The 144,179-nt window shown below is 36.1% G+C and overlaps 2 protein-coding genes across 2 annotated transcripts; one reads left to right on the top strand and one right to left on the bottom strand.

The window, feature by feature from the left end:
- Positions 1-19,692: 19,692 nt before the first annotated feature.
- Positions 19,693-103,842, top strand: LOC150109661 (cardioacceleratory peptide receptor-like). Its single transcript, XM_090402878.1, has 11 exons — positions 19,693-19,716; positions 67,027-67,162; positions 76,445-76,548; positions 79,566-79,659; positions 80,004-80,244; positions 81,085-81,116; positions 82,914-83,033; positions 90,632-90,812; positions 92,330-92,591; positions 103,568-103,658; positions 103,757-103,842. The coding sequence occupies exons 1-11, from the start codon at positions 19,693-19,695 to the stop codon at positions 103,840-103,842; spliced, it is 1,371 nt and encodes a 456-aa protein (XP_090259004.1).
- A 26,345-nt stretch (positions 103,843-130,187) lies between these two features.
- LOC150109662 (uncharacterized) lies at positions 130,188-139,181 on the bottom strand. The gene is made up of 5 exons (XM_090402890.1): positions 139,061-139,181; positions 138,631-138,821; positions 138,287-138,408; positions 137,402-137,580; positions 130,188-130,234 (listed from the first exon to the last, which is right to left on the bottom strand). The coding sequence occupies exons 1-5, from the start codon at positions 139,179-139,181 to the stop codon at positions 130,188-130,190; spliced, it is 660 nt and encodes a 219-aa protein (XP_090259016.1).
- Between the last annotated feature and the right edge of the window lie 4,998 nt (positions 139,182-144,179).

Consider the following 144,179-nt stretch of genomic DNA (forward strand, 5'->3'; position numbering starts at 1 on the left):
GAACCCAGGTGTTTTCGACCAAAGGGTTTCGTCTATACTGACTGAGCTACTAAGGCTCCTGCTCCATCTGAATCCTCTAAAAGCGTACTCGTCTGGCTGAAAACATCTAACAGTTACAGAGGGAAAAACGTTCGTACATTTTTGTTATCACCAACATTCCAGGTCTCATGATCGTTATTAATGTACATATGTGAGTAAAAAAGATTGATCAGCGGAATTCCCCCCCCCCCCAAAAAAAAAACCCTATTTAAATTTGGCAGATGAACTAATCTCCACAATTCTTTTTGTACAATCTTTCTAAATTCTCTGTCCAAAAAAGAAACCGAACTTTTCGAAAACAGAAGAACCTAGACGTGCCACCTGTTGTATCTTTTTGTTGTAGAAAGCCGCAACCTTCATTAGCGTTGTCTCAACTGTTTATGACATTTGTTTCATTAGAAGCCGAGTTATAGTGCCAAGAGTGACAGTCTGTTTTGACAAACGGTCGAAAAACGAGTTTCAAACAAAGAGCTGCGATTGACTTTTGTGTTAAACTTGGTAAACGTTTTACCGAAACGCATCAAATGCTTCAAAAAGCATACGGTGATGAATGCTTATCCCGTACTCAAGTTTACGAGTGGTTTAACACGTTCATTGCCAAGCTGAAAATTGGAATTTCGTGTGGTGGCCAAATTTTTTTTACTTAATAGCGACGTCCACGCGATATCGCGTGATTGGCAATGAACGTTTTTGGCGATTTCGAAGCGGTCGTGAGACGCTTGAGGACGACAAAAAGCCGGGCCGTTCAAAAACTGGACTGAGCGAAGTCAGCATCCAAAAAGTACTTGATTTCATCAACGAAAACCCGAAATCGTCCGTGATATTGATTGAAGATGAATTTGGGATTCCAAAATCAACTACCACAACATTTTGATAGAGAGTTTCGACCTTCGTAAATTGAATGCGTGATTGATTTTTTTGAATACGCTGTATCGAAGCTGAGGGAGAGTATACTGATTGAATAATTGGTTTGAATATTTATAATTGGCCTGTGTTTTATTTTCTATCAAAAGTTCGGCTTCATTTTGTTTTGATTTAGCATTTTAATTTACCCCCCCCCCCCCCATCCCAGATACTCTGCGTGAAATGGTGTGATCTTCAAGAGCTGATTTGTCGACTCACGGAAATGAATGTGACCATGTTGTTCTTCTAAATGTACCATCGCAGATCTACCGGTCTGGCCATAATATAGATCACAAGGAATCTAAATAATCCTTGATTAGTTAGAGGATAAAAACAATGAAAACTCGGAACGAACGGCTTTTCTGACAAGTCTTCACAGTCTTATTGGGAACGATGGGAGCACGTTTTTTTATCTTAAAAATGTCTCTCTCCGAGTCATAACCACAAAGTAGGAAATTTAGATCCAGTACGCAATCATCCTTCATGTAGAGGATTTTCAGTGAAGCATATCGTGTGTGTACACGTAATAACATCTACAAACTAGTCAAAACGCTTCGTGTAATACTCAAGCACGGCAGAAGGGATTAGAGAACCCATCATGTTTTTTCTGACATGAAAAATAATCCATATTAATAGCAAAACTAAATTGTTACCATATCAGTACGAAAATCTCTTTGTAATAACGGCGAAGCATCGTTCAGTAGAATATTAATGAAATCAGAAACTACTTTCAGGCTAATTAAATGGATGGTGGATGGAAAAACAATAGCAGAGATCTTGATTTTGAAATCTTTAGGCTTTTAAGCAGAAGTGGAATTCCACGTAAAGGCATAAAGTGCCATAAACAAACGTTTGGCACTACTACCATAACTTAAGAGTGCCCACAAAGTCACTATTAGTTTAATGGAACATTTTATTTATGTGTTCGGGGATTTTTTGTGGTTTCGAAAACTACTATAACTCAAATCTCATTTTTTAAGTTAATGTGCAATTACGGTATTCATCCTTGTTCTTCTCTCCTTATATATCAGTTCTATTCTATTTACGTAAGTCTTCTCTTTCTCTCTCTCTCTCTCTCTCTCTCTCTATATATATATATATATATATATATATACACATACACACACATACACACACATATATATATATATACACACACACACATATATAAAGGTCGAAACCATAACCGGTTTCGACCTTTATTGAGGTCTCGTCAGTGTGGAGCCAGGCTAAGCAATACTAAGTTTTAAGTAATACAGAGCTTATAAATATTTTACCAGAGGCCCCTTGCCTTTAATAAATGCCGTTGCCAAGGAAGTTTTCACTGAGGCCCGGCTATTGCCGTTACCCAGCCACCATGACTACAGCTTTTAGCTCAATAACACCCCATCCACACAGATTTTCTTCAATCAGATGAAGGAATAAAGAGTCAAGGACTTGGTTCATCCCCCTCCCCTAATTTTTTTAGCTGTTATTTCACCCCGTGTGGTGGCCGGGATAAGAATAGCTTCACTGCAGCCCATGCATATAGTACGAAGCGACTAACATGGGTACCCAGGGAGGGTAATGGATGCCAATGAAGTTTTAACTGAGACACGGCTATTGCTGTTATCGTCCTGCCATGATCAGAGCTTATAGCCCTATATTACCCCATCCATGCATTTTCTTCTATAGATAACGGGGTATCTGAAAAAAAATTATCTGTTATTTTGTTTGGAAGATACTAATTGTGATTGTGTTATCTAAAACTGCTACAGGAAAAACATGGTTTTCTTTGAAATGTTAGTTAATAACGAACTTCTTATTTAAAAATTTTGAAAATCATTTAGATTTAAATACATTTAAGCTGAAAAATATTTATTTACATTTTTCTGACGTCTCCAGGTGACCTACACCAAAGCGAAAGTATTAAATGTAACACAAACATACACATACACATGCAATTTTACGAAACACGCATTTTGAAAGGGGCATTTAGGGGAGCGTGCATCCGTTCACAGGCTTTCGGGAAAATATTTTCTAAGTCTATGGTGAGTTGAGTAAACAGAAGCCATAGCTAGCTGAATGCAATCTTCAATATTCAAGGTTTTACTAAAAATAATCCAGAGATGGGGGAAAAATACGAGACGCATATAACCGAAAAATAGGATGATATCCGAAAAGTGAAGAAAACTGTACAATCGAATGCGAAGGAAGCCATAGTAAAACATTAGTTAACAGCAAAATCAACAAGACCTCTGTAAATGTTGCACTCTAGTTCATTGGAGCTATAAGGTTTTCAACCCTTTCGGGTGTCACTTATGAGCCCTAAACAGAAAACATTGTGACAAACGAAGATACTAGTTATTTCAAGGACGATCGGATAAAAGCCACTTTGATCTTTCTGATGAAAGAAACTATTTATGGAGAAATACTCAATGGAATCAACTGAATATTTTAACTTTTTTTTCTGTAAAGTAGCCTGATTCAATCTCCTTATATATTTGTAGATAAGGTATATTATTTTTCACTGAATGTTTACTTGTAATGTGATGCTGCTTTTCACTAAGTAACGTTCAGTAGTATGGCGCCATCGTTTTGTTAAATGGCTCTAAGAACAGGAAATACATTGAGTCTCTGTGCTTCATTAGCTTGCACTTTCGTCAGCGCAGAATGCCACTGAATATTATAGAGTGACCCATAACGAGTAGTCTGATACATTGATCCATCCCGTTTACTATCCTACTTTTCCGACTTAATATTCTGCCTCCATAGACTATAAAGAATTTCCACAATGGATTGGAATCCTCAGCCTGTTTGTAATTGGCTAAAATTGAGACGCTCTCCGCATATCCACCCTTAACCTATGCTGCCACAGTTAAAAATAGATGCCTTTGAAAATATTAAACTTCATAAAATGCAATTGATCGTATAGGAGACTTTAGTTTTATTTATTTATTTATTTTGCATACAAAGAAAGCACTTTATCAAAGTAATACTTGGATAAACTTGGTATTTTTTACTGAAAACTTTTCGAATCTCCTAAGCAATCTTGTAGAGATTACGAGACTCTTCATACTCCTTTCTCTTCCGTCTCATCAGTCAATCTGTGCTCCGTGTCAAAGAATGGTGCATCACAAATGCCGCCTTGCGGGCTCTTCAGATTATCTAACATTGTTCGCTGATTTTATTTTCTCAGAATATCCGATTAAATCGCTCGCCAAACAAATCTAATTTTCTTCAGAATTTGCAATCATCCTACCTGCGTGTGTATTCGTTCTATTGAAGATATTCGTACGTGTTCATCGTAAGAAAAAAAAAGAAGAATTTTAATATTACCCTGTCAAGAAGAGTTTGTAAACAGTCAAAGATTGTTCTTTGAAATTGACAGCAGCCAGTGAAACAGAAATAAGTTAGAAAATGTTATGACAACACAGTGTTATATATAGTTTTGAATGCTGTGACATTCCTGAAGAAATAAAAAATCTCTTCGGTCACTAGAAGATGACTAGAAATTGATAGATAAAGGATATCAGTAAATAAATATAGCATAAAACTTAACTTATGATATATGATATATTAATAATAAAGAAAATATACATCATATATTACCGAGGAGATCTATTTAGAGCATAGAAACTGCTATAAACGCATCAGAATGCAAATTCTTTCAGTGCTGATGATACCCACTAGCAAAATATGTACAGAACGTAAATTGTTAATAGCTAATTAAAAATTAATTTAAAGTATTATATATATATATATAGATAGATAGATAGATAGATAGATAGATAGATAGATAGATAGAGTAAATAATTTCAATTTCAATTTCAATAAATAATAATTATAAGTCAATATCTATTTTAATTTTAATGCAAAATTATATAATTTAACTGTTTAAGTTAAATTATTAAATCGTTTTGATTTAATAATTTTAATTTGCATATAATGAAGTAACATTACTAGTTATCTTTCGCTTAATTTAATAAGTAAAATTTTATTAATGATCAATTAGTTATTATTCAAACTATGTCTCTTTTTATTGAATGACTAAACCAATCTGTCATTTCAATTAACAGTTTGATTAATAAAATTTTTTTTATAATAATTCAGTTTTATTACTCAAAACATTCCCATGTTAATTTAGTACAAATTAGTGACATCGACTACATAAACTACTTTATTCTTTAAGCGAGATATTTACCTAATGTGTTTTATGCAATATTAATTTATTCGATTTTTTAATTTTGAAAAGCCAACAAATATACATATATATATATATATATATATATATATATAAATTTTTTTTATAAAATTAATAATTTCTTTCATTTTACTTCATTTTCAAAAACAAAAAAAAGATAAAATGAGAAATCTCTTATATACCTGTTCAAAGTAAAGTTAATGCAATTATATGAGAATCCCGTTTAGAAACACCGAGCAGTAAGGTATTTTATTATTATTATTATTATTATTAACAACGTGCTTTAACGATGATGGCTATTTGGATTTTTGCAATCCAACTTAATTTCCTGGCTAAAATTGCTCAATGAGGCAACTGTTTTACAAAAAAAATAGCAGAAAACAATGTTTGTGGTTAAATTCAATGTCGAATTGTCTACGTCCAATAATTCTACCATTTGTTCACAATATCCGTTTTTGTCTTTTCCAAGCGAATCGTTATTTCCTCTGAATCTTCTCAGTGATGTTTTGGAGGAGCAGCGGGGTTTGTTGATTCTCACGTGGTTTCCGCGCTCATTGACGTCACTAGTAATCAACAGGCTAAGGTTGTATGCGCAACTCGTCACTTTACCGGAGAGGAGAAAGTTCGATTGCACTATTCATGGTCGGAACATAACGGTACAGTCAAGAGGCGCGCGAACCACCGCTCTTCCGATAATATTACGGCAGAAGTACGCTCTCCATCGTTTCGGAGAAGCGGTGCCGACTCTTTGAACAAAACATAGGTCATTGAAGAGGTCAACATGAACGCACCTGACGGGCGGATTTGCAGCGATGTTCAATGCGTGTGACTGACTTGAGTCTTTGCATTCCGAAATCATGATTATTAGTGCCGAAGAAACCACGAGAACTTTCAAGGGTGTCAACGGATCCTTACAGACTCCCTCCACTTACTTTGTAGGAATCACACCTTCGATTTCTGCAGCGAATGACACGCTGGCTAATGGGACCTCGTTGGAGAACCCCTTCCAAGAGGAGGCGGATATAAAAAGGTTTTATTTCTACAAGGTAGGTGGCAAGTGCTGCAAAAATAATTAACAAAGGTTTCCTCCTTCTTGCCCTCATACATAGAAACTAACACCCAATACTTGACTTAGGATTATAGGATTTTATGTACTTTATACTTCTGGTTAAGTTGGGTCCTTTGGAATTACTGTCAGAGCAGCTAATGCTACGAGGAGACATTATATATATCGTCATGCTCTCGTTGTGTGTGTGTGTGTGTGTGTGTGTGTGTGTGTGTGTGTGTGTGTGTGTGTGTGTGTGTGTGTGTGTGTGTGTGTGTGTGTGTGTGTGTGTGTGTCTGTGTGTGTGTGTGTGTGTGTGTGTGTGTGTGTGTGTGTGTGTGTGTGTGTGTGTGTGTGTGTGTGTGTGTGTGTGTGTTAGGAAATATTAATCGCAAATGCGTTTTGAATACCTAAATATTACAATTCACTTGGATAAACAAACAAAATTCGTCTTATTTTCTCAAATATTTGTCAAACAGGTCCGTAGTCTTCTTAATGCCATCTGGGAAGAATGTGTTCTAATCACGCGTCTTTGATTTCGTTCTTATTATGTAGAAATCGGTCTCTACCCATGTGTTTAGAAAAATAAGACGATGGATTCACGTGATATACGGAGTTATAATATTAATGATTAGATGACGCAAAATAATCCTTTTGTTTTTTGTCAGCAAGATTTTGGATTTACTAAGCACATGTCTCAATATCCGCGTGTGAATCTTTCCATCATTAGGTATGATTTTAAATATTTTATACCAACATTTTGCTGTAAATCTCGAAAAGTCTGATGCCCTCTGACCCAGTATCTAATGATTCAACTCGTGATCAGTAACGGTGCAACTGAAAAGCAGAGCTGACGTGCAATTCTCAAATGTACGAAAAAATGAGCACTGGCAACTCGACTGCCTTTTAGTCTAGGTTAATCGTATAGTTAAACAAGACTTTCCTGTAGTATTCTTACACACATGCTGTATTTATGTTTTTGATTTTCTTCTTGGTAAGACGATACCCTAGTTGGGCAAAAAGGTGGATTCCCACTGCTTTGAAGATTCGATAAACCTTCACAAGACTTTTTCAAGTGAAGATAACTTAGTATGTTTCATACGGAGGTGGAAGCGTTCTTTCTCGCTGAAACTGGCGTTCCTCATTAAACCAGACAGACAAACGAGCTAGAGAACACATACTCATATCAGAAGAAATTTCCATGGACACACAAGACTAACTACATTGTTCGACTAAATTAAGATTAAGGTGATAAGAATACTCGGCACACGCTATGATTCCTGAAAGCTCAGAAAGGAACAAAGAAAAGTAACATCTGTCACAAAACTTCCTCTTCTGTCGTATAGCACACCAGACTGACATTACGTAATTCCTTACTGAAAGAACAAACAAAAAATCAAAAACAAAAAACATATCATGAAATCAATTGCTTTCGGAATGAAAAACACCCCATATCTCGAACCATTTGTGACTTTTATACGCCTTAAATCATCCCAAAAATCATTATGAATGTTTGAGTAATTTTCCCTCACATTATCTAGCATGTATGTCGAAATTCAATGTTTCAGCATCTTTCAGTTTTGGTTCCTGTGTTATCAAACCATAAGCACAGGTTTCTACTGCGGTGCCTAAATTCGAACTTGCCAAATTAAACTGAAGTTCCTAATTATTAATCAATAGTCCAAGTTATACCATTGTGCAACCTTTTCTTTCCTTCTCTCTCTCCCCAGTTTCGCAGGACATTGAACTCATCTTGACACTTAACCTGCTTTTCTGTCTACCATTTAACTTCTCGAGATACTTGAGACTCTAAAAAACTGGCTGTTTTAATTAGCTAATCAATTCTTCTTCTTCTCTCGTAGATTTGTGTGTTCATGGATCAATTTACAGACAAAAAGAATACTTTTCGGCACAGGGCTAACTACCTTATCAACTTATCCTCGAATTACAGTTACGCAATCCGAGGATACTTGGAAGGATGTGGACTCTTAAGTGTCTGTTAGAATCACTGATGAGGAGGATGAGATGTGTATGTGTGTTTATGGGTTCGGTTTTCCTGTTTGCTGGATGAAAAATACGCATTTCCGAGATAAAAAATTCAATAAAAAATGAGACCAGCTAACTCACCATTTAATAAAGGTATGATAAAGGTCCTTCCGTCATGCATGGGATTTCCAACTAAAAAGCTCTACGAAACCAACTGAGGCTACGGAAGTCGATCTGTCCAGTTTATAAGAGCAAACCTCCTACCAGTTTCTTACGAAACCAGCAAAATAACACGCCATTGTTTGATTGCACGAGTTTTATTCAAGTTTGATATAATCAGTCACACATTCAACCGAATGCACTACTTTTAAGCATTCATCGTGCTAAATTTAATTTTAAAATAGTTTTTTTCTTAATGCTAATTATCTAAAACGCAGGTTGTACATTAATTATTATTTAAAACAAAATGTGATAAAAACAACAGGAATAAGGGTCAGTCATAAAAAAAATGAGATTTGTATTCGAAATACTGTAGAGAAACTCAAATCGGCATCTAACTACAGTGTTAGACGTTTTCTCCAATCATTAATAACTGTTTCATTTTATTTATACATTTTTTTGATGTATGGACGGAAGAATCTGTTCATACCGTAACAAGAGTTTATAACTACAGAATATATTTCGAGATATTTTATCTGTAAGCTGCCAAAATAAGATATTCCTGTACTTTCTTATTGCAAAAGTCATATTCCATGTCATATTTGCATACATCTGTTTTCAGCTTAAGCTGCACTTTGTCTCCGCTTCTTCAGATGATAATAGGAAATGCGTTTTGTGGAGATGACTTTGATGGGAATGAAGGAACAAATACACACACTGTTTTCTTTACTTTTCCATACTCCTGGACCGTCTAGAGTTTTATCAAGATGGATTCATTGAAGAGAAAGGATAAAGTATACATTCGAAGTAGCGTTTTTGTTTTATAAACTCCAAGTCATACGAGATAAAGCAGTTGAATCGAAGCGGTTTGACATAAAAGATATGACTACATCTGTACGTCACTCATGGAAGAAGTAATGTGTAATGTAGAGGTTCGTAACCGGGAACGATGTCCCATGAATGTTGTCCAAGATACATTTAGATAACTTAAATTAAAATCTTTTTACTCAGATGATGTGAGCCTTAAGCACGTGATTTCACAAATAACTTATTCTCTGTAACATAACACCGGTAGATATTCTAACTGAAAATGAAATTAAATATAAAAGCAATACTTTCCTAATATTCTATTTATTCCAGTGGCACAAACACTGGAACCCGATAAAAATGGTTCTGGCTCTTCAAGACTCTTAAAGGCTACCTTTGCGTATTACGCTTAAAACAAACTTGCATTTTGGGAGTATTTTACTGGTTGCTCTTACAACAAAGCGATCTAAAGCATCATCTGATGAAATAATAGCAAAATAGGAATAAAACAAGTTTTATGTTTATTATTCTTGTCCGATGCCAATAACCACAGTTAGAACAGGCATCTACTAAACAACGCACAACACAACATTTTCCTCAATAAAATCGCATCAGCACCTATAAAAACAATTGCCGTTATCGATTTTAGCATAATAGTTTTCTGTAACAGCAGGATTCTACTTCTTATTTCTTTGGTATCCATACTCTTCTGTTCATAAGAAATACGCTGGTGTTCAAAATCTAAGCACGAACACTGTTTCTGAAGATCACAACCGAAATTTAGACCAATCAACTTGGCAATTTCTACAACTGGCGATTTGGAGATTTTGGCAGGATAAACGACAAAAGGCTGGACTAAGCGAACTGTGTTTGAAGGAATAATGTTGTAAACATGGATGACTTGTAATGTTTCAAAAACATCACTTAGAATCTAGATGATTTCACGTGGGGAAGAATTACTGGTAAACTTGAAAAAGGCCGCACAATCGCTGATATTGCCAGAGTTTGTAATCTCACACGATGAGTTTGTAATCACACGATGAATGCAGGCCCTAGGCAGCGTAACAAACTAATGGAATGTTTTCCAGAGGTTTGCTAAGAAGTTGTCCTCTTAGCAAAATTTATTTGATAATGCGAACTTTCACCAAAATCGTATTTACAAATTTTTAAGAAATTGTTTTTTCAACGAATTGTTTTTTCGACGAATTGCATTTTCGATGAATTTTACATACAATCTGACAATCCTACAATTTACAATCTTAACATACTCTGTTTGGAACCAAACAAAGTATGCTAAAATTGTGTGTGTGTTGTTGTTGTTGTTGTTTTAGATTAAATTCTTTATATTCCGTTTGCAAAAATTATAATTTTTGCAACTAATAAACGATAAATAATTATTTATCCATATTTTCAAGAGCTAATACAACAGACAATAAACCACTAGCCTGATAGTCGTACATGCATTATTTGAAAACACACAAAAAAAAAAAAAAAAAATATATATATATATATATATATATATATATATATTTATATTTCAAAAATCTTATGAAAATAAGACTTCTTTTTATAAGATTGACAAGGTCTCATGAAGATCTCATCATCATCATAAGACTTATTTTCATATGATGATGATGAGATTTTTATTTGTTTTTATGATTATTGCTTGTTTTTTTTAGTATACTTTACAATTGAGGTATGTCTTTTCAAACAACACACAATTAATGTTTAGTTGAGGAATAGAGCTTCTATGTTATTATTGTACGAATTTGTTTCAAAAATATTGATAGCTGACTTATTTTTTGTTCTGTCTTCCTTTTCAACTAGATCAATTATTGATTACAAAAAAGTTCGTTGCCAACAGGATATTATCAATGGTCTTTCTATTCGAGAGTTATCTTCCCCATCTAACGCACCTCTAAGGCTCAGGTACACACGAGTAACTAACTTCAGTGACTGCACGCTGCATACATCTGTTCTGTTTGGCGTCCAGACGGTGTGCGTGCGTGCGTGTGAGTGTTACGCGTTCTCCTCTCTGTTAAGATAAATCGACATCCGAAGCAAGCTAAGAGTCAAAGCTTATTCGCTTGCATTACCGGTGGACCATTTCCGCTGTATTGGAGGTTGGAAAATGACTCGCATTTCCCTCACAGCATTCTCTCAGCGATGTCGAAGAGTCCTCTTTCAGGTCCCATCAGTCCAGCGTGGATCGGCACAATGCGAATTATTTTAATAGCTGCAGCAACATAAAGTGCTGTGGTAATCCACTACAGAGGCAGCGTTGTTAGAAGAGGATCTCGCCCATTCATTTCCAGCTACAATGTCACGTGTCACAGATTTTTTTCCTTCTTTTTTTTCCCCTTTTCTGTCTTCTCTCGCAACGCCGTGGTAATTGGTACCTCGCCAGTTTTTTCTTTTTCTTGGATCCTCCTGTTTTTATTCCCAACTCACAAAAGCCACAAATTAGGAGCGATGTTACTCCTCTAATGTTCTCTCTCTGTCTGACCTACATAATGGCATATATTAAGAAGGATGCATATAGAATAACCTGTACGGATGAAGACTGTTTCATAAACAACATTAAAATTTTAATTAATGTGAAAATTACGAATTTATTCTCTTCACACAGTTAACCAAAGAAATGAAACAAAGTTCTCTCTGAAGTAATCGTGCTATGAGCATAATGAAGTATAAATAAATTATCAGTAATATTTTAAATGGCTAATTTAAAATATTACTGATAAAATATTTATAATATTTTATCGTTTTAAAATACTAAATCACAGAATATGCCTTTTAAACATTTCCAAATCATTCTGTTAAAATTAAGAAAGAGATAAGACTTATTTTATCTATAATTATAAAAATAAAATGTTTATATATAATTTTAATAATGAAATATATAAGCAATTCTTGTTACTATATTACAATCGAGTAGATCTTAGTTTTTTCTATAATTCTCTTAATATAATACTTATTTATCTATAACTTTATAATTATAAAGAAATATACTTTAAGAAAAATATCAAGATTATAAAAAACGTTTTTGCATAAAATATATTTAATAAATTAATGTTTCTTTTATATTTCTTCAAAAAGTTGATATATCTTAACAACAGCAAATACATACACCAATAAATTATTATTTAAATTAATATTTAAATAAATAAATTAAATAAATTATTTAATTTATGGGAGTTGTATTTGATATTCAAGTAACTGTCATGTTATTGCCCGAATGTAAGGAAGAAAGTCCTTTTTAGGACTTCCAGGGTAACAAATGGCAATGCTGTAGTCAATGAAGTTTTAACTGAGGCTCGGCTATTGCCATTACCCAGCCATGACTAGAGCTTTTAGCTCAATAACACTCTATCCACACATATTTTCTTCATTCAGATGACGGGATAAAGAGTCAAGGACTCAGTCCATCGCCCAGTTCTTTTAAGAACTTTATTTAATTTATTTATAATAATTTATTTATTTAATCAGCTTCTGCATGAAATATTTCAGTGAGGAGAGCGGTTATTATTTGATCGACCGTGAGATGCGGTATTAATACCCTTCGGGGGGGATAATGGATGGCAATGCTGTAGCCAATGAAGTTCTAACAGACGCTCGGTTATTGCTGTTACCCTCCTGCCATGATCAGAGCTTTAATATCTCAATAACACCTTATCCCAACACAGTCCTCTATAGATAACGGGGAAGATGAAAAGTATTCTTGCTTCGTCCCTTTAAGCCAGTCCTCATAAGGACTATTTCAGTGACCCGTGGTATGTTAGAAACAATCAACTTCATAGAGATAACATTCCCTATATTTTCTCTTTTCTTCAATCCTTAGCATCCAAGTTTTTCCTGAAGACGTCCACATACCCCAACGATTCGGTTCAGCAAGCTGCAGAATACGAGGCAACGGACACATTCAAACATAAAAGACCCAAAGCTATATTAACCTCCCATAGCGATGCATAATCTCTATGCCCATTTAGGGCTAGCAAACTACTCATAAATGTTACCCTCGCTGTAACCACAACAGATAGCGGGGAATATGAAAAGCATCTTGCTTCACCCCTAAAGACATAAATGTCAATTGTCAAATATTTCAGTGATTTCCCGTGTGGTTGCAGGGATAAGAATAGCTCCACCGCAAATCCATGCGAGTCGTAAGAGGCGATTAAATAGACGCAGAGTTTCGAGAGTTTTGCTCTCTCAGGGTTCTACCGGAATTTCGCTCCCGGTGAGAGGGGCTTAGATTTCGGGAGGTTTGCCTGGGAGTGCATATTGAGTCTCCGGGGAGGGTGTTCTTCGGCACGGTCTGCTGAAAAGCTTTGTTGGTGGATGCCTTTCCCTGGAATATGAGCGGTTCTGGTCGGCGGTGAGGAAGCCCGAGAGTGGAGCCAACGCTGAGTTGGACGGTCTTTCGGCCTTTCGGCCACTATGGAGTGGTCCTGGGGTCGCTCTAATTTTTAGAGTTGGCTTTACTTAAACATCGCCAACGCAAATCCATGCGTGCCGTAAGAGGCGACTAAATGGGCGCAGAGTTTCTCTCTCTTAGGTTTCTTCCGGAATTTTACTCTCGATGAGGGGGGGGGGCTTAGATTTCGGGGGGGGGGTCCCCTGAGAGAGCATTTTGAGTCTCTGGGGAGGGACGATCTTTCGGCCACTATTGAGTGTCTAGGGATCGTTCTAATTTTTATATAGGGCTTTTCTTAAGAATCGCCCCAATGTAGCTCATACATGTCGTACGAGGCGAATAAAATTGGTATCCAGGGAAGATAATGGATGGCAATGCTATAGCCAATGATGTTCTAACTGAAGCTCAGCTATTGCTGTTACCCTCCTGCCATGATCAGAGCTTTATATAGCTCAATAACACCTTATCCCTACACTGTCCTCAACAGATAACGGGGAAGATGAAAAGCATTCTTGCTTCGCCCATCTAGCCAGTCCTTTTAAGGACTTTAACGATATTTCGATTGCAATGAAGGATTGGACGAATTTTTTAATGAATGATTGGACGAATTCCAGAGGGTAACAGATGGCAATGCTACACCCAGTGATTTTCAACCTTTTTCATAATACGGCACACTTACACTAATTATTAAAATTCTACGGCACACTAAAAATATATTATTTTAATTTGTTGATGATCTGGAAAAAATATGCATAATTTTGATCGAATTACACACACAAGAAGATGGAAGACCGGACACAAATAAATAAATGCGCAAATTACTAGATTATTTCTTTCAATTAATTTGAAATTCTACTTTTTTCCATTCTGGTAAGTGTTCGTGATTCATAGGAAATACTATTTATAACAAACGTTGAAAAGAAATATAAAATTAAGGAATTATATTACGCAGTCTTAAATGAATGATAATATAACTTGCATAGGTTCTGGGAAGAAAGAAAGTACTGACGTGCGTTATTTCTGGCGAACAATCCTATAGTACATTAAAATTTGAATTCCTAATGGCCTTGGAGAAAAGAGCTGCAACTTTTAGCGGAAGTCTGCTCGATATATAAAAAAAAAAAAAAAAAAAAAGGATGGACATCACTTCCCCACCTGACTAAAGAACCAGCTGCTGCCATAAGTGGCGCAGAGACCCACGCTTACGAAATGAACATTGCTACCACATCTTTGGGGAGGGAAGCCTTTAAAGAAAAGGCTGCCTGATGCATTTACTCTAGCCACAGTAAATGCATCTCAGAAACCGCCAGAAGGAGGGCACATTCAGATGACAGGAAAGAAAATTAGATGATGGAAAGGAATATGAGATTTTGGAAAGGAATTCTGGAAACTGTGTGCAAATTAAAGGCAATTCGGAGGTGAATTAAGTTCGGAAAGTGCATTATGGGTAGTAAGAGAAATTGACTCTATTAGAGGGGAAATGGCGGAACTCAGAAAATGAACAGCTGCTTTCTTGGATATACTTTCTCAACTTAATTTTCTTCGTTTCATTCCTTTTCATCTTCTTTATCTTCAATGTGAGCTTGTTCATCTTTTTTTTTTATTTCATCTTCATTTTCTTCGTTAACCGTTACAATATTTTCAGTTTCATTTTTTTTCCATCTCTGGTTTCATTTATACCTTCATTTTCTCATTTTCCATCTTTCTCTTTCCTGCTTTCATTTCTGTTGTTGGTTTTTAGTCCTCATTGTAACCTTGTTTTTTTCCTTTTGCTCTTTTTTTATCGTAGTGCATTCTTAACATATTGATGTAACCAATAGCCTTGACGTATAAAGATAAATAAACATTATTTTGCAATATTTGTCTTTCTGCTTCAAAGAATGTGAAAAGAGTGAAGAGTTTGTTTCTTATAACACCTGAGGGATTATTTATAGGTGACAGGTAGTTGATGAAATCCGACACTTAGTTAATGTAGTTGTGGGCGATGCATTTACACTAAATGGGATTGAATCACTGCTTGAGCTTATCTAAACACAAAAATTCTAAGCACATTACTTAGTAAAAACTTAAAATGAGTGAAGCACATTTTTATTTATCTACTTTATTCATCACCTTCATTCCTACTTATATCTTAGAATATAAACGCGAATCAAGGATTGTTGGCGCACATGTTACGGCGAACCTTTGAAAAGACAGAAAAGGTGTTTAATAAGCTGGACCGAATATATATATATATATATATATATATATATATATATATATATATATATATATATATATATATATATATATATATATATATATATATATATATATATATATATATGATATCGCTAATACTTTATTAGCGATACCGAAACGACTATCTGTAAGTTACATAGAACTCAAAGGGATTGATATTGAGAAGAAATGGAACAAAAATGTCGTTGATACTGTTCCTTCGTCAATTAGGATACCCTTCAGCACACGGTTTAGTTACTTTTTGTACGATCTTAAAAAAACCTTGATGTGTCACAGATCAGATCAAAATTTCTTTTGATATAATGAACGATATTTCAAACAATATTGACCTGGGTTTCTTATCAACAATTTAATATAATCGTAGAATGATTGTATATTACATATTAAATCACCTTTCGGTAATTATGAAACTACATTGCTGAATGGAACTACCGATGATGAAAGCTGGGACCGACTCCCTACCGATTTCCAAAACTAAGGGATGAAACAATTTCTGTTGCTCTCATTAGGAATTAAAAGGTAATAAAGAGAAGAACTTTGTAATCTATGCCACATTAGTGAAATATTTTCCTTCCCCCCACCAAATTACGAACTTACAGCTCGTGCCTGATGGATCCCATCACCTCCACCAGAGGAGACAAACGCTTAGCATTTTCAGATACATTACTTTATTTAAGGATTTTGCAATAAATTGTTTTTCACTTCAACAAATAACATACCAGCAAAACAGATATTAAACCATTTCTTTAGCCTGCAATTTTACTAGAAGGCAAGCTTCCCTATACTCTCCGTGAATTCAATTTTTGCATTTTTAACGAACTCTCTTTTGACCTCTATAAGGATATATAACTTTACAAATTACAAGAGTTCATTTTGAAAGCGATATATAACGAAAATGTCCTTTCATGGTTATTGCTCATATTTAAGATTTTAATAAAGTATTTACTAAAACAAAGAGCTAAAAGGCTTCATTTCGCGATGCAAAATTATATAAATCAAGTGGATATTACATCCAGCATTATTTCAAAGCCAAATGCAGAAACTATGGCAACTCGTAAATGCCAGCGAATGTATTTCCGCAAGCTCTCTGGTCAAATTTCGTAGAAAGCTTTCATAGTTTCACATTCGGTTTTGAAATAATGCTGGGTTTAATATCCACTAGATCTAATAAAGTACAGGTATCCCTTGTTTAACGCGGTTTTGCTTAACGGAATTTGGTTAACGCGGCGAAATTAATTGCGGCAATTCCTTGATATACGCGACAAGAGTTTTGATTAACGCGCCTTGAACCCTGCGGAGCTCGCAGCCTGATCTGACAGATACATTCAAAATGTTTAATATAAATATTCTTACACAATTCAGCGTATAGCTTGGAGGTCATGAGTAGCTGTGCATTCTTATGTTACAAGTGATATTCTGGAGTATTTTTTTGCTGTGAGTTTGGTTTAACACATGTTATGTAAAGGTTTGCGATATTTGACAGTAAATTGTATCTGAGAGATACCGCGACCTCCGATGTCAGTATAGTATGGTTTAATTCTTTGTTCAATAATTTCTAGATTGTAACTTCAAATAAATAAACCATCATGTATTACTGAAATAGAAATCCAAAGGCTTATTTATCATAAGCCTTTGGAGATGTCCTCTAGGAGATGTGCTTTGCATTATAGAAAATACTAAGGAAAGCGATCTGGAATTTACTCCACCTTTACTACGAGTCGCCCACAAGGTTACTTATGCTTGCATCGGCCGAAACTTTTAGTTTCTATATATTCGGCACGAAACTCTTGTAGTTTCTCTATTCGGCTATGAAATAACGTTGGATTCAATATCCACTTCATTTGTACCACCATGTAGTATATTTGCAGAGTTTTTTCTTTATGTTTCATTGCTTGTTTGCTTTGCCGATGTCTGGAGAGTCATTTTGCTTTACATCGTAGAATTTATGCTGATAAGAAAAAATTAAAACTGTTCAAACGACTCTTGATAACTTCTTTTGATATAAAAAAAATTCCAGTAAATAATGTAGGTACAAGCATTTATTAAACATTTACTATGCATTATTTTTTTTCTTTCCTAAAAGAGTACCATATAAAACGAATTATTAATACAGTAATTGATTATGGACGAATTATAATTTTTACCATTGATTAGCAGATTTGATTAACGCGATTTTGATATACACTGTAACATCGAGGGATTAAGTAACCGCGTTAATCGAGGGATACCTGTATTTTAATTATCTCAAAGATCAATGTTTAATTATGTTCACTTTTAAACGTGTGCACATGTGCAATAAGCGTTTACTTTTACTAAACCTTAATTTTATTGTTTAAACAGTTTGGTATATTAAAACTATTGACAACATGAGTTAGAAAATTAGAAAATATTTTAAATGTTGATTGAATATGTTGATTGACTGACTGGGAAATGAGGGAAATTCGAATTATATAACATCAGTACCTCACTCGGTATGGATGAAGTCCCTTGGTTGGAAAGACAACACGTCTAGGACTACAAAAACAATTTTTAGGACTTTTCAAATGAAGGTGAGCTTGGCGGACTCATCCAGAGATAGGAGAGTTATTTCACCAGGAAACTCTGGTTTTTCATCCCGAATACAGTACAAATCGACCTCTGAAAACACACAAGTACTTACCGTTGGGCAAGGAAGGCAAAGGGAACCAGTTGTTCTTTAATTATTATTTCCTATTAAAGTAGCATTTCTTCCAACAACCATAAGGTTGAGGGGTGAAGGGGATATTTACCATATTTTTTCTAGTACTTTTATAATTAAAAAAGTTGAAGAGCACGAATCTAGAACCATATTGCATAATAATTATTATTCTTATTTATAAATCATAACAAAATATAATTGTGGACATAGAAATGAAGTAACAGACACTGTTACAGGCTACCCTACCCTCCTAATTATAAACCAGTAACCTTGAAAGTATCGACAACACGGTATGTGAGCGAAATTATCAATGACATTGCCACCTGTTATGCTAGAAATTTGGTCTCGACGCGTAGGTTTAGTCGATCGTTAGCTGTACTTGTAGCACTGTTCTCTGGAATACAACGATAAAGTATTCAAGAATTCATATTTTTGTCATGCATGGTTACAATAAACTAAATCGAGTTTTTAAAGAAAAAATAAACTTTAATTCGGTTGAGAATAAAGTGAATGAGTTTGATTCTACGTTTGTTTAATGCACAACTTTTGATGTGGGTTGGGCACTTCTAAATCAAATGCACATTATTCTAAAACAGTAATCGGTAAGGGGGAGGGGTGGAGACAAATTTAGTACCTTAGAGAAGCATGCTTTACGTCATTATCGAAACTCATATTTGAATATCATGCATTTGTGCTTAGAAATGCCGGTACGTCTGGAAAATTATGTTTGAATCATTTATTCAAATATAAAAAGAAGAAAGTTATCATCTACACCTTCATATATAGTGAATATGTAGGAAGAATAGATGGGTGTTAATTGTCCGATGATAAGTGGTTTCCAAGATTTTAGAAAGGAACACGAGAACGATATGCTGAAGCCTTTTATTCCCGTATAGGGAGTAGAGGAGACCGTTTTAGCCCCGTCTAACTTTTGGAGACTGAGCGGGCAGTTCAATCTCCACTGGTAGCCAATCAGAGATAGCTGGTCCAGCGCTATCAGTAATTAAGTGGCACGCAGTGAAAAGATGGCTAACAATTGCAGCCATCTCGTGGCACCTAATCCTAACACAATATTTTAAATGTCTGAAAATTGTATGGACTATACGGTCAATTTTCTTGAGTTTACGGGACAAAAAAACGAGTTTTCGGGAGAAAAACCCCGCTTGCCCGTGCCAGAGATCGAATAACTGAGGAACGGTCGAAAAAATGCCCTCTAGTCGGTGACTAGAATCGAACTCATGGCGCTCTTTCGAAGCGTTGAGGTAAGCACCACTTCCACTGAATTATGCAGGCTCTTCTCACAGCCAAACGTTTTTAAAAATGATTCATCATGGAATTTTCAAATTCACCTTCTTAAAAGGTGGTTCATCAGAGAAGAACTTTATCTACGTAGGTAAAGCACAGCTGTAGGTAAAACTACCTTATTTTGATGTTAAGAGAGTCATATCGTATCGATAAGAAATGTTTATTCTTACGTGAGGTCCTGGTTGAATTAAACATAAGGTAAATACGATTCTTTTTCCAGGAAATAGTACAAGATTGGATTTAGAAGAAGCCGAACTTTCTGGATGATGCACCACCTGTAAATGTTGTCACTTAGGCCTATTGAGCAGCAGCATTTTGTTGGCCTGCAAAGTCTCAGTTGCCGAGACTTTGAAGTCTTCGCATTTACTTCAGCAGTCGGAATTGCTTAGCGTAATAATTAAGATGTAAGGCCTTGTTCGGTCTCATCTCTATCGTACCAAAGCTTTTAAATAACTTCTTTTTGAACTATAATCCACATTTTAGAACACTTGCGCGATGCTGCTTTTCGCAAACGTATAAATGCAACCATGAAGTTTCTGAAACGCCAATGGCTACCAGAAATAAAATCATCAGCTCTTCCATTTATTTGAAAACAGCGTAGAAGAATCAAAAAGATTCTCAATGAAAGGTGCAACCTAAAGAAACTTAACCTACTCTCTAAATAACATTAGTGACTAACTGTACAAAAACACCACAACTATCCTATTAATTTTATTTAATTCATAAAGAGAACAAAAGGAAAAATGTGTGCCCGCACTCGATACTTGGAGGCTTTCAAAATAACCTTCGCTGTGGTTTTCTTTATCTGTAGAATTTTCTTAATTCATATCAGTCAAAAAACAAATATATCGAGCCTTAATTATGTCAAAAACCATTCAATTTTAATATAAAAAAATCTGTAGGGAATACGTTGTTGCCCAACATGTTTGTTCTCGGTCTTACAATAGCGATTGTCATTGCATCACATTCGAATGTTGCATTATTAATCCCAAAAGCCAATAAAGAAATATTTACTTTACTTACGAGTGTGCCGAATATTTCTGATAATCGCGCTTAACGTATTACTAGCAAATGGAAAGACCAAAAAACAACAGAAAGCTACTTATCTTTAATAAAGTGAGGTGTGGTAAGATTCACTTTGTCTAGAAAGGCTTTTGTACTCGCAAAATAACAAGGGACAGGCAAGAAATAGCAATTTATATTTATGGGAAATCCGTAGTGAATACGCAATTCATTCTTCCTTTTATTTTTAGGATATTTTCAATATTCGTAAGTATTCATAATTGGGACAGATAAGAGACCCTGAGGATTTGCGTGTATAATTGCATACAACAATTCACAACTCAGTTATCTTTATGAAAGAACGTTCGTTCAATAGACTGACAAAAAAAGTTCATAAACAAGTTGAAAAATTTCCCAGGGGATTTCTTGTTTGATGTTTTTAGATAAAGTATGTAATTTTGTACACGATTCTTTATAGAAATCGCCCTGATGTAAACAAGTGACTATTTCCATGCCACATGGTTTAGGGTCGAGCCCATAGCGACATGTTGGATTCCAAGAATAAAACTGAAGTTGGCAGGCTGGTTCAAAAATGCACTTGTTAAAGAGAATGAAATAAAAGAAGACGTTATGACATTTTCGTTACAATGGCCCATTAGGAATGTCGATTATATTTTGTGTTTTCTTTAGGCAATGAAGAAAACTAAAGATTTCAACGTGATAGTTCACAAGAACAGCTCATGGGAGTAAAGAAACGACTGAAGGCAAAAAAAAAACAACAACAAATATCCTTTGTGGCAAAAAAATGTCGTCAGATAGAAACAGATTGTCAGGATTTCCTATTCTACAAAGAATCTGATGTGTTTTGCGAAATATAACCTGTTGATCAACAGAGAAATAAAGCCAATTTAATTACATAGCCTAAGTTGCTTTGGCGTTATCTCAACAATCAACCAATCAAGAAATATTTAGCACATTCGGGTAGAAGCCATGATTTTCTCCGTACTATATTTGTGCAGCTCTTTTTACAGAAGTCGTTCAGAAATACGAGAGATATTTCAGGTAATATGAAGCAATTTTAAGCACTCGCTTAACATGAGCCTGTGTTGATATTTCTGATGTTGGAAAGATATTTCTTATGGCCTCGATCTTCCAGAATGTTCAATAATTCTTCCTCTGTAGATTGCTATTTTGAAGGTCGCGCCATTTTATATACCGCAATCACGGTAGGCAATTTCAGGGAAATGCCATCGCATGAGGAAATAGCACTTGTGGGTTATATGTCCGCGATTTCACACCACATACCTTTATCTGAAGCGAATATACCCTTTAAAATACTGAAATTGCTCTGCGAGTTAGAACTTACTCCATCGATATATCTAATGTTTCATACTTGGTCTAAACTACAGCAGACAACTTTTAATATGTTGGTCATTTTACGACTTGAAAACATTTACTGCAACTGAAAGTATATCGATGAAAGAATACCAAAATATGATGCAAAAAGGCTAAAGTCATCCGTAAGCAACGCCATATTTATGCTAGCACTTTTTTAAGATTGACTCACAAAATAACACGTTTTTCAAATCTTTATCTCATCATTCCACATTAATCCACATAATAAAAAAAAGTGTTACGATCACATATAATTTAACCTTTGTAATTTCGGTATAAATTTCTAGTCGTAGCAGTGACTCACTATGTTTAATAAGACTAATGTAGCTAGTCAGACAACTCCTATTACAAGAATATTAGGGCGATGATTCGAACTGTTATAACTCTGGTTCTAAGTTGAGTATTATCAGTCGTCCACTTTTACTCGCTCGAGATGGCTACAGGATATAGCCAACCAACTCTGAAGCATTCGATTCAAAGTCAAAAGGGAAAAAAAAGCCCTGAAAACATTTTTTTCCCTTTTCGCTCTCCCACTTCTCATAATAATTACAGGTCTGACCTTTCAGCCAATTTTCCCAATTTATTTTTCCATTACTATTATTTTTCCTGTACCATTATTTTTCAAATAATAGTACAGGAAACACTGCATTTACAACACCCGATTACAATCTTACCTCCATTTACTGCAAGCAAACGTAGAAATGAACAGCGTATCCAACGTAGTATAAATGCGCCCAAAATATAACAATAATTATGATTTGTTGTTAATTATATGTGTCCTTTTGCTGTATCTAATTTTTAGTTTATTTATTTTACTTTGATTTAACTTCAACACTATGATTTTAATTTGGTTTTTAGTTTGATCTAGGTAACACAAAGAAGGAAAATGTAATTTTTGTTGTCTACAACCAAATGCACGTGTCTTTAATTTTCTGTGTTCTTGTATCACAGTCTTACCTACGTATTAACTTCCCCTCGCATATATCGGCTTACAGGTTTTTGAAGATTTTTGAAGATGTATCTTCAAAAACTCGCTTGCAATGAAAACTCATACTTCTGGCATTTTTTCGGACACATAGTTTCATATTTGCAACTCAATTTTGTCCATTATTGAAATGATTCTGGGATTATCACATGAAAATAGTGAATATGAAGTTAATTACCTATTAAAATGTATAAACATAAACTTTATTGTACAGTGAATACTATGATGTATACTGTTGAAATCTATATCTATAGTCAAAGTTATGTTTACTAAATAATAATATAGTTATATAGTTAATTTAGAATAAATGGCATGGTTGTATTCATAACGGCAATAGCTGAGCCTCAGTTAAAACTTCATTGGCTACAGCATTGCCATCCGTTAACCTGGAAGTCCTAAAAAGGACTAGAACAACTACCCTCTAACCTAAGTACAACTTAGATACTAGGTAAGTGATAGATTCTATTGTATGGTGTGAGGTCATCAATCCACTTATTGGATACCTAAAGTGGCTTGAAATGGGGTTTCTTAAACATAGCTTTCAGATTATTTAAAAAGCAAGTAAAATTTAAAATAAATATATTAAATTAATAAAAGTAGAAACAATCTACTGTTGTTTTTGTTGTTGTTAGCATACGGCAGTATCCCGGATAATTGCACCCGAGTTCTGTGTCTGTAGATATGTGTGGTGACGACGCCAGTTTTCTTGTTTCGAGGGATGGAAAACCCGAGTTTTCGGGGGGAGGGGCTCCACCTGTGTATGAGACCGGCTAACTTATCCTTACTTGAAAATTGTTAATATTTTTTTTCTTTTTACAAATATTGTATAGATTAATTTTAATTAAATCATTATTTTTTTTTTAAATTGTGATCTAGCGACAACGAAGCTGAGCATTTGTTTGTTAAATGCGTGGAACAAGACGGCTTATTCAAGTAGGATTGGAACACACACCTACACATTCCATTTCAACTAGAAATTGTTACTTCTAATGATAGACTGAAGTCATTGCTCACATGCATCTCGAGAACGAGTTTCTTTTATGATTACATACAGTCTAAATATCTGATCTATTTTAACTTTATTTTATCGGATCATTTTTTTAAAGATATTATCAGCCAGAGCATTCATTTTTTTGGAGGACACCTCTTACAGATAGATAACCATAAGAATATTGAATAAGATAAGATTCAATAAAGATTAAACCCGCATGTCTTCGTGTGGTGAGTTCCTTGCTATAAAACCATATATGTTTTTAATTAAAATTTCCAAAATATTTAATTTTAGCATTATATCGAACGTGCGTGATAATTATAAAAGTATTGAAGTTGCATATTAACATATTGGTAGTTTTGAGAACTTATTTAGAGACCAACCATCATATATATAGTTGTATTTAAATATAGAAAAAACATTAACGGATTAGAATAAATACATTCCTCATTTCGGACAAGATAATTGTTGTCATTTCCACCTATCATTTAAATTATTTAAAATATTTTGATATTTGGGCTTTTTTTTCTGAATAGAGTGAAGATCACCGATTTATTTATTTTTTTTAAATCCGTGATCTCGGCACACATAATAGTCTATATAATGCACATAACTAGAATGTTTTTTTTTTTAAATAATGGCTACATTTCGAACAGTGAAAAAGATTTTTTTTTCGGTCTTTCATGAGTACTGATAATAACGAGGCTAGTGGGACCTCCTTCCGGACAGTCTGGAGGCGGTAATTTGAACTGGCATTCCTCCTTTTCTCGTCGGCCCAGACTGCGCTTCTGATGTGACTCAAGTTGTTTTTAAAAATACCAGTTTAGAAATAATGCAGACTCGCTTTTCCCTGGGTCCACAGTTTGTCCACAGTTTGGACAAACACAGCTTTAATTTTATATAATGTTATGCCAGCTCCCGATAGAATAGGATGTAGTCTCAATCCATAATGATTTGGAAATCGGTGATATCCGGTCTCCATCTTCCTCAATCCGTAAGTTGTGGTGATTTCTAGTCGGATTATATTGAAGAAATCGTGTGCAAGAATATGGCAGACAAATACTGCCATCTCGTGTTGTTAATAATAACTAGTCTATAATTTGGTGTGAAACTGAGTGAGTTCTACGGTCGATTTATTGTTGAAATGCTACCTTTTTATCTCATACACCAGCAGAAATAATTTTTATTCTCAATATCCTGTAAAGGAAGGTGAGATGAAACTAATTGTTATAGTTCGTCCACAGTTTGTAGATCTCTGTTTGGCGTCTTGCTAAGAATAGTCGATTCATGCTGAAGGGGAGAAAGAAATGAAGGACGTCCGAACTGGTCGCCAACAAGCGAAATCACGTGCTTTTTAGGTAAAATTTTCCAACTGTTATACAAGCAACATAGTTAACTACAATAATCATAAAAGAGAAGTTAATTATCCGACCGGTAATAATAAACAACTCATCCCACAATACGGACTGATTACCCTATTATCGGAATGGATTCTCCTTTTTCTGAGATGCGCAGAAGTGTCGAAGGATCTCTAATCGTTGGGCGAACTATAATAATACAGTTTTCCAAATAGAAAAAAATAAAGTTTTCCAAAAAGAGAAAAAACACAATACACGACACACTGAAGAAGAAATATGATTCATATATTGATCCAGCTTCAAGTGAATACCACTTGTTTAGTGGAAAGCATAAAGATCCTGGATGTCGCCATTTTCTACAGAAAACGTCAAAATAGACTGTGTAAACAGAGATCAAGAGATAGTCCTGTTTTCAATTAGCCAATCTCTTTGTTGCAGTGATGCATGCACTTGAAGAATTTTATCTGAAATTAAAGGACAGGAAGACATTGGGTGTGGCAACCACCCTGGTCAACGAGAGGATGTCTTGCATGCTAGAAGGAATCGATATTTCATAATTAAAAGCCGCACACGTATACTAAACTAAAGTTCTACTTCCTCAATACATAAAAGACCACAGATTAGTTCAGGTCCAAAGTTATTAAACAGCAAGCTAATCAGCACACTTTATTGAGATAGTGAGGTGAAAAATAGTAGCAAGCAACAACTCATTACAGCTAAGACAAACTGCGATGTTAATATTTTATTAAAAATCTTTAACAGAGTAGGAAATGCAACAGAAGTGAAGTGGTGATAAGGATTAATGTATCGATGTACTGGGGATTAAGGTTGGATTAAGGTACCCAGAGAAATGGATTAATTCTCTGCTCCTTTTCCTACAGATAACAGTAATTTTGAATTTCCATGTACATCAACACCCAGAGGCCAATCACTCTCTCTATTGCTATACGATTACCGATGTGTTTAGGAAAGTATATTCGAGCTAAGCAGTATCAAATACATTATTCTAAAGAACGTCCTGAAATAGAACTAGTAGAGTAACAGCAGACAGAAGAGCATTTGGATGTGGCAGCTGTAGTGTAGACTTAGAAACATAAACATGTCTCGTATCGGACATCAGAGACATCTGATGGTAGTTTTACAGTAGTCATATTTCTGTAGTTTTAAATAAGCAAGGAGTTTTTGACCCATTTGAGCGACCGACAGCTATATAATTGTCAGATTCCAGATTCTTATGTACATTGTTATTTCTTTGAAGATTTACAAAAGTCTCTAAATAGAAATTTTGAACTATATTTGAATCTATATCTAATGAGAAAATATCAAAAATATTTTTAGAACTATAGAACTTATTTAGCGTAAGTTCATATACACCTTATATAAAAATTAACAGAATAGCTTATCACTGTTTTATTATTTAGAGTTGCATTCTGGTAGTAGGGATGGAGTAAACCCTGGGAGGGTAATGGATGGCAATGCTGTAGCCAATGAAGTTCTAACTGAGGCTCGGCTATTGCTGTTACCCTCCTGCCATGATCAGAGCTTTATAGCTCAATAACACCTTATCCTTACACTGTCCTCTACAGATAACGGGGAAGATGAAAAAGCATTATTGAAACGAATGCCAACATCTTAAATTTAAAAGTTTGTGTGGTCTGTACGACTGCTCAGCAGTGCCGAATCTCATATGAAACTTTACAAGCCTTAATTACGGAAGATTTAGGAATCGTTGCATCTGCGTGCGTATCATATGGAAAAAAAAGCATAGCATTTGTGTCTCTGTAAGGAACAAAAAACTCTCAGATATTAAGGGAATTAGTTGAGGATAAATATTTATATCACCGAATAAGTGAAAAGAAAAAAAAATATTATAATTATATACTCATCTGTATTGGATATCCACAATTTCCACTTGCTATGTTGAATGTTCTGTGACTACAAAGCAACGTGTCTTCATGTACAAGTAACCGATGCTCTGAGAGGGCGTCAATCCTATCGGCGCCAGTGTGCTGTGGTTGTCAATGGCATTCTTTTTCCTTGAGGTGTCACTGATTTTCGCGGCGGGATTCGAACCCTGTGTGTCCGTTGTTTAGAGAGAAGTTAGATTAAACACATTCGGCCAACCAGACCGACAACAAGTTGATAAGAAAACAAACAGAAAATGAAAGCAATCTTCAGCCAAGGAAATAATTGTGAAGATTTTCAGTTGCAGCTAAATTTAATAATTTTCTTGACAAAAACGTGTTTTCATTAGAGAGGGATTTCGGAACAGATATTAAATGCTTTTAGATAATCTGTTGGAAATATAAATTGTAACAGATGTGGGATGTATCGATGTGCATGTTTTAATGTAAAGAGGATCAGACGTAATTTTACTTTACGGAATTGATCCTCTAACAAAATCACCAGGATTAAGTTGGATTTTCGGATTTGCACTTTTAACTAGAACACAATCGATCGTACTTTCAATACTGATTGCGCAAGATGTAAACAAGTAACATTCCTGATACTGGGAAGTAGCTAACGGATGCGGAGACGAATTATTTCGAAACAGGGAGTGTCGTTATTTTGGCTGGAAAAGAAAGCGACAAAAGAAGTGTCCCAAGATGTGATGAAAACTTCAGCAAAGTAAACACTTTTTTTTTTATCTGAAAATAAGTTTTCACTTTAATCATTTAAATGTAAGGCGATTAGTCACGTGTCAGATACTCTACTAGCAGTTCCTTATCGCACATTGATGCCAAATTTTGTTCTTATTTATTTAAAACGGAAATAAAGACTTCAAGACTTAGTTTAATCCCCTAAAAACTAATTAAGGAAGGGGAAAAAATAGACAAACGCAGTCTCTCTTGTTCCAAAAATGAAATACAAATTCCGCATATTGTACTATATTACAACAATGATTCAATTTATTTCAGATTTACCAATAAACCAAAAATCACAAGGTATAAAGGAAAGAAATTTTTTGATGTTATACGCCCTAAGCAATTAAGCTGTGAGGATAGAATATTATGCTTGTGTTTTTCCCCGGTTTACCAGTCTTGCGGAACGAAAAACCTGAAATTCAGGCACGAAAACCTTTCCAACTGCATATCAGACCGGATAACTAACCTCCAGTTGAAAAGTCCAATAAAGGTTCTTCGCATTTTAGGGGGCAAGCGAAATTACCATGTTTTACTACACTAAATTACTATAATTCTATTAAAAGGACATAGAGAGAGAGAGAGAGAGAGAGAGAGAGAGAGGCTTCAATTTCAGTGATAGCATGGTTATTATTTTGAGTTTAATTGAAATTGAGGAATGTAGGAGATGATGTAAAGATAAGATGTGGAGCAAAGATTTTAGAAGACGTGGATAGATTTCAATATTTAGATAGCTGGATCTCAGAGAAAGAAACTTCAGAATTGGATATTAGAAATAGAACAGGTAAAACTAAATCGGCATTTATGGAAATGAGGAGAATTTTAATAAAGAAGAGTATTAAAATAGGCGTTAAAGTTGGAATAGTTAAAGCAACAGTTTGGAGTATTGCAAGTTATGGAAGTGAGTCTTGGACACTTTGAAAGAGAGATATGGAAAGAATTAATGCATTGGAAATGTGGTGTTATAGAAAGATTCGCTATACAGAGAGAATATCAAATCCAGAAGTTTTAAGAAGAGTTGGGATGGAAAGAACACCGCTCATAATATTATGCAAAGAAAGACCAGATTTTCAGGACATCTTCTGAGAGGCTCTTCGGGACACCTCACAAGAACTATATTACAAGGGAAAGTTGAGGGGAAGAGAAGACGTGGAAGACCAACTAGAGAGTGGTTCAATGATATTGTGGAATGGACTGGTTTAAGAATGAAGGAGGCGACAGAGAGAGAGAAATGGAGAAGAGCTGCTCATCGTCTGCAACCCTCTTTCTAGAGGATGCTATCGGATGACGACGACGACCAAAATTCTAGGGTTAGTTTATTAGCATCGAGAGTATATCATCTACGTCAAAACCGAAAAGTAGTCATAGGCGTATTACGATTTGTGGAAACAGTGTGTGTGTGTGTGTGTGTGTGTGTGTGTGTGTGTGTGTGTGTGTGTGTGTGTGTGTGTGTGTGTGTGTGTGTGTGTGTGTGTGTGTGTGTGTGTGTGTGTGTGTGTGTGTTTTAATGTCCTGAATGCATTAAAGTGGGACTCGATGTCCTGTAGTCCAATTTTAATGCATCTCGCAAAATTCTTAAATAACATCTCATTAATAAAATGTAATAATATTCACTATTTGATATTTATTAACGCGATATTTGGGTCCTGCTGATATTTGTTGAATAAATGTGAATTTTGGTTCCGATTGGACCACTTATAGTATTAGACTTTATAAAGCAAACTTAAGTGTAGAGTACATAATCCATAAACCGATCGATATATCATAAGCTTTTTATAATTTTTGAAATACTCGTCGCATTTTCACAAAAGTACTATCCTCGAAACTATTTTTGAACAACGAAACTTTAGTTGGCTTAGTTGGTCGAGTTTATAACTCTCTTTGCTCTCCAACTACCTGGCTGAGAATTTAATCTTATAACGCGGCTTTAATGCGTGTTTAAGTCTTTAAGTGGTGGGCCATTTTTGTTTCTTGCTGGGAGGTCACCTCTCCGTGCTTATTGTAGACCTGAAGTGACTTGAAAAAAGTTGTATCCGAACTCTAGGGGAGTGTTCCCTAAACTCTCCTTAGTCCATTTCGTGTCTGCCAAATGTAAGATAGGTTTACATACCTTGTGGGTGGGATTCACAAAAAATAAACAGACATTACGATAGATCTCGATGAATCATTATATATATTAATGTTAATTACACGACATTTGATAAACTAGTTGTCCAGGTTCAAGACTACACAATAAAATGTTATTATGTTTTTGTGATATTTTCATTTTTATTGACAAAACAATTTGAAATATTGATGACGATGCGATCAGAAGTTAAGACTGCCGTATCTATTGCTCTCCTTCTACTTCCTATATCGCATGTTGCGAATACCAAGCACACCATAGGCTCGCTCTATTATGCTAGCAACATGCAAGGAAGTCGATACTTCGAATGCTATAACAAGCCATTTATTGAAATACACACATTATTACGAACATTGCATACGGATTGTTGAAACGTTGAGATAAAGTCACGCATAAATAACTATGATTAAATAGATAATGTTTCTGTTGGTCAGTTAATCAATACAAAAGGCCAACGAGATCGAAAGCCCATCTGGGGCTTATAATGATCGCATAATAGGGTAAGTATCGATGGCATTTCGCTATCATGTTTGATGTTGTTTAGCTTTATTCTAGTTATAGTTCGATTTTTTCTCTGTCCTGTTTGAAAATTAATAAAAACAATATATAAACAATCTTCAGTATTTCTTTCATGTACAATTCATCGAGTTAGGTTACAGCATTGCTATCAATTACCCTCCCAGGGTAACAATGTCAACTATTTATCGAAGTCCTTAAAAGGACTGGCTTAAAGGGGCGAAGCAAGAATGCTTTTCATATTCCCCGCTATCTGTAGAGGACAGTGTAAGGATAAAGTGTTATTGGGCTATATAAAGCTCTGATCATGGCAGCAATAGCCGACCCTAACTTAGAACTTCATTGGCTACAGCATTGCCATCCAATACCCTCCAAGGGTATTAATCACCGCATCTCACGGTCGATTCCATATTCATCTCCTTATTTGTCGAATCCTTATAAGGACTGGCTTAAAGGGGCGAAGCAAGAATGCTTTTCATCTTCCCCGTTATCTGTAGAGGACAGTGTGGGGATAAGGTGTTATTGAGCTATATAAATCTCTGATCATGGCAGGAGGGTAATAGCAATAGCAGAGCCTCAGTTAGAACTTCATTAGCTACAGTGTCAGGCACCTGCTATAAATAGGCTGTAGGGTAGCTTCGACAAATAATAAGGAACAGAAGGAAACAATAACCTCGGAGGTTGATGGATGGCAATATAAAGCTCTGCTCATGGCAAGAGGGTAACAGCAATAGCCGAGCCTCAGTTAGAACTTCATTGGCTACAGCATTGCTATCCATTACCCTCCAAGGTATTGGATTGAAAATCAATCCCCGCTTCAAACCGATGGATGGCAAAGCTAACCTACAGCCTATTTATAGCAGATGCCTGACATATAACATTAGGTGTGTGTGGGATTCAGTTAAACATAAGAATGTCTCTAATATTTTGACCACCCTAATAAAATATTAGGGATATTATTATCTCTAATATTTTGTTATTAGAGTTATACTAAATATTTTTATAGATCTATTTCCTCGTCTAATGAGAGAGTGTAATTCCATATATACTGTTAGAGGCAGCTGAAATCGGTTAAAGATAAAAGAAAAAAAAACATGAAAAGTTGCACAGATTAATCCAACATATTTACACCGACATATGGCATAGCAATGATCGATTTGGAAAGAATGTTATTAATTAAGAAAGAACAATTTCTAAAATAAAAATAAATATTATATATATAACTTATATTAAAAAAATTTTTGTGCTGAAAAATAAAGAAAATTTTAAAAGTAATATTGTGTTTTCTAAGTAAGCCTTTTTCATTTACATACCTGTCATGATCAGAGCTTTAACAGCTCAATAACACCTTATCCTACACTGTCCTCTACAGATAACGGGGAAGATGAAAAGCATTCTTGCTTCGCCCCTTTAAGCCAGTCCTTATAAGGACTATAAGGACTATATATAGTATCTGTTCATAGTGATTGAAGCTGAAAAGATAAACCCCTTTTTGAAATCCGATAGAGCTAATTAAAAATCCTATACTAAAAATTGTTGATCTTTTTTTTGATTAATGACATCGGACTTCTGAGAGAAAAACAAACGGTATGTGCACTCTCTACAATTCTTTTCCAGCGTAATATCGTGGCAACAACTGTTTGTAATTAATCATGTTTCAACCAAACCGATATTTGTTGACATTCAATCTGGAGAATTATTTGCGTGGATAATATTGCTACGCTTCTTGAAAAAAAAAAAAAAAAAAAACTAAATAGAAGTGGCAGAATTAATAATACCATTTTAGCTGAACGATATCGATGAAATATCATTGGAAGAGATATGGTAGGAAGTATTAGATATTATTCAGATAGCTGTCTGCTGATCTGAGTTTAGCATGTTTATCGAAAGGAGAAAATTTCATAAACTTGGCCGAAGAATTTTATATTATGGAAAGAGTTGGGATTTGAAGCGAGTTTTTTTTTTTCAAGTAAAATGTTTAGATTATTTGGATGTGTATGAACCTCACGATATGATTCGTTTTATGTGAACATAATTTTGAGGTTATTGTTATCCGAAGGCTAGGGACATTTTTTATTTTAAGTACTCGATATTAATAAATATCACTCGAGTTACCGTTGATTTTTTCTTGTACGAAACGAGATAAGATTGTCTCCCAGGGACCAAAATTAACAGAAACAATTTTTCGACATTGGAGAAATCGATTCTTAGACGCTCATTGGTCAGTTAATGATACCAGGACCGTTAAAAATGTAAATGCACCAAGCAATTCAGAAAGTGCTTAGTTATGTTTGAATATTTGAAGACAACTTATATACTCAATTTCTTTCTTTTTTTTTTAATTTCGAATACTTTTTCTTGTGGAAAAGACTATCATCATGCTATTGTAGCCTGAACCCTGCATAACTAATAGAAATAGAATACTATTAGTTTTGTTCGTTGCTTTTTGAAGTTTATTCCTCAAATCACTAACAACAGGCTGCATAATCAACACGTCACAGTGAATAAGTTAACCCGTCCTTTCTGCATTATCAATGAAAAACGTACAGTTTAAAAATCATATTAACTCAACTGTATTTATTAAATGACATTTGTTGTATAGCTAATTAGCTTCTTCGTCATGTAGCTTACTCAGTGAGAGGGTGCAGCACCAATCCTTCCAGTTCTCTCTGTTGGTGGCTTTCCTTTTTGTTTCTGCACAGCCATGTGATCCTGTCCATGATCTTATATCTTCAAGCCATGTCCTTCGTTTTTTGTCTCTTGATCCTTTTCCCATAATTTTTCCTTCTAAAATTGTTAGTATCCTCTGTCCTGCTGAACTTCTCAGTATATGTCCTGCCAATCTCATCTTTTTGTTTCTGCACAGCCATGTGATCCTGTCTATGATCTTATATCTTCAAGCCATGTCTTGATTCTTTTCCCATAATTTTCCTTCAAACACTGTTAGTATCTTGTTACATGCTGAACCTCTCAGTACATGTCCCGCCAATCTCATCTTTCTCTGGATCATTTCCTGCGATAAAGATCTCTGTGTTCTCATTCACTCTAGGACATCTGTATTTTTCACATGTTCTGTCCATGGAATTTTTCAGAGCTCTTCCATAGCACCACACTTCAAAGGCTATTATCTGTTGCCTTACTCTCTTCTTGAATATCGAGGTTTCACTTCCATATGTGAAAATTGGCCACACTAATGTTCTTATCATTCGTTTCTTTGTCTCGATACCCACAGAACTTGTGAGCAGATCTTTATTTTTCCAGAATGCATCTTTAGCTATGGCTGTTCTTATTTCTATTTCTTTATCTTGCTTTCCATCTGCAGTAAAGTAGGTGCCTAAATATTTGTATTCTGTTGTATGTTCAATTTTCATATTTTTCATGAATATTTCTGGATCGAATCTGTTTTCTTTTGAGATTTTCATAAATTTGATCTTTTTTTTGCATTAATATCTAATCCAAACTCTTTACCTTCTTCGATTAGTAGCTGCAGTAATTCGATTAATTTGTTTCTGTTTTCTGCTATTAGAATGGTATCATCAGCGTATTAGCTTCTTTAGGCTATTAATAAACATCCGCTGTTGTTGAAAAGAGAACATAATGAACAAAATGAATTCTTAAAATGTTTTTCACACGCATTTTAGAAATCAGCAAGCAATTGAAATTAAATCACTTATTCTGTATTGTATATACAATATACAATATTGTATATTGAAATGATCTGTTGGGTTTAAGAGCTCATTTCACTAATTGTAGTATTCAAATACACGAAATATAATATTATATCTACTAGCTATGTTTAAACTGTAATTTAAAATTCAGAATTATCGCGTGTGGTGGCCGGGATAAAAATAGCCCCAATGTAGCCCATGCATGTCGTACGAGGCGACTAAAATGGGTATCCAAGGAGGGAAATGGATGGCAATGTGTAGCCAATAAAGATTTAACTGAGGCTCGGCTATTGCTGTTACCCTCCTGCCATGATTAGAGCTTATACCCATATATTATCCCATCCATACATTTTCGTCTAGTTGAGCCTTGCTGTAGTTCATGTGAAACAGTTCAAGGATATCTCTGAAATATCTCTGAAAAACAGTGAAAGTTAGCATGGTAAACACCAAAGTGATATATTGGCACATATATTTTCCTTCTTTCCGCTAATTAAAATAGTACCGATATGTATAGCTAATTTAAAAAATGGAATTTCAATTAATTTAAAAATTAATTCAAGTGATGAATTTAAAAGCGATTTCGATTTATTTTTGCATTAAGTGGAAGAATGGTTAGTATTAAGTATCAGCAATTGTGTATTTAATAAGGTTTTCTTAAATATTGATGGGTTTTTATGATTAAGAGAAAAAGTGTGAATTAACTTTCTAGCAGTTTGATTCATCTTATCATTGTGCAGCTGAGATTATTCATATTCTGTTCGATATTTTCATACCAGTGAAAAAAATAACGGGGTGCTTATGGGTCAAAGCTGTATAACTGAGAGGAGACCTTCACATAGCCTTTAAAGGAATGTGGAGAACCGACCAGGGCTTCTGACCTAATGTCCAATCCTCACCTTCTCGTGGTGCACTCTGTTGGGTATCTACTTGGATACTGAACGAACGAGGATAGGCTGGCAATTTGGGATCTAGCCGACCAAATTGTATTCTTATTGGTTAAACCAAAATAAAAAATGATGGTACAACATGACAAAATTCAGGCCGGCTGGGACGTCGCCCGGTTTAACATGGTCCCCGTTGTTTTCGCCAGGGAACCAGGGCGAACAGCGAAAAGTCAGCTACTGGAACAAATCTGAAAACGCACTCCAACTCAACATCACCAGAGTTAAAGATCAGTACTATCAACATAAGAAGCCTGAATGGCAAAGAAATGGAGCTAGCTGAGGAATTAGAAAAGTACCAGATCGACATAATAGGGGTGACTGAAACAAAAAAGACAAAAAACTGGTGAGATCTTTCTGAGCAATAAATACAAAATGTTATATTCAGGCAATGATAATCAAGGAAAAGAAGGAGTAGCCATAGTATTCAACACAAAATACTAGGCTCATCTTCTTGAATGGCAGGCAGTGTCAGGTAGAGTAATGTGGGCAAATATCAGAATGGGGAACTGGACAATGAGATATATTTGTTCCTATGGTCTCACAGAAGGTTCTACTAAGGTAGCAGTGGAGGAATTTTTTTGTGGCTTTAGAAAAAGCAACTGACACAATGGAAAAGGGAAAGTTGGTCCTTGTTCGGGATCCAAATAGCAGAGTAGGAAATAAATGTCAGACATGCAAAAATATTTTGGGAAAATTTGGAGAAAAGAGCAAAGCTAATAATAATGGCAAATACCTGTTGGATTTCTGCTCAGGACATGGACTGGTTATTATTAACACCATGTTCCAACATACAAATGTGCACAAATTCAAATGGAGAGAAGAGGCAAGGAATAAGAAATGTCTAATTTCTTATTCCTTGGTATTGTTATTATATGGTATTGTTGATAGTGATGTTTTCTCCCTGATGCAGGACACCAGAGTGTACAGAGGATTCGAAATTGGAAGTGATCACTATTTAGTCTTGAGCAGGATAAAATTGAATTTCATATTGAAAAGAATAACATGTAAGAAAGTTTTAAAGCGATAATAAAACTTGAGCAGCTCTCAGATGTGAACTGTAGACTAAAATACACAAATATTATTGAATTAAAAAAGAAGGAGATTGACAACAGGAACCAAACTTTGGATATTCAGTGGCAAACTCTGAAGAAAACCCTAACTGATTCAGCCAGAGAGGCATGTGGTGAGGTTGGCTGCAAGGATAGAAAACTCAGAACTCCATGGTGGACACAGGAAGTAAAAGAGGCAGAGAAGGAAAAAAAGAAAGCATATCAAAGGTTCCTGGCAAATAATTCAGCATGTGCTCTTAGAGAATACACAATCAAATGTAAGAAAGCTAAACACTGTCTAAAACTAGCTAAACACAAGTCATGGGAGGACTTTGGCAAGAACATAGAAAATAAATATCAAGAGGATTGCAAAATATTCTGGAAGTTGTTGAAGAAGCTCAGAAATGGAGGAAATAGTGCTGTAAAAGGAATTAGAGATGATAAAGGTGACATAAAAACAGAATAAAGAGATATCACTGAAGCATGGAGTAATCACTTCGAAAAATTGCTAAATGAAACAAGCAGTGATAGTACAGTGGTAAAAAACCTTCAACAGGCATACAGTCAGGATACAGACCTATACTTAAGTAGAAAAAGCCATCAAAGGCTTGAAATGTGGAAAGGCAGGCAGAAGTAGATGATATTCGACCAGAAATGCTGAAGTATGGAGGTATAAAAGTCTTACAGTGGCCGCACTGCATAGTTCAGAATGCCTGGACAGAGGGATGAATTCTCGATGATTGGAGTAGAGCTCTCATAGTACCCATATATAAAAAGGGAGATAAAACTGAATGTAAGAATTACAGAATTACAATCTGTAAGAATTACAGATCTATATCCCTACTGAGTGTTCCTGGTAAGATATATGCAAGTATACTTGAGAAACGGTCGAGAAGAATTGTGTAAGAAAATCTTGGTGAAGACCAAGCTGGATTCAGGCCAAATAGAAGCTGTCAGGATCAGATCTTCACTTTACGACAAATAGTCGAGAAAGCATGGGAATATAACAAAGATCTGTATTTAAGTTTATCGATTTGGAAAAGGCATATGACAAGGTGCCAAGAGAGAAGCTATTCAATACGCCACAGTTATATGATGTCAATGGGGCATTATATCAAGCAATACTTAGTCTGTATTTGAGTTGTAAGTCGGCTGTTAGAATTGAAGGAAGTACAGGAAGATGGTTTAATGTTAAATCTGGTGTGAGACAAGGATGTATATTATCCCCTCTGTTATTCATTATCTATATGGATCACATTATGAAGGAAAGTGGTATTAAACATGATATCAAAATTGGAGATGTTAATGTCAGCTTTTTGCTTTATGCGAACGATGTTATACTTCTAAATAAATAAATCTGCTACAAGTCTGCAAGATTCTTGGATTAAATTGAATAACCTGTTGTAATAGATATGGTATGAAGGTCAGCAATAAAAAGACAAAGACAAAGAAAATAGGCAGAATCATTGAAAATGTCAACTGTGTTGTGAATGGAGAACCTGTGGAACAAGTAAAATATTTTAGCTACGTAGGCACGATTTTTAGTGAAGATGGAAAATTAAATATAGAAATAGAAAACAGAATCAACAAACTGGTATTGTAGGAAATCAATTAAGTAAATTCATATGGAATAAGAGAGAAATTAGTCAACACTAAATTATCTGTATACAAGACATACTGTTTTAAGGATACTTGTGACATAAGACTGAATGATAAATGCACGTAAACACAAGAAAGATATTTAATTAACCAAATATTTCGGTCTGGAAATAGCAGACCATCTTCAGTGGTATTACAAGAACAGTTTTAAAAAATACAAGCTAGAATACTAACAATAAATCGTTAAAAATAGAACACGCCGCGTGATGTTATATGACTAAGTATTAAGTATAAAACGGAACATTTTGAAGTAGAGACATGATTGAAAAAAAAAATAATAAATAAATAAATGAGTAATCGTGATTAAACCTTCCCAGATTTTTGCTATAGATATACAGTCATTACGATTCAGGTTGGGACGATGGAGTAAGGCCTTCACGCTTTCCTTGAACAAACGTTCGAACCTATAACGTGATCTATGTAAGAGGCGAGTCCTGGACCAAAAGATGCTGTGGTCAGTTTCAATCCCGTGTTGAGCCAATCCAGACTTTTCAGGTTTGTTGTGAAGAATGGAGGATTGATGTTCTTGGATTCTTTTTTCAAGAGAACGTCTAGTCTGTCCAAAATAGGAAAGATCACAGTTGCAAGGAATTTGATAAACTCCAGGAAGAGATAAATTTGAGCGTTTGTCTTTAGGAGAAGGAAAATGAGAAGACAATTTATTAATAAATATTCTTACAACTACAGTGTACAGGAAACTAACGTTCACAGGTCGTTATATTCTTAAAGAATCAGCCCATCATCCTTGTGAAAAAACCGGAATTATAAAATGCCTCATCAGAAGAGCCAAAACTAATTGTTCTACTTTTTATTATCTACAGAAAGAACTTTCTACTATCCAACAACACATGAAACTCAATGGCTTTTCTGAAAAAAGTACTCAACATCTTCTCAATTCTTATAATCCTCCACAAAACAACAAAGTTTCAATACGTCGAGTGCCTATTCCTTATATCTCCAGTATTTCAAAACCTATCGCAAATATTTTAAAGAAATATGATTTAACAACTACGTATTCACCTATTAACAAATTGTCTTCTCGTTTTCCTTCTCCTAAAGACAAACGCTCAACTTTATCTCTTCCTGGAGTTTATCAAATTCCTTGCAACTGCGATCTCTCTTATTTTGGACAGACTGGACGTTCTCTTGAAAAATGAATCCAAGAACATCAATCCTCCATTCTTCACAACAAACCTGAAAAGTCTGTATTGGCTCAACACGGAATTGAAACTGACCACAGCATCTTTTGGTCCAGGACTCGCCTCTTACATAGATCCCGTTATAGGTTCGAACGTTTGTTCAAGGAAAACGTGGATGCCTTACTCCATCGTCCCAACCTGAATCGTAATGACTGTATATCTATATCAAAAATCTGGGGACGTTTAATCACGATTACTCATTTATTTATTTATTATTATTATTTTTTCAATCATGTCTCTACTTCAAAATGTTCCGTTTTATACTTTATACTTAGTCATATAACATCACGCGGCGTGTTCTATTTTTAACGATCTATTGTTAGTATTCTAGCTTGTATTTTTTAAAACTGTTCTTGTAATACCACTGAAGATGGTCTGCTATTTCCAGACCGAAATATTTTGTTAATTAAATATCTTTCTTGTGTTTACGTGCATTTATCATTCAGTATACAATACAGTGTTCAAACCAGTTTTAACTTATGGATCTGAGAGCTGGTTCAGAAGAAAAACACTTGACCAGAGACTAGAGATCGCAGATATGAGAGTCCTGAGAAAGATTAGAGGCGTGAACAGATGGCATCAATGGCAATATCATATTAAAAACGGGGATATTAGGAAAGAACTTGACATTGTCAGCATCCAGGAATGCGTTAGCAGAGCTAATCTCAGGTGGTATGGTCACTTAAACAGAATGGGCGAAGAAACATTAGCAAAACAAGTGTTCTCTGCCAGGTTGGCAGGAAAACGACCCAGAGGAAGACCAAGATATAGGTGGATTGAAACGGTACAAAGTGCCTTAGACGATAGAAATATAAGATCTGATAATGTTGGCATCTTAAACAGGTAACAGACTGATTTTGAGGAAAATTGTAGATAGGAAGTTAGTAATAATGTAAATTTTTCATGTAGTACTATCATATCCTGTACACCCATTAAGGGTACATGGCAGAAATTTGATGATGATGATGATGATGATGAAAAATATAACAGTGTTTTCTTCTGGATTTAAGTCGAAGGCTTTCAAATTATGATATAGAATCAGTCTAAAAAAAGTATTTTAGCGGGTCGCATGTATTCGTTGTGTTCTCCTTATTCCAATGCCCTTTAGCTTACAACAGTTTCTTGTCGGATTTTAATGAGCTGCTTTGCTTCGCATGCCGACTTCCGTCTTGAAAATTTCTATCGTCGAAATATTAGCAATTTCGTCCGTCATTGTAACAATTTTAAATAAATTATCCAGGACTGCTGGAACCCTTCAGATTGATTTGCTTTCTAAGTTGTATTCTAAGCTCGTCCGTTTTATTGTTGTGAATTTGGAAGGCAAAACGTTGCATCATTTTAGGCGTCAAAAGATGCCTCAAATGCTGTCAGTGTTGGAATGATTTAAGCAAGATTTTTTATTTTATTTTATAGTACTTGAAAAGGAAGTTGTTCCAAGAAGGTGCTTTGGAAGAATTAAATGTAATTCATTCAAAATAAAATTCACTATTTTATAACTTCTCGGGATATTTTATGCTTCCAAAGTGTATACCTGGGAAACGTTAACGATGATCTCTAGTAACCTAAAACGTAACTGTTTTGCATGCAACAATCTAAAGCTCGCAGGTCAATCGATTGAACGGATTATACGGGATTTGGGCATAAGTAAATTAATAATAAACAAAAAAAGATTAACGGTAGAAAATAAAATTTACTATGCATGCTAATAACAAGAAAGAGGTGAGCGCGTCTCATCTTAGAAAATTAAGAAAACGCACACACATTACATCCATTCTTAGCACAGCAGAGTGATGTTAAGGGGATGGGAAAGGAGGTAGGGGGAAGGAAATATAAAAACTGCATTTCCATAAAGTACCAAGAATAAACCACGTGACTCAATAAAAGGTGACACCAATTCCCAGAGATGAATTTATAGTTTTTAATTTTATCGTGTGCCGGAACTAAAAACAATAAAAAGGGGTGGATTCCCTCTACGAGACTCAAATATTCTAGAAGGTAATGGGATGGCTAACACTTAACACTGTGAAGTATTCCGCGATCAACTGCAGAGATCCTGGAAGTGACAAAACTCGTGAATTACTACTCTCAGCTATGGCGTTCAGCCAATTTTGCAGAGTAATAATGGCTTAGTATGCAAATAGCATCTTCCTTCTAGTCTTTCGTTTTTCTTTTCTTTAAATATACTCCAAGAGCATCTTGCGTAGTATGTGTAGTTCTAGCTAGCTTAAGTCGTTTCTATCGAACCCTAGCGGGTGCTTTGAATCACACAGTAAAAAACAGCAGTATCAAAACGTGAGTCCAATTGATTACGTCTAGCATGTGTGTGTGTGGGGGGGGGGGATATACCATTAAAAAGATATGTTGCTATTGGTGAACCAAAAGGTATGGTTTTAAACATTTCTGGTGGTTGCGAAAAAGGGTATTGTAATTCATTTTGGAGTTCTTTTCACTTCACATCTCAAATCTACTTTATCCTCTCGATATAAACATCAATTATGGGGTCTGTCATTAAAGGTTGCCGACTATCTCCCTCAGCTGTTCGTTTAAAATATATTTGTCCCACTCCTCCCATAATTCCTCGTTAGTAGGACTTGATAAACATGCACGTGTAAACAGATCGAACAGATGGTTTGTTGATGTTGTTCTTGTGTGTTGTTTTTCAAGCTGGTTGGACAGGTTGGAAGACCTCTGGAATGGTTTTTGAATGGGCGGTTTCGTGATATATTGTTATTGATTGTTGCTAAACGTAAAGAGGCAAAATAAAGCGTTGTTGATGCAGTCTGGAGACTGCAATTACGAATGTTTACCAGAACATAGTTGTAATTTGGAGACATTTCAAAGAAAGACAGTATACATTAATTCTTTTGTTAGATACGTTCTGGGCGTATTCAAGTAAGTAGGATGATAGATTCTATTGTGAAATCTGTTTACTATATTCCGTCTCATACTTTCTGTCCCCCATATTTGTTATCTCCATTTCTCTTCCATTCTGTTCTCTCTCTCTCCTTTATCTTTCAGAAACCAAACTCTTGATAACAACAGAATATGAAATAGAAGTATAGACGCATGCAAGTACGATAGGCCACGCTTTTTTATTACATGTAGATTGCTCAGCTTCTGTACTTTGTGTTATGTAGATTCAAATCCAGATTATATGCATGGACAATCGAGATTCTTAATCCATTGCTTGCTAACGTTTAATGGTTTCTTTAATTGATTTTGTAGTTCTTCCGTTTAATAAAAAATATATCTGATATAAGAAGTTTCAGGGTTCTATTAATAAGTTCTATTAGCACTAGTTTGCAAACCTTATTAATAATTAAAGAGCAATTCTTGTTCAGGAGATCCTTCTCGTTACCTTCTTTATAATCCAAACATTCCTAGCGTAGTCGTGGGAACCCTTGGATCGAATCCCGTTTAGGATTCGAGAAACTGTTAGGTGTTTTCAAAATAAAGGTGAATTAAGTCTCATATGGACTCTGTTGGTGTTTTATCTTGAACACTTTGGAATTTTATCCCTCACAACAGAGAATTGACGTCCTCTTAAACGATTCAACGATGACTTCTAAGGCCGGAACAGGCCATGCTAGGTCCCTAATATGCATGATGATGATGACAACAGAAAATCTGGCTAAAAATACACCCGATTAAGAGGCATTAATAAACTTGCATCAGAGTGTTAACTGCTTCGTCCTCAATTTCAACTAAATAAAAATGATCTTTGTAAGTAGCATTCACTGAAGGCATCTTACAATGATCATCTTCGCTTTGAATGCATTCAAAAGAAGTGTCATGTTTCTTTGAGATTATGTACAGCATTACAATGGATTTCATCCTTTTATCTTCTTTTTTTTTATTTAATTTTTGGATAGGTTTCGAACGTAGGTCGGAGATCTTCAATTCTACCTTCAGGAATTGAAGAAACGACAACGCCACAAATATTCCCGATTCTTAGTGATGTCTTAAACCCATCTACAATTAAATAAATCCATGAGTAGTAGAGAAAAATGAGTCATCTCCCCTTAATTTCAATAATCGAAAATATTTCTGTTCCTTATTACACAGGGCTCGGTTTGGGATGTGTATCGGTTGCAATAAAATATTTTAACTAAAGGGAAACACAAAATTTGACCTTTTTTAAATAATTTCATTGATTATTTTCATATTCATTTAACATTTTTCATGAATATCTATATTTTATCGTATTCACCACATTAGAGGGAATGGCTTGTTTGCATTTAGACCTATTTTGATAAATTTAATATTTCTAGGATGGAAATATTTAATACCATTTCATTGTTTGTATTTTTTTGCCGGTTTTTCTGTTTTTATTGGTTTCCTTGGGGATAACTGAGTTAGGTTTCCCTTGATAAAACTTGTACTGTCTTCACATACAACTGAGAAACTCAACTGGGTTTAAAAACCCTTAGTGATTTTAGGATGTAATTTTAGAATTTTTTCAGTCGATGTCCAGTTTAGCTGATCCTCACTATAGGCTAGTTTCTCTCCTTCCACAAACTCCGAAAAATGACCCCATAACTCACTTTACTTCACACAGTAATATGAGTTAAGGTGAGGAACATGGCGGTAGCAGTTGACTGTTATATTTACGTCAACAGTAAGTGTAAAATTGTTCGTTAAATGTGAAGTTAGCTGCCAAGATGCCGGTTGCTTACCGATTTACAGAAATGTAAAAAGTTCAATTTACTCCATTTGGAAAAGAAACAAAGAGTAGATTACTTATTTATGTTAAAACAGTCAAATAATATTTACTTAAAACAAAGTGTAGTTCATTTTCCAGCACGACCCAAAATGCCATTAAAACCTCCGCAGTGATTTGAATCTCTTTGTTGTGGCGATAAGTTAGTTCGTAAATGGAAACATCGTTATTACTATTTCCAACAAAAGGAAGAAACAATTTTTTATTCGGCTCATTAAACCGAACAAGTGCTTTGTTTTGTTCAATAGAACAAGCAAGAAACTCGATTCTATTAATTACTGACAAAATTTGCGCACGCTTCCACTTCTAAGAGATTATAAGAATAGAAAAACCAAACACCGAGATGCGAAATTTCTCTAGCCCATAAATAGCGTCTTTTAAACGCCAAGCATGCGGATTGATATAGAAATTCCCTGCGCGTATTTTTGCTATTCTAATGAGGTTGAATTCACGACTGACGATTAATTTTGGAAGAGGAAATTTGATTTTGTCTGACGTTCGCAAAACAAGTCATTATCAGATCCGCTTTACAAGGAAATTAAGAAAGAAAAATAACTCCTTTGACTACCATCCAGCTCGAGAGAGAGAACGAGAGAGAGAGAGAGAGAGAGAGAATGTGCAGTAATTCGTCTCGGAAACTGAAATTCTTAAACTGTGCTCCGGAGAAATGTGTTTCCTTTTTTATTTCTCAATTCTCAAGAATAAGACATAATCGTATGTTTTAGTTGCTCAAAGAAGAGAAAAACTGGGCGATTTGTTTACGTGCCTTGGAACTAGAAAATCATTTGGTGCTAAGATTATGCAAGAAAAAACCTGTTGGTATTACTTCAGTTTTAAAAAGCAACGTCTGCAAATTTCCTACTTAAAAGTTCGCTATTTATTGGAATTCATATGCAATAGTAACGTTGAAAGTCAAATAAATTTTGATAAAGCCAATTTAGTTCATAACCGCATTGTAAAATACCTTCTAATATTTAATATCGTTGTTTGCGTAAATGCTGACAAAGACAAACAAACAAAAAAACCTGTTTGTTTGTCTAGCAAAGAGGTCCCCTACATGTTTATTGAAAAACGGTCCTGGCCTCTTTATTCAGTTGACTTGTTTTCGTTTATTGATATAAATGGATGGTTCAGAACGATTTCCGTTAAAACTAGCGTTGTTGTTATGGAGGGAACGTCTGTTTTTCAAATAGGAAAATGCGAATGAAAGCAGTAAGCATTCTGCATTTTAAGGAGAACATGACATAAGAATGGTGGATCGAAAATTTTAAACGAATCAAGTAAGGAGACAACAACAACAACAACAACAACAACAAGAAATGTACAGACTGGTGTGATTATTTAATACGTTTTTTGAAATTCTCAGACATTTAACTTTTTGATCCGAATTCTTTTGTTATAGTTTTAAAATTACAATAAATAATTTATTCCTTCATGATGGGAATAAATTATTTATTCCCTTTTGATATTTTGGACATTAATTAGTTATTATTTTCACGTAGTTAATTCTCGCAATCCTTTAACATGAATCCAAAACATGGAGATCTAAGAAATAAACTCCGCTTCATGTCATCATCCTAAAAAGATAAACTTTGTTTATTATTGACACCTCCAATAATTATTTGTTACACTAATTCTAATATTTTATCGTCTCAATTGACGAAATATTAGAGAGCTGCCTTGACCGGTAACAGTTCAGAGCTTTATTATTATTATTACGTAACACCTCCAGGGAGTCCAAAGACTCATCGAGGGAGGGCACCTACTCTACAGCTGTCTCCGCTACTCAAACCACCAACTACAAAGAACCGCAACTACATCAGTACCATCTACCGTCCACCACGACCACTAGTATTTTCACAGACAATCATGAACATCCAGCCTTTTGGCTGGAAAGCGGATACGCTAACCACTCGGCCAATCAGGCCGGCAAATTGAAACATGATTTCAATTTTCTGGTGAATAACATTTACAGCGAATTTATTTCCCAATGAAATTTTCCTCACGATGAGCAGTTCGAGCACAATGAAATGTCCATGAACCACCTGATCTAATTACACAGCTAACCAACCTTTTCAATAACAATAATATTCTTTTCACTGGCGCTATCCCAAGTGATTGGAAAATGGGTAAAAAATGTTGCTTATACATAAGGTGACTTCCATAAATGTAACAGTTTATATAACCAACATCTTAATTTTAATTGAGTCTGACATTGATGTCATCAATTTATCCTATTGAACTTTTTTTGATGAACTAAGCAAGAAGGAAGATGGTACCTAGAACGAAATGCGACATGCAGGAACAATGGAAGTGTGTTATCGTGAATTCAATACTCATATTGTATTTAATCTGATTCTCATCATGTCACAGAAATCCTCTGCAGTAATAATCGCAAAGTAGTCCAATGAGATACTGACAAACGACATTTGAGATAATTGTTGAATTTCTTTGTACCTAAGAGTAAGTGTTAATTGCTCAATAGGAAACGAACGTGTAATGGTGTATTACTATAGTTTTTGTAGTTATCTGAAAATTGCAAAATTCCCGATATTTGTGATAAAATTTTTCTCTTTTATTTTATGTAAAGTACTTTCCAGATAAGAACTTTACTTCTTTAAGCAAAGAGCAACATTAAAGATTTGCTAAAGCATTTTTAAGCAATAAAAGTGTTGTTGTTAGAGGAGCAGAAACGAATTTTCATGTGCCTGCCATCTACGTAAGGTTGTGTGAACTTATAACATATGAATACTGTGGGCAGGCTAAGCCAATACTGGTTTGTTTTAGCTGATTTATGGATGGATTTGTTTTGTTTTAAGGACAATGAAAGCTACATTTCCGAGTTTGAATTTCAGGGATAATCAACTAGAGACAGACAGAGAGAGAGAGAGAGAGAGACTTCAGAAGTGTAGATTCATTTTGATTTTACACAAAATTCAAAATTTATATTTTCCTAATCTCTCTATTCTTTCCCTTTCCTCTCTCTTTCGCTCACTCATGCACAAACCCACGACTGTGGTCATCGTCAAAGAAAAACTTTTTTTTTGTTCGGTACTTTGTTGTTGTGTGTTGAGCAACTGTTGTTCACGCGAGAATCTAATTTCCTGGTATCCCCACGCGGATCCAACTAGAGCACACTAATAATAATGAACGAAGAGCTTACTGCGAGGTACGTGCAGCATATTGCGTCAGGGTTGCGAGTCTGTTCCACAGCTCCTGTGCAATCCTTAGGTAGCCTTTCGTGATGAATTAGCTAAAAATAAAGCCATCGATGGAGATTAGGACGAAGCCTTTTTCTCATATTCGCTTGATAATTTCGAGTGACGAAAATATTGAAAGGAATCAGATTTCATTAGCAGTCTTACCAGCGTACTTGACACCAATAACCATCATGCCGAGGAAAAACCTTGTGCAGCCCCATCTTGCAAACATCCTCTAAATATACACTGGCGTATTAATTAAACTGTTTTACTATTTCTATATTATTACATAAATCTGTTATTTGTTTTAATTTTGGAGGCCTTTTTCCACTTTCGTATTAGTTTGGTTTGAAATTGTAATGCACCTTACGTTTACATTAAAAGTAGGATTATAAGTAAACAAATTACGAAAATCAATTGCACCCTCGTGTTTATTAGGTGCAAGCAAAATAGTTTTCTATTTTCAATGCCATTCTCGGCTTCTGTTTAAAATTCCCATAAACCCTGTCTTTGGTCAAAATATTATCTTATTCCAATAAATCCCGTGACTAGTCGATATGGAGAAATTGGCCACAATATCAGTCAGGGACCTGGATGGAATCTTCCTGATGTTCTAGTTGTATTGAGCAGACCGACCGGCCATCTTATTCAAATGGAATGAGGCTGAAGTTTTCACAAAAAATATAAAGGAAATAATTAAGCACACATTTTTACGTGCATAATTTTAGTAAGTTTTGTTTTATCTTATCGTCCTTATAAGGACTGGCTTAAAGGGGCGAAGCAAGAATGCTTTTCATCTTCCCCGTTATCTGTAGAGGACAGTGAAGGGATAAGGTGTTATTGAGCTATTAAAGCTCTGATCATGGCAAGAGGGTAACAGCAATAGCCGAGCCTCAGTTAGAACTTCATTGGCTACAGCATTGCCATCCATTACCTTCCAAGGGTATTAATCACCGCTATATGTGATGTTAAGTCGTCTCTAAAAATTTAGATGATCCCTAGGTCACTCAATCGTGGGCGAAAGCCCGTCCATCTCAACGTTGGCCTTCCACTCACCACCACCACCTAGCCGAACCGTTCATATTCCGATTTCGAAGAAAAGCATTCACCGACAAAACCCCTCATCAGAGAACACTTTCCCCGTAGACTTAAATTTTGCTCCCTTAAGGCAAAAACCTTAAGAGAGCGAACTCAACCTCTGGAAACTCTGAGCCCCAGGGGGTAACAGCAACAGCCAAGCCTCAGTTAAACTTCATTGGTACAGAATTGCCATATGTATGTAAAGGTAAAGCCGTCTCTAAATATTCGGACGATCCCTAGGCCACTCAATCGTGGGCGAAAGACCGTCCATCTCAGCGTTGGCTCCACTCAGTGATGGCCTTCCACCCACACACTACCACCGAGCAGAACCAGTCATATTTTCCGAAGGAAAGCATTCACCGACAAAGCCCCTCAGCGGGCCGTGCCGGAGAACGCTTTCCCCGGAGACTCAAATTGCTCCCTTAAGGCAAAAACCTTAAGAGAACGAACTCAAAACTCTCAAATCTCAGCGCCCCAAGTGGGTAACAGCAACAGCCGAACCTTAGTTAAACTTCATTGGTACAGCATTGCCATCCTGCAAGGGTATTATTAATCACCGACTGTTTAAGTAAAGGTGAACTCAAAAAAATTCGGACGATCTCTAGGCTACTCCATAGTGTAGTGGGCGAAAGACCGTCCATCTCAGCGTTGGATCTACTCAGTGATGGCCTTCCACCCACACACCATCACCGAGCAGAACCACTCATATTCCGAAGATAAGCATTCACTGACAAAGCCCCTCAGCGGGCCGTGCCGGAGAACACTTTCCCCGGAGACTCAAATTGCTTCCTTAAGGCAAAAACCTTAAGAGAGCGAACTCAAACTCTCCGTCCAAGGGGGATAACAGCAACATCCGAACCTCAGTTAAACTTCATTGGTACAGCATTGCCATCCATTACCCTCCAGGGGTATTAATCACTGCATCTCACGGTCGATTAACCTTCCTTAAACCGCCTGTTTAAGTAAAGGTGAACTCGAAAAAATTCGGACGATGTCTAGGTCACTCCATAGTGAGAGAAAGACCGTCCATATCTTAGTGTTGGTTCCACTCAGTGACGGACTCCCCCACTACCGAGCAGAACCGCTCAAATTCCGAACAAAATCATTTACCGACTAAGCCCCTCAGCGGGCCCTGCTGGAGGACACTTTCCCCGGAGACTCCAATTGCTCCCTTAAGGCAAAAACCTTAAGAGAGCGAACTCAAAACTCTCGAGTCTCAGCGCCCAAGGGAGTAACAGCAACAGCCGAACCTCAGTTAAACTTCATTGGTACAGCATTGCCATCCATTGCCCTCCAGGGGTATTAATCACTGCATCTCACGGTCGATTAACCTTCCTCAAACCGCATCTCACGGTCGATTCAACCTCATCCTTCCCAGCAATAGCCTTATCCTTATAAGGACTGGCTTAAAGGGGCGAAGCAAGAATGCTTTTCATATTCCCCGTCATCTGTAGAGGACAGTATAGGGATAAAGTGTTATTGAGCTATTAAAGCTCTGATCATGGCAGGAGGGTAACAGCAATAGCCGAGCCTCAGTTAGAACTTCACTGGCTACAGCATCCAGCAATAGCCACTTCCCTTGATGAAAATGAATACTAATAGGATTATAATAATAAAAAGGTGTATAATGAAAAAAATTAAAATATCCATAAAAATTTTAAAAATTCATATTTTCTTAAAAATTAAAGTTATTTAAAGCATCATATTATTTCATACGAAATACCGAATATAAATGAGTATTTAAAAATAAACAAAATTTTAAATTGTATTTAAAGAATACTAGGAAGCTTACATTTATAATTCTAATCTCTAATGCGATGACTCTCTAACCTTTCGCAGTTTTAGAAAGTTAGATTATTCATTTCTGCTCTTCACTCTGTTAAATAAATCACTAATCATAATAGTTTCAATGTCCTTTCTTTAAATCGTAATAGTTGCCTATCGAGTTCTTCTCTTGCAATGAATATTATATCACGCTAGAAACTTCAGTACTTTTTCTATTCTGTTTTGTATTTTTAACCATTCGCTTTGAGAAAAAAAAAAGGTCTTAAAACTAGACTAAAAATTTTGCTTTCATTGAAAAAATGCTCATTTCCAAGGAACATTTCTTATGGTTTCTTTATTGCTTAGAATATGTTTGGAAAACACCAAGCATAGATTAACAAAGAGAAATCCTAAAAGACAGACCTGATTATCTGGGACATATTCTTGTAAAAAGTCCGGTTTGGTACTAGTAGGAAATATTTCACTGAAGAAAGTTGTGCAGGAGTACAAGCAGTTATTCTGTTTCTTTCTTAGAAACATATTTTACGAATGATTAGAGAATTATTTACTGGGAAGGTTTTTCTTTGTTCATTTTAAACTGTCTATTTTTATATGAAAAACCTTACAAATATTTTAGCAAATAAAAAGATTTACAAGTTAATTAAAAGTAGATAAGCATGATACGTATCACTCTGAATAGTTCTTCATTTTCAAATTCGCCAAAATTATTTACCAGTTCTCCTAGGTGAAACGACGGATTTTTTTTTCTCACTGCTGTTTAGCACAAGAAGTGTGGAGCGATATGCCAGCAACAAATTAGACTACTGCAACTTTCCATGGAACTAATATAAATTAACCTTCCCCCCTTTCCAAGACTTCTAATAAATTAAAATTGTTCTTATTTACAATTACTGCGTTTAAAGTTCGTGGCCATTTTTGAAAATAAACAGAAAAATCTTCTTCACCCGTCAACAGGTGGCGCAATCTTACAAAACTCTAACGTGAAGAATTTCGATACAAATAGTGTCAGCGGTAGTCGCGTTTTCTTAGAATAACCAAGTTGTGTTTTACGTATATATATATATATATACTAAAACTCTATGCTAAAAATCACAAATTTAAGTTCAAATTGTCTCTAATCCATTGTATTGCATCAGGGGTAACCTGGAACAGGTCTGACAATGATACCTGAAAACTCCGTACTGGGAAGTCCTGAATAACATGATTGACGGTCTGTTGATCAGCACCACAGTCAGATGTTGGGATTAACGCAAGCCCTACTTGTACATCATGGTAGCACATCTGGCATTTCCTGTCCTAAGTGTGTTCCATTGCCGTCTAGGCAGATCAAAGCCAGGGGGCCTCGTAATGCGGTGTTCATTTTTTATTGTTGAAGTAAGCCAGCGATTCTTCCATTCAGTTTCAGGAGAATATGTATCTAGTTGCTGAATTTTCCAGTTCGGGTTGCGGGACTTTAAGCGAATAGGTGGTAAATTTTGGAGGTCCTCATGGATGAGTAAGTTGTTACTTCCCATACATTTTATCCACTTTTTTGTTAGTGGCTGCTTTCCTGCTTATGTCTGGTGGTATCATGTTAGAGAGTGTTGGTAGCCACTCAACGGTGGAGACTTTATGCAACCCGTGATGATTCGCATGGTATCGTTAGCCTTGCTGACATGATGATCGAATACCACACTGGAGCACAGTATGCACAAGAGTACACTAGAGCATGGGCAGAAGATTTTAAAGTGTTATCCCCCCCACCACCACCAGCCCGAACTTCCTAATGATATTATTCCTAGTTTTTAGCTTTTGGCAGAGCGATCTTAGGTGATTCCGAGAAAATGTAAGTTGGGTGTTTAGCATGTAAGGCAGTTGTCCTTTTTAAATAGCATAAGTAATTTTACTATCTCCTTTGTAAATTAAATTAAATATTACTTTAGCTAAATAACAAATAACTTGTCTTATAGAAAGGAAGCCATTCAGATCGTGGATTTCCAGTCTCTCATATTGATTACAGTGAAAACGCGTGTGTTGAATGAGCTCCCTACTCTAGTTCAAAGACTTTTAGGCGAACTTTGTGTTCCTTGAAATACCACATATGCTTAAAAATGTGAAAGAATAAATAAAAAACGCTGTTAAGTTAAGAACTCAGAACTTTTAGAGAAAAAACATTGAACGAAAATCCGATCTTTTACTGAAGAAAATAACTAAATAAAAAAAAATATATATATATATAACAGAAAACAAATTAGAATTTAATTTGTGTATCAACGACATAGCCCGTTCTTCTTCGAGATGACTAATGACACTTCAATCTGAAAACATAAAGTAATCTAGTTTGTATGATATTAACACCTCGGAAAATCACAGTTACGTCCTTTCTCGATGCTAGTGACACCTACCGGATACTTGCAATGCATTCACTTGTAATTAAAGTTTCAAAATAACGTATTGATGAACACGTAGAACTGATAGGGTGTCAAGCATTTTTCATTTCGTTTACATAGCATTTAATTAAAGGGAAGCATTGCATGTCGGTAACGAAACTTATCTTTCTCTTTGCACACGTCTCTCAGTGTGCTAAGTAAATTCGTCTTTCGCCGTGAGGGATAACAGTTGAACTTTTACCAGAAAGGAATCTTAATTGAAAACGGAGTATCTGAATCGATCGGGGCAATTGATTACTGATATTAGCTTCATTTGGAAAATTAGACGGAGGAAGGCACAATGAATTTAGGATAATTATAATCATGCGCAGCTGCATAATGGAAATTCCCTATCAAAACATGCCATCGCTGGCGAACTCAAGAATGAATAGTGGAAGGAAGAGTGAAACGAAACTCGAATGCTCTGAAAGGAACTGTCGATCATGTGCTTTTATGAATATTACTATAAGTAGGAAGAATGTTTTCCAGAGATTTGTGCGACGTGAGACATTTTTGAGTATCTTGAGAGGGGAAGAAGTGGGAAAGATTTGAAGATCAGGTGATGACAGGATGGTCCTCATTGTTTCAAAATAAATAGTATAAAAATATAAATAAATATACAAAATCGGGAACAAATAAGAAATTCTCAATAAAACACAGACAAGAATTTAAAGTAAGCCTACTTAACAGCCCTAGAAGGACATTGAAAAATAAGAAATGGAAAAACAAAAGCATTATGGCAACTCAGGCAAATGAGGTAAATCACGTGAGATTTGTTGATGCCATTGTTCATAGAACTTCAACAAATGGTCAATGAACTGAATGTAAAAATAAAATATTAAATATAAACAAAGAATTATAATAATAATGTGTAATAATAACATAGAAGAAGCCCACAAATAGAAAACCAGATGATTAACATAGCAACTTTCTATATTTATTTAGGAACAAAAAAGATTGCAGTAGAAAGAGGAAGGAGATGAGGAAGAAGTCGTACAAAGAATTGAACTTAGTTGGAAAGCCTCTGAGACACTTGAAGGGGATAAGAGGCATATTAATAGCCATTAAGATCTAAGGGGAAACGTGCAGGTCATAATGTAAGAAGTGAAAACACAACACACACACAAATGAACAGTTAACACGGGATATCTAATTGGTACTCCAGAAATAGAAACAGAGCTATAGCAAGACCAAAGAGATGTTGGGAGGATGAGTTTAAAGAGATGGCTGAATCTCAATAGAAAAGAAGAGGAGCTCAAGATAGGATACAGTTGTAGAATTTGGAGAATGCTACGTCCATCAGTGGAGAAAAAAAACAGCTTACTGAACCTCCAAGAACTATCATCCACGGTTGAATAAGTCATATGGAAGTTGCCAAGGCAACACTTCAGATTTGTACAAAAAGTCTAACTAACGCCGGAAAAGGGAAGAAATCAATGTAGCACGTGGACTGCTAACTCCAGTTATCGTTCTCTCTTATTTGTTCTTGGTGAACGGTTCCACGTTTCTCTATTCATCGAATGACATACTAAAAGGGCTGCTACAAGACCATAGTAGCGTTCTGATCGTTAGTATCTACAAGCATTTTTTACCTAGGAATTTTTAGGAAATTCCTAAGTAAAATTTCAATTTTAGGAAAGTTTAAATACATAATATGCCAGTGGAAATGCTAAAATAATTACGAGAACAGTGTAATCACCTAAAGTACCAGTATAAAACAATTCTTACTTTTTTTTTTAGTTGGATCAAATAGTAGAGTCCTGAAATAGTTTTAAAATGCACCAAACTGCTCATTTATGAATAGGAGAGCATTCGTTTTGCTGGAGTGCCATAAGCAAGTTGAAAATAGGAGAAATGAGAAATAAAAAAGTATTATCTTCTTAATAATCTATAATAAAGTTGGTAAATTCACATTACATCAGCTATATATATATGTTTATTCTTTTCGGTCCCAGATAACTTTATACATTTGCTCAAAGTAAACTTACAAATTATACTCGCACGGATATCTGCGAATTTTTCAACTTGTTTTTTTTTCAATGTCACGCTTAAAAACGATATTGACAAAAACAATAAACTATCATAAATTTGAATCGTCGTTGGGTCAAAGATTACATTAATACTTGGGAATAGCTATCTCGTCAAGGAACTTCGAACTTCGTCCAGGAAAATATTCAATCGCTTGTTATTAGTGGATTTTTTTCCTGGGTTGTCAACGTTTCGAGCTATTCTTTGTCGTTAGCGCCAGATCCTCGTAAGACAAAACTCCTATTCATACCAAAGGATCTGATGTGTGAAAAAATCAGTCTTGGTCTTAGCCTCTGATGAATATTAAAGGCGCAAATAAAAGGTGAATTATCCCCTTAAGCAGATTTCATTGCTTCGATGTTGTTGATTTTCGTTAATGAGTCTTCTTAGAAGTTAACAGTCACGAAAAGAATTAACTCCAAATGCTTCCACAAGAGGATGCTAATAGTTTCCTGCCAATTTAAGAATGAGTGACACGTCTTTTGTTTCGTCTTGATATCCCGATAAATACTTATGGGAAGTTTCGTAGACGTCGTTTTTCTTTTTCATTTTTTCCCCCCGATGATGTGTCGTGTCGACCCACGCCATTTTTCCCTGTGAAAGCACACTCCCCATTGTCATTGCCATCCACCTGAGTCTCTGCGTGAATATTAAAAAGTGCTTAGGCAGCAGAGAACAATCCCTTGTCAAAGCAGGTGCGACCTACTTTGACAGCAGCTTTTGGAATCTCACTAATCTTCCAAGATCCAGCGATCGAGTTTTTAATATATTTTTTTGATGTTTTGGGAAATATTCATACTCCTAATTTCTCCTCCCTATTAAGTAGACTTGGCTCGTGCCCGAACATGAATGCATTGCTTTAAAAATAAACGAAAAAAAAATATCACCTTGTCCGCTGTATTAAGGCTTCAAGATGCAATGACTGTTGATTAGTTTCTGTATAAAATCCATAAATTATGTACGCTGTTTTGGACAGGATTAGGTATTGTTAATCTAGTGAGAGGCTCATTAAGTATATATTAATTTCCCATCATTTGGATGACCGTTATCAAAAATAAGTCCTCCCATCTTTCATGTCTCAATCTAGTAATGGTTTTGGCGAGTAATAGGCCATCCCGTATGATTTATATCTGTATAAAAAGACCTAAAATAACTTGACGACTTGACGTGTAACTGTCGTAATATAGTAATGGCATCTATGATTTAGGCTATTCATATCCACAAAGATTTCCTAACTGCACTATCTTTATTATCCAAAACAACTTTCTATGTGCTATCTCAAGAACGTTGTCTTAGCTTGCTGACATATCCTTCACAATTTCTTATTCTGCCTGTTCTTCAATCGCTTAATGGACTGTGACACTTTTACGTTGCTCATAACACTCAATGTTCCAGTCGATGTTAATCTAGTCAGGCTGAAATTACTAGCGAATGCTGAAACGCGATTTATTCCTGTGAAGGTGAGGTTGCTGTTCATTAATCCATTTACTCTAATTTATTCGTTCGAGTACTCGTGCCATTAGCTCAGTTATTTGTTACGTCCTTTGTTCTCTTTCAATTCTACTGCTAAAGTGCAAACTGTGCAGTCGGCAAGAATGCACATAACATTCCTTAAATACTGCACGTTTCACTGTTACCTCATCATCATCATACGAATAGTTCTGACTCAATTATGATCATATCGTTTTCATTAATTTTACAACAGCCTCATATTTTCCTTCCGAAAACAATTTATTTTAATAGCGAAATTGTAAGTTACGAAGATAGTACTTTAACCTTGCAACATTTTATTTTTATTTTACCACACCTGCAACGGATACTTGTATATGCTCACTGCATAACTTTGAAATATGCAGGGCAACGAAGGCCTCGTGCAAAATTCATGAAGTATTCGAGGTACGATGGTTATTATTTTTAAAGTTTACAACTGATAGCTGACTTGCACAACTTTGAATTGTATTACGTGCTGTAAGGGTATCTCTCACTCTTAATCAACACTCAAGATCGACAAGAATACGCAGCCTTTTGTCTGGCTGCAAAAGTTCTGAAATATATGAAATATTTTAAGAAATGTTGTACGAAACATTGGAAACACAACAAATAAATTGTTTAATGTTTATTTTATTTATAAAATAAATTATAATATTATACCACTACGTAACATCTTACGTCATAATAATAACCAGCAGTACTAGCAAGTCCAATAAAGCTCATGACTTTCTCACATTGATTCAGTGATTAGTCTTATGCCTATATTTATATATTATGTCTGACTCGTACTCGAAAGGTCAAAAGCCTTATAACACCTGAGTGGCTTTAGGGACAACAGGACAAGACGAAAGGAGGAATATGTTGACATCTGTTTTTAATAACGACTGAAGATTTGAGTATTTGGAAAAGACAGAGTGACGCGGCCTGTTTTAAACAAAAAGTAGATGGAATGAAAGAGTATTTGCTTGGTTAGTTGTAGCTGGATAATAAATGAATGCTGACGAGCAGCTTTTCTTGTTCTCAGTTTTGGAAGAAAGTAGAAGAATGTCTTCCGCGCGGTTAGCTTAGTGGCTGTGCACTTCGCAACCATTTGCCTGGGGAAGGAGTGTCCTAGGTTCGATTCCCGTCAACGACGTGAGGAGTTTAAGGATCTTCCTCAGTCATAGGCAAGGACAGCAGGGTTTTCATCCCAGCTTATCTGGGGTTTTTCATCCGGTCCCGTGAACACACAGGCTACAGTACGCAAGGAAGGGCAACGGGAAACCACCTTGCTCTAGATGGTGGCATGTATATAGCTGCTCCTAAACAGCCGGAAGGTTATAACCACCACCACCACCACAACAACAGAAGAAGAATGTCAGTAGTCAATTATGGAGAGCATTGCTCGTGAAAGTATCTGACAAACAGGCATAATGTAAAAATGAACGTCTGTTAGGAAGAGGGACTGGAGTGGATCTTTGAGAAAAGGTTCCTCCAGTTACTCGGATTGTCTTCTATTAAAATGCATCGAGCAATTACAGAAAAGATTTGGGGACACTATCCTAAATATGCGGGCAGTAATCCACGGTTAAATGGACTTGACACTTATACGGTGTTAGCAGTTGTATATACGAAGGAAGGGACTGGAACGTTGTGATAAATAACTCAATTGAGGTCGGACCTCAATTCCTGATTATCACAACTTTTCAGCATTAGCTGGTATAGTATATATATATATATAGAAGCCATCTGGGCAAACCAGAAGAATGACTTAACAGTCCGGAGAGCATCCACGTGGTTTTTCCAAACTCATTCTTGGACTCAATCCGGTGGGTAGTGTAGAATAGAAGATCAGACAGCACTTTTTTTCATGTTTTTCCGTATGGTGAAACGGTTTGATATTGATGACGCTCTCCGTGCTTTTTTTTTTTCGACAACTGAAGTGAGATTAATTAGACGGCAGTTTATTGGCTGACTTTTATCGCTTTTATTTATTTTTATTTTGGAATTACCTAAATGTAGCTTCTTTTCAGAAGGATGAATGTCAGTTTGGTAGGAAAGATTGAAAAGTTGATATAAGGTAGGTTGGGTTCCACAGCACAAGTTTATAGCGCAATAGGGGATAACGTTAGGACGAGACGCCTTGTGTTTATTCAAATTATTCCGAATTTGTTTGATTCATTTCTAGCGAAACATTAAATGGAGAGTGCGGTAAAAGTGCGTGCGTGTGTAGGTGTGTGTATACTTGTGCTCTTCTGGTGAGGGACCAGTTCAATCGGTGCCATTTGACAGAAGATGGGTTTGTGGCATTTAGTTCTTTCAAAATACGATTTGGTTTTTCATTATATTGCAGTGAATCCCCCTATGAAAAGACTTAAGGTTAAATTATAATAATTAATATCAGTATAATACCAGTGATAACATACAATCATGTTAAATTCTAAGCCACTAAAACAAGATGCTTTATTCGTGTTATTTTTTCAGATCACTGCTATTATTCTGATAGAATTTAGGTGACTCCAGTAGTGGATTTTTAACAAATTATTCCTATACAATAAACATCGGAACTGGTTTAGATAGTAAACCTGCTCATAATGAAAGACATTATATACCCCCAAGAAGGGAAGGCACTGTGCATTATGGGATTGTAGTCTAACGTGTTATTAAGTCCACTATCTATACACAAAAAACTTAACAGCAAAGATATTTGCATAACTCTTGCATATATATATAAGGTAATCTAAAAAAAAATAGCAGAACTCCCACAGTTGCTGTTATCACAGTGCAACAGCTCACGTGGATAAAAATGGAACACACATTTAACCTCTCGTGAAGGATATATGCTGTAAGCAATATATCAAGCTGGAATTGCTTGTTGGAGCAAATTCTATTGTTGCCGGATTGAGGACTACAATATATCATCATAAATGATAAAGGCCTTCAGCTGTTATTGCTAGCGTTATTTGGAATGAAGGATGGTTGGAGAGATGTGTCAACCTCCCCCCCTCCTACGCGTTCTTGCTAGTATATTTCTTAAATCAACAGCAAAAACGTCTTTTAGGAAATACGAAGGGATTTCGGTGAAGTAAGTCACTCAGAATTAAACATCATGTTTGTTTGTTTCTTTTTAAGAGAGATAAATAAAAGAAAAAACGTTGTCTGGCAAGGAAAATGAAATATTTTTCGACTGTCTAACGTAAAATGCTAAGGAAATGGTTTTCTATTAGATTTGTCTGTTGATGGAAACGAAAAATGAAGTTTGTAATTTTTTTTTTGTTGCGACTTCCACAGAGGGAACTAAACGATGCGGGAGACTACTCAATACTAACTCTCTCGCGCGCGCTATTGGCAGAAATAAGCGTCCATGCGCACTTTTATATCACTTTCTGTTCCACTTGGTCGTTTTTGAAAAATTTTGTTAAAAGCAAAGCCTCGTTTCAGCTTATTTGAGCGCGCGTGCTCACACACACACACACACACACACACACTCTCTCACACACACACACATACATACACTGAACTTTCTTTTTACGCATTCTTTGCACAGCTGTCAAAAGCTAGGCCCTTCTTTCTTTCATTCTATGACATCTAGTCCGTATCTGGATGATGAAGGAATCTTCTTTGAAGAGCACGGCGTGGCTAATCTTCGTGTCATGTTCGTCCGTTGGAAATACTTTGTCGATCTGAATGCGATCTTCCGAAAGATCCGAATTTACGACTACAAAAACTGAGAAGTGAACTCGTCGATCTGACTTAAAACAGCGATAACTGCGAATAGTGAGATAGCACCGAATATAGGATGTTTTTTTTTTTCTTTTGTTGAGATCCAAAACTCATACATCGCTCAGTACTGATGTTACTTGGCACAATAATGGCCTGCCTTTTATAAATCATTCAAAATTTATTGAATCGGGTCTACTATAATATGGATAGAATAAAATTAACTATCTATGATTTCATGATAACTCGTCATCGATTTGTTTTTAAGACTGGTAAAACCAGTGAAGTTAGCGAATATATTAATCTATTTGATAGGCTTAGGTCTCATACATTATTCATAAATTGCTTTCTTGGTATTGCAACCGACACCAAACAAAACTAAATTATAAAAGTATCTCGCTCTGAGGATGCTGGTTTTGAACCTAGCATCCTCAGAGCAAAACAAACATGTTTGCAGTTTGCAGGCAACAAAGATTATGCCTGCAAACTGCAACATGTTTGTTTTGCTCTGAGGATGCTAGGTTCAAAACCAGCATCCTCAGAGCAAGATACCTTTATAATTTTTGCAGGCAACAAAGATTATGTGAAAAAATTCAGACTGCAACCGACAAAAGATCTAAAGTCCAAATTTGGACCCTTCTACTGTTGAATAAAAGAAGTATTAAAATTGAGTAGGAGTTAATCTTAAAATGAAAATCTCCCGAATTTTTGCAGATTAATGCAGCCATACTTGTAAAGTTGAACAGAATGCTTCATAGCCATTGAAGACTAAAAATACTCTTTCTGACCTGTATCGACGTGTATATGGCACACTTGTTTTCTTCCATCTAATCCTGTATGGATGGCACACTTACCATATTAAAGGTATCGAATATATTTCTTATGTTATTTAAGGCGGATAACAGATCCACCAGTCTCCTCACCATAGGCGAAATTACACTGACGTGAACTCCCTACAATCCAAATTATGCTAGACGATGAAATTTTGTCCTTGCGAGAGTGGATGAAATTGACAGGTGATTTGAATGTGGCGTGAATATTATGCATATATGGCCAAGAAGATAGTTAAGTTCTGCGGAAAGGGTTGCATCATGATAACAAATAGCCACGAGCGTGTGCGTGCGTTGGATTTCAATAAATGGAAATAGATAGTGATCCATCTACGAGTGAAAAGGCGAGTGACTGATGAGTGAAGAAAAGTAAAACTCAGTAAGTTATCTGATTTTTTTCTGCTGTGAATTGAAATTTGGGGTGTTGGCTGTTAAGGTGAGTTACAAAAGAATCCAAAGTGTCTTCCTCCTGGGACCAAATGCAACCACATCATCAATGAAGCGTTACCACACCAAGCGTTTGAAAGGAACTGTTAATCAATAATTCTAAATAAATTTAACGAACATAAAAGCAGTAGATGTAAATGAAGAAGCAAACCACGCATGCGATGTGAATATCTGATGAAATCCTAAGCCACACATATTAAGTTGCCTGCGTGTGAAATGCTCAAGAAAATCTCTTTCCTTCATCACTATCTATCTTAATTTGCGAATATTTATAATAATAATAATGCTTTTCCATGATCAAATTATGAATTTCAAACATAATTGGATTTATGGGTATCGTAAAGTGACGTTAAGGGATAAAAAGGATATGAAAGTAATGGCAGAGACAACCAAATATAAGTAAAGACCACTTCCAAGCACAACACATGCGTAGCCTCAAAGAAAGGAGAAAAGAGTTGGGCAACAAACAATTGTTTGATGGAAAAAGTTATCAACAGTCAACTTCGCTACTCAGAAGCCTACCAGTTAGCCATCAATATGTATTTTGGTCTTGGTCAACAGGAGATCTTGCCAACATCATTCAACCATGGATCCATGCTGTGGAAACGTCACTGAAAACTGTGTGGTCTCCGAAGATATTTCCAAGGCTTATAATTTAACCTGGCAGAAAGGCTCACTATGTGTGTGTGTGTGTGTGTGTGTGTGTGTGTGTGTGTGTGTGTGTGTGTGTGTGTGTGTGTGTGTGTGTGTGTGTGTGTGTGTGTGTGTGTGTGTGTGTGTGTGTGTGTGTGTGTGTGTGTGTGTGTGTGTGTGTGTGTGTGTGTGTGTGTGTGTGTGTGTGTGTGTGTGTTTAAAAACTAAATGACTGGATACCGAGTGATAAACGTAAAATATGGTTTATGAGCACAACTAGTTTCGTCTTTCAACAGACTTCTTCAGGTGCATAAAAAAGAGAAAACCAAGCAGAAACCTTGAAGGAATAAGCTCTAAACCAACCAACTGTTAGCATACACAGTTCAGTATTAAAGCGTTGGCGTTTGGACATTTCAAACTGTTCTCTGAATAAAACCTCATTGTTGGGCGTGAGCATGCGTTCAGAATCTCGTGAACGCCAAAGTTGGACAGCAGCACAATGACAGGATGATAGGTTATAACTAAGGTTGTTATCAAGATATATAGGATAAAGGATGATTTCTTTAGATTCCATTATCCTCCTTTCTAGTTCGTGGTAACAAAGAAAGATATTATTTGATCTGACCCATAGAACTGAATGGATGAGGGTTTTCTTCATTAGTGTTAGCAGAAAACAGAACGTGGTTTGACAGCGCACTAGCCCGTGTTCTGCCGTATGTAATATTAGAACTTGCTTCACTGCCCTACCAAAACTTCGTTCTTTCCTAAGTCAACCCAAGCCAAATCATCACCAACTTCGGTTCCCAGGAGTATATAAAATCATCTCGGGAAGCAGCATTATGGGCAAACCGATAAGTATATCTCACTATATCTCACTGTCGGGGTTCAGAGAAAAGTATCTTGTGGACGAGTCTTCGAGGAAATCCATTCATGATAAGGTTGGTGGATATCAGGGATAGTTCTTCCTGGAGGTCTTGTTGATCTGTTGTAAGGAGAGAGGCACGGTTCTTCATCATGTGTACAATACTAAGTTTCTGAGAAATGTGGTGTGAGGAAGTGAAATGTAAATAACGTCCTGTATTGGTAGGTTTGCGGTAAACTGAGAGTTATTTACATTTCACTTTCTCACACCACATTTCTCAGAAACTTAGTATTGTACACATGTTGAAGAACCGTGCCTCTCTCCTTACAACAGATCAACAAGACCTCCAGGAAGAACTATCCCTGATATCCACCAACCTTATCATGAATGGATTTCCTCGAAGACTCGTCCACAAGATACTTTTCTCTGAACCCCGACAAAGACGACAAGATGATGTACGTTATATTTCTACCATCGTCATTCCATACTTAGGAACAGTTTCAAATAAGATTGCTAGACTCCTTAGACCACATAAAATAACAGTGGCCTTTAAACCCACAGAAACGATTAGACAATTCTTAAGATCTCCAAAAGATAGCCATCCATTCTCCAAATATGCTGGAGTTTATAACATACCATGCTCGTGCGGGTTGAATTACATCGGCCAAACTTCAAGGAGCCTTGAAATTAGGCAAAAAGAACATATAGGTGACGTCAATAATAACAGAGAAGAAAATCGGGGTTAGCTTTTCATTTCTCAAGAACGAACCGTACCATAGAGTGGGATAGAAGCACAATTCCTTACATGGAGGAGGACTTCCGCTCCCGAATTTTTAAGGAGGCCACAACAGTTGCCCGCTGTACACAAAACCTTAACAGGAACCAAGGACTAATCTTGCCCATGATCTGGAAGACCCTTATCAGATCCTTGAACTCGCCAGAACTGAATTATAGTGCCAACTATAGAACGTTCCTAAATAACAACAAGTGAGATCATCCACGCTCTATGAATGTATTGTACGCGCTCTGTTCTTTGTTTAATATAATTGGAATCGGTTGATTATAGTTTGTAACAGTTTTTTACTTTTTAGTGCCTTACATCAGTTATGTACCCTGAAGATGCCAACAGACTTAGTTGGTGAAACTAGTTGGTATAACTTAGTTGTTTATTATATACACTTGATCAATATAATTCCAATAAAAGTTTTTCCAAAGCCCTATTAATTTACCTATTAATTTAACCTGAAAGACAATTTTATTTTGTTTAATGTCAATTAGAAACATTTTAGTTTATGAAATAGGGGTGCACTTGTGAAATAAGGGGCGCACTTGTAAACTTTGCCTAGGGCGCAAAATAACCTGGCACCGACAGTGTCTGGACCCCTCACACATCGCAGTGATTCAATTCTGGCATTCTCGAGTAGTTCCCCTCACTAACGCCTCATGCTAGACCTGCCACGCGGACGCCAGTTCAAACTCGACTGTTGTTGTTGTTCCTAACTTGTTTATGTGATAAGATTTTTTTAAAATTTTATCTTGCTAATTTTCCAGTTTTTTTGTGATAGTATGTACACCTGAAGAAGTCTGCATTCCGATGAAACTAGTTGTGTTCTAATTAAAGTTTATGTCTTATGTTTAGGTCCGATTTAAAATTGATTTCTTGATTAAATTGACGATCTCAATTTAATCAAAATTGAGATCGTCCGAACATTATGTTGAATACCTTTTCAAATATTGAATTTCAATAAGATCTGTCCACCAAAGGCCGAGGAATCGCACGCATATTTACAGAAGAATGAACACACAAAACGGGTGATCAAACAGTTGTTACGCATATTATGAAATATTACTAAACCAATCTATACGAACGCATCTGTCTTTCTCTCTGTGTGTGTGTGTGTGTGTTTCTCTGTGTGTGTGTGTGTGTGTTTCTCTCTCTATTCCCCCCATTTGTAATAATTCAATGGATTATACTCGCGAAAATTATGTCAGAAGCTTTAGTGTAGAGAAGGTCAATTTATTCTGCATCACTGATTACCAAAATATTACACGTTCAGAATAAACGCAATTACTTTAACAACACATAACAAACGGCACCTGGCACGCACCGGTTATGAGAGTTACCTTTGAGAGAGAGGGAGAGAGAGAGCTTCGAAGCGAATGTCATAAGCAGCACAGGTCATGATATGGACAATTTCGAACAGGAAATTATTGTGATACCCAGACGGATAACTAAAAGGTACAATGGAGACTGTTACTCAAATGGTGGGAGATCCCTTGTCTTGGATATACTGATGATGCTAAGATTAGTAGAAAACATCAAGAGAACTCCAAACATGTAGGTAGAAACAGTTGATCACAGAAAGGATAAGATGAAGGGCCTACAGAATCACAGAAGTGAGTTAAATAGACGTGTTGAAACTGTATTCAGCTCATTTAGTGTTTGACTAATTTCTCTCTTATTCCATATAAAAGTTATTCTGTTGAATGGCCAAATGACTGTGATGTATAACGCTGTGTGTGAGAGAGAATACATCTGAACGCATCATATCATGGGTCGAGAGCAGTCTCGACTTGATTCCCATTAAGTTTCTTTATATGTTAGATGCGAAGCCTGCAGAGTTTCTGTTCCTACAAATTAAAAAAAAAAAAAAGGTAAACTATCACGATGTAGTCTCCCGATGATTCTCTTATAACATGACAATAGTTGATAATGTACGCCTACGAACAATTGCAAATGTTCAGACCAGTGGCGGCTCGTACACAAGTACTACGACACTGCAGTACCCTCAAGGGAAAAAAATGAAAAAATTAAATTTTGTTTGTGTTTATAAATAAGAATAACAATGCTTACAACATTATATAAATGCAGTACAACATGTTAAAGGTTACAGCTTATGTTTTGACATTGATTGAATAGTTAATAATTGGAAATGTTCGATTAACGCTTTAGAATACGAAACAAATGCACTGCGATGTAACTCAGTGTCGGAATTATCACGTTCGGCCAATTGCAGCTAGACTCACGTTACAAGTGATTCCGATACTGCTTGTTTGGGCAGTGTCGCTTACAGATAAAGTGTATGCATGCGAGCATTATTTCTGTGAGATACGAAACTTTTATTATTGGTATTTGTTCGTGGTGAGGGTGAAATATTGTTAATAAAGCAATTTTTTAATTTGTAAATTTATTTATTAATAAATTGGTTACTGATTAGGAAAAAAATGAATTTTTTTTATTTTGTATATGTAGCACCTCCACTCAAAATTTTCACCGGCCGCCACTGGTTCAGACCCTATTCTCTCATAAATTCAGATTCGAAACACACTTAGTGCCATCTAAACAGTGCGGCTTTTGAGGTGCGTGAGGGGAGAATGTAACAAAACCTGCAGGGCATGCAGTAGTCAGCTCTTTTTGCGACTGCTAGTAAAAAAATAATTGATCTCAAGTAGTACTCAAGCGGCTAGCAAAAATGCAAGACAAACTTGGCCAAAGCACATATTTACGATCTGATGAGGGCCTTCCAGATGTTACGTGCTCCATAAACTTTGTGCCTTTGCAAGAAAGGAGTTGTTAGTTTTGAGTCTTATAGCTGCCATCTAATCCTGCGCTTTGCTAGAGTCAAGCAGTTTTAGCTCGAGGCAGTTTGCTACTGAAATTAGTTTCAAATTACCGCGAAAGTAATGAGCTAAGAAAGACAAAGTCTTATTCCCACATGTAAAAAGTAACGGTCATAAAAATTGTGACTCTTTTCTCGTCCCCCCAGAGGCCATGTAGCAACTGTGCGATCGAACCACTGCCCAACTCTTTTTCTTTTTCTTCGTTTTTTTTTTACGGAAATAAATTTTATGACTGGGAATGTAAATAAGTGTGGAAAACAGAATTTCGTTGCATAAAATGATAGCAGCAAGACTCTTCACCTTACACTGAGTTGCAACCTGACAAAGGACACTGGCCATTGTGTCCCTTATCATTTTCTACAGTTACCGTTTGCTGCCTCGAGTAGAGCCCTCTTTCTTCACTGAAGAAATATTTTGAGTCCTGCAGTCTATTCTATGAGCTGCTTTTCTAGTCTTTTATCTCTTACAACGAGAGTCTGATATACATAACAACCAGACGCTTTAAAAAAAGCTTCATTGAAATTCTGAAGGGTAAAAGGTATTCGTAGATATTTTTCTCTGTGATAACTCTTCTTTTGTAACTCAACGAAATTAAAGAAGACTAATATAAAGTTTTTTCAGCAGATGGCAGCACATACAGCAGAGATAATTACCCATAAATGACAAAAATAAATTCTTTGCTCTCTTTTCATCCACACCAGATGTCACTACGTGTGATGTGTATTTTAAGTACAAATGACTGCACAATCATTTCCTTTACTAGAGGGCAGCACATATACCACATGTTTTCATGATAAAACTGTACATTTGACAGGCTTCAATAAATTATCGAAACTTATTATTCATTTGTATTGTTTGTATTTATAACTATTTTTAAATGTAAACAGTAATAATTATTTATAAATGTAGCGGTTTCTTTTTTCTCCACAGACCGAACAGTTAGCCTTCTTATCTATATTGTTTTTCATGATTGTTCTGGGAAACAGTTCAGTAATTGCTGCCCTGATGTACTCCAAAAACAGGAAATCTAGGATGAATTTTTTCATCATGCAACTGGCCATAGCTGGTAAGTGATACTCAATAAAGGTCTCTCTTACATGCATATTGCATCACAGCACAATAGTGTAACGAAGGCAGTGGCGGCTCGTGCATAAGCACTGCGACACTGTAGTACCCCCAAAGAAAAAATGAAAAAATGAAATTTTGTTTGTGTTTATAAATAATAACAATGCTTACAACATTATATAAACGCAATACAACATGTTAAAGGTTACAGCTTATGTTTCGACATTGATTGAATAGTTAATAATCGGAATTGTTCGATTAACGCTTTAGATTACGAAACAAATGCACTGCGATCTAACGCAGTGTCAGAATTATCGCGTTCAGCCAATTGCAGCTAGACTCGCCGATATTCGTTCGCGCTTCTCATTGCACGTTACCAGTGATTCTGACACTGCTCGTTTGGGCAGTGTCGCTTACAGATAAATTGTATGCATGAGCGCGTTATTTCTGTGAGATACGAAACTTTTATTATTGATGTTTGGATCGTGGTGAGGGTGAAATATTTTTAATAAAGCAATTTTTAATATGTAAATTTATTTATAAATAAATTAGTTACTGATTAGGAAAAAACTATTTTTTTTAAAAAAAAAATTGTATATGCAGCACACCCACTTAAAATTTTCACCATTCGTCACATGAACGAAGATTAACACACTGTAAACACTAAGATACAAAAATCCATTCAAAACAGTAATGATACATTGTAATGACCAGAAAAACACTTCAGTATAACGACACTACCTATCTTATAAATGTGTAAATAGAATAGATCAGTATTCAATCCATAACTCTAAGAAGACTTGTAGTATAGTATTGAGGGAAATAAGTATTGCTTGAATTATTCAGCACTCAACTAACTAACCTAACTTTGCAGTACTTTAGAGAGAGAGGGGGGGGGGAGATAATACCGAGGGAATAGACAGCGTCAGATGACTGAGAGAGTATTCTGCAGGAAGTGACAAAAGACCTTTTCTTCCTATGTAGAATCATGAAGACGATACCTGTACATGAATACAAATATGTGCTCCTGCTTACTTTAGTTACAACAAATCTTAAAAATAGTCCCAAATAATTGTAGGCACGTACTAATAGGGATTATCTTGCTTGCAAGACACATGCCAGTACAATCTGTGGATATTTTTATGAGTTCGACGTCTACGTGTTGAAGCTACTTAACAATAGTAATAAAAGGGATGTTTAGTTGTTATGCATGCTCGCAAACACTTTAACAGAAAACACTTTAGCAGAGAACTATGGAACTCGTGTGTGTGAAAGCTTAAAACATACATACACAGATATGTTGTTATTTTTAAATTCATTTCACGAAATGAGTAAGCTTGAAATAGCTTGTAAAAGACATTTTATATATTAAAAAAAATTAGATTTACTACTCTCCGTAGTTCAGTTAGTATCGATGACACCATTGCTTGGAAAGACGTACGGTCGAATCCGGTCTAAGAATCGTGATTAAGGGCTTTTCAAGTAAAGGTGAGTTAGCCGGTCTAGAGGGAAGGATTTTCGTACGGGATTTTTAAAAATTTCATGGAAACAGGCAAGTCACCCAAAAGAACAACAGGAATTTACAGACATAATGCATTGACCTTCATAACCTTAATTGTGTTGGTTATTTTTTTGGGTTATTTTTTCTAAGCAAGTTTAAGTTTCTCTATTAATCTGGTTACAGTTTAAGCAGTTTTTTCTGTAAAATTTTTGCTCTCAAAATTCTCTTTAAGACTTTAATCCAGTTCATGTGATGACTTGATGAACGATTTTCTTTTAATTCTGCGTCATTGGCAAAAGTGTTTTAAATGATAGTAATATTTTCAGCAATAACTGGATCATTTAATAATAATAACCAAAATATCCATCTGAAAAAAATAGTTCAAAGTGATGCGATAACAAATGATGCAAAAATGCCATAATGAAATACACTTTTATTATTATTATTATTATTATTATTATTATTATTATTATTACTCCAGTTATACAAAAACTGTTAAATAAAATCTTCGAAACGGGACACATGCCTGAAACACTGCAGACTGCATTAATCACACCCATACACAAACAGGGAAAAAGAAACATAATAAGTAATTACAGACCTATCGCCACGCTGCCTGTAATCAACCAAATTGTGTAATCGACCTAGAAATAGTCGGAAACACAACAACCTCAACCTGCATTGATCATATAAATATAAGGGCCCCTCCAAAGAGCCACACAGCAGCCGTTATAACATGCAAACTAGCAGACCATTATTTCACAGCATTGCAGTTACACACTGAACCAGAACCCATAAAAATCACTGAGACTACAAAACAGTATCATAGCATTGTAAACGAAGCAATAGTGAACGATGAAATCAGAAAAACAGACTGGATGCAGATAGCATCTCTAGACTCTGCTGAAGCTGTATATAATAATCTTAAACTTGCATTTAACAAAATATATAACAAAGCATTAACAAAAATAAAAATACGCCCCCAAACGAAACAAAATCCATGGATAACAGACAACATACTAACAGACATACAAAGAAAAGATACCCTATGGAAACAACTTAAGAAGTCGCCAAACAATATCGCTTTAAAAGCTGAATACAAAAGAAAACGGAATCTCCTAACAACCCAGATTAGAACGGCAAAAAGAAACTATTACAGCAACATATTAACAACCGCGCAAAATGACATAAAGGAAACCTGGCACCTGATTAATGAAATGCTGGACAATATACACAGAACCACTGCCTCAGAAACAATAAAACACAGCTTTGCCTGCGACCCCAAATCCCTCAAACAGTTGGCAAATAACTTTAATCAGCACTTCGTGAACTCTGTCCAAAAGCTACAAGAAACAACCTTTCCTCACACAAACGAACATTCTCCACTAGGTCCACGAGCAACCCAGTCGATGTGGTTCCCCACAGTAACAAAAGAAGAACTATCACTGGCAATTCAACAAATTAATCCTAACAAAGGACCAGGGATAGACCGAATCAGACCAAAAGACATCAAGAAATACTCAACCGACCTACTTCCAGTTATACAAAAATTGGTAAATAAAATCTTCGAAACGGGACACATACCTGAAACACTGAAGACTGCATTAATCACACCCATACACAAACAGGGAAAAAGAAACATAATAAGTAATTACAGACCTATCGCCACGCTGCCTGTAATCAACCAAATCATGGAGCGCATTGTACATCAGAAACTCTCCACATACGTTGAAAAATTTCAAATCATACCCAAAACACAATATGGCGTTCAAAAAAATAAAGGAACAGCAACACTCCTGGAAGATTTCACAGATCTAATAAACGCTGCATTGGATAAAAACAGAACAACATTAGTGGTCTTCATTGACCTAACAAAAGCATTTGACACACTAACACATAAAACCTTGTTAACGAAACTTACCCATATCGGAATTGGAGGTCGTCTACTCCAGTGGTTTGAAGCATACACGAAAAACAGAAAGCACATCACCCGTATAGGATCAGCACACAGCAAAGAGGTACATGTAACCTGTGGAGTACCGCAAGGAGCTGTCCTATCTCCCATTCTATTTAACATATACACACACGACATAAGCCAGCTCCCCCTAAAAAGTAAAATCTTCCAATACGCAGACGACACGGCCATAGTATCCATTCACAACAATGCAAATATCGCTTACAAAAATATGCAACACGACATCAATCAAATCACTAACTGGTTAACTGCAAACGGCATATATATAAACCCTGGAAAAACAAAGCTAATGGTATTCAAAAATCCCCAAACCCTGGCCATAGAAACTAAATATCTCACTATCAAACATTCATCCTCCTATACACAAAGTGCAGAACCTAAAATCACAACCATCATACAGGTGAAAACAACACGCTATCTTGGACTTCACTTCGATGCTGATCAAAGTTGGAATAGCCATACAAACTACCTACATACTACATATATTAGGATAATAGCAAGCAAACTATACAGATTAAAAGACATTGCCCCAACCCACATAAAAATACTAATCTATAAAGCATTATGTGAAAACATTTTAAGATATGCAATCACATCATACGCATTCTGCGCAGACTACAGACTTAACAGGCTACAATGGTTGCAAGATAAAATGGTAAAACTGATATTCTGGGAACTACCCACTCTTATGCAGGAAGCACGGACAAAACACAAAATATTTAAGGTGAAACATTTATGCCACTACACAGTCATTAAAACGCTACTACAGCCCAACATATAGAGTAACCAGAACAACATATCAAATAACAAGACCACAGTCAACAAACTACATAACATATAAGTACAACAATCTTCACGGCAAAGCCACCCGAAACTTCTACGTAACTGACATGATAAACAAACTGCCGTTCGACAACAGAAACCTAGGAACATACAGAGAGCTGAAACAGGCACTATATAAATATTATAGCGAGAATGAAAATTAGAGCAATTCCTGTCTCTCTCTTCCCCCACCACACATGCACACACACATACGAACCCGTGACAACCCCCTCTCTCAAAAACTATCACTACAAGAACACAAAGGAACAAACACACCATGTCTAAATCCAACCCTATTTGCACAAAAAAAAAAGAAGTTAAACTGTAATAGCGGTCGAAGTCTTTCAAGCACGTACCAACAAACAGTAAAATCAACACCTGGCTTGTGACCACTATAGGAACACAACCATGAAACCACCACCCTCTGTCATCTATTATCTTCCTCAGATAAGCTCTGCTAAGCTTCGAGGAAGAAAATCACTAACTTGCAAGAATCTGTTATACACACTTGTAATGCGTTATAAATATTATATATATATATATAATTACTACAGCAATTATGTATGCAATTAATCTGAGACATAAAAAAAAAAATTCTGTATAATCCTTATAGTAATTACTGTAAAAATTAACATTGCATGTAACTTATACTGAGACATAATAAATTGTTTTTTTTATTTTTTATTTATTTATTTATTTTTTAATAAAAAAAAATATTACTATTATACTCAAGATAACTATTGTATATATGTATGTGTAAATATTTTAGCAGTGAACAAAAATATTATTTATATAAAAAAAAAATTATTATAACTTAAGAATATTAATAACTCGCCAGTATTTGTTATTCACAATTGTAATGTATTATAAATATTATGTATATATATATACGTGAATATAAAACTATTGTTGAATCTATGTATGTAATTTATCACAGACAGTAATTTATCAGAGAGAGACTTGACACTTCCATGAAAAAAATAAATAAATAAAAAATAAGATGGCTCGACACATTTCAATGAGAGTCCCAAATCAGTATTCAAATTGAATTTAATATTGAAAAATATTAAATTAATTAATAATAATTTATTAAATAAAATATTTAATAAATTATTATTAAATTATACCAGTTAAGTGTATAATAGTTAATCGATCTTCCGGCATCGACACAAAAAAATCTCTTTTTTTTTTTAATATTAATAGAGAGTGCGGCACTCTCTGATATTATTATTCCTCTCGAGTCGGAGTATGAGTGATAATGGCGAGATTCTTATTTTCTATTATTATTATTATTATTATTATTATTTGTCACCTCCAGGGAGTCCAAAGACTCATCGAGGGAGGGCATACACTCTACAACTCTGTCTCCACCACTCACAAGTCCACCAACTGACCGAAACTACACCAACGCCATCTATCGCCGACCACCACCACCACCACTGGTATTTCCACGGACAATCACAAACATCCATGCCACGGCGGGATTCGAGCCCACAGTCTTTTGGCTGGGGAGCGATACGTTAACCACCCGACCAGCCAGGCTGGCCATTGCCAAAAGGTCATCATCATCAAATTCCTGCCATGTACCCTCAAGGGGTGTACAGGATATGACAGTACTACATGAAAAAATTACATCATTACTAACTTCCTATCTACAATTTTCCTCCAAATCAGTCTATTACTTGTCAAGACTCCAACATTATCAGATCTTATATTTCTATCGTCTAAAGCACTTTGTACCGTATCAATCCACCTATATCTTGGTCTTCCTCTGGGTCGTTTTCCTGCAAACCTGGCAGAGAACACTTGTTTTGCTAATCTTTCCTCTCCCATTCTATTTAAGTGACCATACCACCTGAGATTAGCTATGCTAATGCATTCCTGGATGCTGACAATGTCAAGTTCTTTCCTAATATCCCCGTTTTTAATATGATATCGCCATTGATGCCATCTGTTCACGCCTCTAATCTTTCTCAGGACTCTCATATCTGCGGTCTCTAGTCTTTGGTCAAGTGTTTTACTTCTGACCCAGCTCTCAGATCCATAAGTTAAAACTGGTTTGAACACTGTCTTGTATATAGCTAATTTAGTGTTCCGACTAATTTCTCTCTTATTCCATATGAATTTATTCAATTGACTTCCCACCATACCAGCTTTGCTGATTCTGTTGTCTATTTCTATATTTAATTTACCATCTTCGGTAAAAATTGTGCTTAAGTAGCTGAAATGTTTTACTTGTTCCACAGATTCTCCATTCACAACACAGTTGACATTTTCAATGATTCTGCCTATTTTCATTGTCTTTGTCTTTTTAATGCTGACCTTCATACCATATCTATTACAACAACTATTCAATTTAGTCAGAGAATCTTGCAGACTTGTAGCGGATTTATTTAGAAGTATAACATCATCCGCATAAAGCAAAGAGCTGACATTAACATCTCCAATTTTGATATCAGGTTTAATACCACTTTCCTTCATAATGTGATCCATATAGATAATGAATAACAGAGGGGATAATGTACATCCTTGTCTCACACCAGATTTAACATTAAACCATCTTCCAATACTTCAATTCTAACTGCTGACTTACAACTCAAATAAAGACTAAGTATTGCTTGATATAATGCCCCATTGACACCATATAACTGCAGCGTATTGAATAGCTCCTCTCTTGGTACCTTGCCATATGCCTTTTCCAAATCGACAAAACTTAAATACAGATCTTTGTTATATTCCCATGCTTTCTCGACTATTTGTCGTAAAGTGAAGATCTGATCCTGACAGCTTCTATTTGGCCTGAATCCAGCTTGTTCTTCACCAAGCTTTTCTTCCACAATTCTTCTCAACCGTTTCTCAAGTATACTTGCGTAGATCTTGCCAGGAACACTCAGTAGGGAAAAGTTTCCAAAAGGTGTCTCACCTTATTATTAAATTACTCTGGATTTAGAGAAAGATGTTGGAAGTTTTTTCTCACTCGGTTAGACTATAATAAATTTAGTTGAATCCTTTATCCAAGTGTAAGCAAACAAACTTGGCGCCTGAAGTATCTTCAGGACTGAGGCAATTCGTGGTAAAGGTGGATTAAGCTCTCATCGCCGTTTGTCTTAGTATCTCCCATAATGCAAAGTAAATCTCCATTCGAAGATATATAATACTATGCATTAAGGGAAGAGCCGCTACCCAGACCCGGTTTCGACCTTTATTGAGGTCTCGTCAGTGGGAGCCAGACCCAGAGGTGGTGGAGGTTATGCAAGATTAATAATAATAAAACATTTTATTTACATATTGATTCAGATAATTTGAAGCATTATATATTTATCTTATGAAGCATTAAATTCGCCATTTTGTTATCAAAAATCAGACCCCCCCCCTCCCCCTTAGGCCACGCGCTAGATTCAATGATTGCGATGGAGTCCTGACAAGATTGCTTATAACCGAGATGATAATAAGAAACACTTTTAGTTTCGACTAAATGATGAGCAGAGCACACTCCACACCCAGAGGTGGTGGAGGTTATTCAAGATTAATAATAATAAAACATTTTATTTACATATTGATGCAGATAATTTGAAGCATTATATATTTATCTTATGAAGCATTAAATTCGCCATTTTGTTATCAAAAATCAGAACCCCCTCTCCCCCTTAGGCCACGCGCTAGATTCAATGATTGCGATAGAGTCCTGACAAGATTGCTTATAACCGAGATGATAATAAGAAACACTTTTAGTTTCGACTAAATGATGAGCAGAGCACACTTCGGCCACTGAAAAAGACCGGAAACGGAACTACTCAGAGCCACTGGAAGCGATAACCATAGCTGATGAGAGATGAGTCTCACTATATTTATTTTTTCATTGGAAATGAGATCTTAGATTTAACAGCAGCGCTATGAATGCTACATGCTGTGCCTTATCCCAACTGTAAAAGAGGATAGAAGGGTATTAGTACGAGACTGTTTTTGTCGTAGAAAATGGGTCTACGGGTTGTTATTGATACTCCTCCTCTGAAGAAGAAGTATATCGAAGTATCTATACCTATTTTAAGAAGACACGTCTCGCTAACAATCATCAGGTTCCACTCTGGTTTGGTTTGATGCTAATAATCTCTGATGAAGTAACCACTTAGACAGCCGAACCAAACTCGACTAAACACTTGTAGATTGAACTGAAAACGGTGTGAGGAATCTCCGTGGAGGTCAATATCACTGACAGAATCCAGGAAAGTCTGTGTTAATAATGGAAGTGAAATTCCAATGTCAGAAACACTTAAACAGCCGATGTACTTGTGACTTAGAAAAGTTTACCAAAGATCAAAGTAAGCCTTCATATCTTTCGATATTTTTGGCAATGGAGTGTATATATATTATGTACTAGACGCGCCAATTAGAAAAAAAAAGCTCATTCATCGATTTCTCTTAGCCAAGACTTTCAAAAGAATCTCGCAATATCAGGAGTTTACCTTTCCCTATGCATTAATGGAGTCAAAAGGACTTCATTAACGAGAGAACTTTTTTACTGTTTCCTTTTGCGTAATAACATTCATAAATTTGTACTCCCTTGTCAATATTCTTAATGAGTCAGAAGACATGAAAAATTGATTCTTTCTGGTATTTAATAATGCAATTCATATAATCGCCATTAAAATGCGGGCGACCCTAAAGTCTCTTTAACAGTGTTGCCCAACTTTAATCTTATCTGTTAAGCTAAATGAGAAAACATTTTAATAGGGGAGCATATTTCCCTTTCAAAGAAGCTACAAACAGTTACGCAAAGCACGCAAGGCCTTTCCGAAATAAATTAACAGAAAAAACAAATAAGTTAAAAGTAATTCAAATAAGTGAATGCCAATGAGCCAAACAACATTCGTGCAACATTTTTGCAAAAATGATGATCCGATTTGAGCAATTAGATTGCAAAAGAAGTCGCTAATGATGTCTTATACTGGATTTTATTATTAATGGGCAATTGTTTTTCTTTGCAGATCTTTCTGTTGGGCTTATAAACGTGCTTTCTGACATCATATGGAGAACCACGGTGGATTTTTACGGTGGAAACATGGTTTGCAAAATGGTTAAATACTTCCAGGTGAGTGAGTGTTCAGTCCCTAATGGGCTTTGCGCTGTTATTCTACTTCATGCCGTTAAAAATCTATTGACGCGAGTGACTTCTAAAAAACTTTTTAAAATTTTTTTTAAAATTTATAATTCAGTTATAGTACCAATAATATATATATCAAGTCGCCAAAGCACCGTTCAAAACGCTGACCGATGCCTGTATTTCAATATAAACATAAACCGATAATTTTAAAACTCTTTGCACAGCAGCGCCCTCTTCTTTTTTGTTCGTTAAGTATTTTATAAATAATTACGTTATTAAGTATTTATTCCTATAAATTAGTAAATTCATACACTTTGAATTAAGGTTCTATAAAATATATGAATAAGAGAAACGCCTAAAATTTAATAAAAATATTCAAGTATTTTGATGAATATAATAAATGCAAGAGGAATTAGATTTTTCATGTATATCAATTACAAGTATGCTAATGATACTCTGGTTTAGCTCGTTTATTACGGTAAAGTTTCTGTATTTTGAGGTGTACTAAAGTTTCACATCACACACGTAATTTTCACGTTGCACTGAACTCCAGTTTCACTGAAATTGTTATTTGGATATCGCATTGCGTCTTCTTGTATATACGCTCCTCAATTTGCAAGTTAATGGCTTATACTGTTATCAGCATGTTGCACCCACCTGTTAGGCATGCTGACTGACTGATTTTCCCTTTCAGTCGTTTCCGACCACAGGTGACTTTGTAGGCTTGTCGACAAAGTATTCCTGGTGAGATTTTTAAAGGGTAGTTCACTGTTGCTTTCTCCAACCCTCCCTTATCCGGGAGGGTTGGAAAAATACCATGATATGACTGGGCCGTCTTCATGACTGTAATGTGTGTTCATGTGTGTGTTCACGGGGGCGGTTTGCCTGTCCTGCGGAACGAAAAACCCGAGTTTCCGGGTGAAAAAAGCCTACACGAGACCGGCTAACTCACCTTTAGTCGAAAGAGACCAGATAAAGTCTCCTCACGTCACTGACGAGAATCGAACCCAGGAATCTTTCCGACCAAAGGGTTTCGTCTATACAGACTGAGCTATGGAGGCTCTTAGAGAGAAGAGGAGATAAATCTAAATTTATCTCCTGTTCTCTTTTTTTACACTCAAAGGCTGCCCTCATTCAAATGTTTTCTGCTACTATTCCTACGGTCTCATCTTTCAGATTCATCTTCTGTCTTCCTCTAGATCTCTTGTTCTCTCCGTCCTACAAACTATAGTACGAACTGTTCATCTCTGATCTTTCATCCTAACTATATGGCTAGCTAAATTCGTCGTTATTTGGTTTAAATTAACATCAACAATTTTTGCGATTTGTCTAATGTCTGACGAATTGTCACAAACTGCTTCGCTGACCATTGGAACGCCTGAGTTTTAGTTTTTTTTTTTTTTTTTTCTCAAGGAAAAAAGACCCCACTAGTGCTGAATAACAGCTTAAAACATTTACTGTTATAATGAAGGGGATACAAATCCTTTGATGTTTATCTGCCAGTAAGCGAAACTCTAAGAACTAGGAATAAGATCTATGAATTTCATACCGAAAAACTATCGGCAAATCCAAGTATAAGTAACCACTTGGTAGTACAACACCAAGGCAACTCGTATCAAAGGTGGAGCAAGCTCCCTCACTATCCTTGATATTTTCTCATAATGTAAAAACACAGCCCCTAGGGGATGTAATACTGTAATTACATTATGAGGAGAGGTCACTATTCAGACCGGTTTCCTACTCACTGAGGAGACCTCAAAAAAGGTTGAAACCGGTGACCTCTCCTCATAATGTAATTACAATATTACATCCCCTAGGGGCTGTGTTTTTACATTATGAGAAAATATCAAGGATAGTGAGGGAACTTGCTCCACCTTTGATACGAGTTGCCTTGGTTACTTACACTTGGATTTGCCGATAGTTTTTCGGTACGAAACTCATAGATCTTAGTCCTAGTTCTTAGAGTTTCGCTTACTGGCAGATAAACATCAAAGAATTTGTATCCCCCTGATTATTATTAAGATTGCCAGAAAAATAGCCTTTTGGCTTTTATTCTACATTTACTGTTATATTAAATGCAGATTTTGAAATTCTGTGTTAGATTCTTTTCTTAATATTAAAACGGAATTCATCTCTTTTATTGGGAAGAAACGTTTGAGAATGAAGCTGCATTTGTTTTGAGTATTTGCTTGTGCATTTAAAATTCCATGATCTTCCAAATAGCTTGGGCAGTAGTCAAGAGTAGTATCCCCACTTATCACTAGAAGTTGTTTGTCATTTTATAAAAATAATCCTAGATCCCGTGCTAGAAAAAGAGTCCGAACAAGAACATATGTTTTTTTTTTTCTACGGCAAAAATTTAAGACATTTTGCAAAGAAATCGTCTTAATCGATTGCATCTGAGGATTAATGCGACGCTACTATTCCTATAAATCTATTCGCAGAATAATGAGGACACCCTTCGTTATATTTGATAATAGATTTCCACGATCATCGCGATGTACAGACGACGAATCTTAATGTGGTCTGGCCATCTTTAATTAACACTCACTCTGTCACGATGCGATGGCTCCCTCTGACAAGCAAATGAGCTGCTTCCGGGTATTCCCTGTGTGAAAAGATTTCCATCTGGCGTCATGAACTGCTGATGATAGAAAGATACGAATTTACTTTCTTTCCGCTGAGATCATCAGAGCTATCATTATTACTGTAATGGCGTTTTAATCGCTCGTTCAAAAATGCGATTAAGGATATGGAGGTGCGAAAAACTCACCGCTAATCTAAAGTACGATCATAAATTCTTACGATCATAGTTATTATTATTATCAAAACGATTGCGACGATTTTTCAAAAAGTTCATTAGTGCTTTTTTATTTTTATTTTCCCTTTTTTTTTCAAATCTCAAGAAGCAGTTCCTTCGGGTCTAGAATATTCTTATTTCTTATTGATAATGAAACAATGTTACTATATTTCTAATTAAAATCCATAAATTATTTCTTTTCCAGGTTTTAGTGACATATTCCTCAACCTATGTGTTGGTATCATTGAGTATTGATAGATACGATGCCATCACTCATCCTATGAACTTTTCAAGCAGTTGTAAGTACTTTCATAATATTGCTGTTTCCCATTTTTATTTCTTCAAAATAAATATATATTACTTAATCTAACTATTTGACGGTAGATGGCAGCATGGTATTTCGTGATATTTATTCCATATCCAGGATGTGTAGTTATTGAAAATGTGACGCGAATATATATTTTTTTTCGTATCAGAAAAACGCTTTCAAGTGTTGTGTCGGAACTTAGGATTTTACTAAGTGGAAATAACTTCTTACTTTAAACTCTTATATAAAATGCAAAGAAATGTTCGATATTAAGATAGAAACATGAAACATTTCTGAGCTTTCAAACCATTAAATGATCGTTTCATTAATCTTTAGGGATTAGAGCAAGGATACTGATTATCTCCGCTTGGGGATTAAGTGCTCTGTTTTCTGTGCCGGCCATCTTTGTGAGTGAAGACCGAGTGATAGAAGGCAGACCGCAGTGCTGGATCGAAATGCACCCTTGGCAGTGGCAGATCTACATGACCCTTATAGCAGTCTCTTTGTTCATCTTGCCAGCTTTTATCATCTCTGCGTGTTACAGCATCATAGTTTACACCATTTGGACAAAAAGCAAGCTGATGGCTTATCCCAAACTAATCAAGTCTTCGGACGTAAACAAAAGTAGGTGTATTTAATTTATAAATGAAGTGAAATGATTAAAATGAAATAAATTATAAATGGAGCTTAGTGGATATTAATATAAATTTAAAACGAAGGCAAAATATTGGAATAGTCTCATTAAGAATAAAAGCACAATGAATCATATAAATTTAACGAATTATATGAACAATGATTTTGGATTGAAAAGAGCTTGAATTGAATCCGTTCCAGGATGTTAAAACAACGTAAAGGTCTTTTTCAACTTACAGTAACTTAAAACATAAAATACTGAACTCATGACCTCAGTGCTTCAGCCGTAATTTTAGGTTTGGTCTCTTTCTAACAAAATTCTTGTTACAAAGTGGTTGAATGAAGTTGGATTATTGGGATAGCTTTATATTTTTTCAAGACTCACATAGGAGAATCACTAGTACACTCTCCTAATGAAAGAGAAGCCAACTGTAAGAATAAACATCAACAACAACAAAATAAATTACAGCAGTAGTTATAGATTTCTTAAACAAATCCAAATCCTAATTTACATTTTTTTAAATTTAATTTAATTTAGTAGAATTAATATGACATAATTTTAATTAGGTATAGTAACTGAATTATTAATAGGCCTGTGTAGCTCAGTCGAAGTGGTGCTTGCGTCCTCTGCGCTTGGCAACTCGATGTTAGACATAGGTTCAAGTCTAGTCGCCGACTAGAGGAACTTTTTGTAAGCCTATTTTCGACCGGTTCCCGAGTTAGTCGATCTCTGGCACGGGCAAGCGGCTTTTTCGTCCCGTAAACTCAAGAAAATCGACCCTAGTACCCACATTACTTCAGACAATAACATATCATGTTAGGGTTAGGTACCAAGAGATGGCAGCACTTGTTTTCTGGTCTCTTCATCAGTAGCCACCTATAATTAGTGATAGACATGGGTCAGATTTCTCTGATTGGCCACCGGCGGAGATTCAACTGCCCACTCACTCTCCAAAAGCTAGATAATGTATAAAGGCCTCGCCTACTCCCTATTAGGGAATAAGAGGCGTTAGCTGATTTATTATTTTTTATTATTTATTACTGAATTATTAATGATTACTCTATTTACTTTAGTAAAATATTTTTCGTTCTGTATAAGTATGTAACACCCTCAAAGACATTTTTCTATGTGATTTCGATTTGATGCTAACACTGATACTAATAGTTGGATATCTAAGAAAAACAGTAACCATTGAATCAACCAGTTTCGTTATTATACGCCATATTGGTTAATATGGCGTATAATTTGTGTAATCAATTCCTTGATAAATGTTTTAAACTTCCCCTGCTTCAATTAAAACTAAAACATTGAAAATAAAATGCTGACAAATAAGGTTTATGTAGATTTATGGTGATTTCTATAATCCTGGATCTTTAGAAGAAAGACTATTACTGATTAAAAAATTTTTCTTTGTTTTTTCTTTTCTTTTTCTTTTAACTTACTTAAATGTGTATTCTTAGACGTTAGGCCTTGTTTCCCGAGATTTAATGTACTGATCCTTCATTGAATTCTTTGACCGCTGATTATAATGCAGCATTATAACTTGGGCACCCTATTTTCGGTAAATAAAAAAATAAAAAAATGAAAGAATTCTGCGCATGTGCTTCAAACATGTCGTTTTCTCTGCTTAAGAATATGAATCAGAGCAAATGTTCCTTAGAATAAATTCTATTGTCATGTACAAAGTTCTACCAAATAACTTTTATGAATAGTTTTATTGATGTTTCTACTGAAATTAAATATTTCAATAAGAATTTTACGGTCGATCATCTGGTTTAATTTTCAGAGCAGAATCGAGAGTGCGGCGAGGGAACGTACACTTGACTAGGACAAAACTCGTAAGGAAAATAAAATAAAAATGCAGATCTTTTTTCCGTTTACTATAATTTATGGAAATCATAATTTAGAGTGAAAATAAATATACTGTATCCACACATTTTGAATTTTTATCAGATTATGCACGTACTGATATGGATTCAGCTGAGATCAAAACTAGAGGCAGATTTAATCTCGAAATACAACAACAATTTTAATCAGACGGAAATGTTTGAAGAAAATAAATATTTAAGCTGGGCTGCGACAATTTTTCCAAACGTTCTTGCACGTAATACGTACTTGTAATATAGTTTAAACATTGACGTCATTTTTGCTGCTGTTTCGTTTAGTTTACTTGTTAGCTACTGTTAACCATAAGCCTGACAAGGATTAATAAACTCAAATGAATAAAAACGCGGACATCAACAATGCACCACGGAAGATTATCGGATGTATTAAAATAACTTTCACAGCTTATCCAAGTAACTAAAAGTATACAGAATTTTATTCAGAACCTTTAATATATTTCATCCAATGTGGACATCGTTGAGGTTTTTTAAATTATAGATTATCCCAATTCACCTTCAATTTAAAAACTCTGATACAGGTTCTTCACTTCTTAGATATCATTCGAACCAAGGCCTTTTACCATTCAGCAATGTCAATACCAGATGAACTGTGGAAGCTACCGCGATCAATGCAATATTTCAAATATAGTAATCTGCTTATTGTGTGTTTTCATAGAATTTTGATTAGTTGCTGGGTTACATGCTTGTGTTAATAACAAATCTTTACAGGTCCAAACAAATCCAAAACTGAAGGAGAGAGAGATCTAGACAGAAAGAGATCGAGTTCCAGAGGAATCATCCCAAAAGCCAAGATTAAAACTGTGAAAATGACTTTTGTAATTGTATTTGGTAAGATAAAATATTGTATTCTTTATTTATTTTTTAAAATTTTATTTTTTATTTTGATATATTAGGTATATAATTCGAAATATATGATTAAGTACATACACCTACAATTTAAATTAATATCAGTATTGAAAATAAACGTTAATTAAAATATATTAAATTATGGTGAGGAGGAATCAATCGACCGTGAGATGCGGTGATTGATTCATTCAATCCAATACCCTTGGAGGGTAATGGATGGCAATGCTGTAGCTAATGAAGTTCTAACTGAGGCTCGGCTATTGCTGTTACCCTCCTGCCATGATCAGAGCTTTAATAGCTCAATAACACCTTATCCCTACACTGTCCTCTACAGATAACGGGGAAGATGAAAAGCATTCTTGCTTCGCCCCTTTAAGCCAGTCCTTATAAGGATTATTAAATTATTATTCTTGACTGAATCGACCGTAAGATGTGGTGATTAAGATTAATACCCTAGGGGGGTAATGGATGGCAATGCTGTATCCAATGAAGTTTAACTGAGGCTCGGCTGTTGCTGTTACCCTCCTGCCATGATCAGAGCTTTAATATCTCAAAATAACACCTTATCCCTACACTCTCCTCTTAAAGAGGCGAAGCAAGAAAAGCATTCTTGCTTCGCCCCTTTAAGCCAGTCCTTATAAGGACTATAATATTAAATTATGATTTCTGAGTGCTTGCTGTCGTTGTGATCGGACGTATTTCTTTAGACTCTGCCTAGTTGAGTTTTATATAAGGTTTTTCGGGAAGCCCGCATTGCACTGGAACTAACACAGTTCGAGACCTACTATCTCCCCCTCTGTATGAAATATGCAGAGCTCTGATGGCCGGCAGGCCCCACCCCAATGAGGACAGTGGTGGAGGAATGGTATTTTAGGGAGGTAGGTCTCTGCTCTGTGTCAAAGTAAGTTCCCGAAACTCCTTTTTCCTTGTTTTTAGGATAGTCACCTATAATAAACTAATTTTTTGCTGATGGACGCTTACTCTAAACTGTCTAGGGGATTAGCTAGTGGACACTCAAAGTCTACAGGATCACTCGCAAACTACTTGGGAAACCCGAACAACCGCTATTTTCTCTTTGGCCAAATTATGGACTCTCCATATGATGAGCTCAACTTCAAGCAGCTATTGGCACATCTTCAAACATGTAGGAGGCCTGTTGCAAAGGAAATGGCCAAGAAAGGTAGGAATCCACCAAATAGAAGAGGTTGAATCAGACGACTACCAATCCGCTGACCCTCTTCCTAACACCTCACAAGATTCCAGCAAAGAAAATACATCAGCTGATATTCACACACTAGAGGATAATGACGACTTTCAAGTAGTCAGTAGGAAGAAGCGAAAGAATGAGTCTCTAGCTGCAGAACCTGAAATACTGCCTCAGACCTCAGAGTGAGCAGCACCAATGGACACTACGGCATAAACTGAAAGAGTAGCAGAGACGGATACTGTAACACAGCCTAAAGAGAGAATTAAGGAGTCGGGATTCAGCCTGAAGGTGCATCGGACTAATGTCTGCTCACGAGACATTTAGATGAATTGAAAGTCCCATATCTCACTTTTCAGCTTAAAAGCGAAAAAACCCTCAAGATGGTCATCAGAGGTTTAGTAGAAACCATACCATCTGATCTCAAATCGCAAGGATTAGCACCAATAAAAATATCACGAATGTACAGAGAGGATAAGCAGCCCATGCCTCTGGTCTTAGTGGAGATCAGTAAAGACGAACGAGAGATTTATGACCTTAAGACTGTCTGTAACTTGGGTATCAGGACTGAACCCTTCAGAAGGAAGACATCAGCCGGATAATGCCACCTCTGTCAAAAGTATGGTTATGCGCAGAAGCTTTGTAGGGCAGAATACAAATGTGTGAAGTGCAGAAATAATCATCCCTCGCATACATGTGCCAAGTCAAGAACCACTCCTGCTAAGTGTGCCAACTGTGGCGGCCCATCTCCACCCATCTAACCTGACAAGGACTAAGGAGGCAGTAGCCCCATCCACTCAGAAGCGAGTCACACAACCAGAATCAGAAATTAAAGTGCGGGCTATTACACCTGATAAATTGTATGCCTCTGTAGTTTCCTCACGCAACAAATCGGCAGAAACCAAGCAGAAACTTGGTACGGCAGAAACCATACCAAGCACCCAAAACTCTGCTGCGATGCGTGCTGCCACTTTGGGAGAAATTCTCTCAGCTTTTAGCAAATCAAATCCAAACCAGGCTGATACAACAGATTTCTTAAAAATACCCAAGTCATATTCTCGTTGATTAATGGATAATCCGGCCATCACAATAAATTCTATGCAGGTCGCATTCTGGAATGCTAATGGACTCAGCAACAACATTCTAGAACTCCAAGAATTTGCTGCTCACTACAAAATTTATATCCTGTTAGTTACCGAGACCCATCTGTGGCCCTGTGATAATCCCAAGCTGAGAAATTACTCTTTAATTAGAAATGATAGACCTAATGCCAGAGGTGGAGGTACTGCAATCTTTATGAAGAAAAACATCCGTTACAATGAAATAAAAAAGATTCCTATAACTGACCTGAAAAAACTGGCATAGAAATTTACACCATTAATGCAGGCATCTTAAAAATATATTCCGTTTATAACCCTCCAGGCAGAATACTGCTATCCTCTGATCTTTCTCAGCTGCTTGACACTATGGAAGCAACAATAGTAGGAGATCTAAACTCAAAGTATCCCTTACGGAATAGCAGATGTGCCAATTACAACGGAAAAATCCTTCACAATTTTGCTAAGCTGAGAAATACTATCATCGCAGGTCCGATTGAACCAACACACTATGGAACACACAGAAGGCCCGATGTATTAGATATAGTCATATTCAAAAATACATCTCATCAATTCCAGCTGAAAGTAGTTAACGACCTTCAGTTCGGACCACACCCTACTTTTAAAACTGGGAGAGGATCCGGAACTTATTCCCAGTCAGTCATTTACTAATTTCACAAAATTAAAGGCTACAATCAACACTACCATGGATTCAGTGCCGAAGATCTCCTCCCGTGAAGAAATTGACGCGGCGGTCAACAACCTGGAAAGCAAAATTCAAACTGGCTTAACCGCAGCCTCTTCTATTTCCACTCCAACTCAAATAAACCTACTTCCAGAAGAAATCCTTGCTCTAATCAGAAACAAAAATAAAATCAGACGTCGCTTTCATAACACGCTACCTCCTTAAGACCGCCAAGAGCTGAACAGAGCATCAAACCTACTTCGCTATGCACTTAAAAGATCACAGAAATCAACAATGGAAAAGAAAACTTTGTTCCCTGAAAACTGAAGCTAACTCTTTATGGAAATTGGAAAATCTCTGTACAGACCGTTCCAATATCCAGTCCATTCACGGAGAAAGATGTATAGTTTATAGGGACGATGAAAAGGCAGAAACCCTCGCTGAAGCTCTTCAACTTCAGTGCAGTCTTAATTATGCGCATGCGGATTTGGTCTTCATAGAGAAAATTCATTATCAAATCCGTACTGCGCTCCGGCAGCCTGGCAGCCGTGAAAATATCTGTCCCACCTTGCCTAAAGAGGTCTACTCAATCATTAGGAAGCTTAACAACAAAAAAGCTCCTGGCCCAGATAAAATTAACAAAAAAACAATCAAGGCCCTTCCGCACAAAGTTATCATGCATTTGATAGCAATTATAAATTCAATACTCAGAGTAAATTATTTCCAATCCGATGGAAACAGGCAGACATAATCCTCATCCATAAGCCGGGAAAAGTGCCTCAGTTACCGTAAAGTTACAGACCCATCAGTCTCCTTTCATGCTTGGGAAAAATTGAAGAAAACATCATCCTCAATCGACTTCAAGATGTGGTGAACAAAAACAACATAGTACCGAAAGAACAGTTTGGGTTTCGAACCGGGAACAGTACTACATAACAAGTTCACAGACTGGTAGAATTCATCACTACTGGATTCAATTAGCGACAACATACATGAGCTGTTTTTCTGGATGTAGCTAAAGCCTTTGATAAGGTTTGGCACAAAGGCCTCACTATAGATTATTTATGGCCAACGTTCCGCTCTACCCTTTCTAAAGAAACGGAAATTTCAGGTCAAGTTGAGAGGACTCAAATCCTCATTGAAAATAATTACTGCAGGTGTTCCTCAAGGCTCGCTACTCTCTCCGCTGCTTTTTAACATCTTCGTTGCTGACGTCCCTAACACGACATCAACCACCACAGCTTGCTATTCGGTCTGAGAGAACTGTAGATCTCTCAGGCCGAACTTAGCTACGCAGCGCTTACAAACCGCAGCAACAAACCTAGAAAAATGGCTCAGGAAATGGAGAATAGCTGTGAATGCCGACAAAAGTACTGCCATTCTCTTCACAAGACGTAAGGTATCCCACTACGCAAAAGTCAATCTTTTCAACACAGCTATTCCATGGAAATCCAGCACCAAATATTTAGGTACTCAACTAGATAAATACTCAACTTTAACTCTCACATCGATTACGCCTGCAGCAAGGCATACTTCGCAATTATGCAACTTTACTCTCTTCTCAACCGAAGAAGCCGTGTCAACACTGAAAACAAACTACGAATGTATAAAGCAATCATTAGACCCACATTGACCTATGGATCACCGACTTGGGGTCACACCTCCCCTGGCAACATCAAAAAGCTACAGGTCATCCAGAATAAATGTCTCCGTATGATATACAATGTTCCGTGGTTTGTCAGGAATACTCTCCTCCACCGAGACGCTGACATTCCTGATATTCACATCTTTCTCCGTCTAAGCCACTTAAAGTGAAATTAAAGTATTTTGAGTGTTATCTTATACAGTACATACGATTCGGTGTTATATTTTATGCATATGATGTACTATTCCTAAATATATCCAGCACATGAGTTGCTTTATATCTTAGTCAATTAATACTGAACTATAATGTTTTCTGGACTCAATAATTAAATCGACTAGCTTATGTAACAAACTTCTTAAGAAAAATCATAACAAGAAGTCAAAATCTGTGCTCTTGGCAGAACATGGAAACTTTTAATTGCATTCTCGGTGGAGAATCTCTGAACAAGAAGTAAAACATTTCAGCTATTTAGACACAATTTAATGAAAATCACAAATTAATTTGGAAATATATGACATAATAAGAAACTCTGGTATGGGAAAGCACACGTTGTGACAATTCTGAGAAAAAATAGGGAAATGAACAAACGTTAATAAATGGAAGAATCATATTAAAAGCAAGAGTATGTAAAAATAAACGAAAAATGTGAATAAAAGAATGACAATTTATTGAATTGCATTTCGATTAATGGTTAGCCAAGTAACAATTAATCGAAAGAAACGCATAACAGAAAAATTAGTTCAAAGTTCAAAGATCACCAATCGTCGAAAAAATTATAATTCATCCAAAAGAGTAATAATAATCAAACCATTAGAAATCAAGAAAACTACAATTCATTGAAAGATGAAACTGAATTCATCCATTGACCAATTCACTGAAAATTGAATTACCCGTTAATCTCATGAAATAAGGATCGATGGGAAAACTAAAGCGAGAAGTGACAAAATCTGTTTATATCTAAGTTTTAAAAGAAGTATATCGTGAGTACACATATCGATACAAAATTAATAACGGTTATATTATTAACTGTTTATATCTAGTAAAGAGCAGTGTTTATGTATAAAGATGTTACTTAATTTGTCCATGCAACTAAAGTCATATAAAATAATGTCATTGTCATAATTATTTTCTAATTTATTTGCTAAAATGATGATCAAATAACCTGTGCAATTTGTTTTAAAAAATACGACGTCTCTGAAAATATCCCATGAAAAATGAGATAATTGCATGCTATGCTTCTGTATTTATGTTGGAAGGTTAGTCAGGTATCCGCTCTTCAGCCAACAGGCTGGCAAAAGAGCGAATTTTCGACAATTTATCGAAAATCCAATTCGACATTGGATTTTCGATAAATTATTTTTCGTTAATATATTGTTTGATACGTTTTTATTTGATAAACTGCCTTTCGCAGTACTAATCATGGAACCAAAAACGAACATATGAAAATGGAACAAACCATTATTAGCATTCAGGAATGATAACTTGTTTGTGCAGAGCTAATATCAAGTGGGATGATCACTTAAACAGAATACGAAAGGAAAGATTAGAAAAACAATTACTGTATTTGGTGCCTGGATGGACAGCAAAGCAGCCCAGAGGGAGAGGGTTAACTACCTTACAATGACATGATAAAGGCATATTTGAATTGTCAGACTATTGAGTGCTTTATTGAGTATTTTAATAAGTGCTTTAGAAGAAGAAATATAAGATCTGACAATATTGGAGTTCTGCACAATAACAGTCTAATATGGGAGAAGATTAGTTAATGTTAATAGGAAGTTAGTAATAATGTACACTGCATCAATACTGGAATAGTAGATTATATTTTCCTTGGGAACAAAACAGGAAGTTGATAACGATGATGATGTTCTATTCTTTTGCCTTCAGAGAGAAAGAGAACGCTCATTCCCCTTTCTATTTCTCTCTCACTCTCTCTCTCGTTCGAATGTGGCACCCTGTCAGTGCTCCATAGCAAAGAAATCGATCTGATAGTAGATAAACAAATCAATTTTATCCGAAAAAAAAAGACACACACGAAGAAATTGTATGTTCAACAACCATTTAGTAATAAATACAACTAACCCTTGACACCAGCAAAATAATTCATAAGTGAGGAACATTTCTCTTAATTCATATAAAACAATATACGCTTACTTGAACTTATTAATAAACTCAATAAGCTACTATACGGGGGCGAATTCTCTATGCTTGCTATGCTTCATTAATTGAGAAAGAAGCAATATTTATTTGTTAATAAATGCATGCATTTATAAGCATTCCATTTAGGCTTTTATTTTTGCAGACAGAAGACGTCTTAAGCTTGCGGGTCAATAATTGAGCTTTGCGTTGTGTATCGAAGACTGATACTTGCTCGTCTAATCAAAGCTACCTTGGCTTGCTCGGTTGTAGGAGCTTCCAGGTCCTCGCTGCAGCACTGTGATTTCATGCGCGCACATAGCCATTTCACTTCGTCTCACTCTGTTGCTTAAACACAGGCCATACGCAGTCAACGTAGCTCTAGCCAGTGAGCTTCAGCAAGCCTTTACATGTGTGTCTGTTGCTTGGGGAAATCAACTTACAACCAACTTTTTATGACGATGTTATTGACCAGTTCGTAAAGAAGAACCGTAGGGTAGAATTTGTATTCAAGTAGCTAAATTGAAAAAGATAGAATATCATTTGTAAAACAAATGTTGTATTTATATGATTAAATGTACATAAATTTCTAAACATATAGTTTTAAATGGTCAGTAATTCATTATTCCGCTAATCAGACTTCAATCACACCTCTCACTCCCTGAATGAACAAAAGCAAACGTGAATTTCAAGACCAGCATTCGCCCCTGCTACAATAACAGTGCCAACTCAGAAATTAGTTGCAGTTCGGTATTGTTAATTATAAATGCATATATTAGGAATGTTTTAATAGTTATTTTTATGTTCTTCTAGTATTCATTGTTTGTTGGAGTCCATACTTCATCTACGACCTCCTGCAAGTGTATGGATACATCCCTCTGAACCAGAGGACAATAGCCATCTCCTCTTTCATCCAGAGTCTCGCCCCACTGAACAGCGCAGCTAATCCCATCATCTACTGCCTCTTTTCGACTCGCATTTGCAGAAACCTAAGGTTAGTATTTGCTTTGAATATACTAAGGTTTGAGTAGATTAAACTGCTCAGTCTGAAAGCACCTCATTTTGTTTACCAAATTCATTCTTAGCAACTACATAATTATGCCTTGCCTACTGATATATTGAATAGCCCACCTTCAGGTACCATGTATCAAACAAATGAGTTGGTTTGCGTTTGAAGATAATGGATAACTGTTGTTGCTACATTGCAAACTATTGAGACATGTAGTTAGGATTTCTTCTTTTGTTCAAAGAAACTTATCTGAACACAACAATAACTCACCCGTTCTGCATTATTCTGTGAAGTGTTTCGAGAAAAATGACATTTGCGGTTTGAACTTGGTTAATTAGGTCGTTAGAAGCGGAGATAAAAGTTTACAGTACGCATTTCGAATAACACATGTAGAATAACGATGAGGGCGCTTGCTTCAAGGACATAGCGAACACTGGCAGCACAAGCTGACAAAGCTCATGCGGGTATCTTTGTTGTCAAGTTACCAAACATCTAAAGAGAAAATGCTAGCACACAAACAACGTTGAAGGGGAATGCCGGAAATGTATTAATTATTGGAGAATGATCGTACTGTATTTATCCCCTATCTACGTTCTGCCAAAGAAATCCATGCATGGTTGATAGAAATCTAATGAAATTCTCTGGCTGCTTACATCAGCTTTCATTATTTTCAATGAAAAGAAATTATTTCGATAAAATCTAGTCTACTTTCCTGCAATAAAGAAAGCAAATGACAAAAAAAAATTCCTTAACAGTAAAATCTCAGACTGTAGCCGAATTACTATTCTGCATAATGCATCTTCCTCAAAAGTGAACACAGCACACCTTGGAGAATTTTCTTGCCATTCTGCAAACCCCATAACCTCACTCACATTTAAAAGGGCGGTACTCCAGATACATGCAGTAATCTTCCTTATAGTCCTTATAAGGACTGGCTTAAACGGGCGAAGCAAGAATGCTTTTCATCTTCCCCGTTATCTGTAGAGGACGGTGTAGGGATAAGGTGTTATTGAGCAATTGAAGCTCTGATCATGGCAGGAGGGTAACAGCAATAGCCGAGCCTCAGTTAAAACTTCATTAGCTACAGCATTGCCGTCCGTTAACCTCCAAGGGTATCCTCCTCCTCCTGCAGTAATCATCTTTTGGGACAAGCTGATATTTTAATATGATTAAATTAATTATAAGGTGTGCAAAAATGTTTATTTATATTTCTTAAAAATAAAACATTCTCTAAAAATATTTCTATATTAGGTAAATTATTATAAATTCAATTAAATAATATAAATAGTTATTACTCTTTTTGAATATAATTCAAAAAAGGCAGCACTTATAGATAGCAATTTGAATCCTAACTCAAATACTTCGAATCCAAGTATAGATTGGTAATCTTTATTGGGCTAATTGTTTTTTCTGTTTAGTTTTTATTATTATTTTTTTAAATTATTTCACTTCCTATTATACTCTATAATGAAGACATTAACTATTTCAATGCCTTTCCTTAGGAGAATCCCATTCTTTGATTGGATTGCCACCCACGTGTGTGTATGCTGTCCATCCATGCAACGACCTCTTCAGGATACTACTTTGACTCGCATCTCGGAGTCGACTACTATGACCGACACGCAAACACGATCGTCATCACGTGCATCGCCGCTTCACCATATCCCGCTCTCCACTCGAAGCCCAAGTTCCTACGTGAAGAAACACATCTTGGATAAAGAAACTCTGAAGAACGGAACCCTGAATGTGCATATGAACTCTCACGTATAATAAATGGTATGCCAACGCGCGAGAAAACATGTTAAATGTTCGACTGACGTCGAACTCATTAAAAAAAAAAAAAAAAAAAAACTGCTGTGCGCGTGTGTGTCGTATTTGTATAAATCCTACGTGAATTTTTGTTGTGTTAAATTCTGTAAAGTATTAAAAATATATTTGAGTCTGTCTTGTCTGGATGTCATTTAATTTATTAACATACCTATTAGAAATAGCTGCGCGACACACACTGAGAAAAATTCATTGAGAAGAAAACATTTTTCTCTCGTGCCATACCGAATTATAGGTTAATACGGATGACTACTCCCTTAATAACTTGTGCGCGTAGCGTAGCATCCCACAGCGAGTTCTCGTTTGCCTACGTTTATAACGACGCGCGCACCATGTGGAATTTAATTTTCTGTTCCTTTGGTTTCATCAAATTCCGTAGTAGTGTTTCTGTGGTAACCCGTGCATGTTTTGCTGCTAAGACAGCCACTGTTGTCATGACAACCCTACTGCCAACTCAGTCGGAATGTAACAGGAATGTATTACAACCAGCAGAAGGTGTATGAACACCTTACAGAGTTTCAAATGCTCTCATTTCTTTTCTCAAATTTAGAAAAATATTTATTATATATAATTAATTTAATATTATTTGCTTAATTACTTTAATTTTAGTAACGAGCAATTAAAACAGGAGCAACATTTGAAAAACAAACGTGTCTTTTTTAAAAAATTGCCTTAATCCGCTGATATAGAAAAATATACCAACAACAATACACGTTAGCTAACTACTGCAAATTTTACTTTTGAATTAAACATTATTAACATATTGATTATTTCGATAAAACATACAGGAACACAAGAATAAAATAAAAAACAAGTATTTTATAATAATTTACTGTTCAAATGACAAAAGATATATTTAATAAGTAAATTTTAGTAAAACACCCACTTTTTTATTTATTGAGTTAATAATAGCAATCGCGTGATATATTTAACATATATTTAGAGTCAAGGAAGAAAAAGGCCGAGGCAAAAATCACGGGAGGGTAATGGATGGCAATGCTGCAGCCAATGAAGTTCTAACTGAGGCTCGGCTATTGCTGTTACCCTCCTGCCATGATCAGAGCTCATAGCTCAATAACACCTTATCCCTGCTTTGTCCTCTATAAATTACAGGAGTCGCATATAAAAAATCGAATATCATTTATTAACACAAATCATAACATAAATGTATTAACATTAATGATAACATAAATAAATGCCGAGTTGTTTGTTGTCATGAAATTATCTTCACTTGCAAAATATATTACACCAAACGCGTTTGACTAATTTAGCCGATATTAACGTAGCTATTTCATTAAGAGACAACGTCGACCGCAAAACCACACACTAATTATTTTCACAGTTGGAAATATTTAACGCAAAACGAATACAACATACTTTAATTCACATGGTATTCACAAAATCCATGTGAATTACAGCATATTTTACTTCACATGGTATTTGTTACTAACTTCAGACCCTGTATATTTAAATACAGCTTTATTCATAAAGCTGTATTTAAATTTATTCATTTCATTCTTTATTCATTCTTTATTCAGCAAAGTTTGTCAGTGGCATAAGGCATAAACCAAGAACTGTCTGTTTAAAAGATATCTGCTAAAGTGTTGTTTGCAATATAAATTACAAAATGAAGCCATATTTATTTTTCCCTTGTATAATGAAAATAAGTAAAAAATAATGGTGCATATTTAGAACCAAATCGATTACGAACATTAAATTACATTTAATATTGATATAAGAACGTATTTTCTATAATATCATTAAACACCAAATAGTATTAACATTAATTATTAGTATAAAAGCAATATTCACTTTAAAAAACTGCTGTTACCCTCCTGCCATGATCAGAGCTTTAATAGCTTAATAACACCTTATCCCTACACTGTCCTCTACAGATAACGGGGAATATGAAAAGCATTCTTGCTTCGCCCCTTTAAGCCAGTCCTTATAAGGACTATAAAACAGAAAGATAATATTATTTAATAAAAAAATATAATTTGTATGAATATGAATATATATAAATAAATGTAAATCTACATCAAAAATGATCGGTGAAATTGTCTAATCGTTACCACAAAACGGAATACTGAATTACTATTGTATATATGCTCGAACACCGAAAATACAACAGCAATATTATCATACTGCTTATTTTAATTGCCACATAGTTTGTATGAGGGAAAGTCAAGATGTACCTATAAGAATATATTTCTTTGTATGAGAAAGAGCCAGTCGAGAAGAAGCAATAAGCGGATCTTTCTTTATCTTTAAACTCGTTCTATTTTTAGACACATTCCCAAGAAACATTATCGCTAAAAGGGATACCCAAAGACCTATCAGACAGCTTACACGTTTTGATAAGCGGAAGTGAAAGAAAGCTATTCCATTATCCATAACCGACAGCAAATATAATGCCGGCTTGAAAAGAAAAGCCGTCTGTTTATTTTATCTGGAGTAAATTGATTTCAGATAACCGGAACATAAACTTGTCAACCTGGAAAGTTGAAAACACTTTTTAAATTGAGTTATAGCTGAATCTTCTTTGCCATATAGATATGAAGACTACGCTAATCGAAACAATTGCGACCCAAATATCACAATGACTACAAAATGAAAAGGCGATTTAATCATGCATATTCAGTTATTTTATTATGAATCTAAAAAAGAATTAATAGCAACTAAGCCTATATAAAATATATGAATGTCTACTACTATTTTTAATTATTTTTTGATAATTGTAGAATATTTTAAATTTTTAAAGAAAAAAATAAAAAAATTTCACACACCTTAAAACTTTTAAAAACTTTAATTAGCGATTTATTTATGCTTATTCATTAGGAATAGTAGTTAATTGCTTGCTACCATAAACAGTCACTTTATTTTCCATAGTGCTTTATCCAGGAAAGCCATTTGTAATTACAAGGGCGATACGCTAGGCCTACTGCCGCTAGTATCGCCTTTGTTTGTTTGTCCCGTAGACACCTAAGAGTGTCTACAGGATTTGCTAGTGGACCCTCAAAAGTCCACAGGATTATCTTTACCTTCTCGGAACACCTGAGAAATCTCTACTCTTTCTCCATCTGTATCTTAACACATTTTAAATTATTGAAATGGCAAAACTTCTGAATGAGACCAAATTCGAGGAAGTATACATGGAATTCCTCAGACTAGGAAAGCTGCTGAGTGATAATTGGCCAGTAAAAGTGAAATTGTGTGACGCGTTTCCCCCCCCCCCCCCGAATGTGTCTCAGACGTTGTCGCTGAAGATCATTTATAATCGGTGCCTTCTACTCCTTCAGACTTTGTAGAAGTGCGTGCACGCAAAAAGCGAAGAATAACAGAAGAACTGCACAATGACAATAATGAAATGGAACAGGATCCTCAGGGTTCGGACGCCGCTATTTCTCCCAAAGAAAAGGTGCCTCCGATCATCCTTAGAGAAAAGCAGAAGTGGGCAGCTTTAAGATCCACAATGTCCAATCTGCACAATGGCTTCATTAAGGCCAAAAACATGGATGAAGGCATAAAGATCCAGTCAGCAACAGTGACAGACTATAGAAGGTTGACCAAAGAACTGGAAGATAGAGGCATCCAGTATCATACCTTTGCGCTCAGCTCTGAAAAATACTTAAAAGTGGTCCTTCGTGGTGTCTGTGAAGATATTGACACAGCAGAAATAGCTGCTGACCTAAATTTTCAGGATCTGCCTCCAGTCAAAGTCATCAGAATGTACAAAGCAGACAAGACTCCCATGCCATTAGTCCTTGTTGAGATTCATAAAATATACAAGGATATTTACAACTTAAAAACAGTCTTTGGTCTCATCGTCACACCAGAACCACTCCGGAAAATATCATCTTCTGGGCAGTGCCATAGGTGCCAGAAGTTTGGCCATGGCCGAATCTATGTAGAGCGGAATATAGATGTTTAAAATGTGGGAACAGCCACCCAACCAATATTGCACAAAGCCGAGGACCACCTCGGCCAAAAGTGCCAACTGCAGTGGCCCTCATCCCGCGAACTACAAAGGATGTATAATAAAATTAGTTTAATCCTTTATCCAAGTGTGAGCAAACAAAGTTTGCGCTTGAAAGTATCTTCAGGACTGGGGTAAGGTGGTACAACACCAGGGCAACTCGTTGCAAAGGTGGAGCAAGCTACCAACACTCCTATCTCAGTATCTCCTATAATGCGAAACACATCTCCTTGCCGATATGTCTAATGTTATGCATTAAGGGAAGGGCCACTACCCAGACTAGTTTCGACCTTTATTGAGGTCTCTTCAGTGGGAGCCAGGCCCAAGTAGAGATACCAGACAGAAGTAGCAGGTCATCTCTACCTATAGGAGTTGCCAAATGGTGTGCCACCCTTTTTTAATAAATTACTCTGGATTTAGAGAAAGATGTTGAAAGTTTATTTTGCAACGAGTTGCCCTGGTGTTGTACCACCTTACCCCAGTCCTGAAGATACTTTCAGGCGCAAACTTTGTTTGCTCACACTTGGATAAAGGATTAAACTAATTTTATTATACTCTAACCAAGTGAAAAATAAACTTTCAACATCTTTCTCTAAATCCAGAGTAATTTATTAAAAAAGGGTGGCACACCATTTGGCAACTCCTATAGGTAGCGATGACCTGCTAATGCTTCTGCCTGGTATCTCTACTTGGGCCTGACTCCCACTGAAGACACCTCAATAAAGGTCGAAACTAGTCTGGGTAGTGGCCCTTCCCTTAATGGATAACATTAGACATATCCGCAAGGAGATGTGTTTCGCATTATAGGAGATACTGAGATAGGAGTGTTGGTAGCTTGCTCCACCTTTGCAACGCGTTGCCCTGGTGTTGTATTACCTTACCCCAGTCCTGAAGATACTTTCAGGCGCAAACTTTGTTTGCTCACACTTGGATAAAGGATTAAACTAATTTTATTATACTCTAACCAAGTGAAAAATAAACTTTCAACATCTTTCTCTAAATCCAGAGTAATTTATTAAAAAAGGGTGGCACACCATTTGGCAACTCCTATAGGTAGCGATGACCTGCTAATGCTTCTGCCTGGTATCTCTACTTGGGCCTGACTCCCACTGAAGACACCTCAATAAAGGTCGAAACTAGTCTGGGTAGTGGCCCTTCCCTTAATGGATAACATTAGACATATCCGCAAGGAGATGTGTTTCGCATTATAGGAGATACTGAGATAGGAGTGTTGGTAGCTTGCTCCACCTTTGCAACGCGTTGCCCTGGTGTTGTATTACCTTACCCCAGTCCTGAAGATACTTTCAGGCGCAAACTTTGTTTGCTCACACTGGGATAAAGGATTAAACTAATTTTATTATACTCTAACCAAGTGAAAAATAAACTTTCAACTTTTACAAAGGATGTACTCAGCACCCAAAGAACAGACGGATGGAGGCAGTCAATCAGCCCTCTTCCTACAGTACAAGAACACCAGAGGCCCAGACATCAAAACAGGAGACTCACCGGCCACAGTCGGAGACCTCCAACAATAGAGACACCCAAAAGCAAACAAGAAGTTATACCGATGTGACCCTTACAATTAGACCAACTCCAGAACAAAATCAACCAACAGCACCTAAAAACCAAACAGCTGTTATTACGGCCTCACTAGCAAACATGCTACAAAATCTCAGCCTATCAAACCCTACTGAAATCTCCACTAAAAGATTTCTTTGTGAAACGCATGTCATCCTCATAGCTCTCATAAATGAATAGTAACAAACTCACTCCAGCATCTCTTCAGATAATTGCTTAGAATGCAAATGGCCTCAAAAACAAAATTCTAGACCTCCGAGATTTCACATATAGATATCAACCAGATGTTATATTAATCAGTGAAACTCATTTAAGACCTTCAGACAATCCTAAAATAAGGGGTTATCGCCTATACAGAAATGATAGATTACTCTACAGAGGCGGCGGCACTGCCATCTTCATTAAAAACTACATTAAGCACCACTCTGTGAGCAACCCTTCAACAACTAACCTTGAGATCACTGGCGTGGAAGTAGTCACCAGCTCCACTGGCAAACTGAAAATCAACTCAGCTTGCAACCCCCCCAAAAAATCTCTACTACACTATGACCTAAATGCCATCTTATACGTAAGAGAGCCGACCATTACCGGGAATCTGAACTCCAAGCACCTGCATGGAATTGCTCAACCACCAACAAGAATGGTTGCATCCTTTCCAATTAATTAGGATCAAGCAATGCTGTTGTGGCCCCACCGAACCAACTCATCTCAGTACGTTTGGTACTACTGACATCCTGGATATAGCTATCCTGCAGGATATCAAACTTCAATACAGCATTATATCCATGGATGAACTATCATCCGATCACAACCCAATTCTACTACAGCTGGGAAAACAAGAATACCTGTCTCCTCCTTCTCACTCCTACCGAGTATGGGAAAGACTGTCAACAGCACTGAAGGATTATATTGGACCTCTTCTTCACATACGCACAAAAGAAGTAGAAACTGCAGTTAAAAATCTCACACAACGAATTAATTCTGCTGTAAAGGTAGCTTCCTCCTACAACTCTATCCGCAAGCCAGATCGTTTGCCTGAAGACATCATTAACTTGATCAAAGACAAAAACAGAGATAGGAAAAGATTCCGTAACACATGTGCACCTCACGATAAAACAAATATAAACAGATTAAATGGGGCAGTAAGAGATGCACTCAAAGCTCATCGAGACCAAGTATGGGATGAAAAATTATCCTGCATTTCACCTATGATAACTCCATGTGGGGACTACTGGAAAATATCAAAAACAAAGACAGATCCCTTCCCCCAATATTCTCTGACCAGGGCCTTGCTCACACAGATGTAGACAAAGCAGAAGTTATAGCATACAACTTAGAGGAGCAATGCAGGCCTTCTTGTGGAACCCTTGAGTTTGACCACATATATAAGATTCACAGCAAGGTCAGACACTCACTCAAACTTCCTATCACCAGCACTGACCATATTGCACCAACATCACCTGCTGAGATATATGACATTATTAAAAAATTAAAGAACAAAAAAAGCTCCTGTGTCAGACGATTACTAATCGGGTGAACAAACTTCTGCCCCGAAAAGCAGTAGTGCACCTACTGACCAGTATAATAAATGCAATTTTAAGATTTCATTATTTTCCTTCCACCTAGAAACTGGCTGCATAATTCCTATACATAAGCCAGGCAAAGATCCACACCTACCGCAAAATTATCGTCCAATCAGTCTCATCTCCAATCTAGGTAAGGTTGCAGAGAAGGTCGTCCTCTCACTACTCCAAACCTCAGTAAATGACCTAAACATCCTCCCTAAAGAACAGTTTGGTTTTAGGCAACACCACAATACTACCCAGCAAATCCACAGAATTATCGAATACATCACCACCATCTACAACTAGCGCCATTGCACAGGAGCTGTTTTTCTAGACTTATCCAGAGCATTTGACAAAATCTGGCATTTTGGACTCCTGCATAAACTTATCTCAGCCGGTACCTGACTAAAAATGGTTCATTTAATTCATTCATATCTTCAGAATAGCTTAATGCAAGTATAAATCAACGGTTCTACATCCTCCCAGCGCCACATCTTTGCTGGAGTGCCGAAGGGATCTCTACTGACTCCATTGCTGTTCTCTATATACATGTCAGACATCCCGCACAATCCGATGACTTTGGCCCTGTATGCGGACGATACGGCAATACTAACCAGATCCCTCCGACCCCACTTCATTACCAGAAAGCTTCAAGAAAACCTTCTAAAGCTGAGAGTTGGTGGTTATCCAAGTAAAGATTGGAAGTCAACCCCCAAAAAAGCTCAGCCATTCTTTTCTCGAAAAGGCCAATATCTCCTTCAGGATATGTCTTACTATTCAATACTAAAATTCCTTGACAGAAAAAAATTACCTGGGTGTAATTCTCGACAAGAAGCTACCTTTCAATCAACACACTAAGTCTGCATGCACAAAGGCATCTAAAGCAATCGCTCAGATCTATCCGCTAATTAATAGAAATAGCAAGCTCAGCAACAGAATCGATTTGCAACTATTCCAGATGACAATTCGTCCTATAATCGCCCATGCCTCTCCAGCCTGGAGCCACCTCTAATACTAACATTATCAAGATACAACGAGTACAGAACAAGTGCTTGAGAATGATTCTGAACGCTCCGTGGTATGTTAGAAACAATCAACTTCATAGAGATGTAAATATTCCCTATATTTTCTCTTTTCTACAATCCTTACCATCCAAGTTTTCCCTAAAGACGTCCACACCCCCCAACGATTTGGTTCAACAAGCTGCAGCATACGAGGCAACGGACATATTCAAATATAGAAGACCAAAAGCTGTATTAGCATGGAGATTATGCATCCCATAGCGATGCATAATCTCCATGCCCATTCAGGGAGAGCAAACTGCTCATGAATTTTACCCTCACTGTAACCACAACAGATAGCGGGGAATATGAAAAGCATCTTGTTTCACCCCCTAAAGACATAAATGTCAATTGTTAATTGTCAATTGCATGCAAGTTGTATACTATGTATGTATATACTATATGTTTAGCATGCCAGGATTACATAAAAAATTACAAAAAAGTAAATTTACAGGAGTAAAAAGCGAAAAATATTTTAAATAATTACATATCTATCTTTTAAAATATGTGATTATAATGACTAACCAAACGATATTTTGTCAGATAATAATTTATGCATCAGAGGAGTGAAATGTCCTATTTATTGTCTTATTTAATATAAATTGCAAGTTCATGGTAACCTTAAAGAAATTTCAATTCTGTGAATATTGGGCATGGGAAGCGATCTTCCATGAATATCAGTGAAATTATGAAGCACAAGTTAATAACGACAAATCTCAGATTTTTTTATTGATAATAAATTTACATATATTATAAGTATCCAATTTATTATCAGATTACTTTATAGTCTTCTTCTTCTTCTCTCTTCGCTGGCATTAACTTTTGTTTCTTCTACTATCAATTTGGCTGTCACTTATCTAATTTAATTAATTAATTACTATCTTCATTGCATTTATGTTTCTCAGTTTCGACATATTCACGGATTTCTGTTTATTTTCCCATTGTTTGAACTTTCAATAATTAACCGCAGGTGCTCACTCGACTCTATTAATTTTATCAGTCTCTTTGTTCTTTTGTGCTGAAGTCTGTTTTCTCCGTATAATCCATGCGTTCGTTTAATTTGAGTCCTCAGAGAATTTGAGGGCTTTAAACCAGACAGTCACTAAACCGTTCTCTCTCGTTTGGTACAGTTTATTTCTCTGGAGTATTTCCGGGTTTTTTCTAAACGTCTGCTGTTAAGAGTACAGGAAGCAGACGACAGGGAAACAAGATATATCAATACAAAACGGAGTTAGATAATCTACTTAAGAAAAAGAAAAAAGAGAAAGCATTTTAAAGGACTTTTAGTAAAGTTAAACGGCGCCATTTTTATATTTATAAGAGTACGTATTTATTATTATTAAACTAGTCGATCTATGTTTGATTTGATTTTTTTCCCAGGTTACAGTGTTAAAAGTAGTTAAAACTTATCAGCCATTATTCAATTTCATTTAAAATAAAAGAATGATTATTTTAAAAATACTTCTAATTTAACACATGTTTAAATTATTTTATTATGGCGTACAGATATTTTAAAATATACGTACACCCTATATTATTTATAATACACTTTATTAAAATATGTAGCGTGCTAGCTTCTCTATTGCTGTTACCCTCCTGCCATGATCAGGGCTTTAATAGCTCAATAACACCTTATCCCTATACTGTTCTCTACAGATAACGGGGAAGATGGAAAGCATTCTTGCTTTGCCCCTTCAAGCCAGTCCTTATAAGGATATAAGGATTCTCAAGTAAGAGCACCTGTGTGGTTGCCGGGATAAGTAGCCCCAATACAAATCCAAGCATGTCGTAAGAGGCGACTAATTGGACGCAGAGATTCGAGAGTTTGAGTTCGCTCTCTGAAGGTTTTGCCTTAACGGAGCAATTTGAGTCTCTTGGGAAAGTGTTCTCGGCACGGCCCGCTGAGGGGCTTTGTCGGTGAATGTTCTTCTTCGGAATTTGAGTGTTTCTGCTCGGTGGTGGTGGTGGGTGGAAGGCCATCATTGAGTGGAGTCAACGCTGAGATGGACGGTCTTTCTGCCACTATTGAGTGGTCTAGAGATCGTCTTAATTTTTAGAGATTGGCTTTACTTACGTATCACCAATGTAGCTCATGCATGTCGTACGAGGAGACTAAATTGGGTATCCAGGGAGGGTAATGGATGGCAATTCTTTAGCCAATGAAGTTCTAACTGAGGCTCGGCTATTGCTGTTACCCTCATGCCATGATCAGACCTTTACATGATTAGACCTTCATATTTATACAGCTCAATAACACCCTATCCTTACATTGTCCTCTACAGATAACGGGGAATATGAAAAGCATTCTTGCTTACTTTTCCGTGGAATATGAGCGGTTCTGCTCAGTGGTAGGGTGAGCCTGTCACTGAGTGGAACGAACGTTGAGTTGGACGATCTTTCGGTCACTAGTAAGTAGTGGTCTGGGGGATCACCGAATTTTTAGAGAGGCCTTTACTCAAACACCGGTTTGATTGCAGGAAGTAAAATATGTTTTCTGCTTGGTGGCAGTTGTTTGCATGTTGCCGACCAGAGCCACCAATAACAGTTTGATGAGTTTACCAGTGATTCTTTTTGGAGAGGTAATCCTTCTCTTTTCCTAAATTTAAAAAAGGTCGACTTACGACTCGATTCCAGGGAGTAAAACTGTTTCTCTTGCCTGTCGCTGAGCCGCCAATGTGAGTTTGATCAGATTATAATTTGTAATAATCTTATTTCAGATATTTTCTATTTTAGATTATGATCTATGTGTATGCCCAGATACTGGTAGCTATAGATCCTTTGCGTAGCTTCGCAACTGAAGTCACATATGCTGTCACAGGACGTGGTATGATATTTAACTAGCAGGATGGCTTATCTAACCTTTAGTTTAAATGGGATATATTTTAGTTTCTGAATGTTAATTTTGATTTTATTTGTGTGCAGACTTAGAGAATCAGATTCCACGTTATGCTTTAAAGTTAGCATGCTGCTTGATGAGAAAACTACTGCGGTATCACCAGCAAAGCTAAATAGGTTCCCTTTCAATTCCATCGAACAGAGGTCGTTTATATAGATCAGAAATAAAACAGGACCTAGTACCTCTTCGAAAATAAAGTTTTTGGAAAGAGGTAATCCCACACCTTAACAGTAAATCAACCGATCTGGGTTGTGTTACTCAGCCATAACCAGGGCTAGAGGCCCTGGTTATGGCTGGGTAACAGCAATATCCAAGCCTCAGTTAAAATTTCATTGGCTACAGCATTGCCATCCGTTACTCTCCCTGGGTACCCATTTTAGTCGCCTTGTACAACATGCATGGGCTACAGTGGGACAATTTTTAAGTGAAGCCCTCTCTAAAACTTAAGACTATCTCCTGGACCACTCCCTACGAATGGCCGAAAGATCGTCCAACTCAAGTTTGGTTCCACTTAGTGACAGATCCCCGCCACCACTGATCAGAACCGCTCATATTCCAGGAAAAAGCATCCATCAAGAAGGTTCCTCACCGGCCAGGCCGGAGAACACCCTCCCCAGAGACTCAAAATGCTCTCAGGGCAACCCCCTCCTCCTCACCGGGAACAAAATTCCGGAAGAAACCTAAGAGAGCGAACCTCTCGAAACTCTGAGACCCATTTTAGTCGCCTCTTACGACATGCATGGGCTAGAGTGAGCTATTCTTATTCCTGCCACCACACGGGGTGAACTGGGTTATTTTATTTATTTATTTATTTTTGGCTAGATGAATAGGGTAATATAGGACAATAAGCTCTGATCATGGCAGGAGGGTAACAGCAATAGCCGAGCCTCAGTTAAAACTTCATTGGCTACAGCATTGCCATTCATTACCTTCCCTGGGTATCCAGTTTAGTCGCCTCGTACGACATGCATGGACTACAGTGGGGCTATTCTTATCCCGGCCACCATACGGAAATGAACTGCAGTTATAATGGCGTCGATAACAATAATAATGACATGATACTATATTAGAAATTAAAAATTTATCTAATATATAAATTTAAAACTGAATTTTCAATAAAAATAAAAATTTACTTTATAATACTAAGAGAAAAATTCTAAAAGAAAAATCCCTTCATAACCTGTCTAAGACTGCTTTGATGACGTCACTTTTGTGTCAGAGAAATAAATAACGCTTTATAGATGTTTATATTTATTATATAACTTCTATTATAAATATGTTGTTATGGATATAAGATGTGCTTTTCAGATATAGATATTGGTAATATTGCATTATTTATTATATTAATAATTAAAAGTAAATATTATTAAAATATATGAACTTCCGCAGTTGAAGTCAATAATGACATTTCTCCTTTAATTGGAGAGACCCGGATTTGAAACGCTTCTAGGACGAGAACTATTTTTATTAAGGACTTTTCAAATAAAGGTGAACGGACTGTTCTTAACGATAATAGCAGAAATTTGTTAGTGGCTACTCGAGTTGTTCATTCCTCAAAAACAGAACACACGCAACAATTTATTTTAAAGACAAAATACATTATAACTAATACCAATATATTGATTTAATAGGAAGATGCCTCTACTGACCATGACAAATGCTGCCTAATAATGAATAATTAAAATAAACTACAAACGTTTTTCATTGTTATTGTTAATGTATTCCTTTTGAGCCTCGCTAAATGTTTTGAGTGGTCATCTAATACTGCAGCTACGATTTTGTATGGTTTCCTAACATTTTATGACTTCGCTTTTTTTTTTTTCATGCCGAAATACAGAAATAACAGATATGTGACTTCATTTGCTTTATATCCTTTATACTCTTTGGACAGCAACTTCACCTCTCAAGCAAACGGCAGTAGATTCGAATCTTGGTGTAGCATGGTTGCTTTTGCATGTGATTTACACCCTCTGTACAAAAAGAAAAAGAACTTTTGATAGAAAATAAAACACAGGCCAATTATAATTATTCAAATCAATTATTTCAACCAATATACTCTCTCTCAGCTTCGATACAGAGTTTGGCACGGTCAATTAATTCTTTATTTTGGGATAATGTTGAGGATCGTGGTTATTGCCGCTTGAACGTTTTCACTGGTGTTGTATCGCTTTCCTTTCATCGACAAATGAAGTCGATGGAGGAGAAAGAAGTCACAGGGTGCTGAATCAGGTGAATACGGCGAGTGATCCAACACACAAACTTAGTTTTTGCTCAAAAACTGTCTCACAATGTTCGAACGATGAGATGGTGCATTATTGTTCAAAAGTAATCATCACGATACTCATGCCGTACGCGAAGAATTCTCGCTATCAATGGCCTCAAAACTTCGAGACAAAACTCACCATTGACCATTTGGCCAAATGGTCAAATGGTGAGTTTTGACCATTTGGCCTGGCAGAACGAATTCTTTGTGGATAATGCCCTTGGAATCGTAGAAACAAATCAGCATTTTCTTTACGTTTGACTTCTCCAAGCGACTTTTTTTCGTATTCCCCTCTTTTGGTGGTCTCCACTCTGCACTCTGGGGCTTTGCTTCAGGATCATACTCAAAATACCACGTTTCGTAACCAGTAACGATCGTTTTAAGGAAGTTTGAGTCCTTACGAGCAGTTTTAATGAGGTCCTTGCAGTGTTCAAATAGATACATTTTTTGGTTGTCGGTCAACTTGTGAGGAACAAATCGCTAATTCAATTTACGAAGGTCCAAAATTTCGGTAAAAAGGTTGTGCACAGTTGATTTTGGATTCCCCGCTTCATCTTCAATCAATCTCCCGGACGATTTCGGGTTTTCTTTGATGAAATCAATCACTTTTTCGATGTTAACTTCGCTCAGTCCAGTTTTTGGACGCCCGGCTTTTCGTCGTCCTCAAGCGTCTCACTACCACTTTGAAATCGGTTAAACCACTCGTAAACTTGAGTACGAGATAAACATTCATCACCGTATGCTTTTTGAAGCATTTGATGCGTTTCGGTAAAACCTTCACCAAGATTAACACAAAAGTCAATCGCAGCTCTCTGTTTGAAACTCATTTTCCGACCGTTCGTCCAAACACACTGTCACTCTTGGCACTATAACTCGGCTTATATGAAACAAATGTCATAAACAGTTGACACAACACTAATGAAGGTTGCTGCTTTCGACAACAAAAAGATACAACAAGTGGCGCCACCAGTTTCTTCTATTATCGAAAAGTTCGGTTTCTTTTTTGGTGTAGATCAGTATTTTTTAGGACTGCGGATAATCACCGGTGAGTGGGCCGTGAGGTTCGATCAACATTTTTTTTTTAAATTAAAAGTGTCATATCCGGCTATTCCCTTCAGGACTCACTGATGGTTTAGAATGTCCCTTTCGCGTTTAGCAGGTGCATTTTTACAAAGTTTTTGTATACACCTCATGATAGTTTGAATGTTTTGATTAAATTTTAATTGTAAAATTAGCATCATCTTAATCTTCTTCTTCTTCTGCAGCTTTTCCCACTTAAGTGGGGTCACTGTTGATAATGAGTCTCCTCCACACCTTCCTGTCTTGGGCTGTCACCACATCCAAGTTCTTCATCCTCAAGTCCTCTTCTACCAGCTCCTTCCATCTCTTCTTTGGCCGCCCACGCTTCCGCCTTCCTTGCACATCCATCTGCATGACCCTTCTTCCCACATATTCGTCCTCCCTCTTCATCACATGACCAAACCATCTCAACCTTGCCTCCTGTATTTTCGCTCCTAAGTTCGTAACTTTCACTGTTCTCCTGACATAGTCATTTCTCAGACGATCCTTTCTGGTCACACCGCACATCCACCTAAGCATTCTCATCTCTGCTACCTCCATCCTGCTGATGTTATTTTTCCTCAGGGCCACAGTTTCTATAGCATACGTCATAGCTGGCCTCACTACTGTCCTATAGATTTTGCTTTTCAGATTGATCGGCAACCCTTATCGCATAACACTCCAGCCATTTCCCTCCAGTTTCTCCAACCCGCTTGTATCCGGCATCCTACTTCCTTCTCAGCTCCTCCATCTTCTTCCACTGTTGAACCTACGTATCTAAAGTCTCTCATCTTCCTGATGACATTTCCTTCCAGCTCCAGATGTGTCTCCTGTCCGTCGCCCAATGTGCAACACATATATTCTGTCTTACTTCTGCTCAGTCTCATAACTCTCTCTTCCAGTACTTTTCTCCATCTTTCCAGTTTAGTTCCCGCTTCTTCTCTTGAATCTACACACAGCAAGATGTCATCTGCATACAACATTTGTCCAAGGCGCATCTTCTCTCACCTCCTCTGTTACCACCTCCATCACAATATTAAACAGAAACGGACTTAATGCTGACCCTTGATGCAAGCCAACTGTTACCTGAAAACTTTTTTTCTGTCCCCGACAGGTCCGAACACTTGTCTTCACATTTATGTACATTTCCTGCACCAACTTAATGATAATGTATAATGTCTGTGGGAGGAGAGTTTATCATTGTTAACATTAGCCAGAGCCGGGTCGCGTTTTCATGCCAGATTTTCCAGTTTATCACTTCTTCTTCTTCTTCTTCCACTGTGCGTTTTCCCCCTTCCATTGCAGGGTCCACGTGTTAATAGATACGACTTTTTCTAGTACAACCCTGAGCCTGCCTTCCGCTGAGGGGAAATGTATCTTTGACTGTAGCAGCGTGTGTCCACGGGGCCGGTTTGCCTGATGAAAAACCCCAGATAAACTGGCGGAAAAAACCCTGCTCTCCACTCCCAAGACCAGCTACTTGCCAATGGCTGAAGAAGATCCTTAAGCTCCTCACGTCGTCGACGGGAATCGAACCTAGGACATTCCTTCCCCAGACATATGGTTGCGAAGCGCAAAGCCACTAGGCTAACCACGGAGACGAAAAGATAATTATCAGCACACAGGGATATTTTCATTCTTCTTTCGAAGGAATAGGCGTAGTGAGCAAACCTCTTTTTATTCTTGTGAAGAAAAATTAATCCGTGTATGTTTCATAACAGGCACCCCTGACATTAAATAAAATATATCCAAAATTCCGTTTTTGTTTTTTTGTTTTATTTTGAGTTTTTTTACCGTTGTATTTAAATGCTAATGAAATTTATGTTTGAAATCAACTTAATTACGATTTCGTTTTTGTTATGTGTACTAATGACACTTATTGTTTTGTAAAACGTTTGTTTCAGTCGGAAAAATCCTTCCACTTGACTATGAGACTATCTGACTCACTTGCAATTGAAAGCCTGATAAAGATTATTTGCATTGTAGATGAGATCCCAATCCAGTTGTTTTCAACCAAAAGATAATAACATTAATAATTCCAAATGTTTTTGTTGTTCGATTTGCTATGAGGACAAAATCTGCGCAGAGAGAGAGAGAGAGAGCAATTCCCCAATTTACTAACTTGAAACAGAATCGAACAGCTGGAGAGGGGGGGCGGGGGATCCGTATACTTATCAATCATCAACAGTTGGCCAAAGCGGTGCCATCGAAATAAGATTTATCACATACGTTGACACAGGATTGAGACGTGATTGACACGCTAGATTCACACTCAGTATATTTTCTCCCTCTGTTCCATTTTTCTCAAAAAAAAAAATATATAGATATATATATATATATGTAAAAAGTATTTTACCTTGGGTATAATAAATTTTAAAGATACCAAGCTATTTTCAACCTGGTTTTACTCCATTTCCCAAGTAAGCAAACAGACAAACAAGTCAAGTTTGCACCTGCAAGTGTTGCAAGTCTAGCTGACCCTGCACGTAGTGCAAGACCAAGGCAACTCATGGTAAAAGTAATATAAGCTCTGATCACTGTTCTTAATTTACCCTTATTTTACCTTAATTTACCTTTACCCTTATTTACCCTTAATGCAAAGCACATCTCCTGAAGGAGATGTATGATGCTTTGTATTAAAGGCAAGGGGGCCACTACCCAGATCGATTTCGACCTTTATTGAGGTCTCATCAGTGGGAGCCAGGCTAGAAATACCAAGATTTTAGTAATACAGAGCTTTTAAGTATTTTACCAGAACAAGTTACCACAAGGTGTTTTAATCTTATGGTAAAATACTTATAAGCTCTGTATTACTAAAATCTTGGTATTTCTAGCCTGGCTCCTACTGATGAGTCCTCAATAAAGGTCGAAACCGGTCTGGGTAGTGGCCCCCTTGCCTTTAATACAAAACATCATATATCTCCTCTAGGAGATATGTTTTGGCATTTAGGGAAAATATTAAGATTAGTGATCTGATTAATCTACTTTTACCATGAGTTGCCTTGGTCTTGCACTACCTGTAGGATCAGCTAGACTTGCATCACTTGCAGGCGCAAACTTGACTTGTTTGTCTGTTTGCTTACTTGGGAAATGGAGTAAAACCAGGTTTAAAATAGCTTGATATCTCTAACATTTATTATACCCAAGGTAAAATAGTTTCTACATTTATATCTCCTCCTGAGATTTTTATTTAATAAGATTAAAACACCGTATGGTAACTTGTTCTGGTAAAATAGTTATAAGCTCTGTATTACTAAAATCTTGTTATTTCTAGCCTGGCTCCCACTGATGTGACCTCAATAAAGGTCGAAACCGATCTGGGTAGTGGCCACTTGCCTTTAATACAAAACATCATACATCTCCTTCAGGAGATATGCTTTGCATTAAGGGTAAATAAGGGTAAATATTAAGATTAGTGATCAGAGCTTATTCTACTTTTACCATGAGTTGCCTTGGTCTTGCACTACCTGTAGGATCAGCTCGACTCAACACTTGCAGGCGCAAACTTGACTTGTTCGTCTGTTTGCTTACTTAGAAAATGGAGTAAAACCAAGTTTAAAATAGCTTGGTATCTTTAACATTTATTATACCTAAGGTAAAATACTTTCTACATGTATATATATATATATATATACGAGTACACACACACACACACGAAGCCGGCCTGGTTGGCCGAGTGGTTAGCGTATCCGCTCTCCAGCCAAGAGGCTGCGCGTTAGAACCCCGCGTCGGCATGGATGTTTGTGATTGTCTTCCATCTTCATGCGTTCATTCACCCAAGTATAGATATACTCCCCCAATATGGACTGGGTCACCATGGGAGTAGTAGACCCAAACCTCCCTCAATGGGAGAGGCCTTCACCCTGCAGTGGATAGAAAAATGGGCTGTTCATCATCATACACACACGAGGGGTTTCCGAAAAGTAAGATAACACATTTTTTCCTTAGTGATGGGCAAAAACACGTTCAAAAACACCGCCAATTCGATGTGGCGCTACTGTTGTCTCCCAGTTAATTCCATTGGCGGCTACGTGCGAGTGTGGTCCAAAACAGGTGTTTGCGAAGTTATTCGTTTTTTTTGCAAGCAAAAGGGGATTCACCAAGTGATATTCGGCGTGAAATGGTTGCTCTTCACGGTAAAGGTGATGTCAAAGAAGCAGATGCGTGTTTGGTGAATTTAAAGCGGCCGGCAGGCCTTCATCATGTAAGACAGAAGACATTTTGCCCATTAAGGGCATCGTTCTTGAAAACCGAAACTGCACGCAATTGCACACGTGGTGAACTTGAGTAAGTCCACTGTTTACGAAATTGTTCACGATGTCCTTGGCTTTCGAAGTGTGCTCCTACTGGTGCCCCGACAGTTGTCAGAGCAACACAAAGGTAACACGCATGGGGACCTGTTTGGAGAATCTGTTGCGTTGCAGCGGCAAAATCAAGGATTTTCTCGCTCGTCTAGTCACAGGAGACGAAACTTGGGCTCATCACTTTACCCCAGAGAGCAAACACGACTCCATGACCGGAAACATCCACAATCTCCTGTTCGCAAAAAATTCAAAACTATTCCCTCTGTCCGAAAAGTCATGACCACAGTGTTCTGGAATACCAAAACGGTTTGCCGAAGGAGGAACAATCAATGCAGACGTTTACTGTGCAACTATACTGTACAACGTTGGACAAACTGAAAGAAAACATTCGACGAAACGACCAAGACTCCTAACTAGTGTCGTGATTTTGGTGCACAATAACGCCACTCCACACAACACTTGTGAGTGATTGCGCTGTACATATATAATATTAAAATATATAATAGTACATATTATTTCTCTTGGCTAGCTCGTATAACCACCTGAACAAGCCCATTTCAGTCCATTTCGCATATTTTCTGCACTAAGTTTTTAAATTAAAAAACTGCATGCGTTGTATCTTGTTTGAATACTTTCGTTCTTCAAGTTGCAAGCCATAATCTGCATCGTAAATATCTTGCTTGTGAGACTTCTTTAATTAATCTTGTAACCTGCAGGACCTAAACAGTTATTTTATCAACATTATTCCAAAATTCAAATTCTACTAATCAAAACACCCGGATTCTTGAATCATTATCTTTTCTTAAAGCCAACCATTCAGTTTATATTATTATTATTACTATTATTATTATTATTATTATTATTATTATTATTATTATTATTATTATTAGCAGAGCTAGGGACTCACCGAGGGAGGCTAGATTTTGCCCAATCATCTTCCATACCGTTCTTTCCGTTTATTCACACGATCTGCACTCCCAGCATCTAATAGCATACCATTAGATGCTGAGTGCATTTTCTCTCTGTGGGATAAATGTAGCACTCAACCCTTTCTGGCCCGCATTCATTCTGAAATTCCATGAATGCGCTCTCGTCCTGTCCCCAACTAGCATAATTTATTTTTTTAAAAAATGCATCTTCTGGTATTCTGTAGTTCTTTATCTTATTACTTCCCTTTTTCCCGGGTTTTCATAATCTACATTCCCAAGTCCCGGCATCTTGTTTAACACTCTCTCTCTCTCTCTCTCTCTCTCTCTCTCTCTCTCTCTCTCTCTCTCTCTCTCTCTCTCCACTGTATATACATCATCTCGAATCCGAAACCAGGATACTATATCTGCTATATCTGCACAGTTTAACCAAATTTGATCTGCCCAAGTTTCGTCGTATCACGGCTTTGTAAATAGGCTAAATAAATCAATTTTCCTTAAATGTCAATGTTTGTTTAAGCACTACTATTATCCTCTGAGTTAGATTTGCAATCTTTGCTACATTGCTCCTGATCTTGTTTGCTGATGATGTAAAGTATAACTGAAGAGGTTGTTCGGATAATCTTTACAGAATGATCTGAGATAGAAAGTTTACTCTTCTTATCTGAACTATTTAAACCAAAAGAAATATTTATAGATATATTAAACAAAGTCCTAATAGCGTACTCTGCGAATGCCTGCATTTATATATTTTATTCTTTACGTAGAACACTTCCGTCTAAAGACACTTCTTGTTTAATGTTCTTTCTTGACTCACCTTCAACTTTTCTGTCTTTCTCAGTAAACAATCGATAATTGGCGTGGTGTACTGTATTGTACTTCACATGTTTCGATATGGACTATCTGAGATCCAAATCAATCGCTTTCCTCATAATTACTATGATCTATTCCTCTTGACACCTTGATATCAGATTTGCCCTAACCGATTCTCTTTCATCCCAATCATTTTGCATCGTGCTCAACAAGTAATCCCTATCGAGAATATCCAGGATACGATTTCTAATTAAATTTCTATTATTTTCGAATTATAGAAGGAAAGATAATATGAAAATGATTATTTTGTATATAAAGAGGTAAAGGCAGTATGAAAATATCAGATTCCTTTATTGCATTTACCTTTAGAATATTTTACGACTAAATCCAGTTACAAGCAATTTAAAGTTTAATTTCAGTGCTTTAGCTTTACATTAATACGGCACTAAAGATTTTTGACTAAAATTATTAATTTGAAAGCTTTTCAGCTGCTAAAATATCCGATGTGCCTGCTGCCTGTTTCCAATTAAACAGGAATAATAATGGACTCCCCTCATTTTTTCCCCTGATATATTTAGCATTTTGCTGTCCAGCTATTGGCTAATCCTTTTACTGTAAACACTTGCCCTATCGCCATGGCAACTAACAGAGTTCCCAAAGATATTATTCTCTCTAACCACTCTAAGAAAATTACTTTCCTAATCCTTGGGCTTATCAAAATCTGTCTTTATTATATCAAAATGGTTCAAAGAGAATTTCTGATCGACAGAAAAACACTCCACTGTCCTCGAGCTGTGGGATCCGCTTTGGCAATCAAAAGGAGGGCTCGATCAACTCATTAGCGCAAATATTCCTTGACATGATGTACAGTCGAGAGAATACATCTACTCCTGTAAGAAGCTTACAAGCGAGAGAAAATCTGAGGAAAAGCTTCGAACAGCTAAGGAAGAATTAAAATTAATCAAAGGATAACTGCATGTAAGATTAATGTAAGAAAAATTGCTAGATGAATATTAAATAGCCTTCAATAAAGCAGTCTCTTTCAATTCATAACAAATAAGGGATAGACTGGTCATTTTTACTTTTTCTATAAACTGTGGATTGATATTTATAGTATAATTAATAAATTCAAAGGATTATAATGGATGTTTGGACATTTAATTGTAATCAAAATTCTCTAAGAAAGTTCTCTTTCTCTATACTTGTAAGGATTCATCTTCCTTAGTTTGAATTTGCAGATGACATTGTAATAATAACAGACACAAAAGAAAAGATGGTGAACCTAATAATTAAACTAAATAATACAGCTAACGAATACAGCATTACCATTAATACAGACAAAACAAAATCTTCATAATTGGAAAAAACGAAGAAAAAGTAAACATCTCCTTGAATGGATCAACAATCGAACAGGTAAAACAATTCAACTATTTAGGGGAACAGGAATAACAGAAAACACTTAGATACAATAACCACTATTAAACATAGAATATCGACTGCATGGTCATCATTTAATAAGCTGGTAAAATCTGGAAAAATAATAAAATCTCCAAACCTCTAAATAAAATTATATGATACAATTATAATACCTTACTGTGCTATATGCTTTAGAAACTTGGACACTCAAGAAGACAGAGATACGATAACTGGAGGCTTTCGAGATGAAACGTCTCAGAAAAATAAATAAAACGAAATAGACTGAAAAGAAAACAAATGAAACTGTAAGACAAGACCTAAAATATACAGACTCATTAATCGAAAAGTTCAAAAGAAGACAACTTCAGTGGTACGGACATGTCGAGAGAATGCCATCAAAAAGACTACCCAACCTTGCTCTGTATGCAAGAATAAAAGAAAAAAGAAAAAAGAACTAAATGGATAACATCAATAAAGGTCAACTCCGGATTACAAACATATAGACAGCTTACCAGCCATGCAAGAAACCGAGACTCCTGGAGGTTGTGGAAACACGGAAGACTCAACCCGTCCCCGACGGAAGAGGACAGTAAGTTTGAATAGTATTAAGGAAATAACGAATGATATTTTCTCATAATACTATCAATATTACATAAATTATGATTTCATTCACCTTTTAAATCAACCATTAACAATCCTTGACATTATTAATACGACAGGAGATTGCAAGGATCATGAATCAAGTATAATTGTATATGGCATATTCCTCCAGTTACAAAATTAGCATATTTTCGTAAAGAATTTTATGAAAAGAGAATAATCTATTTTTCTTTATTTATGGGTCGTTGAAGAAAGAAGTCTTTTCTTACATTAACAGTCGATGCCAGTCCTCTATGGTGATTTTATTTACTACTGCATTGGCGGTTTACTATCGGGTGTTCAATTTGAACAATCTGCCAAAATCATTTTTCTAAATGAATATAACGTTATTTCGTAAATAACATGTTTATTTTTATCTTTAAGAAATTATCAGTAAAAAAAATTCTGGCATGTTTATCACACCTTGTATAACTATCTACAAACGGTTGTTCTCATTCTATTACAGGCTGTGTACGCGGAGGTCCCGTGTTTAAACCTGCGAACCCAGATCGCATTCCTCTCTTTCTTTATGTAAACAATTAGCTTCTTCACGTAAAGGGTTGAATTCTGAGATTAACATCGTGGCCTTGAGATAATAATGATTTTCATGAACTAGCTCTTGTCTCCTAGATATGTCTCATGCCCCGTTATGATGATGATGTCCTATAGTCACGCGCTTCGTGAACGTGCTCCACGCAGCTGTTTGCTACCGAGTGCCAAGCGCTCGAGGCTGTGTGAGAGTGCGGAACAACTCCTATTTTCGAGAGAAGCTGAGGTGGTCATCAAAACTATTAACGACATGGAATATTAGCGCTCTCTGTCAGAACGGTCCGTGAATATGTCTGGGCAACACGCATATATTCATAGCAGAACGAGAAGGCATGTTCATTATCTCACCGCCAAAGGGTTGAGCTTAACAGGCGTCGTGTTAGTAGAAATGACGTGAGACACATCCTTCATATGGGAATGCATTAAGCCTAAAGCAGAACGTTCAGAGCTTATTTAACCAAAACATTGCTTTGTCAATAAACTGAACTATTTTATTTTTAACTCCTTGCTTTATAAATACTATAGTCCTTTCAAAGCAGCGAAATTTAATTTATTTTTTTCGCATTTTTGTACCTTGTCTCATTTTGTAAGTCTTCTTAACGAGCCTATGTTTGCGAAAGAATCTGTTTGTCATTCTATGCAAAAGCTGCTAGCGTTACGTTAACTGTTGGCCGAGACTCATAACTTAGCCATCTGGAACACATAATTACACACATTCCTCAAGAGATGTTCATCAAGACTCCGTTGAACAGCTTGGAAAAACTGCATCTCGCACAGTGACGTCATTGCCTTTTATGCAATATATCCACTGGGATTCCTTACAGTCCTAAACAAGGATAAGATTGAGCGAGAAGAAAATGAGATGCGACAAGTTTCAAACTTTTCCACAAATTTGAGTAGCAGCAAACATTACCCGAAGAGGGCGCCCCGGTAGTGGAAGCAAACAAATGAAATAGAGCTATCTTTCTAGCTCTGGAATAGTTATGAAATAGAAACGGAAACTCAAAAAATCGTTTGACTTTTAAACACTTTGATTCCCATACAGACAATCGTTAATTACTATCGCAACGGTTGTAAGTGGCCAATAGTATTAAAGGCTTTACTGATTACTGTTCTATGAGTCTAAAAAATGATCAAAGTTGAGTTGGTACTTAGGCTATATTTCAAATTTATTTCTTTTTAATATCATCGTCCATTTATTATCACTACCTACGGAGGGAGATGGGGGGGAGGGTCACCACGCTAATAAAACAAAAATGAAAAATTCTAATTAACTCAATATCGCATAGTGATTTAGTGGCATCCGAGTGCAATATAATTAATCTTTTCACACACACACACACACACACACACATCAAAGTAGGCTCGCCACCTGTGAACCCCTTAATTAAATCTTAATTAATAATTCACTACTGGCCAGTCCATGTCCTGAATTTTCTGGTCTTTGATATTAATAGAATAAGGTTAATTAAGTGCAGTTTATATTAATTAGCTACGCCGATGCTCTTCAATAGAAAGAATTGTCACTATGGCAGGAAAATAATTCCTTGCAATGCTCCGTTATCCTTGACGGCTTGTTCTAAATAGAGTTCGTTTACCAAGGGAAATTGATGGACAAACCGAGCTTCAATTTATTACAGCAAATGGTTAGAAGTGTTTAATATTCACTTCCATTATTCTTCAGTGGAGTGATTTCCATGGAAACAATGATGTTCCAAGCTATCGGTTACTGTTCATTGAAGGCGCAGTAATAATAAGTTAAGGTAAAGCAATAATTAAAGAAAGAACGTATTATTATTTTATATAATGAGAACAGCGATGAAAAATATGCTCTGCGTGTTCCTAATATTTATTCAGTATAATCACGGGTTTTCTCATCACAACGATGGTAATTCCCACACCATCATGCTTAAAACATACTGTACACAATTTACCTCTATTAAGTTGTGTTTTTATGTTCTTGGGGTTTCAGTACAAGAACCACATAATTCTAAAACACATGTACGCATAACCTTTATCCTATACTTCTGGAGATTTTTGGTTTACGTTAATTTGTAAAAGTCAAATTGATTTGTTAATTTTGCGTTCAATCTACTAAAAACACCGAATCAGTTGAACGCAGCCATATTTTGGATTTTTGACAGTACTTTGTTCTAGGGTTTTCTTTTCAAATATATACCCTTAATTCAAGCGCTGTCTCAGCTCCGGAGGTTGCGGGGGGGCTTGGTCCTGCACTTATTCCTATTTTGGATGTCTAAAAATCTGTAAAGGATTTTTGCCTGTCCAATGTTTCATGTTCTTCGTATAGTGAAGTCTTGGCCGGCCTCTTCTGGTAGTTTTCCTTTGATTATCACAATGGTAGGTTCCGAAGAATTGCAATTTATTCTTCCCAATCTCATTCAGTAATGTTCTTGTTTTATTCGCTCAATCAAGTACAGTCAATATCGTTTTTGATCAAATTATTGGTATCACTGTACTTTTTGATTGCAGATCTGAGACAAACATGCTGTATAGTGTCTCTTATACCTGTCCGAAGAAATGTTTTGTATGTTAAGCATTAAAATCAACCACGTTATATATATAGCTATTCTTCACAGCTAAAATACTTTAAATTTTTGTAAAATTAATGCATTTTATATAAATTTATTTTAATTATTTACAATTGCTTCCAACACCGTTTTAGAATTATTATGTGACATGAATAAATGATTGAAAAATAAAATTACAAATTAGGTGGTCGAACGAATTTTGAGTGAGATGCGGTGATTGATACCCTTGGAGGGTAATGGATGGCAATGCCGTAGCCAATGAAGTTCTAACTGAGGCTCGGCTATTGCTGTTACCCTCCTGCTATGATCAGAGCTTTAATAGCTCAATAACACCTTATTCCTACACTGTCCTCTACAGATAACGGGGAAGATGAAAAGCATTCTTGCTTCGCCCCTTTAAGCCAGTCCTTATAAGGACTACAAATTCGGTAATAATAATACCCTTGGAGATGGCAATGCTGTAGCCAATGAAGTTCTAACTGAGGCTCGGCTATTGCTATTACCCTCCTGCCATGATCAGAGCTTTAATAGCTCAATAACACCTCAGGTTATGAGAAGATACCAGGAGTTGATTTGTCTTGAGTTTCTTGTTTGTGTTCTGAATAATAGGAAAATATTAGCAATGTCCTGTCTTAAGCAAAATTTACACTGTACCACTCGTTTGTGATACTTGTAACCTGCCTAAGAATCACAACTCTTCATCTGTTGCATAATTTTGTAGCCTGTATAAAGAGCTTAACTGGATTTGATTATGATAACTTTTCTGTCCCTTCCTCATTCAAACAATTCAAAAATTATGTTTGTAGTTGCAGTTGTATTTACATGTAGAAAATGTAGCTAGACTGGTGATCATGAAAACACTCAGTTGAGTGATATGCAAAAAGAGTGCCAAATAATAATTTAAGCTTTTTTTTTATAAAAAAAATCTTTTATTTTGATACTTCAATAATTTATTTCTAGATTTTCTGCTATAACCTTACCTTTATGGAAAATCAACTGAAATGTTTTTATTTATTTATCTCTAAACACTTTTTATGCATCTTATTTGAGAGTAACACAAACAAATACACACATCAGGGCTCTGTGGAGGCCAGTCATATATGGTGACATTCATGTCCAGAAACCATGCAGTTACAGCAGCAGCCTTATGGCAATGTGCATTATGTTGCTTAAAGAGACAGTGGTCAGGTTTATAGAATTGCCACAAAGTAGGAAGCATTGCATTGTCCAGAATGTTCAGATACCTCTTGGAGGTCAATTTTCGTGGCAACACAAATAGAGGTTCGAGGCCAAACCAGGAAAAACAGGTCCATACCGCCACACTGCCACCTCCAAATTTGTTGGGGTTACGCACTCTGATAAGAGAAGCTCACCGGGCATCCGGCACCCCCACACTCATCCATCTGCTCACTGGAAGGCTCAGCGTGAGTCGTCGCTCCATAATGCAGCTTTCCAAGCTTCCGCATCTCACTGTACATGATTTTTGCTTCACTAAAGACGACGCCGCATGTTGGTTCAGGTAATGTGGGACTTGCTTACTGGGTCCTATTATGGAAATCCATGTTGTGAGCCTTGGTTCTGAATGGTTTGTGCAGATTCGTGTTCCAGTCGATACCCAAAACTCCGCATTCAACGTTTCGGCCGACAAATGGCGGTTTCTATGTATTATTCTTTGTAGCATACTACTGTCAGGTTCTGTGTGGGATGAGTCATCCACTACTGGCGGCATGGCAGTTCACTCCTTGAGCTGCCATCTCAGTGTGGTATTATTGATTATTGACCTGGGATGACCCAATCTGTCAACAATTTGCCGAACAGAATATACCTGTAACATGACATCCTGTCCATGTTCCACTGTCCAGCGAGTTCACTCGGACAGGTCCACTGATTTGGGAGCATCATATTCCTATAATTTATACCTGCTACAAACACGTGATTCGTTACATGGTACGATGCACCATACTCTGAGGGTTTCCGTTGACTTCTTTCCAAGCAGTGATTCTTCGATCGGATCGCGTTACCCACGGCAATGGTTGTATATCTTGACTTTTATGACGTTGGATATCATGAGTTTTCACTCGTGAAGTGGAATTCTAGAGTGGCACAGTCACGTATGTAAAGAAGAGAAAATGAGGGCTAATTGCATTACTATACAGTAGCTTACAAGGTTCAAGGATTTGTTCTCGGTACTTCTGCGCATTTATGGTATACTTATCAAAATAGATGAAGAGGCGTGGCGCCGTTGTTCCGATCTGCAAGTAGAACACTGACTCTCCTCTAACGTTAGAAGGCAAGTATTCCAATCCTCGTTCTCTCCAGGTCAAACAACTTCCAGAATCTTTTCAAAGAACTCATCAGATAAGAGACGTGTTTCATATTTGTCAGGACTCCAAGTCAGTAATTTCCACCAACTCTGCGGTGGATACAAACCACTAGCGAAGATCAATTCAATACCACTTGAATTGAGTTTTTTTAACACAGTACGGTCGAAAATGTTTTCATCTGTGTCCACAGCAAGAGACAGGGTATCCTAGGGTTCTGTCTTGTTGCTACAGCCAAATAACAGCTGGTTGACGTATCCCTTTGACGACCCTGGCTTGTTCTTCTTATTACAGTTCCCGTCTCCTAACACTGTACCCATAGTGCCGAGACGACAATCAGTTATGCGTTAAGCAAAGTGAGGCATAAAGTCGTTTGATGGCCATCTCCAAAGAATAATTTAAATGATGTTGACTTGTCATATTGAAGAGAATGGAGGTGTGGCTAACCAATAAAAAAGTCACAAAACGAGAATGAGCCGATGTGGTCGAAACCTGTGTTTTTATAGGCATCAGTAATTTGCATTGGATGCGGACCTGTTCTGGTGATTGTGGGAGATCACTTTCTATTAAGTACTCGTTATGTTCATGCCAAAATGCCTATTATATCCCATATTCGCCTTCGCAGACACTATTAAAAAAAATCAATGAAAAACATTTTTTTAAATAATTTTGTCGAGCGCTGTATTAGTATAGTGTATCATAACATATAAACAGTTATAAATTTTTGAAGTTTATATATTTATATTCTTAACCCACCCACCATGAAAGGTTGTTTGGGAACATATAGAACATTCGACAAGAGGGTGGGTTAAGAATTGTTTTCTATTTTTATTGAGATTTTATTTTATTTATTATATATGTTGTTTGAATTCATTTATTTATTTTTTACAAAATTCCAGAAACCTGCTCTAGAGATCAAACATGGAAATTTTCAATCCACTTCAGGTCTCCAGTAAGCCGGGCGGGGATATCACACAGGGCGATGAAATTCATCTCCCATTTAAAGACAATCACAAACATTTATGCTCACGGGATTCGGACAGGCAGCCAGTTGGTTGGGGGAATGGATAGGCTTATTTAGCTAATCAGGCCATTAGATCGTATACGAGAGTTGTTTTCATTTGGGCTCAAATGGGTTTTTCTTCAAAAAACTAGGACTTTTTTTTTAATTTCTTGCAAAAAAGGAAACCTGCCGGAAAACACATATAATAACTAAGAGATCCGCACAGATAACTTTCTACTTGTATGCCCGTCATTTGGAATAGCATCCGGACGGGCAGTATCTCGGTGTACCCTTAACACTGTCCGTATAGCTTATATTATTATCCACCTTGCAGTTATAGGTTGCGACTTTAGAATGGGAATGTCTCTAATATTATGGCCACTGAATGTACATGTATTGAATATACTGAACTTATATTTCGTATTCTGAAGCCACAAATGCATTTAAAAATATATATATATATATATATTTCACATAATGGACTTTGAAACAAATTTATGTTATTTTAAAAACTACGTCGATTTATATAAAGTAAAATTAAATATTAAAAATTAATTTAGAAAAACAAATCCCTTGCACTGTCTAAGTAACAGAAGAGAGTGAATGTATCTGAGTGTTATCTTAGTGTGTGCACATGTGTCTTAGACAATTATAACTTTCTTCTTTTCTTACTTACTACCTTAATTCCTACTAAGCAGACTATTTCGAAGCGAATCCTCGAAATAAGTTCTTTACTAGTACTCATCCAGATCTACTTCGAAAGGGCCTAACAGATTTTTCTTCCCAAGTGGACGAATTAATACAGACAGCGGAACTCCGTCGGAAAAAGGTTGAACTGCGTCATGCAAGTGGATGAACATCAGGGACTTCATACGAGGACGTCACCAGCTGCGCAAAAACATCAAAGTCGCACAAAGAATTTTATGGACAGGTGAAAGTTTGCAGGCGAAGGAATTTTGTTCACGACATTACGGGTCAATTGGAGAGTATTATGTTCGTCGGTGTGACTGTGTGTACGAGCGATCGATTTTTCGATCCACCGAAGTCCATCAACCACTGCAAGTCTCAGGAAAAACTCATGATGACGGCTTGCCGTGGAACATCTAAGTTGGCAAGGGAGTTCGGAGAATAAGAACTATGCATATTCCCCCGGTTAATAATTTAAAAAAAAAGTATATATATATAACTAGCATTTAATACAGATTTTGACCATTGAATACACTTCTGGATTTTTTTTTTCAATTAGGACAGTTTAATATCTGAAATGTCTAAAGATCTCCAAATCATTTCTAAAGTTTTTATATCACCTTTCAAGAAGCAAAGAAATTTCTAAAAAACATTTAAATAAACACCATTAAAATTCAGTGAATGATTTCTTCTATCGATTAATGACTTAATTCAAAAAATTAAAACAAGATTGCATATGTAATTATCTGTTGCTTGTGAGATAATATTGATGATACTATCAATACCGTATCATGATATCACAGGACAGAAATATTTTTCAAATGCTTCACAGAATTCTTCCACTTAACTATCAAAAACACATCTTCAATAAATGTATTTATTAACTGAAGAATACATTCTAAATGGTATATTTTTATCGTAGTAATAGGATAAAGTCATATCATTTTTTCTTGGGAAACCATCCTGTCTAAATACTAATTCTGGGAATCAGAATGGTTTAACCAAGGATTATTAGGGATTATTAGGCAATTGTTAGAAGGAGAAGTAACGGCTTGAGTGCAATTAAAACCTATCTTTTTCGATTTCAGTAAGAATAATAAACAACTAAAATTAACAGACATCTACTAACGCCTTTTACTCTTCACAGAGAATAGTCAGAACGCATTCAGCCGTAAGAAAGGCACAGATGGCAAGTAATTCCATCCTTGTATCTTCACTGATAGTGAACCCAAACTAACAATGAACCAAGGCTGTCGGGGAGGGAAGAGTTACTTATAAGTGCCGCCCTCTCTTGGTCTTAAACTCTAACACTCGCATTGTTTTTGTAAGTTATATGGTTGCTTTTTTTGCGATACTGGGTTAAAAATTAGTTTTCAGAAACGAAAAAACTTTACTAGCCGATCAACTAACCCGGGAACAGGACGATGATAGATGAGAGTAAGTTCCTCTAGTCAGCGACCAAAATGGAGCCTATAACTGTATTATTTCTTCGGATGGCCTAGGACTTCAGAAGCAAACACTATTTCCATAAGGCCACGATCCTTGCTTTTCCAATTGATATCTTCTTAGCATTTCAATTAAGTAATGCTTGAACGATTTTTCCTTTAACGTGTTATTTTTAAAACTTCATTAGATAGCTTAAAATATAGAAAGTTTATTTCAGTAATCCACATTTCAATACAGGCTTCATAGCATTGTAAGAACTTTAATGATGCAAAACTATCATATATAGGAATGTTATAGATAATTTTTTGCATACACACCAACGATTTAGCAGAATTTTTGTACTAAACTTTCAGCGGTTCCCGGATTAGTTAATAACTAAGGAAGTCAAGTTTGTTTGTTTTTTTGCACGAATAAATTTTGACTTTTAATCTCTCAAGTCAGCAAAACAGTCTAAGCATTCACACGAGTACCTACAAATACTAGTTAGCATTAGGAAACATGGACTTTTATGTTGCAAGCACTGCGTGAGAATGTAATCAACCTTAGAAATTGTGAATGGGAAGACGGCTCACAGGTCAACCGATTTCCAAAGACTTCTTTTCCATCTAAAGAAGAACTGAATGTTCTTCTTTAGATGGAAACCACTGCTGGATACAGGCCTCCCTTAACTTTCCAGTTCTTTCTGTCTTTAGCGGATATCCACCATCTCATGCACATTTATACTCATTGAAAAATGGGAATACTGTTTTCAGTAAATGAAGTACAATAAACAAAGAAAGACTCATTGTGTGTGGAGTGGGGCGGAGACAGATATCGATCTCAAGTGTTACTTCCCTAGTGGGACCAAATATTAACTCGTTGAGAACTACAGTGCGGCTGCACACAATGAAAATTTGACACGAGCATAAATCTTATTAACGATCTGGATGATGTACGACAATATTTCTATCTTCGGTTTATCTCGTCGGGATTTGTTTGCCATTCTTAGGTCTTCTTAAGTATATTCTCCCATCACTTACAATTGCGAAAAGTTTAAAACTCTTGTACAACAAGCGTGATGTTCTTTCTTCTTCGTCTGGGAGACTTCAATCATATTTATGTAGCAGAAAGCCTAACATCGTCTTTGTTTTCAAACGTCGCCTGCTGTACAGTTATAAGACAGAGTTAATTATTGACTTCACTGAGGTGTCGAGTAGGCCATAATTCGTTGTCCATTGCCGTTCCAAACAGCTGTTACATTTGATGTATAACTCTCCTAAAACAAGGCATAAAGTCCTCCAGAACGGAGCTTACATGAAAATAGGTCACATTTACATGTCGGAATCTGCGCACGTCTTTGATATTCGGAAGTGGATGTGAGCGTACATGCAGATTAAAGTTTGAATTAGTCGGTGTTTACTTGGCTCTATAAGTCAACATTAATTAGCGGAAATGCTGCAAAGCGGGAGTTTAGCAATTGAAGGTCTATAATGGCACGCTAATATTCTTAGTGGCGAAGTATCATATGTTTGGATTGGATTACGGAGAGCAGAAGATGAGCATCGTCGCTGAGGAGGACACAGATGGAAATGATGTTGTTGGAAGAGTTGTTTAAATGCATCCTGTTAATCAGAGGATCAGAAGGGTACGCTTGAAGGTATTAGTCTACTTACAGAGGTAAACGTTTGGGTTACTCTCATCTTGAACTGCTGCAATATTCTTAAAGCGATTTTATGAACGGCCGGATATGACGTCATGTAAATTAAAAACAGTTCATGAGAAGAGATATTGACACGTTATGCCAATATATTTAAATAATTATAAATTTCTTTATAAATCTATAACTTGAAAACAGGATATGAACTTATATAAAATGTTTGGATAAAAAGATTTTTGATGTCTACAAAGGATTTTGTTTCTTTTTTTTAATGTCAATTCTAATTTTTATTATTAAAGGTCTAAAGTGTTTCATTTTAATATTTGAGTAAGGTATGAGTTACATAATTCGAGACACTGCTTAAAGACCAAATATCGCACCTCTTTTTATTTTTTAAAAAAAATATTTTAGCCCTTTTTAGGCTTCATTTATGCTGGTGATGGTAACACACACCCGTTGATGAAAAGCACGATATACTTCGAAATTTTATGGAATTCCAAAGATTTTTGAAATTTCTAAAAATTTTATATAAATAGAGCATTTAGTTATAAATTTATATAAATTATACATTTAGTTAAATTTATAAAAGATCAGATATGACCACCAATAATTTGACAACAGATAACAGAATCGCGAAATCGATTTATATTCTGTGTATTTCGATGGTTGATTGTATTTTCTGTCCAAATAATTTTCATCATGATTCTCCAGCATCCATCCATATCTTACTAGGGAAAAAATAAAACAAGGTGGTATCCCTTGCCTTTCTTGTCCAGCAATAGCCTTCTAAAGAAGCTCGGTGTGCTTGCCGTTTCTCATTCTCCAAAATATCCTTTACACCGTTGTCATTTATGGTGATCTTCCGCTGAGCAGGATGAAAGCTGTTGCTGTACAAACTTGCAGCAGACTGTAACTTATTGAATGGTGGCTACATCTCGCCATGTCGCATCATTCAAAATGTGTGGCCTTTTATGGAGATAGTAGCCTTGCCACTAGATGCCGTCCCATTGTCCACGACTACTTATTCACAGGTTTCCCTGTTTATTCGCAGCTGACCTCTGTATCCAGAGGCCATTCCCCTATCCGCAAGCTGGAGACGCGCTTGGCAGCATCGGGCCCATGCCCTAAGTGTACCAATTTGGACAGAAAGAAAAAGTAATGAAGATCTAAATATAGTTCATGCAGAGCGGTCACTAATGAACCACATCAATAAGACAAGAAAAAGGCTATCGGATACCATCTGAGGCATAGAGAACTGATTACAGAAATAATGGAGAGGACTGTATAAGGAAAGAGGTCACGAGGCAGACCAAGAATTTCATATGAAATAACATATTGATGCTAACCGGCGCTGACAATTCTTGTTGTGGTTAGGGGAAGCTATATATATATACACACACCACCATCTAGGGAAATGATTCTGAGCAAGAAAAAGCCTAATTGGACACCATCGGAGACATGGGGGGACTCAGATGGTTTCCGGTTTCCTTCCTTGTCGTACTATATCCTATGACTGTATCCTGTATTCATGGGCCGGGGCTGTTTTTCCTGCTTATGAGATGAAAAATCCTGGATAAACTGGTGGAAAAACCCTGCTGTCCACGCCCAAGACCGGCTAACTTGGCTATGGCTGAGGAAGATCCTTAAGCTCCTCACGTCGTCGACGGGAATCGAACCCAGGACACTCCTTCCCCTGGCATATGGTTGCGAAGCTCATAGCCACTTAGCTAACCGCGCGGACCGCTAAGAGTTATGAAGAGACAAAACAGAGGTCACAAGACAGAATGCGCTGCTATAATTACCAATCTTTAGATGGATGCACCAGAGAAGAAAATTGTATTTTACGATTTCCCACAAAGAAGATTCCTTGGAAAACCGTTTTTAAGTTCGTACCTATTATATAAATTCTTCTTAATATATTATATTTGAGCATGCGGAAATGACGTCATGTGAATTAAAATACATTAGAAAAAAAAACCAATGACGTGTTATTACTTAGAGATGTATATTTAGGAAATTAACACTGGAATTTAAGATCACGTGGTTAGGGTAGCTTTCGATTCCGAGTTCTTTCTATTTTTTTGGCCATTTACACAAGCGCTTTGCACTTTATGAAACAGAGCGACGAAATTGCAGGTGAAACGCGTCATTATCAACTGAAGCGTCCCTTGTATTTATCGTGGTGCTGTCACAGCGGCTCTCATTGCGTGCACAAAGGCGTCTTCCTCTCGAGGAAACCCTCAACACATTCGATGACGCCTTCTGGGTGATGATCTAATATTTGTTTGGAATCCGCACGCACGTGAGGACACAAAAAAAAAAAAAAAAAGAAATTTACTTCGCTACAGTTTGAAGGCTTTGTACTTCTCTTCAGTCACCGACGAAAATGAGTTTTCTGAGTGTAGTTTCCGTTTAGATATACACTAATGAGTTTTATTTCCGAAAACGAAGTTTCTTTCTGTGTGTGTGGAGAAACAAGAAGTCCCTTGTATTTACAGGGAATTTATCACCACCCTCAGTAAACTAGTTTTCATTTCCTTGCAACACGAAAACACAAACTTCCCCTGCGTGCAAACACACACACGCACGCGTGGCTATCTCTTGAGCTAAATTAAGTGATCCAAAAGAGTTTGAAATTCGCAAACTGCTAGCTCACGCTACCACGATATCCAAATGTCGCTATAGTTTTAACATTGATAGCTTCACACAGTAGGAACGTCAAGGATGCTTCACAAGTTTAATTCATATAATTCTTTTTCATTTCTCTGAAATAATAATATAACCTATATTTTATACTTATTTTAAATTCTTTTATTCTAAAAGTTGAAATATTTTAATACATTTTTAAACACCTTTAATTGTTTTATATCTTAATAATATATATTCTCTACTAGAAGAATGCTCCTTTGACAGTTTTTGTCACTGATCACTGACATGTTTATGTTATGTGACGATATGATTTTGCTTTAGTGCAAAACACAATTTTGGTTTTGTTTTGGGCACTAATAATAGCTGAAGTTAATTATTGATGTCGAATGGCCCAGTTGGGCGTGTGGTGTTATCAAATCCAGCCCCGTCCGCTAGCTTTGGTACTAAAGATATCCCAAGCACTCCATTACAGTTCACTTTTCAATCCGCTACTGAGACTTCCCAATATCAGGAAGTAAATTATGATGGATTCCTCCAAGAAATAAAGAGGAAAAAACTAAAAAAAAAAAGAGAAAGATCTTTTCTACATCCATGATGGGTACAGAAAGTGGCGCCAGTATAAAGGAATAATCTCAGTCATAACGAGCTAAAGATCAAGGGACGGCAGTTGCGACCACTATTAAATCGCACACGTAGTCTGCATTCATCGTGGAAATAAAGTTATTGCATCGTCCTTGATGACAAGAACATCTCATGTCATATTCATATCATACTACGAAGCATCAGTAAATAATGTCTTCTCTTCCAAGGAGGCTCTAAGAGATTTTCGCACGACTTCCCTTTTCTGATCAGCAGATAAATTATTATCTGTGTGAGAATTAAAAAACTTGCTTCCACCGAATAAATGAAATAGCCTTTTGTGGAACGAGGGCCTTCATATTAAACGCCACACAAAATACACAACAGCAATTACGGTCCCATGAAACACACGTAAGGATAAGGAAAGCCCTCTTAGAATAAATCGCTTCCCTCAAATCTCATCCCACTATACCATGATCAGCTACCAGCATGCTTCTTTGATCTTTCTCCAGCAGGACATCAGAAAAATCCAGAGTCTTCCGAATTAGATGCTATGAAAAATGTTGAACGAATGGTATATTTAGCCTATTCCTAAACGGGATAGTATTTTCCTTCACAACCCACCCCTTTAAATGCAATCTCATAGGTTCTCAGTTTTTGTATTATGCCATTTCTATAAGTACTTTCATGGGCATTGCTCCACGGAACTACTCTCCATCACCGTTCCTCCAGTTTCGTCATATAAATCTTAGCTGCAAACTTATCACACTCACTTTTTAATTCCCTTGACGTATGTTCTTAGGAACTTCCTCATGCCGATTATTTTAGTCAGTTCAACCTACCTCTGACTGTGCTTAATAATACTTTGGCAAGCCAAAATATTATTAAATTGATTTTGAATATCAGCTGATTAGCTGACCGTAATGTCTGACCCAGATGGAGATAATTAGCTTCTCTTTCCTGAAAATCGATTTCATATTTAGTATAAAAGTTGAATTCGTTCGAAAAGTTTTAACCTCCTCAACAGATCTGCTGATAAACCAAACGTTAAGATATTCATTCAGTCAGAATCAACCATCCTATATTACAAGTTTGTAATAGTTACTTCCGTAACTATTACAAACTAGTTTAACTAGTTTTGGTTTTGATCTCTAGGAGCAACGCAGCTATTAGAGGGATATTCTACTTTAATCCTTTTGTATCGATAATAAAGTTCATATGAGTAATGAGATGTCTTACATCAGTAGAAAAGTTCACGTAGCACACGTTAATAAAGTTCTTGTAACATTGAAAACTTTTAGAACAATCTTTTTTGGTTCGACAGTAGGGCTCTGTTCCGTTTCCAGAACAATAACTTCCATAGTATACTTTGCTTTATGATGGTTTGTCCTCATGCAAGAATGTTGCTTCTTATTACCATTGATTGATCAGCGAAGGTAGGCATAGCCTTTCACGCTGAAACAGACCTCCAGCTGAAAGACAGCTGGTGCATCTAAGAATTAAGCAAAATACAACATTATAATTATGCGCAGTTTGCAACAATACTTGAAAGAGTCTCAACATATAAGAACCCGATTTATTTATTTATTATTACTTTTATGAAGGCAGGTTTAGATGACTAAATACCAGGAGAATATGTAGGGTCAATTTCTTGTTCTGAAATCTCTAAAAAAATTAATTGAAAAAAATAAGTGCACAAATTGATTGAAGAAACAACAAAGGCGTGTTTTCCACAGCATTACTGAATTGGAATGTATTACTTAATATATTCCGGATAGCAGTTGGAATTCAAGCCGGTTGTGCGTCTAAAAAAATAGGATAATAAAAGTGTGCTATCATTTACAGATACTGCAAAAAAAGAACAATGATTCTTCGTTATCATCTTGATTTTTATTAGACTACTATTATTATCAGACAATATTTTTCGTCTGCATTACTTTCCAGCATTTTTAAAGAAATTTTTGCTGCGCACGTACACTAATTTAATTTGTCTGGTGGGTAGACTACGAGCATGTACAGTCGCTAATCTAATTTATAAAATAAATAAATGTGGAGCAAATTTAAAGCTCAAATGAAATAAGCATTGCAAATGAGAAACAAGCACAAACTTTGGGGAGTGTGTGACATGATGTTCTTCACCGCACAGTGTATCAGCTAAATAACATTCCCCAAGTGCAAACACAAACTCAGATATATCAATATCCCCATGGTACATCACGTGATCCTTTACGTCGACTGCTACTTACACACAAGAAATACCTACTAATCAAACTCCGCGTCACTGTTACAGAATTCTTCGAAACGAAATTTGGAAAACAGTCTACTCAAACACTTCAGTCGGTCATCTCTCAAAATTAGAAAAATGAAAAGGAAGAATTCTTTCACAACACCCCATAAGCAATCTTTTATCGCTATACTCAACATCCTCAGCATCTGAAAAATATACTATAACATATAAATTATTCGGACTTATAGTAAAAACAGAAACACATAAAACGTTACTCCACAACTCTATGTACCCCCGGGCATTATAACAACTGATACGGTTAGGCTGTGAGAGAACATCTCATACCCACACTGCTTAGCAACCTATCACACAATCATAAGCGTATAAACTGTGGAAGTGTTAACAGAATGCTTAGAGAAAGAAGCAAACCACTGTAAAAACAAAGTTACTACCAAAAGACATGCTATTCGTGAAAATCATCAAAGAGCATAAATGCCTCCTAGGTTGATCGAGTAGATAGCTGATCCCATCTCAAGCCCACAGGCTGTGGGTATGAGTCCCATTCTGGCGTGAGTGTTGATGAATGTTTTCACAAAGTAGGATATGAGGATCATCGCCTGATGTCACATTATCACTGCTTAAGGAAAATCTGAAGGAACTTGAGAAGTTCTTTATTTCAGGGGATCCGAAATTATCTCACGTTGTGAGAATCGGTGAAGCATTTGAAGTCTAATTAGAATATCTGAAGTTATTTGCGCTTCGAAAGATTTGTTCTTTGCGAAGAATCCAGTTAATTAACAATCTCAAAAATTAGCATGCGGAAGTCTTCTGTACTTTTGTTTGATATTTCTGAAACGTTTCAAAGGCATAAGATTGACTGAAATGTAACTGTTAGAATAAAAATATTTAAGAGTTTCTAGTGAACTATCTGAATAATCAATAATAATAATTACAAAGTCCTTTCCCGTAATGCAAACACTTACTTCGCGGCTTCAACTTTGATGCAGTTTTAACTTGAACACGACTTACGTGTGATTCAAAAATTCATCTTCCATTTTCAACTTAATTGACTTAATTACATAAAATACATTTATAGTAACACCTAAAACCCGAGGGAAAATTAAAGTGCACATATTTACTCACATTTCCTTTCTTTTTCTTCATGTTCGCAATTCGCCAGACAGAACGACATCTCCACAAGAATATCGCCAATCACTTCACTTAAGATGAAATCATCGACGTCTCCTCATCTCTCTCTCTCTCTCTCTCACGCATGCACGCACGCACACACACACACACACACACACACACACACACACACAAATCAAAGGCGAAATAATCGACGTCTTCTCATCACACACACACCCACCCACCCACACACGCACGCACCCTTTGTTGTCGATGATCTTGTAGGATATCATGAGCATAGTTACCAAGAGCTCGAATTTGGGAAAAACGTTCGATGGTGCTTGTCAAGGAATAGACGGCGTTAAATATAATTTATCGAATGCAAAGGCAACAAGAAGTCCTTGATTAGTATTTATTACTATGTAAGCTAGGAATAATTCCCCTACTATAATTCAGAAAAGTTAATTATATTTTCAGTTTAGTTAATCACTTTCTTGAAGTAAATTTAAACAAAATTCAAAGAATAATTAAACGTTATGTATTTCTAATTCTTTCTACTAAAGCTTATTACACTTGTGAAAGCAACTAAATTATAAATTAAAATTAATTTTAATAAATCGTTCAGTTAGTTTAAATAAACGGTAAGATTTTTTCTGATTTTAAGCCAACTTAAATTACTTTATTCCTTATCTCTGTACGCAATGTCTAGAATCGTTTTACTTTAATAGAATAGAAATAAAAATCAATTAAAATCTGAACTACTCGGAGCCCTAGAGTAGCGCGGCCACTTTAAGTATTTCCTGAAATTAATGAGACAGGCTCCATGCACATAGACCTGGAGTTATTAATCTGTCTGGGAAGTGTTATCCGTGTGTCCTCTATGACAATGTACTCCTCGAAAACAATCTAGCAAACAAGCCGCGTCAGGCTTCTCGAAACCACGTGCATCTCCCATCCTCTTAATTGGTCAACGTTCTCGAACCCTTACCTATCTGATGCTGTTGACTCTCCAGGAACACACAGAATTGACTAATATTTGTATAGCATGCACGAGAGACTACACTTGTTGTAGTTGTTGATGTAATGTGTTCGTTATGTCTTTGTCCAAGTGTTTTAATGGGCACTCATCATTTCACTGCCCAGTAGCATCAATACAATAGAAATGTATCGAAACATAGAAAGTACTCGTAGACAAATGTTTGCAATAAAGATTATTAACAAGTTACCATTAAATCAGGTGGAAAGAGTAATGACAATTATAAGGTACAGAAAGAAGAAGATTAAGACCCACAGAGAATGAACAAACAAAGAGAGAGTGATTATAATGACGACCGAAGCAACTAGGGCCAAGAAGTCAGAGTATTAGGCCTGTTAATTGCGTGCATTTGACTCTGTTTGTGGCAGGAAAAAATTTAGGCTCTTCTGTTTTAGATTGTCAATTTCACTTTCAGCTGAAAAGTCCTTATGATGGTTTTTCGTACCATTTAGACGGTATTTGAACCCTAGGTCTTATGTCTCTCTCTCTCTCTCTCTCTTATGTCTTCCATATCTATATGGAAGATATAAGAGAGAGAGAGAGAGAGAGAGAGACTGATCGTTTCTTAATTTTTAATTACGATATTTGCCTAAATTTCCTTTACATCAGAATTTTTATATGACTAAATGAATCATGAACGAATTTGAGATTATAATTTGTAGTCCTCTATCGCACAATGCATCATCATATCTCACACACACACACACATCCTTCATTAACTCTGAAATATTCACAGTTACTTAAATTTCTTATACTGCGAGATCACAATAACGCTATCAGGTCATTAAAATGCAAATTGCATCTGCATAATATCTTCCACTGGAGGTCGAACACTTTCATCAGATAAACACGAACTGTTGTCACCTTTGTACACCCAAGTTTCATTCAGAAGACAAGACCTGCCTTGGCGTCCAAGATAAGTTTACTTAGGGGACTTTATTAAATGAAATTCTTCACGAATTGCTGTCCCTCTAGGGTTAATTATCTGGTTATGAAAGTAGTCAAAAGATGTGCGTGTCTTAGACGAATTAAATCTCTTTTACTCCATTTTACTTGTCACGATTATCTCAAGAGGAACTACAGTGCATTAATAATAATTCGAGAAATTCACTGCCCGACATACAATACGTCACCTACATGCAGATTACATTTTCTAAAAACTGTTTTTTCACAGGCAAAGAGGCATACAGTGACTCATCCAGGTGTCGTTTGACTACATTCGACCATAGCATCAAGCAAATCAATTTAAGAATTAAACACAACGATTATTTGTAATATAACGATGATCACAAATGGTCACAATATTTGATGTGATAAAACAATAAACAATGAAGAAATCCTATAGGCAGAACTATTTTTAAATGGTTCGTAAACATATGAACCATTTAAACCATATGATATCAAAAAAACAAAACAAAACGTATGACAATATCACAAGAACCAAAAAGATGTAAATTAGAATTGGAAGGTACTATTATCGAACAAACAACAAATTACAATTATTTAGGCGTACAACTGAACTGGGAAGGAAGGCCACATCTAGATGTCAGAGAACAAGTTGCAAAAGCTGCAAGAATATCAGGATGATTGAACGAAACAATATGGAAAAATAAACACCTTAGAGTAACTAAAACCAGAATTTATAAAGAAGTAATCAGGCCTATTATGACATAATGCAGAGACAAGACCACACCGCTAGAAAAACAAGACATTAAACACAGGTGAAATGAATATATTAAGAAAAGTAGCAAATAAAACTAGATCAGCTAAAATAAAAAAAATACAGACATAAGAAAACAGTGTGAAATACAAGCAATAAACCATTGGGTAGCAACCCAAAGAATAAAATGGATTGAACACGTGGAGAGAAGAAGTGAAGATAGAATAATAAAACAGGTCTATAGTTGGAAACCAAAGAATAAAAGAAGAACAGGAAGACCTAGAAAAATACTAAAAGATGGCATTAAAGAAGATGAAGTCTTGAGCGCAACTGATACTACATCTAATGCGTGAAGAAGAAGAAGATATGCTTATATGAAGTAGGGATAGTGGGCTGTAGTAGTGATGATAATAAACACTCGGTTCTGCAGAGGTCGCTTCAGTTGATGATTTCTCCGCTTGTATTTTTTTTTGTTTAGATGCCGTTACTGTTGATTCACTTCTGTTATATTCAGTATTGTCGCTACAGAGGACTGACGGATCTTTAACACAGAATCCAGTAGCCCTTCAGAGCAATCTGTGTCCCAGCATATCACCCTATGATACGAACATTTCGATAATGCATTCCAAAAATTTAAATTTTAAACTGAAAGTAATGACAAGTAATGTTTGTACATTAAGAAAAGCTTAAACGTTTTTTCAGCATTGTCAAATTCTTAATGAATTAATAACAAAGACTGTATATTCAAGAATTTTATTTAGGACTCAGTCGACATCCCTGTTCTGCATATCACATTTCTGCAATTGGAAGTGCTCAGGTATGGATAAATAAATAAAGTGCATGAACTGATTGCGCGGGCACACATGTATACATATACATTAATGGAGACATTGAATTAAAAGAAAAACATTTAACATCCAATTAAAAAGAATTAAATAAATGAGTATTTATAATACGTTGCCACAAAAATTATAAGAACGGCTAGTGCTGCCATCTAGTAGTAGGTAAAACTAACATTTGCAAAGATAAGTGTAGTAAATCACATGCAATTTAAACAACTGCTGTTATCATGGTGGCTATAAGAAGTAGCAAACCCGCCAGGAGAATATGCAAAATTTACAAATAGAAATCTATATTTGATCATAAGATTAACCACTTTATCCCAAGAGTATGGTTACAAAGCAGGTCGTGGGCCCGAAATGCTTATTATTATTATTAAAGTATCGCTGATTATTATTATTATTATTATTATTATTATTATTATTATTATTATTATTATTCTAAGACGAATTTTCTTCCAAGAAGAACTCGTTTAGCTCTAACTAATTTTTTGAAGATCGGTGGGTAACTGGCTCTACACATTACTTATAGTGAGAGCGTGGTTCAATGAATCAGAGACTTTCAGAGTAGCAACCGCGTCTCAGAACTGGTGTTAAAATCGTATAGGCAGGTGAAAATCCAATATAAAGTATAATATAAGAAATGACTTTAATAACGGATGACTGAATATTGAATTTCGGTCTGGCAAACTAAAGATTAAGAACTTTTCGTACTTTAATATATCCAAATAATAAAGTGCATTCATTTTATTTTATTAAATATATATACACATTTCTTTGATAATATAGTTTCCTTTATTCTCTATGTCCTCTTTAGTATCAAACCCGACCCCCAATTATTTTCTGGCATTTTAAATGTTCAATAGTTTCACTAGATGGCAGCACATTTGCCTAATAATTTTATTCTACTAATGTAGATCTATCTGTGTGTTGAGCTTTTTGTTGAGCGTCCGAATCTGAAGGCTGCCTAGTTCGCTTTTGACTATACACAAACCATGTTGTTAGCATTATCACTGCAATGGAAAACACCAAAATAAGTATCGCCAAGGTCATGTATTGACTGCTCCCTATTCCTGTAAGAAAAGGAATTAAACATTAGCGCGGGGGGGAAATAACTAAATAGGGATAAGTTACAGTACACGAAACTTGAAAACAAAGATTAACTGCATGTCCAGCGAAAAAATTATTACCGCAATCGGCCATTTCACTGCCAGAGGGCACTTGTATTGGAGGATGTATGGTACTGTGTGTGGCATACCGTGTTTGAAGTTGCTGATCGACGTAGGCAGAGGACGTGATCTGGAGGACTTCGAAAAAGGAGTGATTGTAGGATACTGGTTCAAGGGGAGAAGTATTCAGAAAAACCTAGAGGTAAAAAAAAAATGTAGAACGGCTGTCCATGGAATTTAACTGGATAAAGAGTTCCATAGAACATTTCTAGGATTACGTAACCCAAGAAATCCGGCTATCATCCGTAACACTCGCAGATCTACCGGAAACAGTCCTGATGACGTGATACAGCATACGTTCAGAAGTCTTATAAATGCCACTCCGCATAGAGGCAGTTTTGTCAAAAAGAGTTGTCCCAGAACTATTTAGGGCCGTGGTCATAATATTTTCAACGGACTGCACATAGATAGTTTTATCTATTTTAATTAAATGTTAATATTATTAAAAAAAAGACATTAGTGACAGAGCATTATTTATATAAAATTATTTTACACATATTTATCATAGTTAATATGATAAATATTAACTATAATAAATATATAGTAACTTTGGAGTCCAATAGATGGCAGCATGGGTCGATGTTATTCACTACAATTATGTAACTTGCAGAAACGTAAACATCCCTATACATTGAATTAGTCTACATTATTTAATCACTCAAAGTAAAATGAGCAACTGCATCCACTGGACTTTTTTCTCTATTTTAACTAACCTTCAAACCTTGAAGAATTATCCACAACAGCAGCTGACTGCTCTTCTAATAATCTGGAATCACCAATATTATTATGAACATCTCCCGAGAACAATTCGTTCGGATCGGCTTCGACAAAACCATGCCCAATGGGTTCTAATTCCACGTCATCACTTTTCTTCTTGGCCACGAGATTAATTCTGAAATGGACAAAAAAAAAAAAAAAAAAAAGAAATATAGATGGCAGCACATGAGCACTTTTCAGGAGTTTCTTTTGCAAAACAACGTCATTAACAATGGAATATTTATATAAAATAAAAAATAATTATTATCCGAAAATAAATAAATAAGCGGCTTTGAATTTGAATGTTATTCGAATCTGAATTAATATTAACAACTATGAATCTACATACAATAAAATAATACACAAATAAATTTATTTTAATAACAGTACGTTTACACAAAATAATCAAATGACACATCAGGATGTCTTCTGTTGATATTTGTTTTTATTCTTTTTTTATAATTTTTATATAAAGAACAAATTTAAATATGAATTTGATTAAATAAATATTAAATGTAAACTAAATCTCGGTAGAATATTATTTTTTTGTTTCATTTTATTTTATTTTTTATTTCATTTTATATACTTTATGTATTATATATATATAATTTATTTATTTTATGTATGTTTTATTAATCTATAAACACTAGCATTGTGTTTTGGGTATTATACGAATCGTATATGATTCATGTAGTCAATAAGAATAATATCTATGACAATAATGATGTTAGCCATGAGAATGTACGTTCCTTCAATAGGAAAATTACAGTTTCATAATGTAAGAGATTTATTTATTTATTCTGTGTGTGTGTGTGAAAGAGAGAGACAGAGGAAAGACTTACGAAGCACGTATATTGAAAGAGCCATGCGCAAAGTTGCAGATAACCAGAAACCGACGGGAATTATGAGTGAGGAGCTCTCTGTTCTCGTGAACTATCACTGTGGTCTCAATCCTAGAGTTATTCTGAAACGAAATTCGATTTACACTTTCATTTTGAAAATTCATATTTTAAAATGTTAAATTTTATTCAAAGATTTGAAAATTTTCACTTGGAAATAAAAAAATTATATGCACCCCCCCCCCCCCACAAAATATACATAATGCTATTGAAACCAAAACAAGATCAATGCTTTGAAATCTTTTTTTTGAAAATATAATTTAAAAATAACGCTTTTATTTCCTTACCACTATTCTGCTGTTGCATACGTCATGGTGAATGCTTAAGATGTACAATTTCTTTGGGTTCCGCTTATCGCCATAGATGGAGCAACGATCGTCCGTACTTCCTTCCACTGATATCTTTCCAGAGAAATAAGGACCTGTTTGTACTTCGATGTCTGTCGTGTTGCCAAGACAACGACTTGCACGCGCGGAAACTGCAAATAAAATCAAAAATTTTCTTAATTTTTTTTTCTTTTTGAAATAACAAAATAGAAAAATAAAGTTATAAAAGTACAGCAAAAATGTACAGCAAAAAAATCTCTGTTGTTTACAAAGCTAAAATCTGAAATTGAATTTTGTTGTCACAAAATGTGATAAAAGTGACAATAATACAAAAAAAAAAAAAACTAGCGTACGTTTATTCATACAAGCTAAAGCAACAGCTTATACTTACATCCTTTGGTAGTCACTAACACGTTTTTTGCTACGGCGACACTGTCTTTTCTCACATTGGAATAAAACAGACCGGAAGTAGGCACAACTGGAGTTACCGCTAAAGAGTAGTTTGTTATCATACGGAGATCATTGATTTCTGCAGCATACTGCCCTCTGGCGGGATTGTACAAAACATCGTATGAATTAGTTTCACGCCTTTCTTTGTTTAATGATAGATGGCGCAACTTGCAAGGATGCTTTGCGCGGAAGAAGTAAACCTCACAAACTTTAACTATAAAACTCGTGGGCTCGGGTTTGCGCGTGCAATTCCAGCTTAATTTTACAGCTCTGTACTCTGGCTGAGCGGAGAGATTTTCGATTTCTGAAATAACAACAATAAAGTTGATTTCATATACGCTTGCAGTTTGAAAAATATCATGAATTATTAATTGTGTAGCGGATTTAAATAATTATATTAGTAATTAAATTTTAACATTAAACATATAAAATTATATTTACTTTTAACATGATTTATATTGAAATAAATATAGAATTTCGTGAAACTATAATAATTATTTAAATTATTAATCATTTTAATAATTATAAATATCATAAAAATGACGGAAAGTAGATAACTTCAGACAATATATTTTCCAAAATATTTTGCGCATGTTTGTTAGGATTCAGATCAGGTTTGGGATTGGATTGACGGTTGAAGCAATTAATGATATTAAGATTATGCCTCTTAATTGCGCGACTTGGCTGCCTGTTTTAGGGATTAAAAAGCTCGCTTTTCAGGGGAAACTCTTCTACTGCTGTATGACACTAGTTAACTTATCATCGGATGAAAAAAATTATGTCAGGATGGGTCCTACATGGGTTCGAATCCAGGTCTTTCTAATCAGAGGTTATTGATCCATTTAGATCGATATATGGAGCTCCGATTTATATAATCGGAATTGTGGTGACCGTGTTAATCTCTCCATTCATAGAGTTCTATTTGGTTCAATTGATGTGGGAGCTTTCATCCTGGACTACAAGGTTATTTGCTGGATACAGTTTTGCTATCGGAAGCTGCACTTATGCGTAAGATAATCATCCACAGGCTCCCAGCCAATAATCTTTATGGATCTGTAGAGAGATGTCTCAAGAAACACAACAGGAATGTGCAGAGCTGGCGCTAGGGTTTTTGTCGCCAGCATGCAATTTTTATCTAAGCGCCCCTGTAACGATCCGGGCGTGTGTGGTTCTTTTACGATTATAAAAATTTTAATTATTTGGAATTTCGTAAATAAATTTTGACAGAACAGCCACACGTTGGTTCGCTAAATGTAACGAACCGGGGGTGTTGACTAGGCAGGATAATCGTTAAAAACCCGAATATTCAAAAAATTCTCAAAAGTTAAAACAAATTTTGATAAAGCCACTTCACTTTAATCGTTGAATGTAATGATACAGGCATTATAGCCTTCTCACCGACCCGAATCGCTAACAAAATTAAAATGAATTTTAATTAAAGTTAAAATTTATTTGAACTAAAGTTTAAAAAATTCTTGCATTTTACAAATTACTAAATTCTTAGTAACTTGTAAATTTTTTTTTAATAATTTTTATAAGTGGAACTATCTTTTAAAAAAATAAAAGAAACTCAAAATAGATGAGAAAATAAAAAAATAATTCAGAAATAATTAGAACATTTATTCAAAAAATAACATCTTTACAGAATAACAGAAAATAAATTAAATTACATAAATATACTTGAATTTTTTTAATATATCATTATCAATAGCTATTAACGGCAAACTAACAAGTTTTTTTTTGTGACATACTTGTTCTTAAGTAAGTTTTAATTAATTTCAACTTGGAAAAGGAACGTTCACATCGCTCGCTACACTAACAGGTTATTAAGGTTAATAGTATTCTTAAAGCAATTGAAAAGTTAGGGAAAGATAAATTATTGGACACAATAAAATTAAGAATATCAAAAAGGGATTTTGAATATTTAAATTATCCTTTCTACCAAGCTACCATGGAATTTTATAATTTCAATCAAGCGTTCTAAAACGCTCGTCCAATGTTTCTTTTCCATTTCATACATGCTTTGAGTCTGGAAATCAATAGTAGTTTTTTTTTTTAATTTTTATCAAGTTCCTTCCATTTTAAGAAATTTTTCATGTGAGTTAAACTAGTCTAATGTCTATGTAAAGTTGTACTTACATTTCTACAATCATTATAACCTTCTACAAGACTCAGTAGGTGCGACAAATGTGCAACAAAAGCAAAAAACAGAATTTAAAGTTTCGGAATAAATGAGCCATGTTCTTAGCATGAGCTCCCGTTTTCCATTTTTCTATTATAATACGTGTCGCCAAATTTACGACCATATGTATCTCTGGGATATATTATATTTTTCTTTTTGAACAGGCCCCATTTCAATTAAAACAACTCGTAATTTTTCATCAATTTCCCATTCACCTGGATCTTCTAAATTTACAGAGACTAACAATGTGTTAGTTTCGTGGTCAATTACAACGAAATCCTGTTGTAGTTGACTAAATCCTAACTATTTTCCACTTAAATCATGTTCAATTATCTTGTTCAATAGTTGCAATAGTACTTTCATGCAAACTGGATGATGTGCACGGTTCTTCAACCCTGATTTCTGATGTATCGAGTTGGTTACAATCTGCATCAGAATATTTTAATAGTTTAGCAAATTTATTAAGAGCCCCAGTTTGTTTCTTAACATCTGCTTCTTTCGTAGCATGACGCTCATGATTTTGTGCACCGGATAACTTTTTTTTTAATTTTTTATTCCATTTCTATTTTATACGCACAAGAAATTATTACACAACACGACACAGAGACGAAATAATAGTCTGCGCTGCGCTACTGTCAGTAGCCTACTGGGATGCGTACCATATGACTGGTTAACTAGCAACAAATGTTTTGTACGAAAATTCGTTTCTGCGCATAAAAACCGTTTACCGATTCACTTTAGATGGACTGCAGTAAGAGACACAACATTCTGCAGGCAAGCATTTAGCCTGCTCTCGCTGCAAAATTGTAAAAGCCGGCTGATCAAAGAGGCGGCAATATACTTTTTTTTTTTAATTTTTATTCGGTGTATCCGGCCTTATTTATTTTAATATTGATCATTCCAAGAATTTTTTGTTTTTATGATAAAAATTTTGTTTCTTACAAATTAACTCATGAACCGTTCCCTGGCGGCGGCACCCCCATCGTAGCGGCGCTCGCATACATCGCATGCTCTGCATGCCCTCTCCCGCCGGCCCTGGGGATGTGATTCGAAAAACGTAAGATATTTTATGGTTTTAAAAATTATAAATTGAAAAATTGAAGAAACATGTTTAATTGATAACGTAATTTTTTAAAATTAAATATCGTTTATTTAAGCGCCTCCTAGCAGAAAGAACGATGGTATTGGAGTCCTGTTGGAAAAGGCCTGTTCGATTCTCATCGTGATGAGAGGAATCTTTTTATATGGGAGCTTTTTCAGTTGGTGACTTAGCCGATCTCGTAGGGAAGTAGCAGGCTTTTTTTATTATTATTATCCCGGAAACTCTGGTTTTTCATTCCGTGTACAGGCAAATCGGTTACGAGAACACGCATGTACAGACAAAAAAAAAAAAAAAAAATTCGTCGGTGGGGTGGTAGGAGATAGATTATGTTAATAGTAGTTGTGTGTAGTAGGAGAATTAAATAGTAGGGGTAGACAATTAAATGTGCGTACCGAAGTTTAGTAGAGTGCCCTCCAGCGATGAATTCTTGGACTACTTGGAGATGTCAAGTAATAACACTGATAATGATTTATCAACAAGAGTAAAACCGATCGTACTTTATGAATAAAAATCAATCTTATATTTTGACTTTTATCGTTTTTTAATCATTTTAGTTCAGCATTTCCGCAAATACGAAAATGCTTTTTTGCTTGAATTTGTAGTCACACGTTACGGGGAAAGATACTTCTATCATTTGATTGTACTAAGCATAAAATTTCGGCGTTCCGATAGTGTATAGGGAGATGAAGAATTCTTGAAGTGGTTGTCGGTCTTCTAAGGAAATAAGGTTCTTTAATGCTGATCCTTTTTACTGAACGTTAGGGGTACCTTCTCCAATATATACCATTGCAAATATTCAAATATACTCACCATATACGGAATTCTGCGCCAAGTCTTGTCCATTCACAAGAAACAGAGTTCGAAAGATAATAACTGCAGTGACTGCGTAAGGAAGTGACATCTTTTATCTCTGCCTCTGAAAATATGGAGAAAAAGATTAAAGACTTCATTCGTGCTTTTTTTGTGTCCGCATTTTATACAGATTTATTTTAGCGCATGTGTACATACATACAAAATAGGTGGTTTATACTCTTATTTCTTTTGTGGAGATCAACGTACATGTAACTATTTCTTCACAGCTAAGTGCCTCTCTTTCCAACCACTTTCTGTAAACAACGTAACTTATAGTTTGTTTCTTTCCGATTATAAATATTTAGTTGAGTATGTGGGAACATAATAATGTTAGTCTTAAACTTTGCTAATGAATAACAGAGCATTAAGACAGGGATGAACAAGAAGAAATGCCTCTGAATTCTTGTAAACAGATGGCGTAAGATGATCTAAGTGAAACTAATACGACTAATGGAACGATTGTTCAAGTTCTGTATGTCATGTGCCTCGTGTAGTTATGTCGAAACGTTTCCAGGAAAGGATGTCTTCTTATTTGCCATGTATCATATTTCATGGCTATGTAAGGAAATGTATATGTTTGTTAAATTTTAGTATGAATCCGTCTGTCTAACTTGGTACTTCCAGAAGCAAATCTTATCCCTCCCTATCTTTGCAATCCTGAAATTATTTTCACATACGTGCACAAGTCAAATTGCACGGGAGAAATTGACAAAGATAAAAGGTGCAAAGTCCGAAGACATTTTAAACATGTTGGATAAAAACGAACATTGGAAACTGAATTGAAGGTAGGTTAGCAAAAAAGGGGTGAAAGCAAATCATTTGGGACAAACTCAGCCGTCTTGAAAACGACTTTTGAGATAAAAGGCTCTTCTTATTGGTATTTGCATATTTTCGGAATCATCAATGCCTTTTATTTTCCAAACC

Source organism: Typopeltis vanoorti, chromosome 2 (assembly GCF_054136105.1).
Source record: "Typopeltis vanoorti isolate ZY-2024b chromosome 2, IOZ_Tvanoo_1.0, whole genome shotgun sequence".
NCBI classification, from domain to species: Eukaryota; Metazoa; Arthropoda; class Arachnida; order Uropygi; family Thelyphonidae; genus Typopeltis; species Typopeltis vanoorti.

Bases quoted from the DNA above. Each gene is read 5' to 3' on its own strand.
- LOC150109661 (XM_090402878.1), top strand. From the start codon at position 19,693: ATGGCGCTCTTTCGAAGCGTTGAG. The intron at 76,549-79,565 runs GTGAGTGAGTGT...TTTCTTTTCCAG, and splicing joins AAATGGTTAAATACTTCCAG to GTTTTAGTGACATATTCCTC. The intron at 79,660-80,003 runs GTAAGTACTTTC...ATTAATCTTTAG, and splicing joins TATGAACTTTTCAAGCAGTT to GGATTAGAGCAAGGATACTG.
- LOC150109662 (XM_090402890.1), bottom strand. From the start codon at position 139,181: ATGATAACAAACTACTCTTTAGCGGTAACTCCAGTTGTGCCTACTTCC. The intron at 137,581-138,286 runs GTAAGTCTTTCC...TGTCCATTTCAG, and splicing joins TCTTTCAATATACGTGCTTC to AATTAATCTCGTGGCCAAGA. The intron at 130,235-137,401 runs GTTAGTTAAAAT...TAATTTTTTTAG, and splicing joins TAATTCTTCAAGGTTTGAAG to AGATTTCAGAACAAGAAATT.